The 136,455-nt window shown below is 41.3% G+C and overlaps 1 protein-coding gene across 36 annotated transcripts; it reads right to left on the minus strand.

Annotated features, from left to right (window-relative positions):
- Positions 1–50,577: 50,577 nt before the first annotated feature.
- Positions 50,578–115,868, minus strand: Crem (cAMP responsive element modulator). Of its 36 annotated transcripts, none has more exons than XM_032884307.1 (10): positions 115,567–115,868; positions 105,768–105,868; positions 103,929–104,046; positions 85,942–86,088; positions 81,191–81,285; positions 80,906–81,048; positions 71,265–71,453; positions 59,724–59,759; positions 56,626–56,782; positions 50,578–51,306 (listed from the first exon to the last, which is right to left on the minus strand). In XM_032884307.1, exons 2-10 carry the CDS (start codon positions 105,809–105,811, stop codon positions 51,162–51,164), a joined length of 1,074 nt encoding a protein of 357 aa, XP_032740198.1. In that variant the 5' UTR covers positions 105,812–105,868; positions 115,567–115,868; the 3' UTR covers positions 50,578–51,161. The 36 variants fall into 36 exon arrangements, with proteins under 36 accessions (XP_032740198.1, XP_032740232.1, XP_032740233.1 ...); XM_032884306.1 differs by having other exon boundaries at positions 50,581–51,702; positions 115,567–115,762; XM_032884309.1 differs by lacking the exon at positions 59,724–59,759 and having other exon boundaries at positions 50,580–51,306; positions 115,567–115,761.
- Positions 115,869–136,455: the final 20,587 nt, after the last annotated feature.

The raw sequence follows: 136,455 nt of genomic DNA on the forward strand, positions 1-136,455 counted from the left end.
AGAGATAGTGAGTGAGGCTTTTTAAATTTATTTTAAAGATGGAGCTTCATCTTGCCCATGCTGTCCCCAGCTATGTGGCTGCAGACAACAGTGGACTCTAGTTCTTCTTGCCTATGCCTCCCAAGAGGTGAGATTATAGGCATATATTACCATGCCCAGGGCCTAAAATATAATTATTTAATCATTTTACAACAGACGATAGATTTATTACATTAAAAAACACATGTATAAATTTTTCAAACATTCATATCAAGGGGGCACGTGCTTCTTTGGTTTATTTTTGTATTTAAGAAACAGAGGGCTGGAGAGATGGCTCAGTGGTTAAGATCACTAACTGCTCTTCCAGAGGTCCTGAGTTAAATTCCCAGCAACTACATGGTGGCTCACAACCATCTGTAATAGATCTGATGCCTTCTTCCAGTGTGTCTGAAGACAGCTACAGTATGCACATATAAATAAAGTAAATATCAAAAAAACTAAACTGAAAAAACATTAAGATTGATGGTCAGGTAGAATGACCATGGATGGAAAAGTAGAATCTGTGAGGAAACTGATTGAGGGAAAAGAATATGAACAAAATATTCTGTATGAAATTCTTATATTAGTTGGTTGTTTTTATCTGTTTTTTATCTTTATCTTATTGATAGAGAGAAAGGGAATAATCCAGCTGTTGTCTACATAAAACACATCATAGTTGAAAGATAGATACTACTGTAGAGTAAGATGTTGAAGACAGTATTCCATTTAAATAGTATCAAGACACAAGCAGGAGTCACTAACCTAATATCTGATAAAGTAGACATCAAACAAACTTAACAAGAAGAGCTAAAAAGAGAAAGAACACTTTCTGTGCTAAAGCACTGGCTGGCTCAATAACACAAGCACAGTTAGTTTAGTGATTAAATTAGGGAAAGAAGTGAAACTATTGCTTTGGGGAAATGACACGATACTGTACATAAGACATTACAACAATTCCGTGGATAACTTCTACAAATAATAAACAAATTCAGAAATGTGGCAGGATACAAAACAAGCTTGCACAAATCAATAGCGTCTCTATACACTAACAACAAACGTAGAAAGAGATTCTGGATACATTCCTGTTCACAGTAGTGTCAAAGAAACTGAAATGTCTCAGAATAATCCTAACCAGGAAGAAGAACATTTACAATGAAATCCTTAAAACGCCAAAGAAATAGAAAGGGCACTTGGGAATGGAAAGACAGCTCATGGTCATGAGTTGGTAGAATTAATATTGTGAAAATTGCCATTCTACCAAAAGCTGTTTAAGTATTCAAAGCAGTCCCCATCACAATATTCATCTCCTTCACAAAAAGAGAAAATGAAAGTCATATGCCGCCAGAAAGAACCTAGATAGCCAAAACTATTGGGCAAAAAGCACAACGATGGAGGGATTACCTTCCAGAGCAAGAACAATTACTAACCCAGAGTAATACAGCTAATATGGTTCTCCCCCCCCACCCCAAATAGACAGGTGGGACAAATCTGAGAATTGAACATATGTACACATAACTGCAGCCACTTAATGTTTGACAAAGATACCAAAACTATAAATTGGAGAAAAGAAAGCATCTTCAACAAATAATGCTGGGAAGACAAGGTGTTCACATGTAGAAGACTAAAATTAGCCCCGTATCTATTGCAAAGCACAAGAATGAACTCGGAATGGATCAAAGACTTAAATGTTAAAGCTGGAACACATGCAGTTTCCTCTAAGGCTTACAAGAAGGCTTTATGCATAGGATTTCATTATTGAAAGAATCTTAAGAGCCAAGAGAATAGGGAGGCCTGTTTGAAGATAACGATTTTTTGGGGGGGGGAGATATTTTTTATTGACATTTCAAATGTTATCCCCTTCCCCCAACACAACACATACCCCTTCCCACCTCAGCGCCCTGACATGCCCCTACACTGGGACAGGGAAGTCCTGCCATGGCAAGACCAAGGGCTTCTCCTCCCTTTGATGCAAAACAAGGTCATCCTCTGCTACATATGCAGCTGGAGCGATATGTCTGTCCACGTGTACTCTTTCGATGGTGGTTTAGGCCCAGGGAGCTCTGATTGGTTGGTATTGTATTCTTCTTATGGGGTTGCAAACCTCTACAGCTCCTTCGATCCCTTCTCTAACTCCTTCAATGGGGATCCTGTTCTCAGTTCAATGGTTGCCTGCGAGCATTCCCCTCGGTATTTGTCATGCTCTGGCAGAGCCTCTCAGGAGAAAGCTATATCAGGATCTTGTCAGTATGCACTTCTTGGCATCAGGACTATTGTCCGGGTTTGGTGGCTGTATGTGTATGGGCTGGATCCCCGGGTGGGGCAGGCTGAAATTGGCCATTCCTTCCGTCTCTGCTCCACACTTTGTCTCCATATCTCTTCCTATAAATATTTTTGTTCTTCTTTCTAAGAAGGACGGAAACATCCACACTTTTGTCGTCATGCGGCCTATGGATTATATCTTGGGTAATCTGAGCTTTAGAACTAATATGCACTAATCAGTAAGTGCATACCATGTATGTGGGGTTTTGTTTGTTTGTTTGTTGGGGGGGTTCTGTTTCTTTTTTGTGATTAGGTTACTTCGATGGTATTTTCTAGTTCCATATATTTGCCTAAGAATTTCAGGAAGTCATTGTTTTTAAGAGCTGAGTAGTACTCCATTGTGTGGATGTACTACATTTTCTGTATCCATTCCTCTGTTGAAGAGTGTCTGTGTTATTTCCAGTTTCTGGCTATTATAAACAAGGCAGCTAGTAACATGGTGGAGCATGTGTCCTTGTTATCTGTTGGAGCATATTTTGGGTATATGCCCAAGAGTGGAATAGCTGGGTCCTCAGGTAATACTATGCCCAACTTTCTGAAGAACCTCCAGACTGATTTCCAGAGTGGTTGTACCAGCTTGCAATCCCACCAACAATGGAGGATTGTTCCTCTTTCTCAACATTCTTGCCAGCATCTGTTGTCACCTGAGTTAGTTACCTTAGCCATTCTGACTGGTGTGAGGTAAAATCTCAGGGTTGTTTTGATTTGCATTTCCCTGATGACTAAGGATGTTGAACATTTCTTTAGGTACTTCTCAGAACTTCGATATTCCTCAGCTGAGAATTGTTTAGCTCTATACCCCATTTTAAGAGGGTTATTTGATTCCCTGGCATCTAAATTCCTGAGTTCTTTGTATATATTCGATATTAGCCCTATATCAGATGTAGGTTTGGTAAAGATCTTTTCCCAATCTGTTGGTGGCCATTTGTCCTAATGACACTGTCCTTCGCCTTACAGAAGCTTTGCAGTTTCATGAGGTCCCATTTGTCAGATTCTTAATCTCAGAGCATAAGCCATTGGTGTTCTGTTAAGGAAATTTTACCCAGTACCCATGTGTTAAAGGCTCCTCCCCACTTTTTCTTCTATTAGTTTGAGTGTATCTGGTTTGATGTGGAGGTCCTTGATCCACTTGGACTTAAGCTTCGTACAGGGTGATAAGCATGGATTGATCTACATGCTGACCTCCAGTTGAACCAGCACCATTTGCTGAAAATGCTATCTTTTTTCCATTGGATGGTTTTAGCTCCTTTGTCAAAGATCAAGTGACCATAGGTATGTGGGTTCATTTCTGGGTCTTCATTCCTATTCCATCGATCTACCTGTCTGTCTCTGTACCAATACCATGCAGTTTTTATCAATATTGCTCTGTAATACTGCTTGAGGTCAGGGATGGTGATTCCACTGGAAGTTCTTTTATTGTTGAGGATAGTCTTTGCCATCCTGGGCTTTTTGTTATTCCAAATGAATTTGCAAATTGCTCTTTCTAACTCTATGAAGAATTAAGTTGGAATTTTGATGGGGATTGCATTGAATCTGTAGATTGTTTTTGGCAACGTGGCTATGTTTACTATATTAATCCTGCCAATCCATGAGCATGGGAGGTCTTTCTATCTTCTGAGATCTTTGAATTCTTTCTTCAGAGACTTGAAGTTCTTGTCATACAGATCTTTGACTCGCTTAGTTAGAGTCATACCAAGGTATTTTATATTATTTTTTACTGTTGTGAAGGGTGTCGAATCCATAATTTCTTTCTCAGACTGTTTATCCTTTGAGTAGAGGAAGGCTACTGATTTGTTTGAGTTAATTTTATACCCAGCCACTTTGTTGACGTTGTTTATCAGCTTTAGTAGTTCTCTGGTGGAACTTTTAGGGTCACTTAAGTATACAATCATATCAACTGCAAATAGTGATATTTTGACTTCTTCCTTTCCAATTTGTATCCCTTTGACCTGCTTTTGTTGTCTGATTGCTCTGACTAGGACTTCAAGTACTATATTGAATAGGTAGAGAGAGTAGGCAGCCTTGTATAGTCCCTGAATTTAGTGGGATTGCTTCATGTTTCTCTCCATTTATTTTGATGTTGGCTTCTGTTTTGCTGTATATTGCTTTTACTATGTTTAGGTATAGGCCTTGAATTACTGATCTTTCCAAGACTTTTAACATGGAGGGGTGTTGAATTTTGTCAAATGCTTTCTCAGCATCTAATGAGATCATCATGTGGTTTTTTCTTTGAGATTGTTTACATAGTAGATTACATTGATGGATTTCTGTATATTGAGCCATCCCTGCATCCCTGGAATGAAGCCTACTTGATCATGATGGATGATCATTTTGATGTGTTCTTGGATTTGGTTTGCAAGAATTCTATTCAGTATCTTTGCGTCAGTGTTCATAAGTGAAACTGGTTTGAGGTTCCCTGTCTTTGATGGGTCTTTGTGTGGTTTAAGTATACGTGTGACTGTGGATTCAAGGAAGGTATTGAGTAGTGTTCCTTCTTGGAATTTGGAATAGTTTGGACAGTGTTGATATGAAGTCTTCTAGAAAGTCTGATAGAATTCTGTACTAAACCCATCTGGTCCTGGGCGTTTTTTGGATGGGAGATTTTTAATGACTGCTTCTATTCCCTTAGGACTTATGGGACAGTTTAGATGGTTTATCTGATCCTGATTTAATTTGGTATCTGGTATCTGTCTAGAAAATTGTCCATTTCCTCCAGATTTTCCAGTTTTGTTGAGTATAGGGTTTTGTAGTAGGAGCTGATGATTTGTATATTTCCTCAGATTCTGTTGTTATGTCTCCCTTTTCATATCTGATTTTGTAATTTAGATACTCTGTGCCCTCTGGTTAGTCTGGCTAAGGGTTTATCTATCTTGTTGATTTTCTCAAATAACCAGCTCATGGTTTTCTTGATTCTTTGTATAGTTCTTTTTATTTATACTTGGTTGATTTCAGTCCTGAGCTTGATTATTTCCTAATGTCAATTCCTCTTGATTCTATTTGCTTCTTTTTGTTCTAGAGCTTTTAGGTGTGCTGTCAAGCTGCTAATGTATCCTCTCTCCAGTTTCTTTTAGGAGGCACTCAGAGCTATGAGTTTTCCTCTTAGCACAGCTTTCATTGTGTCCCATAAGTTTGGGTATGTTGTGACTTCAATAAAACTAAAATGTCTTTAATTCCTTTCTCTATTTTTTCCTTGACCAAGTCATCATTGAGTAGGGTGCGGTTCAACATCCATGTTAAAGAATTACAGGAAAACACACTCAGAACAGATGAAGGAATTGAATAACCCCCAGGATATAATAATGGAAATAGAATAAATAAAGAAATTGGAGAATTGGAGAGAGAAAACCTAGGAAAGAGATCAGGAGTCATAGACACAAGCATCCCGAACAGAATACAAGAGATAGAAGAGAGAATCTTAGGGGCAGATGATACCATAGAAAACATTGACACACCATCAAAGAAAATGTAAAATGCAAAAAGATCCTAACCTAAAACATCCAGGAAATCCAGGACACAATGACAAGACCAAACCTAAGGATGATAGGTGTAGAAGAGAGGGAAGATTCCCAACTTAAAGGGTCAGTAAATATCTTCAACAAAATTATAGAAGAAAAATTCCTAACCTAAATAAAGAGATGCCCATAAATTTGCAAGAAGCCTACAGAACTCCAAATAGATTGGACCAAAAAGAAACTCTTCCCATCAAATAATAGTCAAAACACCAAATGCACAAAACAAAGACAGAATATTAAAAGCAAGGGGAAAAGGTCAAGTAACATATAAAGGCAAACCTATCAGAATTACTCCAGACTTCTCAACAGAGACTATAAAAACCAGAAGATCCTGCTCAGATCTCACACAGACCCTAAGAGAACACAAAGCCAGCCCAGGCTACTATATCCAGTAAAACTCTCAATTACCATAGATGGAGAAACCAAGATATTTTATGACAAAACCAAATTTACACAATATCTTTCCACAAGTACAAAAATTCTGGAAATCAATCTGACAGTTCCTCAGAAAATTGGACATAGTACTACGTGAGAACCCAGCTATACCACTCCTGGGCATACACCCAAATGATGCTCCAACATATAACAAGGACACATGCTCCACTATGTTCAAAGCAGCCTTATTTATAATAGTACTATTCAGCTATTAAAAACAATGACTACATGAAATTCTTACGCAAATGGATGGCACTAGAAAAAATATTATCTTGAGTGAAGAAGCCCAATCACACAAGAATATACGTGGTATGTACTCATTGATAGGTGGATTCATCCCCAAAGCTCAGAATACCCAAGATACAATTCAGAAACTCACAGGAGGAAATGTGGAAACAAAGTGTGGCACTTTGTCTGAAAAAAAGGCCATCCAGAAACTGCCCCACCTGGGAATCCATCCCATATACAGTCACCAAACCCAGACACTATTGTAGATGCCAAGAAGTACATGCTGACAGGAGCCTGATATAGCTGTCTCCTGAGAGACAGTACATGTCTGCCAGAGCCTGAAAAATACAGAAGTGGATGCTTGCAGTCAACCATTGAACTGAGAATGAGGTCACTAATGGAGAAGTTGGAGAAAGGACTGATGGAGCTGAAGGGGATTGCAACCCCATAAGGAGAATAACAATATCAACCAACCAGACACCTCAGAGCTCCCAGACACTAAACCATGACCCGAAGAGTACACAGGGATGGACCTATGGCTCTAGCTACATATGTAGGAGAGAATGGCCTTGTCAGGTATCAATGGGAGGAGAAGGCCTTGGTTGTGTCAAGATTCGATGACCCAGTGTAAGGGAATGTTAGGGAGGGGAGGAGAAAGGGAGTGGGTAACCCTCATACAAGCATGTGGATTTCTGGAGGACAAACCAGGAAAGGGATAACATTTGAAAAGCAAATTTAAAAATCCAATAAATGGAAAAATGTAATAAATAAATAAACAGGCACAAGACTGGTCCAATCAGTGAATGATCATATATAAGGAAGGAGCTTATGAAGTCTGACCCTTCCGTTGTAAACTACAGACCATGAATGGATGCTAGGAGAGGAGTCATTGTTTTCAGCTGTACATCCATGATTGAGCCCACCAGGCTACCAACCTATGGCCATAATTAAACTCAGTGGGTCACAAAACGAAACAAGAAAATGAGAATGTAAAAAAAAAGAAAAGAAAAGAAAATAAGAATGTACAGAATATGTTTGTAAGAAGAAGTGGAGATTAATAAGAGGTATGAGGGAAATAACAGAATAGAAGGGTTAAGAGAAATAAGAATCAATTATACACATTTATGAAATTGTTCAAAACAATTACAGTCTGTAAGGCAGAGCACACAGGATGATCAGATCTGAAATGAGATCTAGGCTGTGCCAACCTTACTCAGAGGCAGCAGCTGGTGAACATATACATAGTGATTCAACCTCCTGGGGATGAGAGATGATGCCCAGCTCCAAATGGGACAGTTACAGAAACAATATGCAAAAGCACAGCCACGGCTCAGACTTCATCACAGAGAGGAGTCAGAAGGGAGGTCAGAGCAGAGGGTGGGGAAGAGTACTGTGAAATGTTCTCTTCTGGACATGGCTATCACACTCATGAATTCCCAGTAGCCACATAAAACCTACACACAAAAACACCAGCCAAAATTTCAGCACCAAATTGGTAGATGGTCTCCAGGCCCCAATTCTTACTGAATTGTTATTGGAAGCTGATAAACGCTGGAGTAAGAAAAACTTTTCACGCCTGGAGCTGACCCTGAGCCAGAGCCCTCTGTGCCCAGATCCTGCTGGAGAGAGCTGCTCTCCCAGGAGTGCTGACACACCTGAGAGGGCAGGTAGGACTACCACTTCTACTCCTAGAGACCCTTTAGAGTCCTTGGGACACAGGAGTTGAGGAGCAGTCTGAGACAGGATCCTTCCAGTTTCTGTGTGCACCCTGAGCTGACATTGTGCCAGAACTCTCTGTGCCTGGTTCCCCAAGGGAGAGGACTGGTCTTCCACACGGATTTATGGGAGGGCCAAGCCAATATCAAAGACAACAAGACTGGCTAACACCAGAGATAACCAGATGGTGAGAGGCAAGTGCAAGAACATAACTAACAGAACCCAAGGCCACTTGACATCATCAGAACCCAATTCTCCCACCACAGCAAGTCCAGGATACCCCAACACATGAACAAAGCAAGATTCTGATTTAAAATAACATCTCAAGATGATGTTATATGACTTTAAGAATGACAGAAATAACTCCCATAAAGGAGAACACAGGTAAACAGGTAGAAGTCCTTACAGAAAAACACAACCAGACAAGTGAAGGAATTGTACAAAACCATCCAGGATCTAAAAATGGAAATAGAAACAATAAATAAATCACAAAGGAAGAGAACCCTGGAGATAGAAAACCTCGGAAAGACAAATACACCCAAGAGGAGTACAGCAGAAAATAATCAAACTCAGAGCTGAAATCAACCAAGTAGGAAAAAAAGAACTAACAAAGATCAACAAAATCAGGAGCTAGCTCTTTGAGAAAATCAACAAGATAGATAAACCCTTAGCCAGACTAATCAGAGGGCACAGAGAGAGTATCCAAATTAACAAAATCAGAAAGGAAAAGGGAGACATAACAACAAAAACTGTGGGGATTAAAAAAATTATCAGATCCTTCTACAAAAGGTTATACTCAACAGAACTGACAAATCTAGAGGAAATGGACAAATCTAGAGGACAATTTCCTAGACAGATACCAGATACCAAAGTTAAATCAGGATCAGATAAACCATCTTAAAAGTCCCATAATCCCTAGAGAAAAAGAAACAGTCACTAATCTCCAAACCAAAAAAAGCCGAGGACCAGATGGATTAGTGCAGAATTCTATTAGGCCTTCAAAGAAGACCTAATACCAATACTCTTCAAACTATTCCACAAAATAGAAACAAAAGGAATACACCCAACCTGATCTTTGAATCCACAATTACACTTATACCTAAACCACACAAAGAGCCAACAATGAAAAAGAATTTCAGACCAATTTCTCTTGTGAATATCAATGCAAAAATACTAAATAAAATTCTCGCAAACCAAATCCAAGAACACATCATTCATCATTCACCATTATCAAGTAGGTTTCATAACAGGAATACAGAAATAGTGAAATATGATCCACTATATAAACAAACTCAAAGAAAAAAATCACATGATCATTTCCTTAGATATTGAAAAGTCTTCTAACAAAATCTGCTGGAAAAAAGCTGGTCTCCAGGAGTGGTGGCACACAGGCTTAGAAGTGGGTCATGCTGCTGTCAGAGACAGCAACACCAGAGATAAGCAGATGGTGAGAGGCAAATGCAGGAACTTTAGCAACAGAAACCAAGACTACTTGGCATCATCAGAACCCAGTTCTCCCACCAAAGCAAATACTAGATATCATAACACACTGAAAAAGCAAGATTTGGATTTAAAATCACATTTCATGATGATGATAGAGGACTGTAAGAAGGACATAAATAACCCCCTTAAAGAAACACAGGGAAACAAGTCCTTAAAGAGGAAACATAAAAATCCCTTAAAGAATTATAGGAAAATGCAAACAAACTGATGAAGGAATTAAACAAAACAATGGAGAATCTATAAATGGAAATAGAAGCAATAAAGAAATAAAAAAGGGTGACAACCTTGGAGAGAGAAAACTTAGGAAAGAGATCAAGAGTCATAGATGCAAGCATCACCAACAGAATACAAGAGATAGAAGACAGAATCTCAGGAGAAGAAGATACCATAGAAAACATTGACAAAACTGTCAAAGAAAAATGTAAAATGCAAAAAGATACTAACCCAAAACATCCTGGAAATCCAGGACACAATGAGAATATCAAACCTAAGGATAATAGGTATAGAAGAGAGCAAAGACTCCCAACTTAAAGGACCAGTAAATACCTTCAACAAAATTATAGAAGAAAACTTCCCTAGCCTGAAGAAAGAGATGCCCATAAACATACAAGAAGCCTAGAGACTCCAAAAGGATTGGACCAGAAAAGAAATTCCTCCTGTAACATAATAGTCAAAGTATCAAATGCACAAAACAAAGAAAAAATATTAAAAGCAGTAGGGAAAAAGGTCAAGTAACATATAAAGACAGAACTATCAGAATTACACCAGACTTCTCACCAGAAACTATGAAAGCCAGAAGATCCTGAGCAGATATCAGTCAGACCCTAAGAGAACATACATTCAAATCCAGGCTACTATATCCAGCAAAACTCTCAATTAACATAGATGAAAAACCAAGATATTCCATGACAAAACCAAATTAACATATTACCTTTTCCACAAATAGATCTCTACAAAAGATAACAGATGAAAAACTCCAACACAAGGAGGGAAATGACAGCCTAGAAAAAGCAAGAAAGTAATATTCTTGCAAAAAACAAAAACAAAACAAAAGAAGAGAGCCACAGAAACATACACCTCTAAGAATAACACTATTCCTTAATATCTCTTAACATCAATAGACTTAATTCCCCGGTAAAAAGAAATAAACTAAGAGACTGGATCCATAAAGAGGACCCAGCATTTTGCTGCACACAGGAAACAAACCTCCTTGACCATATGATCAGCCACAAAACAGGCCTCCCAGATACAAGAAGATTGAAATGACCCCATGCATCCTATCTGGTCAATTCAGACTAAGGCTGGTCTTCAATAACAACAAAAACGACATAAAACTCACATACACATGGAAGCTGAACAATGCTCTAATCAATGACAAATTAAGCAGGGAAGAAATAAAGAAAGAATTCAAAAACATTTTAGAATTTAATGAAAATGAAGGCACACCATTCCCAAACTTAAAGGACACAATGAAAGCAGTACTAAGAGGTAATCTCATAGCTCTGAGTGCCTCCAAAAAGAAAGTGGAGAGAGCATACATGAGCAGAATGAAGGCACACCTAAAAGCTCTAGAACAAAAGAAGCAAATACACCCAAGAGGAGTAAATGGCAGGAAATAATCAAACTCAGGGATGAAATCAACCAAGTAGAAACAAAAGGAACTAAACAAAGAATCAACAAAACCAGGAGCTGGTTATTTGAGAAAATCAACAAGATGGATAAACAGTTAGCCAAAATAACTAGAGGAGAGAGAGAGAGAGTATCCAAATTAACAAGATCAGAAATTTAAAGGGACACATAACAACAGAATAAAAAAAACAAACCAGAATCAAAGGAAATTAAAAAATCATCAGATTCTATTACAAAAGCCTATACTCAACAAAACTGAAAAATCTGGTGGAAATGGACAGGTCTCTAGAAAGATACCAGGTGCCAAAGTTAAATCAGGATGAGATAAACCATCTAAACAGTCCCATAACCCCTAAAGGAATAGAAGCAGTTATTAAAAGTCCCCCAACCAAAAAAAGTCCAGGACCAGATTTAGTGCAGAATTCTATCAGACCTTCATAGAAGACCTAGTACAAATACTGTCCAAACTATACCACAAAATAGAAACAGAAGGAACACTACCCAATTCCTTCTATGAATCCACAATTACACTTTAGGAATAACCACACAAAGACCCGACAAAGAAAGAGAACTTCAGACCAACTTCCCTTATTAATATCCATGCAAAAATACTCAATAAAATTCTGGCAAACTGAATCCAAGAACATACCAAAATGATCATCCATCATGATCAAGTAGGCATCATCCCAGGGATGCAAGAATGTTTCGATATAAGGAAGTCTACCAACCTAATCCATTATATAAATAAACTCAAAGGAAGAAAAACACAGGATAATCCCATTAGATGCTAAGAAAGCATTTGACAAAATTCACCACCCATTCACGATAAAAGGCTTAGAAAGATAGGAATTCAAGGCTCATACCTAAACATAGTAAAAGCAATATACAGCAAAACAGTAGCCAACATGGAGAGAAACATGAAGCAATCCCACTAAAATCAGGGACTAGACTAGATTGCCCACTCTTTCCCTACCCATTCAATATAGTACTGAAAGTCCTAATCAGAGCAATTAGACAAAAAAGAAAAAGTTAGAGGGTTACAAATTGGAAAAGAAAAAGCCAAATATCACTATTTGCAGATTATATGATAGTATATTTAAGTGACCCCAAAGGTTCTACCAGAGAACTACTAAGCCAGATAAACACCTTCAGCAAAGTGGCTGGGTATAAAATTAAATCAAACAAATCAGTAGCCTTCCTCAACTCTAAGGATAAACAGGCTGAGAAAGAAACGAGGGAAATGACATCCTTCACAATAGTCACAAATAATATAAAATACTTCAGTGTGACTCTAACTAAGCAAGTGAAAGATCTGTATGACAAGATCTTCTAGTCTCTGAGGAAAGAAATTGAAGATCTCAGAAGATGGAAAGACCTCCCATGATTATGGATTGGCAGGATTGATATTGTAAAAATGGCCATCTCACCAAAAGCAATCTACAGATTCAATGCAATCCCCATAAAAATTCCAATTCAATTTTTCATAGAGCAATTTGCAAACATTTGGAATAACAAAAAACCCAGGATAGCAAAAACTATCCTCAACCATAAAAGAACTTCTGTGGGAATCACCATCCCTGAACTAAAGCAGTATTTCAGAGCAATAGTGATACAAACTGTATGGTATTGGCAGGGAGACAGGCAGATAGATCAGTGGAATATAAGTGAAGACACAGAGATGATCCCATACAACTATGGTCACTTGATCTTTGACAAAGGAGCTAAAACCATCCAGTGGAAAAAAAGATAGTATTTTCAACAAGTCATGCTGGTTCAACTGGAGGTCAGCATGTAGAAGAATGCAAATCAATTCATTCTAATCACCCTGTACAAAGTTCAAGTCCAAGTGGATCAAGGAGCTCCACATAAAACCAGATACACTCAAACTAATAGAAGAAAAAGTGGGGAAGATCCCCCAAACACATGGGCACTGGGGAAAATTTCTTGAAAAGAACACCTATATTTTTATACTCAAGAATCGACAAATGGGAATTCATAAAATTGCAAAGCTTCCGTAAGGCTAAGGATACTGTCATTAGGACAAAATGGCAATCAACAGATTGGGAAAAGATCTTTACCAATCCTATATTCGGTTGAGGGCTAATATTCAATGTATACAAAGTACTCATGAAATTAGACTCCAGAGAATCAAATAACCCTATTAAAAAATGAGGTACAGAGCTAAACAAAGAATTCTCAGCTGAGGAATGCTGAATGGCTGAGAAGTACCTAAAGAAATGTTCAACATCCTTAGTCATCAGGGAAATGCACATCAAAACAACCCTGAGATTCCACCTCACACCAGTCAGAATGGCTAAGATAAAAAAGACTCAGGTGACAACAGCTGCTGGCAAGAATGTGGAGAAAGAGGAACACTCCTCCTCTGTTGGTGGGATTGCAAGTTGGTACATCCACTCTGGAAATCAGTCTGGATGTTCCTCAGAAAATTGGACATAGTACTATCTGAGGATCCAAGTATATCACTCCAGGTCATATACCCAAAAGATGCTCCAACATATAAGAAGGACACATGCTCCACTATGTTCCTAGCAGCCTTATTTATAATAGCCGGAAGTTGGAAAGAACCCAGATGTCTTTCAACAGAGGACCGGATACAGAAAATGTGGTCCATTTACACAATGGAGTACTACTCAGCTATTAAAAACAATGAGTTCATGAAATTCTTAGGCAAATATATGGAACTAGATAATATCATCCTGTGTTAACTCAATCACAAAAAAACACACATGGTATACACTCACTGATAAGTGGATATTATCCCAAACACTTGGATTACCCAAGATACGATCCACAGACCACATGAAGCTCAAGAAGAACAACCGAAGTGTGTATGCTTCAGTCCTTCTTAAAGGGGAGAACAAAAATATTCATAGGAGGAAATATGGAGACAAAGTTTGGAGCAAATACTGAAGGAAAGGCCATCCAGAGACTGCCCCACCTGGGGATCCAGCCCATGTACAGCCACCAAACCCAGACAATATTGCTGAGGCCAAGAAGTGCATACTGACAGGAGTCTGATATAGCTGTCTCCTGAGAGGCTCTGCCAGAGCATGACAAATACAGAAGTGAATGCTTGCAGCCAACCATTGAACTGAGAATGGGGTCCCCATTGGAGGAATTAGAGAAAGGACTGAAGGAGCTGAAGGGGCTTGCAACTCCATTAGAACAACAATATCAACCAACAGAATCCCAGGGACTAAATCACCATCCCAAGAGTACTCATGGCTCCAGATGCATATGTAGCAGAGGATGGCCTTGTTGAGCACCTATGAGAGGAGAAGTCCTTGGTCCTGCCAAGGATGGACCCCTCCAGTGTAAGGGAATGTCAGGGCGTGGAGGGTGGAAGTTGTGGTAGATATGTGGGGGAACACCCTCATAGAAGAAAGGGAGTAGGGGACTTATGAATAGGAAACCAGGAAAGGGGATAACATTTGAAATGTAAATTTTAAAAATCCAATAAAAAATTTTTAAAAATTAAAAAAAGAGAGAAGAAAGGCTACAGCACTGCTTCGATCCTTGTTTACAATAAATTCCTCTAATCTCATTTTCTATGAAAAAACTGAATGGCAGGCAAACTCCATAAAGTTAGGTGAATAGTTACTTCATTTCTGTTACCCAGGCTCATGAGGCATTTAAGACATTATTCAATAGCAAATCTTCCTAAGAAATCATCCTTTCTGCGGATTGAGAAGACTTCTCTATAAAGTCAGTGGAACACGCACTGCCATTCTCAAGTAGAAGCAGCACAAATTTTTAATTTGTCACCAGCAAAATAAGTCATATTACCTAAAATACTGTCATTACCACTGTCAGACAAAGACAAGCCCCTTTGCAGTAACACAGAAATGAAGGATATTAACAAATGTGCAAGTGTATACTTACTGAATCTTTCAGAAGTTCTTCATCTTTCCCTGTATTCTGTCTTACTCTATTTCTTAAATTTGAATTTTCCTGTTCAAGCCTAAAAGACACATTTAAAATTTAAAATTATCTTTATGAAAAAATTTAAGTATCACATGGTTTCAGAACAAATATTTAAAGGATTAATTATATAAATTCTGTTCATTTTGAGAAACATATGATACAGAAACTCTTTTCTCTAAGGGCATTTTGTGGAAATCATGCAAAATTAGTAGGTCATATGAAAAATGGTGCATTTTACCTCTTTTGTCTTCATGATATTGTTTACCAAGCCCAGGGATATATGATGCATATATATATATATGATGTATATATACACACACACACACACACACACACACATATCAATTCAGTTCCATTCACAGTACTTTTAAATTACCGAAAGAATTTTCACTAGTTTCACAATATGTATTTATAAATCCATAAACTTCAGTAATGTTTCTTTTATAAATATGCTGTTCCACTTGATTATAGTAAATTTAAAATGATGATGCCTGAAACTATAGAGGCTCTAGGAGTTTCCTGTAGAAAAGGGATACATAGAGAAGTGTTGGTCAAATTGGCCTATGTTGCAATAAGACCACATTTTCCATGAACTGCCAAGAAAACATGGACTCATCTATGAGACACTTGGTTTTCGAGCATGTAAAATGTTAGAGACACAGAGGCCTTGGAACAAGAAGCCAGTGGAAAGACCATGAGGTTGGGCTGTGCTTATCTGATTAGAGTCCTCGCAAGAGTCCTCTGAAGAGGTTATATATGAAGTTCTGAAAGTGAGCCCAAATTTGCAAGAGAGGTCCCAGGGTGTTGATAATCAATGACCGTGAGATATCTGCTGAGGAAACCAGCAGGCACTGAGCAGACTAGACTGAGAAGAAACACATGCCACAAATGGCATAACACTGAGACAGGACTGCAAGTCAGTCAGTGACCAGTTTCTGCGACTATGTGTGTCATATACTGGATCTGACATTACAAGATTTAATGTTCATTCTGCAGTGTCTCAGACTTGCTTGGATGAAATCTTTCCTTGTTGTCTTCCAGGCTTGCCATCAGGAATTGGAAGATTTATACTGTCTCTTGTCTACTAGAAGAACTCATCTTTTTTATTTGACTGAGGCTTACAGGTAAGAATTTGATGTTACAGAAAAGACTTTTGACTTTAGAATAACATTAATACTGTGTAGTTTTTTTTAACTTGTTTGATGAACAGCAGAACAAATAATAGATGAATTTTATATTTTCAGATTTTTTTAAAAACACCTTTTTAAATTCTTTTTTATAACATTTTTTCTTTTACTGGATATTTTATTATTTACATTTCAAAAGTTATCCCCTTTCCTGGCTTCTCCTCCAGAAAACTGATAATGTCATTCAGACCCTAAGAGAACACAAATGCCAGCACAGGCTACTATATCCAACAAAACTCTCAATTAGCATACATGGAGAAACCAAAATATTCCATGAAAAAAAGCAAATTTGCACAATATCTTTCCACAAATCCAGCACTACAAAGGATAACAGATGGAAATATCGAACACAAGGAAGGAAACTACACCCTAAAAAAAATCAAGAAAGTAATCTCCTTGCAGCAAACCCAAAAGAAGAGAGCCACACAAACATAATTCTACCTCTAACAACAGAAACTATAGGAAAAAGCAATCATTAGTCTCTAATATCTCTCAACATCAATGGACTCAATTCCCCAATAAAAAGACATAAACTAAAAGACTGGATCCGTAAATAGGACCCAGCATTTTACTGCTTACAGGAAACGCACCTCAGTGACAAAGACAGACACTACCTCATAGTAAAAGGCTGGAAAACAATTTTCCAAGGAAATGGTTCCGAGAAAAAAGCTGGGATAGCCATTCTAATATCAAATAAAATTGATTTTCAACCAAAAGTTATCAAAAATGATAAGGAAGGATACTTCATACTCATAAAAGAAAAAAAAATCAAGATGAACTCTCAATTCTGAATATGTATGCTCCAAATGCAAGGGCACCTACATTCATAGAAGAAACTTGACTAAAGCTCAAAGCATGCATTGCACCACACACAATAATAGTGGGAGACTTCAACATCCCACTCTCATCAATGGAAAGATCATGGAAACAGAAACTGAGCAGAGACACAGTGAAACAAACAGAAGTTATGAGCCAAATGAATTTGATAGAAATCTACAAGACATTTTATCCTAAAACAAAAGAATATACCTGCTTCTCAGAAATTAATGGTACCTTCTCCAAAATTGACCATATAATAGGTCACAAAACAGGCCTCAACAGATACAAGAAGATTGAAATAAATCCATCCATCCTATCAGATCACCCTGGACTAAGACTGATCTTCAATAACAACAAAAACAACAGAGATCCCACATATACATGGAAGCTGAACAATGCTCTACTCAATGATGACTTGGTCAAGGAAGAAATAAAGAAACAAATGTTTTAGAATTTAATGAAATTGAAGGCACAACATAACCAAACTGTGGGACACAATGAAAGCAGTGCTAAGAGGAAAACTCATACCTCTGAGTGCATCCAAGAGGAAAGTGGAGAGAGCATACACTAACAGCTTGACAGTACATCTAAAAGCTCTAGAATAAAAAGAAGCAAATGCACCAAACAGGAGGAGAAGGCAGGAAATAATCAAACTCAGGGTCCAAATCAACCAAGTAGGAACAAAAAGAACTATACAAAAAAAAAAAAAAATCAACAAAACCAGGAGCTGGTTCTTTAAGAAAATCAACAAAATAGATAAACCCTTAGCCAGACTAACCAGAGGGCACAGAAAGTGTATCCAAATTAACAAAATCAGAAAGGGAAAGGGAGACAAAGCGACAGAATCTGAGGAAATTCAAAAAATCAGCAGATCCTACTACAAAAGCCTATAATCAAAAAAACTGGAAAATCTGGAGGAAATGGACAATTTTCTAGACAGATACCAGGTACCAAAGTTAAATCAGGAACAGATAAACCATCTAAACAGTCCCATAACCCTTAAAGAAATAGAAGCAGTAATTAAAAGTCTCTCGACCAAAAAAAGCACAGGACTAGATGAATTTAGTGCAGATTTGTATCAGACCTTCAAAGAAGATCTAATACCAATACTCTTCTAACTATTCCACAAAGTAGGAACAGGAAGAACATTACCACATTATACTTATACCTAAACCTCACAAAGACCCTACACAGAGAGAGAACTTCAGACTATTCTCCTTGAGCATCAATGCAAAACAACTCAATAAAATTCTCACAAAACGAATCCAAGAACACATCAAAACGATCATCCATCATGATCAAGTAGGCTTCATCTCAGGGATGCAGGGATGGTTCAATATATGGAAATCCAGCAACATAATCCACTATGTAAACAAAATCAAAGAAAAAACACATGATCATCTCATTAGATGCTGAGAAAGCATTTGACAAAATTCAACACTCGTTCATGTTAAAAGTCTTGAAAAGATCAGGAATTCAAGCCCCATACCTAAACATAGTAAAAGCAATATACAGCAAACCAGTAGCCAACGTCAAACTTTATGAAGAGAAACTTGAAGCAATCCCACTAAAATCATGGACTAGACAAGACTCTCTGCCCACTAGACTAGACTAGACTGCTCACTCTCTCCCTACCTATTCAATATAGTGCTTGAAGTCCTTGCCAGAGTAATTAGACAACAAAAAGAGGCCAAAGGTATACAAATTAGAAAGGCAGAATTCAAAATATGCAGATGATATGGTAGTATACTTAAGTGGCTCCAAAAGTTCCACCAGCGAACTACTAAAGCTAATAAACAACTTTAGCAAAGTGGCTGGATATAAATTTAACTCAAATAAATTAGTAGCCTTCCTCTACATAAAAGAGAAACAAGCCAAGAAAGAAATTAGGGATACTACATCCTTCACAATAGCCACAAACAATATAAAATACCTTGGTGAAAGGGAAAGATCTGTATGGCAAGATCTTCAACTCTCTGAAGAAGGAAATTGAAGGAGATCTCAGAAAATGGAAAGATCTCCCATGTTCATTGGTTGGCAGGATTAAAATAGTAAAAATGGCCATTTTACCAAAAGCAATCTACAAATTCAATGCAATCCCCATCAAAATTCCAACTCAATTCTTATAAAGTTGGAAAGAGCAATTTGCTAATTCATTTGAAATAACTAAGAACCCAGGATAGCAAAAACTAGACTCAACAATAAAACAACTTCTGTGGAACTCACCATCCTTGACCTCAAGCTGTATTACAGAGCAATAGTGATAATAAACTGTATGGTATTGGTACAGAGACAGGCGGGTAGATCAATGGAATAGAATTGAAGACCCAAAAATGAACCTACACACCTATGGTCACTTGATCTTTGACAAAGGAACTAAAACCATCCAATAGAAAAAAGATAGTATTTTTAACAAATGGCACTGGTTCAACTGATCATCGGCATGTAGAAGAATGCAAATTGATCCATTTTTATTGCCTTGTACAAAGCTCAAGTCCAAGTGGATCAAGGACCTCCACATAAAACCAGATACACTGAAACTAATAGAAGAGAATGTGGGGAAGAGCCTCAAACACATGGGCATAGGGGAAAATTTCCTGAACAGAACACCAATGGCTTATGCTCTAAGATCGTGATTCAACAAATGAGACCTCATAAAATTGCAAAGCTTCTGTAAGGCAAAGGACACTGTCAACTGGACAAAACAGTAACCAACAGATTGGGAAAAGGCCTTTACCAATTTTACATCCAAATAGAGGGCTACTATCTAAAATATACAAAGAATGCAAGAAGTTAGGCTCCAGAGAATCAAATAGCCCTATTAAAAAATGGGGGACAGAGATAAACAAAGAATTCTCAACTGAAGAATATTGAATGGTTGAGAAGCACCTTAGTCATCAGGGAAATGCAAATCAAAACAACCCTGAGATTCCACCTCACACCAGTCAGATTGGCTAAGATCAAATTCAACAGATGCTGATAAGGATGTGGACAAACAGGAACGTTCCTCCATTGTTGGTGGGATTGCAGACTGGTACAACCATTCTGGAAATCAGTCTGGAGGTTCCTCAGAAAATTGGACATAGTACAACCTGAGGACCCAGCTATAGCACTCCTGGGCATATACCCAAAACACGCTCAAACATATAACAAAGACACATGCTCCACTATGTTTCTAGCAACCTTATTTATAATAGCCAGAAGCTGGAAAGAACTCAGATGTCCCTCAACAGAGGAATGGATACAGAAAATGTGGTATGTTTATATGATGGAGTATTACTCAGCTATTAAAAACAGTGATGACATGAAATTCATAGTCAAATGGATGGAACTAGAAAATGTCATCCTGAGTGAGGTAACCCAATAACAAAAACACACATGAGATGCACTCACTGATAAGTTGATATTAGCCCAAAAGTTTGAATTACCAAAGATACAATCCACAGACCACATGAAGCTCAAGAAGTTGGAAAACCAATGAATAGATGCTTCAGTCCTTCTTAGAAGGGAGGACAAAATATTCACAGGAGGAAATACAGAGACAAAGTTTGGGGCAGAGACTAAGAGAAAGGTCATCCAGAGACGGCCCCACCTGGAGATCCATCCCACACACTATCACCAAACCCAGACAATATTGTGGATGCCAAGAAGTCATACTGATAGTAGCCTGATATAGTTGTCTCCTGAGAGGCTCTGCCAGAGCCTGACAAATACAGAGGCAGGTGCTCACAGCCAACCATTGAACTGAGAACAGGGTCCCTAATGGAGGAGCTAGAGAAAGGACTGAAGGAGCTAAAGGGGTTTTCAATCCCATAGGAAGAATAACAATATCAACCAACAAGATACCCCCATGGCTCCCAAAGACTAAACCACCAACTAAAGAGTACAAATGGAGGGACCCATGGCACTAGTCGCATATGTAGCAGAAGATGGCCTTATCGGGCATTGTTAAGACATAGAGATGCAGCTCCCAGGCAGGGTCAAGTAAGAACTGGTGACAGGTGCAAGTAGGGGCTGGAATGCCGCCCTTGAGAAGAAAATGTTTTTCTCACTTGGCCTTAAACTATGTTCTGCTGTGCCCTGTTTCTGTGGAAGTGGTTCTCATGCTCTCTTGGTAATGGCGAGTATACTTTGATAATAATAAGAAGGGTGATTTGTTATGTGAATATTTTGAGAACAAACATTTGTTTAGTCATATTTCTCTGTTTCGTCTTGCCTCAGTTGTTCCTGGTTTCGTGGGAATAATGATCTTATGGTATCTTGCCAAAATGGAAATTGTAGTAATGCATATTCATATCTATATAAGGATTAATAAAGCTTCGACTGCAGTCGCTTCTGCCTTTGTTCTGCATCCCCTGTGTCCTGGTGGTGTGCGACCATACCCAGAGCCCCCAGCACACTAGACACTGACAGGGCATCAATGAGAGGAGAGGCTCTTGGCCCTGTGAAGGCTTAATATCCCTGTGTAGGGTAAAGCCAGGGTGGGGATATGGGTGGGAGTGGGTAGGTAGGTGGGGGAACATTCTCTTAGAGGTAGGAGGAGGGGGAAAAGGATAGGGGGACTCCAGAGTGGAAATTAGGAAAGGAGATAACGTTTGATATGTAAGTAAAGAAAATATCCAATTTTAAAAAAAGACTTCTTTTCTCTGTCTCATAAAAGAGCAGAATTTCACCCTTACCTCTCTGTACATCCTACACAAACTAATACAATACATACAGATATTTTGATGATACTTAGATTTTGTGTTGAGCTTTACATATTGCAGAATGTACAACTTTGGTGAGTTCCATCATCATACATGCTCGACTGACTTGCTTGAACTCCTGATCTCATGAATTTTTAGCCAGATGCAGTCAGGACACAGACATCAGAGACTATAACAATCATTGGCATGGCCTTCTTAAGATCAACTCTGTCATTTTCCCTACCTTCCTTCTTCCACTTCAAGATATCTCAACACCCATATTCAGCAGGAAGAAGTTATGAAGAGTCATGGTCCCAGCTCCCTGGGCTTTGGGGTCTAGAGGTGGTTATTCTAAGGTTGTCTTTCTGGGGAATTTAGAAATGGTCATAATTTAACAGGGAGGATGCAGCTAGAATTGATTATGTAGCCATAATCTCATTTGGTAGAAATCTTTATTATTGTTACTAAGTTACAGCTATAATTTCTTACATTGGTACAGAAGTTATTTTGATACCGAATTAAGGTTTTCATTGGTATAAATTTCTTCTATTGTTACAATAACTTTAAGAATACTAACCTTAGACCTAATCCTATTTTAACTGCCTTTACAAACTGATTTTAGATGATTGAGTATACAAGTTAAGGGTCAGTTAGCAAATGAATGGCTCTGAATTGCTAAGGTGTTTTCAAGTCATTTTAATTAGAAATAGCTGAGAGTAGTTAACAGTACTCCTGACATCCCACTCTTGGATTCAAGCAAGAAACTGAGCATCCTTACCTCCAGTTGAGGTTGTGGCAAGGTAGCCACTGGGCAGAAATTGCCTATTCATTTACAGACTAATTACAGTCCAGAAAAAGGACACACTAATGTGGAAAGTTGACTGATTATCTTTTCCAAGAGAAGTTTATCCTTCATAATTCTAAGTTACAAAGCTCTGCCCGATGTTCCTGGGCCAAACGGCCACACTCGATGCTTCAACGTGTTGAGATGCAGAGGGCTATAAAGGTAGGTAACTGTGTCTACAATTGTCTCAGTTCTGGAAGCTGTGTTAGACTTCCTGTATTTTCAGATAGTATTAGTCATTCTCAGATTTTTGATGGGGTTGAAAACTAGCAATAGTCTCTTAGCCAACCCAGGCTATTTAGCATTAAGATAATATATTTGAGAGGATAGTTTTGAGACAGTGTACAAGCCAAACCAGGACATAACAAATATTGAATTATAAACCTTTTTAGGATCGATAACAGAGTGCTTTATTTGACAAAAAAATGATGGACTGGATGTTAGGTGTATCTCATACTTTATAAATTACAAAATGGTAATAGTTATGCTCACTTTACATTTGAGAGAAAAGCTTTTATTGGACAGAAAAGATGAGATGTAGCAGAATTTTTCCATAATTGATTAAAATATATACAAGAAGCCAATCATTGTGCAAGGAGGAGGAGGCACTTCCAGGTCCGAGAGAGGAAGAGGGAAGGAAGGAGGAGGGAACTCCCTTTTGAACTGCAGAATCAAGGAGACACAGTGCAGGCTGGAAGCTGTTAGTTCAGGTGGCAGATCTTTCTAACAGAGAACAGTTCGTAAATTTAGGAGGTAGGTTCTGTGCCCAGTGATTGCGTTAGCTGTTGATTCTAAATTTAAAAAAAAAAAAAAAAGAGTTGCCTTGGTCACGGTGCCTTTTCACAGAAGTAAAACCCTAACGAAGGCTTTTGTTTTGAGACCAAATCTCCCTGATATCCAGGCTGGCCTTAGCCTGTGATCTTCCAGCCTCAGCCTCCAGAGCAATAGTACTGTACTAGGCATACACCATCACACCTACATTCTTTCCTTGACATTTAGAACACTTGTCAGAAAGTCAGTAATGAGCATGGTGTTATTCTTTCATAATTAATTTTCATAAATGCATACTACAGTTCAGATTCTCCCTGAGGCATCTCCTGTGGCTCAGGACATCCCACCAGGCTCTGAATTAAAAGCATCGGTGTATGCTAGGGATGTGAAATGTGACTCTCTCCTTAAGGCCAGATGAGTAGTTGCCACAACACACCCACAAAAGACAAAGTCTTTTAGCTGTTGAATTCAGAGCCCGCAACAGCTCCTCTGAGATCTGGGGACCTCTCCCTATCACAGATTACAAGGAAGAGGTTCAGAAGGTACAGGCTCTCTCATAGCAGTTGGCCTTGGAGCCTCTACCTACTGCTCTGGATGACTCAACCCCTCACCAAGTACAATGCCACCCCCTTCAGGCCAGGCTTAGGACACCCACCACCTTTTAGCTACCAAAGCCTTGTTCTCTTAGGTGACAGAAGTACTCCATCCTGCTAGTGACCATGCCCATTTGAGCTGCCGTCTAGGTGACTTCACTTCCAACACATAACGCTTCAAGAACCTGGAAGCACTCGCTTCTAGACCACACCTGTTAGGCTGACAGAGCCTAGGATTGTGGAAACCGTTGATTCACACTTGACACAACTTGAGAATGATGGAGACGATGTTTTCCAGTCACCAGGCCTGGGTATTCTTCATGTTGTGTGCAAAGCTCTGGGTGGGTTTTCACACATGATATACAGGTGTGTTCTGAATAGTGGCTCACCATCCAATTACAGTACCATTCACGATGGAATTTCAACTCTAACTTCAACAGTGGATCCCAACACCCTTTACCACAGTTAGAGAATATAGTACCTGACTATGCTGTTAGGTGATTGGATATTTGGTTGGGTAAATTGCTGGATTAACACAAAAAGCAGGTGTTATATAGTACCGCATAACAAGGTCAGTCCAGACCTAGTTGGGTCAAATGGCATTGATAACTCCATAGTTTCTGTGGATCAGGAATCCAGCTCTACCTTAATGGGGTGCTGTAACTCGGGGCCTGTCACAAAGCAGTCTCTGGACTCCTAACTGCAGGGATATCTGCTTCCAGCCAAAGCAGTAGATGCTTTCCCAGTACTCTGGCAGCTGCCTGTGAATCCCGTCTGGTATCCAGGTTGACAGTCAGAAATGTAAATTCTTCCTGACTCTGAGGGACCTGGGAAACATCCCTCCTGTCCATTCCCTAAGTTGTTTTCTCCCCTGAGGCTCAGGAAAGAGAGTTGAGAGGAGCCCCTACCAGCTCCAGCCTCTGCATAGCTCTCTCCTCTCAGAGCTCTGTGCTGTAGGTTGTTTACGGTCATCAGACTCAACTCTGTTTCCCCAAATACGGAGAGTAATGACTCTGTCGGCTTCCGTGCACATAGGCAGTAATCATTCCAGACACCGTGTGTGACAATCACAGAGCCCATCCCACCAGCTTCCCTCACGCAGATCTCCCACTTGTGCTACCATCATGGACACAGGTAGAATCGCCTCCATCTTCGTTAGCATCTTGTTGCCAGACTTCCAGCTACCTGTCTAGCGTACCAGTTGTAGAGTACTTCATGATCCTGACTGGATGAGACAAAACAGCTTTTCATGTGATTATTGGCTATATTGGTACTTAATACATGTCTGTATGTCATATGTTTTTATTAACTCTCCTGGTGTGTGAATTTGTTTCTCGTATGAATTTTTTTGTCCACAGGTAAGCAAGCACCACATGTGCACCCAGTGCCCAACAACGCCAGAAGATGGCATCAGATGCCCTGGAGCTGCAGTTACAGGCAGTTGTGGGCCACCGTGGTGATGCCAAAAATAGCAGTGGGCGCTCTAAACCGCTGAGTTGTATCTCCAACATGTGATGGGTAGGGTTTTATAAACTTTGAATTCACTAACTTTTTCAGGGATGGAACTCTTAATCATATATGTTACAAAAGCTCGTGCCCATTTGTATAAATTTTACAACCAGAAAATATTTTATTATTTATTATTATTTATTATTATTATTAGATATATTTCTTCATTTACATTTCAAATGTTATTCCCTTTCCCGGTTTCCTGTCCATAAGCCCACATCCCTTCCCCCTCCGCCTCCCCCATACAGGTATTTCCCCTTCCATCCCCCTTACTGCCCCTCCATATTCCCCTGTACTGGGGGTCCATCCTTGGCAGGACCAAGGGCTTCCCCAACAAGGCTATTCTCTGCTACATATGCAGTTGGAGCCCTGGGTCAGTCCATGTATGTATACAGTCTTTCGGTAGTGACAACCAGAAAATCTTAATTTTAATATATTCAAACTTTTTGTTTTATAATGCTGGGGATGGAACCTAGGGCCAGATGCATGATGGAAAGCACTTTACCGCTGAGTCCCAGAACCTCTCATTTCTTCCATGGTTAAACTACTCCATGATAGGAAAATGCAACCTATTCTAAGACCAGGAAGTCATGCTCTTTTGTGTTCTTGATGGCTTTACATTTTACTTTCAAGTCTTAGCACATCAGTCATTGATCTAGAGATGTTCTGATTTTTTTTGAGGCCAGATCTCATGGTGTAGGCCAGGCTGGCACTGAGCTCACCATCCCCTTGCTCAGCCATGTGACTGTTGAGAACATGAGCTTTTTCATCTTGCCCTGTATGAACCACCAACATCCCCTGTGGCGTTTCTGAAGCGCATCTTCTTTTCTGGCTGAGCTCGTTCCAGCTGCTGCGGCCTGTTCACCGGTAGAGTGCTTCATCTGTAGTTTGGTTCTGCGGCCTCCTAGGTCTAAGTCAGGAAAAACTTTCTCCAGGATAATTTGGTACGAGCTGTAGCCCAGCCAGTACCCTTCTCAGAGCTGATACAGGATTACCCACCCCTAAGGAGCCTGCCTCTCAGTGTTCCACTCCAACCAGATCACCTTTTCTGTCAGATAAGTAGACAGAGCCACCAGAGAGAACAACTGGTAGGGTTGAGTGAGCCCAAACCCTGTGAAACTCGGATTTAAGGTAGATGTGGGGCCAGCTCCCTGCCAAACTTCCTGCTCTGGAACTCACTTAACCATGACACCCTTCTGAGAGGACCATGTCAATCAGTCACTTAGCATAAAAACCTGTAGTTCTCCATGTAATGAAGTATCTAGATAGGTCTTGGGTATTCAGCCAATGAGATTCCCTTCCTGGGCTTTCCTTCCCGCAAAAAGTATTTAATCCCTGGTTCACCCTGAGTAAGGTGTATGTATTCACATTTGCCATCAAATAAAACAGTTTGGACAAGCAAGGACCATCCCTTTCATCAAGGATTGCCACAGGGGAAGGTCTTCATAACAAGGAGCAGTGCCTAAATCTCCTGGAAAGGCCTTCTTTCTTCTACTCCATACTCTCATACTCTTGGCGCTCACTATACCCCCAGGCCCAGGCTCTGTCATTCCCCTCCTGCATGGTGGGCGGACGACCTGAGGGGAAGCACAGACCTGGGATCCCTCATTCCCAACTCCCAGCAGTATGCCAGCAGCACCTGGGTACACAGGAAACTGGGAACCACAGCAATCGTCCCAGACTCTGCTATTTTCCACTCAGGAAAACACAGAATGAGGACCCTCATTACAGACTGTATTCTGCCTCCCTGGAGCTGCTGGCCGGCAGTGCTCCATAGATGCTCCCCGCATCCCAGCAGCAAGGCAGATGCACGGCCTGGCTCATATCTTTTTAGTGTCTTTTCAGTGTGCCCTTGTATGGGTGCATGTGCAGAGATGTGTGAAGGCCCAGGGTTCACAGATGTCAGGAGATTTCTCCAAAGTCCATCACTTTCCATTTGAGTTTATTGAGGCAAAGTATGTCACTGAACCTGGGACTCCCTGATTGCAGAGTTTCGTTAGCCGGCTTGTCCTAAGTGTCTCATCTCTGCCTCCCAAGTGTCAGGATTAAAGCCCAGCTATTACGGACTCTAGGGATTCAAACTCTGAACTTCATAATTGTGTGCCAGGTGCTGTATCTCCCTAGTCCCCAAATTATCTTGCTTTCTAGGAAGTTGCCCATGGAGAGAGGAGGTAGACCAAATCGGACTATGTCTAGATGATACTGCGTGGTCTCAGAGTACCAAGCAGCAATAAAGTCCTGACCATTTTCCACAAATTTAGGTATAAATTTGCACATAAAATAATGTGTCTATTTTTGTGTAACCCTACTGGGATGGTGCTTTTGTACTATTCCACAATTTTCATTTTTCTGCAAATGTATCTGTGGAAGCAGTCCCGTCCTGTATATTGTTCTTACATGCTTTCAATACTGTGACAGTGTTTAACACCTTGGCTGTGCTATGGGTTATTTATCCATGTAGACATCCCATTGAGAGACCTAAAGCTCACAGCACTTTACATATCTCTAGAGGATATGGACAGGATGCCATTTTAAATTCAGACACAGAAAATAGGACAAGGAATTGAGGTAACTTTCCAGTGCTTTGAAAATCAGACTGTTGTGTATGAAATGGGGGTTCTCCCAGTGGTTCATGTGCTTGAACACTTGGTCCTGGGTTGTTGGCATTGTTATAGAAGGTTGTGGAGCCTTTGCTGGGCAGAGCCCTAGTGGAGGAAGTGGGTCCCTGGGTATAGGCCTTGAGATTCTGCCACACAGCTCCCCTTCTTATCTGTCCCTGCTTCTTGCTCTTATGCCTTCCCAGCTACTAGGGGCCTTGTCCTCCTCTTAAACTATGAGTTAAAGCACACACATCTCTTCCCTCCTTGTTTCTTACCAGATCACAGCAATGAGGAAAGTAATAACACCAGATAGATAGATAGATAGATAGATAGATAGATAGATAGATAGACAGACAGACAGACAGACAGACAGACAGACAGACTGCATTTGATGTGATCTTGGGCATATTAAGAAATGACTAAAATGTTAGTAATCTGCAAGTTGCTGACAACCTTGAAGGGACCCTCTCTTTTTCTACACCATCCTAGACACCTACAGAGATTTCCAGATAGAGGAATGCCTGTGCTACACACAGCAGAAAACATGGAACTGTCCACCAAAAATTCTGTTCCAAGCATACTTTTATATTTTTAATTTTGATATGTGTGGTTGTGTATGCCTGTGTATATGTGTATATCTGTGTGTATATCTATATGTATATGTGTATCTGTATATTTGTGTGACTGTATGTATGCCTGTGTATCTGTGTATTTGTGTGTGCCTGTGTTTATCTGTATATCTATGTATGTGTGTGTGTATCCATGTCGTGTTTGTGTCTATACATGTTGTGTGTTTCTGTGTCTGTGTGTATACCTCTGTTTACATATATGTATGTTTGTATCTTTGAGTGTGTCTGTGTCTGTATGTATATCTGTATGTGGGTTTTGTGAATATACATGGCCCAGGGAGTGGCACTATTAGGAGGTGTGGCCTTGTTGGGGTAGGTGTGGCCTTGTTGGAGGTACTGTGTCATTGTGGCTGTGGTCTTTAAGACCCTCATCCTAGCTCCCTGGAAGTCAGACTTCTGTTTGCCTTCTGAACAAGATGTAGAACTCTGAGCACTTCCTACACCATGCCTGCCTGGAAGCTGCTATGCTCCCACCTTGATGATAGTGGACTGAGCTTCTGAACCTGTCAGCCAGCCTCAATTAAATGTTGTCATAAGAATTGCCTTGATCATGTTGTCTCTTCACAGCAGTAAAACTCTATCTTAAACAGTGCATCAGTGTGTGTGCACGCGCGCGCATGTGTGTGTCTGTGTGTGTGTGTGTGTGTCATTCGACATGTAGTGCCCACAGATGTCATGATGTACAAATGGAGATCAGAGTACCACTTTTGTAGATGTTTCTCTCCTACCACTGTGTGGGTCCTGCTCAGATTCAGGTCCTATGCTTAGCTGCAAGCACCTTTTCCAACAGAACATCTCATCCACCAACCCAGCCACATCTTGTATCTCACACATAACCTGCTAACAAAGCAGCTAAAATGAGCTTTGTAAATTATAGACAACAGATTTAAAAAGTCACTATAGACTTACTTATTCCAATATCTGAAAATGTCTTGCTCTTTATTCCTAACATCTGGTTCTGGTATTTAATGAGTCCAAGCACTTGGGACTTAGAATAAAGGAATTTCTACAATAAAAAGGCAGCTATAGGGGCTGGGCAGATGGCTACGTGGTACAGAGCACTGGCTACTCTTCCAGAGCACTCAGGTTCAATCCCAGCACCCACAGGGCAGCTCACAGCTGTCTTTAATTCCAGTTCTAGGTGGTCTGACACCCTTACACAAACATGCATGCAGACAAAACACCAACGTGTGTGTGTATGCATATATATATATATATATATATATATATTTAAAAGCACCTGCAGTTAATGTCTGTCAACAGATGTATAGAGAAGCTCCCTCTGGAGCTGTCTTTGCTGACATTCTGAGGACATATAAAACATCATAACTCATTTGGCGTGTATATTTAAATTTATGTTGAAAACCAAAACATTTATCAATTCACTAAGACATACACCCATTTGAAGTTTAGCCAATTTACTGAGCTGTTCGATTACAAAAAAAATCCAGTTTTGGAACATTTCCATCACTTCAATAATAGTCATACCCATTTCCAGTTAACTAAGACCTTGATCTAATTAATCATTTTAATAAGAGGTTTGAAACAATGTCTCATTGTATGCTCTGGAACTCACTATGTAGACCAGGCTGCCCTAGAAATTACTATGTAGATATTGTGTAGCCCAGACCTCAAACTCACAGAAATCTACTGTCTCTGCTTCCTGAGTGCAAAGATTAAATGCCATGTGTTACCATGCCTGGCTTTTATTTATGTGTAAGGGTTAGTAATCATATGACATGTATGTAGGTGTCTGTAGAGGGCAGTAGAGGCAAGTGGATCTCCTGGAGCTGATGTTATAGGGTTTGTGAGCCTCCTGATGTGGCTGTATGTACACAAATAAATGTAAAAAATGTATGTATATTTTAAATGTACAACTTAAAAAATCAATTGTATTTCCTTTCTGGTAGGAAAACAGAAATCAATATAGGAAGTTTTTAACATTTAATTGAGGATAGGTGCATAGGCCAGAATACAAATGTAGAATTCCTAAAACAACTTCCTGGAGTCTGTTCTCTCCTTCCACCGTTTGAATCCCAAGGAACTCAGGCTATCAGGCTTGACAACAAGTGCCTTTACCCACTGGCCCATCCTGCCTGCTCTAGTAAAACTTTTCGAATAACTAGGGAACATAGAAATATCATCTAAAAGGTGCTCCCTTCCTTCCTACTCTAGCTTTTCTGAGAACATTTAAACTGAGTCAGGCTGTGGGAGGCTAACGTCCGTGAGAACTATGAGCCAGCACCTTGTCTAGCCAGGACCGTTCCACTCGAGCTCAGCCCTGCTCAAGTGGAATGGGGCAGGGGAACTTTGGCAGTCACAGTTTGAGTATGAGTATCTGTGAGTGATGTTTCCAAACCTCAGCCCAAGACAGTGGGGACCCCTGCCCTTGTTCACAAAGCCACTGCAGCCTAACACCTTTTTGTCATAAACTTTGGTTAAGTTTGAAGACACTCCTCAGATTGAGAAAATAATGATGAATGATGATGTGATACTATTTTTCTGAAGGATTTTGAGTTAGTCCTCTGATTAATGACTCACCTAGACTAGAAAAACAGTCTGAAGAGATCTTTATAGTAACACTTCTTTGAAATTTAACTGTCTATTTTCTTTACAGTGTCAGCAAACACCAAAGTAGAGGAAACAGAGATTCAGATGGGTTAGATGTCCATGCCAGAGCAGCAGAGGAAGTCAACAGAAAAACTAAGAGCACATCCCAGGGCCCCTGGCCCCAGACAAGCTTCACAAGCTTCCAGTGAAATGGGCTTCCGTTTCTGCTCCTCTTCTTACAGGACCTGTGGCCATGGCTTTGGTGGATTTGTTGCTGTAGTCATCTTCATACAAGATGTATTTTTAAAAAAGCAATAACAGGGCTAGAGAGATGGCTCGAAGGATAAGAGCACTGACTGCTCTTCCAGAGGTCTTGAGTTCAATTCCCAGCAACCACATGGTGGCTCCCAACCATCTGTGATGAGATCAGATGCTCTCTTCAGTTGTACTTGAAGACAGCTACAGTGTACTTGTATACATAAATAAATAAATCCTTTTTAAAAAAGGAAAAAGTAACCAGACACAGTGACTTATGCTGATGCAACAAGCTGCCAAGGGCAGGGAATGGGGAGGTGAAGGCAGGAAGAATCTTTGAGTGTATTTATAGCAAATTAATATTACCATCAATTAATAGTTTCATTTTGTGTCTCATATCAAAACTCACCACATTTGAGGTGGTCAAAGGCTTGATACTTAGTAGTCATTACTGTCACTGAGTCACCAAAGAACACTAGTGCTTTCATCTGCACATATATATTCTCGATTTATTATAAAATGCAGGACTCAGCCTATTCTGGGAAACAATAGTTTCAAAATGTATAGTCAAAATATATATACCATTGCACTCACAATGAATACTTTCCACCTATCATCATTAACATCTAGTGTGAGGATATACTCATCAGAATCCCCACCACCACCACCATCACACCAGCTTCTGGTAACAAATAGAAACTAAATAGCCAAGCAGACAAGGTAGTGGAGAAGGGGATACAATGGCAGGGAATAGACACTAAAACAGCCCCTGCTCCACTCGCTAGCAGACCCATATGAAGACCAAGCTGCACATTTGCTACAACGTGTAGGGTGTCTAGGTCCAGCTCCTGCATGCTCCCTGGTTGGTGGTCCAGTCTTCATGAGGCCCACGATCCCAGGCTAGTTGACTCTGTGGGTATTCTTGTGGTGTCCTTTACACTTAAACTTTCTCACTTCTATCCCCTACTCTTCCACAAAACTTCCCAGGCTCCGCCTGAAGTTTGGCTGTGGGTTTCTGCATCTGCCTCCATCCTCTGCTGGATGATGCAAAGTGAATAAAAAAATAAAAGAAAAAGTCAGGACTCTGCAAGGAGGGTATACAATATCCAGTACAACCAGGCCTGACAACCTGAACTTCATCCCAGGATTCACACAAGTTGTCCTGTGACAGCCCACACGTGCCCCATGGAATGCATGCCTACACAAATGCGTGCACATGCTACATGAATAAAATGCTGAAAGGACTGGTTATGAGTGATGAGTGCATAAGTGCTTTGACCTTTATACCTAATTTTCCAGTTTGTTCTAGTCACCTAAAGCAATCAGAAAAAAAGTTAAGCAACATTTCTAATTTTACTAAGTAAGTACTGGCTTTAAAGCCATTTGTTTGCTAAAAATATATATGGCTTGAAAGCAATTTATATGCTAGTGACATCTAATAGCTCATTCCACTTCCAAGTTGATCTGCACCTCTGTACCCTTGGAGGAAAAGCTACAGTTGGAAGATCCTTTTAGAATCTTGCCCAATATCTCCTCCCTCATGCTATTTCACCCAGACTCAGTCAGTACTGTAAGACTAGCTCACTAAACTTGAGAAAACTCCTTCTGCCTTCATGGGACCATGGCAAACTTGGAGAGTCTGTATTAGAAATGGTGCTCATTGATTGTTTTCTGGTATCCAGTGGAGAATTTATTTCTTGAGGGTTCAAATACAACCAGTCATTTAGGAACCAAGTAACACAGTCCTTAGGGGCTAGGCCTGTGAATTCTCACTGATGTGGACAGCAATGGAAAATAAGGAAGGATAGAGGTGGCTGAGCCCTGGCTCCATACACAGCTCCCTAAGTGAGGATGTCTCCCTCTAGTTGGTTAGAGTGGATAGAGTAGACCCTGACAAGAACATTAGAACACCCAATCAGCTCCAAGGATCTCTTGAGGCTGGTCTTAGCCTCCCTCCTCACTACCCTCACTCTCTCACTTACCTGTATCTCAGAGGTGCCATTGTCACCTAGTCAGCAGCATCTCCTCTTTTTAGGCTGAATATCATAACAGCTACTATAATTGTCAGGAATGGCTATGACACCAAGGAGTTTAGGTACAAGTTGTAGACAGGTTCTTGCTCATGGATAACCTTGCTCAATGTCTCTGTCTTTCTTTCCTCTGTCTCTGTCTCTGTCTCTGTGTCTCTCTCTCTAGAATGTGAGTGTGTTCCCAAGTGTGTGTGTGTGTGTGTGTGTGTGTGTGTGTGTGTGTGTGTGTGTGTGTAAAGGTAATGTATTAGCTACAGATTCTTCAGGAAACCATCTTAATTAGAAAACTGTTGTCACTCTTCTAACTATGACTGCTGAGTCATGCAGTTTTTCATCAAAGTAGCTTAAGGCTCTGGGGGCCTTTCATGTCTCTGTCTGCCTCAGAGCTCATTCTCTTGACTAAGTTTACTGACTTCATTGGCTACAGCCATGGGCACCCTCTAGGCTGGACACTGCCACTCAATATCAGCAGCCCCTCATCCTCCAGAGACAGCAGCTGAGGCCTTACAGGCAACTCCCAAGGCCAAGTGCTAGGGATTGGTTCTAATGCCTTGAATTAATCTGGCTCCCAAAATCAGGAATCTGCATGTCCAAATGCTGAAGGTCCTTGTCCCCAGTTGAGTGATAAATCAATAGAGTCAATGGCCAAAAGCAGGGCAAGTAGACTAAGGCAGGACCTTCTGATTTGGGCTGGCTAGGAACTGGAAGAAAGGAAGGAAGGAAGGAAGGAGGAGGGGGGGGAGGAGGGAGGAGGGAGGGAGGAAGGAAGGAAGGAAGGAGGGAGGGAGGGAGGAGGGAGGGAGGAGGAAGGAAGGAAGGAAGGAAGGAAGGAAGGAAGGAAGGAAGGAAGGAAGGAAGGAGAATCACCAAGTTTTGAAGAGTGATGGATCAGATTTAGAGCTGCAGAGGGAAAATTATACAAAATGTAGGTGAGAAGGAACGTGACCCCAAAATGGGCTGCCCAGAAGCATCTTGGGCAGCAAAGACTAGAGAGCCTCTTGGAATATATCAGTATTGTGTTTCAAAATGTGTGAATTTAAAATTCCATTCCTTGGGGTGAGCGTGTAGTTCAGGAATGGTGCACTTGCGTGGCTAGCAGGCACAAGGCATTTATTCAATTCCTTAGCACCACAAAAGTTAAAGAAATGAACTAAGAAACAAAAGCCCTACCTTATCTCCACCTTCTCTCAGCACTCAGCACTGGTGGGCTTTGCACACCGCTTGGTAAGACTCAACCACTGAGTATTTAGCCCCTAAAGTTTAAAGAATTTACTTTTGTCCGTGTAAATATATATGTGAGCATGCATGCTGCATTGTAATGTATGTATGGAACATAGAAGATACCCTAGAGAATGCACTTGCTCCTACATGAGAGTGCTAGAGGCCAAACTCAGGTCACCAGGCTTGGAGCCAAGGGCCCTACCCACAGAGCTACCTCACTGAAAAAAAAAAAAGAATCTGAAAAAAATCCTGTTTGTTTTCTTAAAAATTCAGACCACCTTAGAAACAGCAGGAGCTCATTTTCTTTGAGCAATCAAATATAACAAAGCTCAGTTCATTTTCTCCTTTGTTCATCATTTTATGTCCCTGATAGATTTATGTTTGAAGAAACTGACTGTGAATATTCTTAAATCTCATAACTACTGACAAACAGTAGTCCCAGGCAAAAGATCTCTCAAGAATAAGTACTGTACTGAAAGCAGTCTGTAGAGCAGAAAGCATACATAGTCCAGTAGTCACATGCTCACTCAGCTTGTGTGGGATTCTGATTGACACACACACACTTTACATTAAAAATATTTAAGGCCCTAGAATACAATATGTATAGTGACATCCATACAATCCCCGCACTCAGGAAACTGAAGCAGAAGAACCATATGAGTTTGAGGCCTATTTGAACCATCTAGCAAGTGCCAGGCCAGACAGGGGCTAATAGCAAAGACCCTGTCTCATAAAACAAACAAAAAAAAGTTCATAATAGGAAGTGCAGAGCATAAGAAAATAATCTATACAAAAAGTCACAAAGTATAAAAAATACTGTGGCTCTCAGGTCCACAATTTGTTAAGATTAATGACTACTTTAACATACACAGCATATTCTAGCACTGTGAAAGCTAGCCACGGGGCTGGAGAGATGGCTCAGAGGTTAAGAGCACCGACTACTCTTCCAGAAGTCATGAGTTCAAATCCCAGCAACCACATGGTGGCTCACAACCATCTGTATGGGAACCAATGCCCTCTTCTGGTGTGTCTGAAGACAGGGACAGTGTACTCACATATAATAAAATAAATATTCTTTAAAAACAAAGCTAGCCAGTAGGAATGAAGCTTGTGGGTCAGTACCAACTTGGCTTGTCCATATTCCATGACTAAAAGTTTATGGAATCTACAGCAATGGGGTCTTATCATCAAGTTCTGGAGGGTAGCCAAGAGAACTAGCCAATAGTGTTTAGAGATATAGAGACCTCAGAGGCCACCAACTCCAAAAAAGCAACCCATTCCTCGCACTGGACTTTTTATTTCTTGTTCGGCAAAGACATGCCACTGGTTCAACAATCACAGGACTGTCAGGGAAGTAGTCAACATTTTATGGCCAGATTTAAGGCCCGCTCCATAAGACAGAACCTACACCTGGAACTGTTACTATGGCCAGGAGCCTGGACCAAGAAAGCTTTAGGCTACAGAGGAGAACTAGATAATATTACTCTGCTAAGTGGTCATTGTATTAAATCAAATCCTAGTGACTTACCATTATACTCACAAATTAGTGCATCTCTCAATCCTCGTTAGATAAGCTTCTTTTTACAGTAGATGGAGATTAACACAGACAATCACAACTGGTCAAGGTACAGAGAATGAGACACTTCAGAATACTCAGCCCTAACACACACACACACACACACACACTCATGTTACCTCACATCAGATCACATCCTCTCCCCCAAGACTCAGGGGAAAAGGGTGTAGAAAGATTTTAAAAGTCAGAGGTGGTGGTGGTAGATAATTTATAGAGATGTGTATATTTAGGTGGGCAATTATATCTTATCACTGGGTAAAAGGTTATTGTGTTGTGTGTTCTTTTATGTGACGGTTTAAGTGTAGGAAAGTGTGCGGTGGCTGGAGACACTGGGCCGCCGCCACAGAATTGGGGTGTGTTTCCACCAAGATATCTAGCAGATATCTTGGGGGCACTGCGGTGCTGGACCTAGCGAGGTAAAAGACAACCATACTTTTTTTTATTTTTTTATATATTTACAATAACAGATGGCGAACCAACCTGTGGGCTAGAATCCACTAGTAATCCTAAGAATTGAAAGAAAGTTTTATTTTCTAAGAGGAGGCTGGCGCCTTGTTAAGTCATGTGATCTCTCAAGTGCTTGGGGGTGGGGAGGATTCAAACAAAGAAACAGGGAAGTAGCCTGGGCTGGCAGGCTGTATGTCCCTTGCTGTGTGATATAAGTAATGGCAGATCAGAGAGTTAGAGATTAAAAGCTGCTTTTTAAAGAAAATTGTTTAGAAAGTCTCTCGATACTCATATTCCTTCTAATGTGGGCTCCAGAGGGAATTTTGGGTTGAAATCCTAGTTAGACAAGCTATTTCTTAATGACAGGTATTATTAAAAGGTGGTTAAGTTTGTTCTTAGAAGAGAGTAAAGAGGGTTGGGGATTTAGCTCAGTGGTAGAGTGCTTGCCTAGCAAGCGCAAGGCCCTGGGTTCGGTCCCCAGCTCCAAAAAAGGAGAAAAAAAAAGAGAGTAAAGAGATTACCTGAATCACATGATTTTTACCCACAGTTCAGAACTTAGAGAGGGAAAAATTAGTCACTAACTCCAAGTAGAGAGTTGTGATAAATGTCTGTAACACCAGGCAGAGTGGAGGCAGACATACATTATAGAAGTTATTAAGGTTAAATAAAAATTTGTGGCTACTGGTAGAGATGGATATATTTTGGGCTAAAGTCCCGATTTTTAAGTTGCTTATTTGATATTGGAATTGACAGAAGGTATTTATAAGTTATTAAGGTTAAAGAAAATTTGTGGCTCCAGGTAGAGAGCTTAACAGATCGATATATTTTGGGCTAAAGTCCTGGTTTGATAAGTTGTTTATTGGTATTAGAATTGATAGAAGGTGTTTAAGTTTGTTTTAAGGAGAGTACAGAGATTACCCGAATCATGTGAGGATTTTCATCCATGGTTCAGAACTTAGGGAAAAATTAGTCACTGACTTCAAGTAGAGTATTATGATATTTATAAGTTATTAAGGTTAAGTAAAAATCCATGGCTCTGGGTAGCGAGCTTAACAGATGGATATATTTTGGGCTAAAGTCCTGATTTGATATGTTGCTTATTAGTATTAAAATTGATAGGTGGCTAGTTTGTTTTATGAATTACCCCACTAAAGGCCATATGGCTCGTTGATGCTGGCTGGTGAGGGTTTGTGGTTATTTTTGATATCTACCACAGCAGGAAGCTCAGATTCTCTTAACATGGGCTCCACAGGAATTTTGGGTAATTTCCTGATATCACAGAGTACAAAAGCCTATCAGGCTCATTGTTTAGCTTACTTCCTTTTTAAAAATTGTTTAATCTTCATAATGGGTGTGACTTTGAGTTTTATGGTTATATTATTACTCTGGGAGAGAGTGCAAGATACAAGCTTTTCTGGTTACAGACTAAGGAACACAGTATTTTGGGAGAAAGATTTTGTCTTTGTGTTTTTAAAAAGTGTGATTAGGCTCTGGAAACCTCACAGAGTCATACTGATCAGATTTGATAGAGGTAGACCACCTGAAAAAATTGATTCAGGAGAATCAAACAAAAAGAGATTTCAATTCTAAACTTTTGTCTTGAGAGTTGTATTTTACAGAGTGTGCCTACTTGGATTCCTGGTCTCAAGGACTTTCAGCTGGGTCCAGTCAGGACACATCGGCTACAGCATTTGCGTCATTCTTCCTACTCCCTACCCCCAAGGATATCTCAACGCCCATGTACAGCTTGAAGAAGTTATGGAGGAGTTGTTGCCCAAATTCCCTGGATTTTTGGGGGGCTGAAAGTGGTTATTCTACAGTTGTTTTTGTGAGGAATTTAAAATTGGTTGTAATTTAACAGGGAGGAATTAGCTAGATTGAATTGTACAGTCATAATCTCATTTGGTAACTAAGCTAAAATCATATCTTTGCTTTGATATAGAATTTATTTGTTAAAAAAGTTTAAAAGTACAAGGTTTAGAGCCAGTCCTTCTATTGATGTCATTACAAACTTCTGAGTTGATTACACATGTGAGTTAAGGGCCAAATAGCAAATATATTGCTGACTTTGTGAGAGTACTTTCAAGATATTATTAAGATATAAAGACAACAGTACAGATTGTCTTATATAGTTTTTAAAAACGTCAGAAATCCACAAAATTTGAGATTTAAAGTTATTTATCTTTTGTTGAGACATATCTGCTCCTAACAGTTCCCCTTTGGTGGATTAAACGAAGAATTTGAACATCTCTACCTCCAGGTGAGGTGATACTTTGTGGCTAGGCAGCCACTGGACAAAACTGCCTGTTTCATCTGCAGACTAATAGTGTCCAAAACAGGGCAAATTATGCAGAATAGTTGACTGATAAACTCTGCCAAGACAGGGTGATCAGCTGTTCAAAATCTGCATTTCAACAGTCTGTTGACTGTTGGACCAGAAGGCTGAAGACTTGCGCTCACATGTTGCTTTTTTTTTTTTTTTTTTTTTTTCCCGGAGCTGGGGACCCGAACCCAGGCCTTGTGCTTGCTAGGCAAGCGCTCTACCACTGAGCTAAATCCCCAACCCGCGCTCACACGTTGCTAACAGGGGACTGTGCTAGTGGAGATTTGTCTCTACAACCTTTCAGTTCTAGAAGCCATGTTAGGCTTCCTATGTGTATAGATATTTGGTCATTCTCAGATTTCTGATGGGGTTGAAGACTGATTATAGTTTCATAGCCTATCAGGCTGTTTAACTCTGGAAATACATATTTTATTGGATAGTTATCAGATAGTATACAAGCTAGCCAAGATATAATATAGATTTTAAGCTTTTCTTAAGCTGGAATGGATAACTAAATGTTCTGTTTAACTGATATAGTGATGGACTGGGTGTCGAGTACATTATATATTTTATAAATTGTAGAATAATAATAATTGTACTCAATTTATATATAAGTGAAAAGGCCTTTTAACTGGACAAAAAGGGGGAAATGTTGTGGTTTGCCCTGAAGTTATCTGTATTTTGATGCTAATTCCACTGCCCCAAGGACAGCTGCCTAGTCACATATTTAGGACTTATGTGTCTTCACCAGAACCTTCTACCCATTGAATTTGTAAAATACAGGTGAGGGGCAGGTACAGGATAGGAGGAGGCCTGTCATTGGAGGAGAAGGAAGGATGGGCAGGAGAGAAGTTTGAAGGAAGAGGAGGAGACTGGAACAGAAAGGAGAAGAGAAAGGAGAGAGAGGGTGAGAAGCCATGGCAGGTGACGTTAAGATTCTGCTCTATGTATTTAAAGGTTGTTATCAATGTTCCTAAGGGATGTTTACTGGGCTTTGTATGTTTAGGTGAGCAATTATATCTTACCAATTGGGTCAAAGGTTATTGTGTTGTGTGTTCTTTTATGTGACAGTTTGAGTGTAGGAAAGTGTGTGGTGGCAGGAGACACTGGGCCGCCGCTGCAGAGTTGGGATGTGTTTCCACCAAGATATCTAGCAGATATCTTGCGGCACTGCAGTGCTGGACCTAGCGAGGTAAAAGACAACCAAACTTTTTTATTTTTTATATATTTACAACAACAGAGGTGTGTTTTCTAGACACAGAACTCATTGTGGTTGTGACTGCATACACATGTCCAATACAGGCAAAATTCCAAAAATGAAGAGGGGAAGTGATCAGGTCAGCACAGAGTCTCACCCCTAGTTATTGTTAATCAGTAGCTGCTGGGATATGGAGAGTCAGTTGTCTTTAATGGTGTGGCTCCTAGTAAGTTGACCATGTTCTGATACAAAGTCACACACTCAAGAGTATATGAGAAAGTTGAAGATATTGCCCAGTGGTTAAGAGCACTGGCTAATCTTTCAGAGGACCTAAGTTAGATTCCCAGTACCCACATGGCAGCTTGCAGCCATCTCTAACTCCAGTTCTAGATCATCCAATGCCCTCTTCTGGCCTTCAAATTTACTGCATGCACACACGTGGGGCACAGATATACATGCTCATGTGCAGGCAGAACACTCACATACATTAAAGGTTAAAAAAGTAGACAGGCTTTCTCTCTGTAGACTTGGCTGTCCAGGAACTCACTCTATAGACCAGGCTGGCCTTGAACTTAAGAGACCACCTGCTTCTGCCTCCCAAGTACTAAGATTAAAAGTGTGCACCCCACTTAATTTAAAAAAAAAAAAAAAAAGGATATGGTTAACACAAACTGTAGTTGATAGGGGTTTTTTTTTTCCTTTTTTTTCCTTAAGGAAACAAAGTTGGGTTGGTAGAAAAGTGGGAAGTGAATCTGAGAAGGAATTTAATGAGGATGTAAATATACTGTATGAAATTCTTAAAAAAAAAAACTATCAAAAAATATCCCTTGTATAACACACACACACAACAACAACAACATTTATAATCTCATCTGTGTCCTCTGGAATTATCAATTTTACCAATGTAGAATCAGCTGGGAAGAGAATACCACTGAGGGACTGCTTAGGGTCAGCTGGCTTACTGACGTGTCTGTCGGGGATTGTCTGGAATGCCTACACTGATAGAGGAGATCTAGCCTGAAAGCAGGCAGCATGATCCCTGTTTTGGCCCTGTAGCAAAATACAGAAAAACTGAGCCTCAGACGTACATGAACTCATTTCTCTCTGCTCTTGACCCAGTGTGATGTATCTGTCTGAGGGTCCAGCCACCTTGACTTCCCTGCTATGATGGACTGTAACCTGGAATTATGAGCTAAGACAAACTCCTCCAATGTTTTGTCAGTTTATTTTATCACAACAAAAATGAAACTGGGACAGAAACAAATAGAAAGGATGTGAGCTTGCTGCTGTGACACACCTGACCATGTGACCATTAAGCTTTGGAACTGTCGGAGAAAGGCGGAGCCATTTGGTATGTTGGATAGAAAGCCCTAAGAGCTGGAAAGAGACGCATGAACTATTCTGTGTGAGCTTGGAAGACAGTGATGCTGAGAGCACAGAGACAGAAGAGGCCTGGCTCAGGATTCAGAGGGGAAAGGGGATTGAGTTTGGGACCATTCCTGTATTATTTTAGACAAGAATCTGCCTTTATTGTCTGTGTTCTGAAAACCTAGTGTGAAGTTCAATTTAAAAGTAGTGGACTAGCTTGTTTGGCAAAGGAAAAATTGGGTGGGAGAGCATTCAGGCCAGTGCTATAGAAGCAGCTGTCATGGATAGAGAGACTGTGCCACTGTAAGAAACCTTGTTCACTGCACCAACAGTGTGCTTTCCTCAGTCTCCAAGAGGGCTCAGCTACATCTCAGGTGGCAGCAGAGCTTGGTAATACTGTGTATGTCATCCATGTTGTACTGGTGTTGATGGTGTGAAAGGGCGTTCTGGAGAGCAGTGTGGCAGGCACACTGGGGCAAGAGTTGCTACAGAAGCCCTGAGAGGCCATGGCACAAAGATATGCCAGTGAAGCCTCAGTTATGATGGAGATACTAGGATATTAAAGACGCCAAGACTGTAGGATGTTCACTGAGAAGAAAGATAGGTGGAGAGCTGGACTAAGCCTGCAGGAGGAGTTATATGTACTACAAGTGGCAGAGCTAGATGGGTGGAGCTACGAAGCCCTTTGGAACCAGAAAGCTGCATCATGAGCTAGACATGCAGCTCAAACACATGGGATTCTGACTGCTGATCTGTGGAGGTGTTGTGGTATGACAATTCGCTTTCTACGGTGTATTCTTTCTATGGTGTAGCTTAGAATAAGGCTGTGGACATGTGAACATGTGGAAAGTATATAACTTATTTTTTCACTTTGTGCATTCTCAGTTAAGATATTTTGGACTTTCAAAGACTTTGGTAAGTTTTCAAGTTGGCCTACATTTCATGATGTAAGTGTGAGACTTGGGTAGAAGACTGTGACTTTCAAGTAGTATTTTCGCATGTCAAGTTCACAAAGGACCAAGCTGTGACCATTCCTTTTAATTGTCAATTTGATACAATGTAGAATCACCGAGAAGACAGTCTCAAGTGAAGGAGTGCAGTATGGAGCCAGGAACTCCCTTCCTCTGCTGTGACTATCGATGTGACATGACAGCTTCAAGCTTCTGCTGCCTTGGCGTCCCTGCCATGATGGAGTGCAACCTGGACTTGAGAGAAAATGAGCCCTTTCGCCTCCTAGTTGCTCTCTGTCAGTATATTCTACCAAAGCAACAGAAACAAAACCAGGGCATGCGTGATCTCAAAAAATAAAAAAATTAAGGCACATTTCATCTGAATGTCTAGAAATGAGGAGCTGCTACAATAAGGCAGAATGAAATCTGGTATCTCACTGTGAAGAGCCAACTGCTAACACCTATGCTTGCCTCACATGTCAAAACTATTTGATTTTGGTGCAAGAAAAAAATGTATTGGTTTTAAGAGTCTTTTAGACACAGAGAAGAAGTGTACACTGAACATAACAAAGAATACATGAAGAAAATGAGATACATGGATGATGAAAGCACCAGGTAATAAAACAGCAGCCATCTATGACAAGCATGATGATGCTGGTGTTCTCAATGTGGGACAAGTATAATAGTCACATGCACATAAATGCAGTTTCTGTGCTCTCCAATTATATAGGACTTACCACCATAACGTACGTGTCCAACTGAATAACACAATCACATGCTATAATCTCATAATCCAGGATGAGTCAATTGTACAGCCCACAACATAGATTCTAAAACCATTAAGATGGGGAGTGGGAATTAAACAGAGACGTAGACAGACTAAGAGAAGTCATGAGCCAAATGGACTTAATGGATATTTATAGAACGTTCTACCCTAAAGCAAAAGGATATACCTTCTTCTCAGCTCCTCATGGTACTTTCTCCAAAATTGACCATATAATTGGTCAAAAAACAGGCCTCAACAGATACAGAAAGATAGAAATAATCCCATGCGTGCTATCGGACCACCACGGCCTAAAGCTGGTCTTCAATAACAATAAGGGAAGAATGCCCACATATACGTGGAAACTGAACAATGCTCTACTCAATGATAACCTGGTCAAGGAAGAAATAAAGAAAAAAGAAATTAAAAACTTTTTTAGAATTTAATGAAAATGAAGGTACAACATACCCAAACTTATGGGACACAATGAAAGCTGTGCTAAGAGGAAAACTCATAGCTGAGTGCCTGCAGAAAGAAACAGGAAAGAGCATATGTCAGCAGCTTGACAGCACACCTAAAAGCTCTAGAACAAAAAAGAAGCAAATACACCCAGGAGGAGTAGAAGGCAGGAAATAATCAAACTCAGAGCTGAAATCAACCAAGTAGAAACAAAAAAGGACCATAGAAAGAATCAACAGAACCAAAAGTTGGTTCTTTGAGAAAAATCAACAAGATAGATAAACCCCTAGCCAGACTAACGAGAGGACACAGAGAGTGTGTCCAAATTAACAAAATCAGAAATGAAAAGGGAGACATAACTACAGATTCAGAGGAAATTCAAAAAATCATTAGATCTTACTATAAAAGCCTATATTCAACAAAACTTGAAAATCTACAGGAAATGGACAATTTCCTAGACAGATACCAGGTACCGAAGTTAAATCAGGAACAGATAAACCAGTTAAACAACCCCATAACTCCTAAGGAAATAGAAGCAGTCATTAAAGGTCTCCCAACCAAAAAGAGCCCAGGTCCAGACGGGTTTAGTGCAGAATTCTATCAGACCTTCATAGAAGACCTCATACCAATATTATCCAAACTATTCCACAAAATTGAAACAGATGGAGCACTACCGAATTCCTTCTATGAAGCCACAATTACTCTTATACCTAAACCACACAAAGACCCAACAAAGAAAGAGAACTTCAGACCAATTTCCCTTATGAACATTGGACTTAAAAATACTCAACAAAATTCTGGCAAACCCGAATCCAAGAGCACATCAAAACAATCATCCACCATGATCAAGTAGGCTTCATCCCAGGCATGCAGGGATGGTTTAATATACGAAAACCATCAACGTGATCCATTATATAAACAAACTGAAAGAACAAAACCACATGATCATTTCATTAGATGCTGAGAAAGCATTTGACAAAATTCAACACCCCTTCATGATAAAAAGTCCTGGAAAGAATAGGAATACAAGGCCCATACCTAAACATAGTAAAAGCCATATACAGCAAACCAGTTGCTAACATTAAACTAAATGGAGAGAAACTTGAAGCAATCCCACTAAAATCAGGGACTAGACAAGGCTGCCCACTCTCTCCCTACTTATTCAATATAGTTCTTGAAGTTCTAGCCAGAGCAATCAGACAACAAAAGGAGATCAAGGGGATACAGATCGGAAAAGAAGAAGTCAAAATATCACTATTTGCAGATGATATGATAGTATATTTAAGTGATCCCAAAAGTTCCACCAGAGAACTACTAAAGCTGATAAACAACTTCAGCAAAGTGGCTGGGTATAAAATTAACTCAAATAAATCAGTAGCCTTCCTCTACACAAAAAGAGAAACAAGCCGAAAAGAAATTAGGGAAACGACACCCTTCATAATAGACCCAAATAATATAAAATACCTCGGTGTGACTTTAACCAAGCAAGTAAAAGATCTGTACAATAAGAACTTTAAGACACTGAAGAAAGAAATTGAAGAAGACCTCAGAAGGTGGAAAGATCTCCCATGCTCATGGATTGGCAGGATTAATATAGTAAAAATGGCCATTTTACCAAAAGCGATCTACAGATTCAATGCAATCCCCATCAAAATACCAATCCAATTCTTCAAAGAGTTAGACAGAACAATTTGCAAATTCATCTGGAATAACAAAAAACCCAGGATAGCTAAAACGATCCTCAACAATAAAAGGACTTCAGGGGGAATCACTATCCCTGAACTCAAGCAGTATTACAGAGCAATAGTGATAAAAACTGCATGGTATTGGTACAGAGACAGACAGATAGACCAATGGAACAGAATTAAAGACCCAGAAATGAATCCACACACCTATGGTCACTTGATTTTTGACAAAGGAGCCAAATCCATCCAATGGAAAAAAAAAGATAGCATTTTCAGCAAATGGTGCTGGTTCAACTGAGGTCAACATGTAGAAGAATGCAGATCGATCCATGCTTATCACCCTGTACAAAGCTTAAGTCCAAGTGGATCAAGGACCTCCACATCAAACCAGACACACTCAAACTAATAGAAGAAAAACTAGGGAAGCATCTGGAACACATGGGCACTGGAAAAATTTCCTGAACAAAACACCAATGGCTTATGCTCTAAGATCAAGAATCGACAAATGGGATCTCATAAAACTGCAAAGCTTCTGTAAGGCAAAGGACACTGTGGTTAGGACAAAAGCGGCAACCAACAGATTGGGAAAAAGATCTTTACCAATCCTACAACAGATAGAGGCCTTATATCCAAAATATACAAAGAACTCAAGAAGTTAGACAGCAAGGAGACAAATAACCCTATTAAAAAATGGGGTTCAGAGCTAAACAGAGAATTCACAGCTGAGGAATGCCGAATGGCTGAGAAACACCTAAAGAAATGTTCAACATCGTTAGTCATAAGGGAAATGCAAATCAAAACAACCCTGAGATTTCACCTCACACCAGTGAGAATGGCTAAGATCAAAAACTCAGGTGACAGCAAATGCTGGCGAGGATGTGGAGAAAGGGGAACACTCCTCCATTGTTGGTGGGGTTGCAGACTGCTACAACCATTCTGGAAATCAGTCTGGAGGTTCCTCAGAAAATTGGACATTGAACTGCCTGAGGATCCAGCTATACCTCTCCTGGGCATATACCCAAAAGATGCCCCAACATATAAAAAAGACACGTGCTCCACTATGTTCATCGTAGCCTTATTTATAATAGCCAGAAGCTGGAAAGAACCCAGATGCCCTTCAACAGAGGAATGGATACAGAAAATGTGGTACATCTACACAATGGAATATTACTCAGCTATCAAAAACAATGACTTTATGAAATTAAGTAGGCAAATGGTTGGAACTGGAAAATATCATCCTGAGTGAGCTAACCCAATCACAGAAAGACATACATGGTATGTACTCATTGATAAGTGGCTATTAGCCCAAATGCTTGAGTTACCCTAGATGCCTAGAACAAATGAAACTCAAGACGGATGATCAAAATGTGAGTGCAGATCGCTCATGAGAGACACAGCCAGAATACAGCAAATACAGAGGCGTGTGCCAGCAGGAAACCACTGAACTGAGAAGGACCCTGTTGAAGGAATCAGAGAAAGAACTGGAAGAGCTTGAAGGAGCTCGAGACCCCATATGTACAGCAATGCCAACCAACCAGAGCTTCCAGGGACTAAGCCACTACCCAAAGACTATACATGGACTGACCCTGGACTCTGACCTCGTGGGTTGCAATGAATATCCTAGTAAGAGCACCAGTGGAAGGGGAAGCCCTGGGTCCTGCTAAGACTGAACCCCTAGTGAACTAGACTGTTGGGGAGAGGGGCAGCAATGGGGGGGGGTTGGGGGAACACCCATAAGGAAGGGGAGGGGGGAGGGGGATGTTTGCCGAAACCGGGAAAGGGAATAACATTCAAATGTATATAAGAAATACTCAAGTTAATAATAAAAAAAAAAAAAAAAAAAAAAAGAATCCTAAAAAAAAAAAAAAAAAAAAAAAAAAAAAAAAAAAAAAAAAGATGGGGAGTGGGGGTAGGAGATAGATACAGTGACAGCTCTGGATTCTACATGACACTGGAGTACAGGATATACAATGTTCATGAAAAGCTTCCAAATTACTGTTCGCTCTATTCACTGGGAGACAATAAGCAACATCTGATGTTTTCATATGAGTGGCAAAGGCTTGGTTTATGGAAAAAATTAGATGAGAAAGTATATGAGTTCTGTGTATCTCTGAGACTATGGCCCAAATCCGAGCTGTCTCACACACTGTCCTTAATTTTATGAAGACTTTTAAGCACTCATCAATCCACAGAAGTCATTCCTAGTTGCCTATTTACTGCTTTTCCAGACACAATCCTGTCTCACAAACAAACAAGAAGAGACAAGAGTGTAGATGCTGAGAGTGTCTGCCCTTTCTAGACTTGCTGCCTGGAAGTGTGCGGCATCAACATTAGGATGAGGAACAAAGCAAAGGAGGGCAGGCCAGATGAGGAGACTCTAGTCAAAATTCCACTAAGTGACTGAATTAAGCAACTTGTGGCAATCTCCTGGATGTGGACTTTTTTGTAAGGTAAAAATGTATCCTTACTGTTTAAGCCACTGGCCTTGGGTGGCTGAGCAGTAACATGGCATTGTATAAATCATATATATGCATTCATACACAAACATTCATCTACCTACTTTAAAGATGAAACCAAGTCTTGTAGGAGTGCTAATGTTACCTCCTTGAACCCTGAAACCCAGCTTGAGGTGAAATGCAGGTTCTGCACTCCATCTGCAAGCCTTCCTCCCAGAACTCCCAGGTCAAAATCAAACTCCTCCATGAAGTCTCCTCTAATGCCACTCTGCTTCTCTGACTCCAGTTCCACATCTTTCTACCAAGTCCTGTGTCTTGCCACATTAACTGCTCAGCACACAATTACACCTGCCAAGGGACACACTTTACTTCACCTGAAACCTGGGCTTTCCTTTCCCATTTTCTTTTTGTATTGTCTCCTCAATGGACCATAAAAGAAATCACAGAAAGGAGATAAAAGAGATTTAGAGCTGAGACACCACAAGAAAAATAATTTAAAATAAAGCATAATTTAAAATAAAGTATTTCTACTATTATGGTTAGGGTGTTTTTTATTTATTTTTATTTTGTGTGTGAAGGTTTTGCCTGCGTGCATGTATGTGCACCACGTGCACGCCTGGTGTCCATAGGGATCAGAAAACCACACCAGACCCTCTGGAGTTAGAAACAGATTTCAGCACCATTTGCGTGCTGGAAAAGAAGCACCAGTCCGCTGAAAGAGCATCAACTGCTCTTAACTGCTGAGCCATCTCTCTAGCCACTATGCTGGTGAGTTTTAATGTCAGCTTGACACAAACTAGATCCAGAGAGAGAGTCCCAGTGAAATACTGTCCATATCTGGCTGGCCTGTGGGCATGTCTGTGGAAGGTTACCTTGTCACACCATTCACTGGGTTTGAGTCTTGGGTTGTGTAAGGGGGAAAATGAGCTGAACACTGGATGTGTATCTCCCCCAACCCCCACCCCTGTGTGTGTGTGTGTGTGTGTGTGTGTGTGTGTGTGTGCGTGTTTTCATGGATGTGACCAGCCACTTCAAATTCCTGTTGCCTTGACTTCCATGCTTTGATGGATTATCCAACCTAGAATTGTGAACTAAAGTAAGCCCTTTCTACCCTAAGTTGTTTCTGTCAGGGTATTTTATCATGGCAACAGAAACAAAACCAGCACACCTACATTTTGGAAGTTATAGATAAGGAAAAGGCACACTGGAAATGGCAACTGGATGTCAGACCACCTCCTACTCACTACCAGATCCACTATCAACCCTGTTGATAGTGAAGGAAGGCGGGCAGATTCTTAACAAATCAGAGGTCAGCCACAGGCAACACAGCAACTCTAGCCCGCAGTCCAGTCAATCAGTACCTGCTGGTGAGAGAAAGGTGACATAGCAGCATAGGGTTAGGGCTTCAAGCTTATACCTTGAATCTTTTCCTTATAAAAACAAACTATGGGTACTACCAGTAACAAAGCTATCCTAATTATAATGAATTTCATTTGAATGTTCTGGCATAAGGATATTTTATCATGGGGCTGGAGAAATGGCTCAGTCATTTAGAACATGTACTGTTCTTGCAAAATACCTGAGTTCAGTTCCCAGCACCCACGTTGGGAGGCTCACAACTATCTATAATGAGCTCTAGGGGAACCAGCTGCTTCTGGCCTCCTTGAAAACCTACATTCATATACACATAGACATACACACAGGCAATTAGAATGTAATATTTTATAAAAAATACTGGATCAAACTGGATATTCTGGCCCACACCTGTAATCCAAGCCCTCAGAAGGCTGAGGCGAGAGAATTGTGAGTTTAAGGCCAGCCTGGATCTACATGATAAATGTACATAGCTACATTCCCAAGAGCAAAACAAAACTGATCCAACTTGTGATATCGAAAATGACATCTTGGGTTGTTTTTTAAATGTTAACATTCCTAAGGTTGCAAAACTTCACAATGGAGGGTCATTGGCAGAAACTCTCCAGACCATCTGCAGGAAGCCTAGTACAGCACCCATCCTGTGTGCAGAGCTCCAGGTCTTCCCTTTCAAACACTGTCTGTCTTGTTACAGTGCTGTCGACTACACATGAAGCCTTGCACACGCCAGGCGAGTGCTCCACACTGAACTCTGCCCCTAGAGCCCGGCAGTTGTCCTCTGATGAAATGGCTCAGTGTTTGCAAGGCTGTTGACCCAGTGTAGCAATAAGTTCATAGTAGTGGAACTCATTCCAGATAATAAAAATATGTTGTCTCTTTAAAGATAATAGCAAAGCAGCACAAACTTCTGTAGGATTAAACATACTACATACATAGTAGGAAGCTGTAGTAAATGTTCAGATATTGAAATAAACACCAAATAGTACAAAGAGCAACCAACATGGTTCTATTGAAAACTGTCTTCAACTGTGGCACCCAAGGACAGCAATACAATATTTTCTTTACAAAGTGACAATTATAAAAATCTATAAATGCACAAACTCATTTGTAGGCTATTCTCATGTAGCCGTGTCATCAGAATATACTTCCTTTCATTCTTGCCTGAGGTATCTCTGTGGTTTGATTTTATTGTCCTACTGGAGAGATGCACTGCCTTTGATCATCCTTTCCTAAAATGATTCTTAAAACCTGCAAAATTTGTATTGCATAGGACACTATTCACAACAGAGACTGGGAACTGCAAATATGTCGCACTGGAACAAGTCTTAACAAATATTTCATTTTAAGAATTTGTTACATACATTTTTTACAGTTTGTCTCTTCTAAAAAATTGACTTTAGAGGTAAGAGCAAATTAAATACAACGAAGCATCTTAGGAATGTTAGTTTTAGAAAGTTAGATGAATGATACAAAGGAAAAAGCCATAATTCTTGCCGGCTATATATTGTATTGCATTCAAAAGCAACTGTACATGCTGTAATCAGTTCATAGTTAAATATTTCTACTAATCTGTTTTGGGAGAGCAAATGTCTTTCAAGGTTTCAAGCTCCTCTATAAGCTTCTTGTTCTGAACTTCCAGCACTGCGACTCGGCTCTCCAGACACTTCACATACTCTTTCTTTCGACGTCGACATTCTTTAGCAGCTTCCCTGAAAAAAGTAGAAGCAGAAGGGCAAACGAAACGTATGTTGCATGCTATTGGCACTAGAGCAAGCTTGGTAATGCGAGGAGAGCTGCATTCCGACCCGTGCAACAGTGTTCCCAATTCACACCCTACAGCAGACTGTATTCTTAAGCAAGGGTTAAGAGACCCATCTACAAGTCCATATGGCCATTACGAGGATGCTGCATCGCCTGCCCCATTAGAGTTCACAGTCAACCAGGTCCAAGTCAAACACAGTTACTCTGCTTTATGGCAATAAAGGTCTTTGAGGGCCTTGAGTTCCTCAATGAGGGTCTTGTTTTGATTTTCAAGCACAGCCACACGATTTTCAAGACATTTGACATATTCTTTCTTCTTCCTGCGACACTCCCGGGCAGCTTCCCTGGAACCAACACAAGGCAAATGACAACAGGAACAACCTCTCAGCACAATCCAGAATGGCTCCAAGGACATCTGTCCCCCCCTTTTACCCAGTCAACAGCCAACCAATCTGAGGAAAGTTATACAAAGCTACCAACAAAAAGAACAAAGCACATGCCTTGGAGAGAACAATAGACCAAATGAAGAGCACTGGTAGCTTTACACAAAAAGTGTTCTCTTGGGCCATCCATGCCACGACAAGAATGACCCTCTGTGTTCAATAAACAACAGGAGAACCACATGCCCAGCAGAATCTCTACTAAGACATTCACAGATCCTTTCAGTTCTCTCAGTTAACTTTTGGTTGTCAAAAAACACACATGCTCATCACAACAAGAAAATTTCACTTGATGAATATGAGTATAAGAATCTATGAAGTCTCAAATGCCAATATGAAACAGTTGAGTACTTTGAGACTAATCTCAACAAAACAATCACGGTTGTCAGGAACAGTATTCTGAACAGAAAACACAGAATGAAATTATAACAATAAATAAAACACATGGATGTTTATGCACCAAGGGAAAATGGGCACTACTCATGAAAATCAAAGAATGGCATAACATGATGCAAAACTTCACAATGCAGACAATTCACACCAGCAAGTATTAGAAAACCACAATTACAAATACAAAAAGGGAAGCTGGCTCGGTGGTACATGTCTGTAAACCTGGCCCTTGGGTGGTAGAGAACCACAATACAAAACCAGGGGCTGGAGGGATCAGTGATTACAAACACTGGGTGCTTTCCCATAGAACCCAGAAGATTCAATCCCGAGCACCCACATACTGGCTCATGACTGTCTATAATTCCAGTTCCAGGGTGGCCACCAGGCATACAAGTGTTGCACAGACATACAGTCAGCCCAAATACACACACGCATTTTTAAAAAAGGTCAGGGCCAGCCTCAGTTACTTTACAAGTACAAGACTACTCAATAGTCTATCATAAATAAATAAACAGACAAATTTATAAGAATGGCAGCTACTAGCGAACTGAAAAGAACTATTATGCAGTTACCTAACCACATGCTTTTAATGCACATTGAACACAGTTCACAGCACGTTAAGCAACCCAAGCGAAAAGACAGACCAACAAGCATCCAAAGAACTGAAGCTAACAAAGATAAGTTACTTTTATTCATGATTCCAGTAAACAATGACTAATATTGCCCCCATTTTCTCTCTCCTTTTTTTTAGAGTGGGACAGGATGGGAACTACTTCACTTAACTGCTCTAGGGAGAGGCCCTCTGATAAAGCTTTATTTGGGAGTATACTCAGTTCTCAGAAATTGTCAGTCACTGTCACTCAACTGAAGTCACAAAGGTAATGTTGCATGGGTAGATACCAGTCACTGCAATGTCAGTCAGCAATGCCATCCCCCAACTGTGACACATGCGACAGACATGGCCAACTGCTGTATTTTTAGAAGAATTGACTCTCATGGAATGGATCTCTCTTTCCTCATGCAAAACAAGTCAGCAGAAAACCTATGTTGAAATCCAATGGGCTGCAGGAAAAAGAATAAACCCTAGTTCCTAGCTAAGAGTGCTGTACTCACCCTGTGAACTCACCAAATGCTGGACAAGTGGGCAGTGAAAAAATAAAACATGTCAAAGTAAATGGAGTTTGGTAAAGCAGGGGTTACAGTAATGCAAATGGTGCACAGGGGAGAGTGTCATCATGTCCAAGCACACATAGCTGCCAGTTGGAGAATTGAAATATATTTATAAGTTAGCTATGTTTTCATCATTAAATATGTTAAACTAAATATGAAAGGAAAATAGTCTCTCTATACAAAATTAGAATGAAAGTTTAAATACAGTGTTGTGAGGTGGTCAGCTTTTAACCTCTTGCTTACTATAAATATCCACACTTCGTATCGGACACAAAGCTTTAGTGATCACACAAGTGGTTGGTATATTCCTGAGTATTCTCAGCTGTGGGGAATACCTGTTTCTTCTATTAATAGGCAGCTCAGTTTGCAGGCCTGAGTTTGACCAAATCCATCCTCAGCACGGAGAGGAGCCATATGGTAACTACAGGAAGGTGAAAGCCAGGTGTGCTGCATACTGTACCAGCAACACTCAGGGGAGAAGGACGGCAAGGGAAGCACACATTCGAGGCCAACCTGGACCACACAGTCTCAAAGCCAATGTCAAGCTAAACAGGAAATGACAGGGATACAACGGAGTCAAAGCTACTGCTGACCCGTGCGGTAGGGATATAATTAAGTATCTGTTCTCACTATCAGCTGACCCCTCCTTGCTAATGTAAAACCTGCATCCTCTTCATGAAGTCCACACTGAAGCTTACATCAAGGTCCTTTTGAGATGACCTTGCTGTAAAGACAGAGGAAGGCTCTGAAAGAAAGACCTGCTAGACAGCATAGCCTACTTCTGGTCCCCTGGCTCTATAATCCTGGCCAACTTGCCACTCAACCATTCCAACTCCAGTTCCTCACCTACAGAGCGAGGCTAGAAACACTCTGCTCACAGAGTTGTGTGAGACTTAAGGAAACTGAAAGAACAAGTGCCTGAAACCTGCCAAGCTAATGCGGAGTCTCCCGACAGTCATATGCTATTGCTTTTCTCTAGCTACCTCTAGTGCCGACACTGGCAGGCTACATAATGCTCCTCATTATAATGTCCCTTATAGTGGGGACCTATTTCTAGCCAATGAAATGCAGGTAAAAGCAGCCAGAAGCATCTTCTAGAAAAGAATCTTCTGGAGAAACAGACTGAGTTAGCTGCACTCTTTGACCACAGCCATCCTTCCCTCTTCCTGTCACCACAGCAGCAGACATCCTGTGGCCACGATAACAGAATGTACATGCTGAGGGTGCAACAGCAAGGAGCCTGGGTCCCGGACACCAGGAACCTCTGTTCTGGCTGGACATACCTCTGTATCTGCCATAAGGGTCAAAAACCTGACTACAGCTCTAGCATCTATTTCCCTTGGTTATTAGTAGCCCAAATATATGCTAATAGTTATTAATTACATAATTTAAATACAGGTGTGTGCCGGTCTGACACATATGCTGGAAACCAAATGTGGGTCTTTTGGAAGAGCAGCCAGTGTTCTTGACCTATGAGCCACCTCCAGCCACTTCTGCATCTTTAAAGCAAGAACACCGCTGAGGAAAAACATGACCTGGGACAAACCACTAATAAATGTTTCTATTCTTATCATCCTACTTCTAGTGTATGTGTACTTACCATCTACAGTCAGTTTGGCAAATGTAGCCAACTTAAATAGTTACACGGTATATGACACTGAATCTTTTTTAAAAAGATTTATTTTTGTTTCTTTTAAAAGCTTTTGTTGTAGTTGTTTGTTTTTGTCACCTTGGGTAGCCTAGAACTGAATATGTAGACCAGGCTGGCCTCAAACTCACTATATCCACATGCCTCTTCTTCCCAAGTGCTGGAATAAAAGGTGTATATCACCACCCTCAGCCCTATTTTTATGTGCATTTGCAGGAACTTATGTATGTGCAACATGTGCATATCTGATGCCTATGGAGGCCAGAACAGGGTACCAATCACCCGAGAAATGGAGTTATGGGAAGTTATGAACCACCATGTAGGAGCTGGAACCTGGGTCCTCTGCAAGAACAGCAAGTGCTCTCAACTGCTAAGCCATCTCTCCAGTCCTTATTTTTATTCTTTGTGTGTGTGTGTGTGTGTGTGTGTGTGTGTGTGTGTGTGTGTGTGTGTACTACACACAACCACATGCCATGCCTGCATAGGTGCCTTCGAATGCTAGAAGAGGGCACTTGGAGTTACAAGGTACTGTGAGCCATCAGATATGGTTGCCGGGAACAGAACTCAGGTCCTCTGCAGGAATACTAGATGCTCTTAGCTGCTGACTCATCTCTCTCAGCTCCCGAACTGTCATTTAAAGAATCACTAACGTAGTGAACGTAAGCACCTAAGACAAGACCCAGTTTCCAGGACAGTGATGAGCTCAGAACTGAGTTTCAAGGAGTCCATTGCCACAATCTGTAGATCAAAGACCACAGTCTGCTTCTGTTCTACAGACAAGGGGAGCAGATGACCCCACCTAATGTGCTTTATTCTCTTGTAATTAGGATATAATTAACACTAAAGAATAGGTGACAAAATATACTGGGAAGACAACTCTGTTCATTTTGAAAATCAAACTGAGTTGTACCATTCTCTATAATAACTAAAGAATTAACATGCAAGTCATATAAATAAAATGCTATTACTTGAGTGTGTTTTTAACATAACGGACAGGCTGGTGCCTGAGCAGGGAGTTGCTCAAGAGACAGACTCAGAGCACAAGTGGGAGAAGATGAGCGCACTCCTACTGCAGCATGAGCCATTAGCGAGATGGCAGGGACATGAGTAGATTTTGTTATTTTTTATTTATACATGACTAGAATTTGTCAAAATAACATGTACTTCACTATACTGGAGTAAAAACAAAACAAAGTAGCTAGAATGATAAAATACAAAGCGATGCTTTAACACTTAAATTTATCTTCCTAATAAAGAAGCTAAAAATTCAGGGTCAGAGATGTATCTCAACGTTTGCCCAGCACGCCCTAGGTCCCAAGTTCTACCTATAAATGTACTTGCCAGAATGCTATCTCATGAAGTATATAAAACAAACTTATGATTAAAATCTAATAATAGGTATTTAAGATTACATATCTTTTGATGTTTCTCACATGAAGGAACGTATCTGCTGCTTATGGAGCACCAGTGACCAGGAACTCGGCAGAAGACACACTATCATCATACGCACATATGAAGCCAGAGAACACGGGACGTGAGAAACAACTTAGCAAGTGACACGAGGAGCCCCACAGTAGCGCAAGCTTCCTACAGTGGCTCTACATCACCTAGGGCCTTACCTGTTTTTCATCAGCCTCAGCTCCCGCTTTCGAGTTGCTTCTTCTGCTAGTTGCTGGGGACTGTGCAGACTCCCTGGTGAGGCAGCCATCACCACACCTTGTGGCAAAGCAGTAGTAGGAGCTCGGATCTGGTAGGTTGGCATGTCACCTGTGGCAGCTGCAATGAAACAAGGTATTACAAGCTTATATCCCAAGACACTCACTCATACTTCACCTAAAACTAACCTTGGAAATGGTACACTTTGTACATGTCAGTAGAGGTTGTTTTGTAGAGGTAAAAATTATTGTTCTTAGTATTATAGGGATCTTAAACATGAAGAATTTTATATGACAAATTAAAGCAAAGTTACAAATATTGTAGCCTCTCCCCAACATTTTAGAAAATGGCTTAGTTCATTTTAGACTTCTTTTTTTTTTTCTCCCCCCACCCCTTTAAACCTCTTTTATCACAAGCTAAAGCAACAGGTTGTTGACTGTAGCTCATTTAGCTGTATCGGCAGTGTGCTGGTGAGTATAAGGAGCTGTTCACTGAGGACAGGAGTGAGGATCCCTGCTCTGCAATCTGATGAATTGCACAGTGAAAACACTTGCACTGTAACAAGTTCCACCAAGTTCAAAGACAGCAATATGACCTCACTCAGGGTCAAGCTGAGAAGAGACATGCTCACAATGAAAATGACCTGAAGATTATTCGAAACTATAAGTATTTGAGGACGACTGATGCTTTCAATGGAATCTATTTAAGTGTGTGAACATATATAAATACACTGATAATTGTTCATAACAGCTATTTTCACCACCAGCTCACAAGAGTCCTGAAACTTAACTGGCTTGAGTCAGCCAGTAAAGGCAGACCAGTATGTCACCACAGATACTCTAAAAAGGCATGGCTGTCCCTCTGGAAGCTTCAACTGCAACTTCCATTTGCCTACACCTAAAACAGATATAGAAAGCCTTCCAATTCCAAAATAAGAAAAAAGAAAAGACTAAGGCAAAGGAATCTAACTGACTGCATATTCCTTAACAGTAACAGGAAGAAAGGGAAGAAAAAACAGTACAGTTCTTAAACCAGTCTCTTCAGTAAAGCCCTCAATTTATTTTCATAACAGTTGCAAACATTATACACAAGGACATCTCTTTAGAAGTGCAAATTTTAAATATTTAGGGAAAAATAACAACATATAAACTAACATTCTGTTGGTCATCGTATAATAAGAGACAAGAGCAGGAACCTAGACCACAGTCCTCCCACTTTTCTTTACCCAATCCAGGGAAGGTTATAAGTCAACAAATGCTGAAACAATGCCCCAGCTGGAGGCTGACCAGACTTTCTAACGTCCACACAATAGCCAGTGATGAAGTTTGCACACCCCTGCCCTCAAGTCTTGCTGGCAGCCTCATACGCACCTGCTTCCACCCTTCTTTGAAAGTGCTCACAAACATGTGTAAAAACAATACTGAAAGAGTGAAGACAGTGAGGGGTTCTTCTGTCACTGCCAGACCCTAAATACAGAAACTGCTTTTTTAAGAAGGAGAGGAAGGCAGGAAAGGGAGGAAGCAGTTGTTTCACCATACTCTCTCCTGTTGTACACAGTTGCTAGTTTCTATAATATGAGTGAGAAAAGAATGTTTGAAAGCTGGTTTAAGGGCATTCTTTTCATTTTTTTTAAGGGAAGAGAAGAAGAGACACATCACAGATGCAACTGTTGTTTCTGGTATCAAAAACAGCATATTAAAAACAAAACAAAGCAAAACAAAAAAGCAACAACAAAAGACCTTTTGTCTGTCTGCAGAAGCTACAGAAGCTCTTGGAGAACCAGACTTGGCAACATGAGGGACAAGGGCAATGCCAAATAGGGCATTCCTCAAACCTGTCCGGCAGAAACTTAGTCGCTTTGTATCTGCAGGGATGATATGTGGGATATATTACCTCTGATATATCATAGATGTGGGGCTTCATTGTGTCTCAGACATGCATTCATTCTATTTGTTATAACACAAGTTCAGGAGGCCAACTCACTAGTTCAAGCAAGAAGCAGGAATTAGTGTAGCTTAAAAGTTTAAAATAAATTTCTCTCACAACCCAAAGACTCTATAATACACTTCTAATAGTGAATGAATAAATTCTATACATGTAAATATCTTAGTAATGTATACAAAAATAATGGGAAAAATCTTTTGAGGGAATCTAAAGGTCAGATTTCTTTGAAAGAAGTTATGAAACATGTTTATATTAGCGTCAGTTTCTAACATTGTAAATTCAGTGGTAATTTCATTCTATACTCTCTAGTAACATGATTTTATTCCTGTATCATTTATAAAGCCCAATTCCTGCCCACTAAGTAATAAAGGTATCAAAACTGTTTTGTAAGGCTTTTTATATATGATCTTGCTATGTAACTCAGATTGGCATTAAGCTTCCAACTTTCTTCCCTCAGCCTTCTGAGTGTTGGGAGTTACAAGAAAGTGCCACCACACCTGACTTTAGAATTTCATATTTATCTTTTGAGAATCCATAAGCGACATATAAGGGCTTAAAATCATGTCTGAAGATAAATAATAAAAAAATATATGTGTACTGCTATAGTTTACCCCAAGTTTATTCTCAGGCAGGCAAGAATGTTCAGACAAGTCAAGAACAGTATCTTTTCACTTTATGCTCTGGAATCTAGCACAGGACTTTGTATTTAGGGTGCTTAATGGACTGATGTGTCCTCGACAAAGTCAATTTTAAACTCCCTAGGGTAATGCTGTCATCTGGAGTGTTCAGTGAACATTCTTCTGTGGACATGTTATTGTAACTCTCTTTAACACAAAGATATATAAAGTCCCATGAGATGCTACATGTTCACTCAATCTGGCATTTCTTGACAAAAGATATTGTTCTTTCTCAATACACTTTAGGTACGTCAACCACAGCAGCTTTAGAGGCAGGGGTTCTGATAGTGTATATCTAACTCCTGGCATGAAAAACAATTTCTGGAGCTGTCAATTCTGATCATAAACTTCATACCTCTCTTTTTTCAAGCTCTAACACGGTACAGCAGAAAAGGCATTGGACTTGGGGGTCTGGGTTCTAGTCCAGCTCTGCCACTTACCAGCCATGTGACTTGGGGCAAGGTCAGTCTCCTCATCTGTAAAATGGGGATACATCATCTCATTTCATACTCACAAGAAACCCTGTAATATATGTCAAAGTGTCTAGCACAGTGCCTGGCACACAGAAGACATTTAACACATTAGTTCCCTTCCAATCCCCTCCCTCCGTGTCTGAAATATAGTATTCCAAATTACACTTACACTATATGGAGCTAAAAGGTTTATAACACCACCAGTAATTTTTCCCATTAGAAGCTCCCCTTCTAACAAGTCTGATAAATTAAAGTGAATGACTCCTAGTCCTTTGGGAAAACAAGTCAGATACAGAAACAAAGAAAAAAGTAATAAATACTTCAACTGCCTATTTTGATAGATTTAAAAAAGAAACCATTTGTCAATACCCCCAAAAGATTGATATTTTATTTATTTATTTATTTATTTATTTATTTATTTATCAGGGTGCATATTGACTGAATACAAGGAACTTTGTTGGTTTGCTTTGGTGCTTTGGGACAGACAGGACCTTGAACTCACAATCTTTCTACTTCAGCTTCCAGAGTACTGGGACCATAGCCATAAGCCACCACAGCTACCAAGTCTCCACCTTTATGCCATTTCACTGATCTTAAGAATGCCCCGGTAAATAGGAGGGGTAACTCAGAAGTCAACCTTGTAACTGACAAGAGCGGCTTTCCCAAAGCTCCAAAAACCCACTGGCATCTTCCTTGTCCCTTCTCCAATTTTCTACCCCTTCCCTTTGCTCCTTCCTCTCCGTGTAAATGAAATCCTACACAGAGGTGACTAAGCAGGCAGTGAGAATTTTCAACTGTGTTTGAAATCCTATATAGAATTAAGTCATTAAATGTTTTCAGTTTAAGGCCAGAAAAACAGCTCAAAGGTATAAAAGTACTTGTCATGTGCAAACCTACCAACCTGAGTTTGATCACTTGGAACCCAGGAGGGAATAGAACCAACTTCTCAAATCCACATGCATGCCATGGCATGAGCTCCATGTGCGTGTGCACACGTGCAGGCATACACACACACACACACACACACACACACACACACACACACACCTGCATACATACAAACTAATAATAAATAAAAATTTTTAAATAAATATTTTCCATGTTTATTTATTGAGACATAGTTAACAAATTAAAATTGAATTTATATATTATAATCAAGATGTACAAATAATACTTCGATGTATTTATATACAACATGAAATAATTAACATATTCAATCTAAGATACACATAAAGGGGCTTCTTAGATTGTTTATTCAATGAAAGTATTAAAAGTTAGGAAACCTATGAAAAAGACAGGAAATTATGAATACTGAAACTTAAGGTTCTAGAGAAAGACAAATGCCCTATTGCTTTATCAGAATAGTGGTCTAGGAAAACCTCCATTTTGATTAAAGTGGTGCTAGCTTCACTGTAGACATTGGAAAAGCTGTGTCTTGCTTGCTGTTATGACCCATGCTACATTAGCATTTATGTATCAGTGTCATGAGAGCGGCATAACATAGTATGAGCAGAACCAGAGGCTTCTGAAGACCTGAGCCGCTCCACTGCTGGCTGGCTTTATAACTCAGAAGAGCCCCTGCCTACTCTGATCTGCATTCAGTCGCCACTGTGCAGTAGTGTGTGCCCTGTGTGGTCAGTGAGCATGAGTGTAAAGCACTCTCCTTTCCCGTTGTTTCATATGGCTTCCTCTAGGTGAGCCTCTAGGGCTTCAGCCTGTACTCTCTTCCCTCTGGATCACCTTTACAATCTGAGTACTTTGCTAGCTCTTTCATTAACTTGGACTTATGCTTACTTGTAATATATTTTACATATATTTACATAAATGCAAAAATGTTGACATAGTTGCTTTATCAGACAATATGTTCAGAAAGAAAAATAAGACAGGAAAAAGTAAAATAACTTTACCAAAGACTGCATTCAGAGATATCTGCCAAGTGGAGCCGGCATAATAGCTGTCCTATGAGCTCTGAGGCCTTACTGAACTAAAAGCAGGCTATTCTTCTATCTACTTCCAATACAAGTATAATTTGCTTTAATAGCAACTTAAAAGTTAAACCCTAATCAAAACCATCCCATTATGTTACATTTTCCTAACAGAAATCACAAAAGTGTGTATTCCTGTTCTCCTGCAACAAATACTAAGATACTATTTCCCAAATCTGAATAGTTGAAAAATTTAAGAATTCTGAAAATAAGCTATTAAAGTCCAGGTCTTAAAATGGTAAACTCGGCTCCTAACATAATCAATTGTAAATAAAACAAAACAAAAGACAATACAAATTTACATTACACCAAGCAGAATCAACAATATCATTCTTTTATTTGATTCCATGATCCTATTATAGATTCCATAAAGATCTTTTCTGGGGCAGTCATCAACATAAGAAGCCTGACTTGGGTCCAGATCTCAGGTATACATTATAGACCATGGGTCATAAAATCAATTTCATGGGTCAAGCTAACATTTAAAGCAAAAAAAGAAAATAAGATAGGAAACGATTGTGTTTTTGTGTTGCTTTTGTGTTTGAAACTTGCGTTATATAAATTCAGAGTGAGACACATGTCACTGTCCCATGATATAAAATGCTGGTCATGGTCAAAGATTTCCAAGCCAATTCCCTCAGCTTGACAACCCAGACTATCCCGGAGCCGAGAATCCAAAGATTGCTGCTAAGAGCCTCGCTGCCACACTGCTGAAAACGCTCTTCAATCAGTTGTACTTTTGCTCATTAATAAAAAGGATATAAATTTCATTTGTTTTCAATATGATACTTTTTCAAATGTCACTGTGAAAAGTAACAGATTCAGAAAAATAGTTATTTCCAAACTACCGTTGGGTCCTGTGGGAAATGTTCTATATCATTCAACATTTATAAGTTTCAGTATTTTTGAAATTTTGAAATTTCAAACTGTGGCTTAGTGCTGGAAAACAAACTATAATGAGAAAGTGCTTCAAAAATGATATGTTCATTCTATCAACACAGTGTATGTGAATATATCATTTACAAGCAATGGCTAAATTTTAATGTAAATGTATACCTATAGATATACTTGGTACTTTAATTACTCTATTTTATTGTATTCCGTGTTCTCTCCTGCTCTAACAATCAAGTGGTGAATAGAAATTTAAAGTTTGCTTAGAAGAAACAAACCGACAATTTTTCTAAAGTAAATGCATGCACCAAAAGAGAAAAGTCGTTGACTTTAGGGTTTGGGGCGCCCCAGTTGCTCCCGAGCTGCTGCACTCTACTGCGCACCTGTAGCCGTCACAAACAGTGCCAGCTGACGAAGCAAGCAAGCGCTTCCTAAAGGCTACCTCGGAAACAATGCAATGTGAGTTGTTCTTGGTCAAGACAACAGTCTTTCAATCCAGGATGAGGGCTGAGACCCAGTGACTCTAAAGAGCTAAACTGCGGGGAAGCCATAATCGTCTCCATTCTCAGTTGAACTGCAAATTCAGAACTGGGTTACAAATAAATCCAACTGAATAAACAATGTCACAAACCACACAAAGGTCACTGGTAACTCAGTATTTCAAAATCACTTATCTATTACTAAGAAAAACAAAACATCATGAACTTATTACAAAGTTTAAGTAGAAAAGGCTGAGGAAACAATGAAAGACAAGCAGGCTCCTGACAGGGCACTAGAGGGCACTCTGCCTACAGATCTAGCGAGCACCAAAACCTCGGCCTAAATATAGCCCACTTGTCACTAGGCAGGTGCTGGGAGAGCCTCTCCGGAGGTACGACTTACCAAGCTTGCCAAACAGCCCCTGAGCTGTGCTCATGCAAGCATTACAGGCCTAATGCGTCCCCATCTTCAAGCAGATACTTAACTTACCACAAGACAAATGCTAAAGTTGCTAATCCGTCTGAAGACGTTCCCACAGCTGAAAGCGGCGGTGAACTAGTTAACAAACTTGCAATCTGTCCACCAAGCTTGACAAAGCAGAAAGGAACTGACTAAATCACAACATGACTCGGAGCTGACGTCAATGTGCAGCTCACTTGGAGTTTAACTTTTCCACTTCCCCGCTGAAACATGATTCCAGGAAATGTAATGACGTCAGCCCTTTGAACTCAATTAGCTGAAGAGCGGACCATTTTTTAAAGGCAGGAGGAAAGAACAAGCAGGCTGAAAACATCCATTCTTAGCACGCTGTTTCCCTTATCCCATGCGAGCTAGCTACTACCCAGTAGCTCAACGGTTTACAACGTGGACATCAGATATTTTAACTGGTAGCTAGATTGAATTTCCAACAGGTTGCAGATAAATTATTAGCCTATTTTAGTGAGGCAGAACGAGTAGGGTAAGATAGGAGTGGAGGTAAGATAGGAGTGAAGGAAAGGGGAAAAAAGCAGGGAGGGCGAGCGAGCGAGCGAGCGGGCAGATCTCTGCCTTAGTCAACAGAGCAGTAAAGCCCCAGAGCAAAAGATACAATAGCACTATAAACAATCGCACTATGATGGCTTAACAAAGCAGGCTAAATGTGCAGAAGTACATGAAAAGAAACTTCTTATGCATAAGCGACTAAAAAAAAAATCACACTTCCTAAAACACTCGGAAGTTCCTAAATACTTCTAAACCCTATATTAAAACGAAACAAAACAAAATTAATGTAAATCCCCCTTTATGTTCTTACCAGTTTCATCTCCAGTTACAGCCATGTTGGGCTTTTGCATACAGAGTGGTCTTGTTGGCCGTACCACAGTCCAAAATAAAGTGTTCCAAACTAGCAAGCATGTGTAAGATAAGTAGGAGCACTGACATCACAGTGACGTCACCAGCCTATCACTGCCATCAATTTGCTTTGTCACATAGCAGCTCACTGAAAGCAAAGCCCTGTAAAAACTCTTCCTGTAATAAACCATCCGAATGTTCTTGTTTCTCACTTTTCACATAAAAATCTTTTCAGATGGGCTCTGGCAAAAAAATAAAATGAAAAGTTACAGGGTTGTAGCTCATGGAGTTGTGGAGACAGGAGGAAAGATGAGCCCCATCTGTTTCTCAGAACCAAAGAAGGAAGAGTTTGGAGACCCACATTTCAGGGACTAAACAAAAAATCCTGAAGTCAATACAAAAAAAAAAAAAAAAAAAAGGAAAGAAAGAAAGAAAGGAAGGAAGGAAGGAAGGAAGGAAGGAAGGAAGGAAGGAAGGAAGGAAGGAAGGAAGGAAGAAGGAAAAAAAAGAAAGAAAGAGAGAGAGAAAGAAAGAAAAGAATAAAAGCATTTCATAGACACTCCTAAACTTACTGAGTTAGAAATATCCGAGTACCTCCACTCAGTTACACTTTCATTTGCTAAACCATTTGCTATCACTCCATAAAATCTAGCTGTTCCCAGGGTGACTTGGAATTTGTTCACTTTGCCGGAAATGAGGAAATGCTGAGTCTGGAAACTCACTCTGCCAAAGCAGCAAGTGGAATACGGTGTCTTCCTAACTACCAGGGTAACGTGAACTTGCTGCTGTTTGGTCCTTTTGACACATATAAATAGAAATGTGAAATTCAATGTAATATCTTGAAGTTTAATGGTCTTAAAATTCATAACTAAAATTGCTATTCATATTTTTAATGTCAGCTTTTATATGAGTAACTTGGTGAGATTTCCACACATGAAAAGCTGGATAATTGCTGAAATTTTAGCAAAGGCATTCCACAGCGTGGAATGTTTTCACCTTTACTGAAGAAAAAAGGAAGGAAGGAAGGAAGGAAGGAAGGAAGGAAGGAAGGAAGGAAGGAAGGAAGCAAGCAAGCAAGCAAGCTAGCTGGCTGACATGTTGCTTCATGAGATCCCCCACCCCCGTAAGTTATAAAAATCCACTTTCCTGTATGATTAAAACTCAACCTGACTTTATATTAATGATCTATTTGTTTGTCATAAATAGTAACTTTTTGAGACAGGGTCTCACTATGTATACCTGGTTGGCCTGGAATTCAGAGATCCACCTGCCTCTGCTCCTGTGTGCTGGGACTAAGGGTATATGCACCACCACATGCGACACAATGATTTCTTTTAAATGCTATATGTTTACATTGTTCAATCAAGCATACTGCAGGAAAGGCAAGGACTTTGTTGAGCTACAGGTGAGGTGACCACAAGGCACAGGGTTTTGCAGAGTCCTTGCAATGAAACTGGAATTGCAAGTGAAGATTAAAGACGAGGACTTGTGCATAGTCTCAAACAAGGCTCCACCAGAAGCCAGGTTTACTTTTATCTCATTATGTCTTTGAACTTGAACATTGACATCTAATAAATACTGTATAAACCGGGAAGGGCCCATGAGAGGGCTCAGTGGATAAAGCATGTGTTACCAACCCTGACAACCTAACCTTTGGAAGGAGAGAATTCTTGCAAGCTGTCCTCTAACATGTGTATGGTATACCTGTGCCCACACAATAAAAAACAAATGTTATTTTTAAGGTGGGGATGATTATTGCTATTAGGAAAGCTTTAATACAGCCCTACACTGAACTGTTGCTGACCTTACAATATTTTCAGATATAGGGGACTTTTTTATTTGACCAGGGCCTCCCTCTGTAGCCTTCAAATTGGTAATTCCAAGTGCTGGGATTATAGACATATACACCACTTCCATATGGAAAATGTTCACATTTATCACATGACAGATCTTGGTAGATACTAAAGGCTGTAATGCAAATAGAAGTTGGCACTGAGGCGGGACAGAGAGTGGCAGCACATGTGATCTACTCCCTAAGATGAAGCATTGGGAACTGTGGGGTTGCCTAGGCCAGATTTAGAAGGCCATGGAAGTCTTCCTGGAGGAGGTGTTATCTAAGATGAAACCTGAATAACATAGAATCTGAGGAAAGGGTACCTGTTAGGACAAGTAGTAGATATGAAGGCTGTGGAGGAAAAACAGGCCTGTCAGAGAACATGAAAGAAATGGGATACATGTCAGGAAGATGAGGGAAGGCCTGTGAAAGAACAAGGCCTACACAGGAGGGAAAGGGAGGCAACACAATGGATGTCTAACTTTGCCTAGCACATACCAAGCGCCTGCCGACATTCTCAGTGTGGTCTAGCAAATGCCTGTGCAACCCCTCATTCCTAGGCTGAAATCCTAACCCCAGTGTAACAGGATTGGAAGTAATTACATTTTGTGAGTACAGCTCTTCTGTGTAATGATTTTAAATATTTTAAAGATTTATTTATTTATTTATTATATGAATACACTGAAGCTGTCTTCAGACACACCAGAAGAGGGCATCAGATGGTTGTGAGTCACCATGTGGTTGCTGGGAATTGAACTCAGGACCTCCTGTAGAGCAGTCAGTGCTCCTAACCACTGAGCTATCTCTTCAGCCCCTGTGTAATGATTGTGTTCTAAGGAAAACATCCCTTCCCTCTCTCTATTGGGAAGATAAGGCCCCGAATGAGGCGGGAAGACTCGAGTGTCCCAGATGCTCCAGAAACTAAGATTTCTGAGCCCTTTCCCAGGGTTATTACTGCACAAGTACTGGCTGCTGAGCAGAAGGGACTCTTCCACCCTAGAGCTGCCTGCTGGGTGGACAGGGAGCACCAGGTCATCGGCTATGCGAGGCTGATCTTTTCTGTGATGCAGCTGCATTTGAATCCCCATGTTCCTAAAAGTGGCCTGTAAGCATATACGCCTGTAAGCAACCAAATCAACGAATGGGTTCACGGCGCAGGACTTGGGGACAATCATTCCCATGTCATCACTGCCACGCCAGCTTGAGCTAACAGACATTTGTTCACGTTTCCAGGAAAAGTTATGTAACAAGATTTCATTAATTGGGTTAATGTCCTTAACACACAGGCCCTAGAGAGCCCCTTGCCTTTTGCACCAGGCACGGAGACAGATAATGGTTCTATGTGAATCAGCAGGTACTCCAGACACCCTTAGGTTTTTAGATTTCCCAGTATGCAGAACCACAGACATATATATGTGAATTATGAAAGCAATTCAATCTATAGGATATCTCACTTTGAACAGATCTGGGGAATGTATGTGGAATATTGGGGCATCCACTCTAACCTGAAGACACAAGAGCATAATGAAGCAGCAGAGACACTGGAGATAACATCTTGCTTATAAAAATATTAGTGGCCCAGAATCATTAGAAGATGATGAAAAGAATTTAAATGAACTCTGCCCCAAAACTGAGCCAGGAACAGAACCTCTGCCCAGCATCATCAGGAGAGCTGAAAAGGTGCTACAGCTCCCAGCTCCAGGAAGGCTGGCTGTTGTGGTTATCCAGACCACAGGGACAGCTGCCTAGGTAGGTGATGACAGGAGGAGGAGAAATGAAAACCTTTTAACTTAATACAGGGACTCTGGACAGAAAGGGATAGAAAGTGCAAAGGTAAACTATAAGTTTCCAGCTTGAAACAACAGAAAACAGAAGAAGCAAAAAGGAGGCTGGACCTAGTCACAAAAGAACACACATGGTATGCACTCTCTAGTAAGTGGATATTAGCCCAAAAGCTTGGAAACCTCAAAATACAACTTACAGACCATATAAAACTCAAGAAGAAGGAAGGCCAAAATGTGGATGCTTCAGTCCTTCTTAGAAGGGGGAACAAAATACTCAAGGAAAGAAATACAGTAACAGTGAGTAGAGCAGAGACTGAAAGAAAGGCCATTCAGAGACTGCCCCATCTAGAGATTCATCCCATATACAGCCACCAAACCCAATCACTATTGCTGATACCAAGAAGTGTTTGCTGATAGGAGCCTGATATGGATGTCTCCTGAGAGGCTCTACCAGAGTCTTACTGATACAGATGAGGATGCTTGCAACTAACCATCAGACTGAGCACAGGGGCCCCTATGGAGTAGTTAGAGAAAGGACTTTAGAAGCTGAAGGGGTTTGCAACCCCATAGGAAGAACAGCAATATCAACCAACCAGACTCCCCCCACCCTAACTCCCAGGGACTAAACCATCAACCAAAGAGTACACATGGAGGGACCCATGGCTCCAGCCACATATGTAGCAGAGGATGGCCTTGTCCAGCATAGATAGGAGAGCCCCTTGGTCCTGTGAATGCTCGACTCCCCAATGTAAGGTAATGCCAGGGTGTTGAGGTGGGAGTGGGTGGGTGGGAGGGGGAGCATCCTCTTAGAAGCAGAGGGAGAAGGGATAGGAGAGGGGGGAACTGGGAAAGGGAATAACAATTCAAATGCAAATACATAAACTATTCAACAAAAAAAAAGGAGGCTGGAAAATTGCTTAGTCAGTAAAGTGCTGGCCACACAAGCTTGAGGATCTAAGCCTGGTCCCTAGCACCCACGTGAAAATCCAGGCCCAGCATTTGCCTGCAATCCCAGCAGTTAAAGAAAGAAACCCACCCAGATACAGACGTTTATCTGATATACATGTACATGTATACTCCACACACAAAAATGAATATAGGTTTGAAACTTGTGAAAGGAAAATTATTTTAAACCCCAAGGCATAAAACTTAGGTATATAGTAATAACATAAAACATGAAAAAAATCTAAAAGCATTTTTAAAGTATCAATTTTGCAGCATCAGTTTCTCCTGTAAAAAAGGTGACATGAGAAGACTTTATTCGTTTAGAAAAACAAGGTTTAAGCATAGGAAAATTTAACAAAAGGTTTTAATTTTAATGTAAGATAAACATTAGTGTGTAGACACTATTTTCTCTCCATAGAACAACACCACTTTTTTGTCTTGTTTTACTATTTTCTCTCCATAAAACACCACCACTTTTTTGTCTTTGTTTTGCTGTTTGTTTGGGGATGAGGGGACAGGGTGTCACTACAGAACCCTTGTTAGCTGGGAACTCAGTCCAGGCTCGCTCAAGTAGTCCTCAGCCTCCCAAGTACTGGAATTACCAGCATGCACCAGCATACCCACCTTCAGTCTTTCTTATGTTAAGTTACATCTACTTGTGTAGCTTGTTGTTGACCCGTGTTTCTGTGCTGTGCTGAATATACATGCATACGTGTGTACATGGCCAGTTGTCCTCTGACTCTGCTGACTTCTTTGAGGTAGGAACTCTTTTTTTTAACCTGGGGTTCCTATTTTCTCAGCTAGGTTGGAAGTCAGACAGCCCCAGAAATCCCCCTGTCTGCCCCTTTGGAGCCGTGGTTACAGGTATCTGCACTGCGGCTGACTTGTGTGCGTGCTGGGATCTAAACTTGAGGGCTCATCACTGTGCAACAAGCACTCTGAACCCCGAGCCACATCCCCAGACACCTGCAGACTCTGTGCTCTCATTGCACCCCACACTCACCCCCTAATTACGGAAGAGGAAAAGGAGTCATCAACCAGGCACACCACTGTACATGCCTGCAATCTCAGCATTGAGGAAGCTGAGACAGGGGAATTTCTTCACGTTCTAGGTCAGCTGGGCCATATTTCCAAGAAATAAAGAAGAAAAGTGAGTGTAATACATTCTAGACAAATTGACCCAAAAGATTAGAATTAAAATGTGGTTTAAGTTGTATTAAATACATGTCTTATACTTATCATAAGCACAGCTGAATGAAGTCAAAATAATGTAGTACCTAGTCTGAACCAAACTCATGGCTACATCTTGTTTTATTTCACCACAGAATCCTTTCATAAGATCTACAAGAGTCCTCTTGTCCTCTCTTGTTCTTCCCCTCTTCCCCTTTGTCCCTTCTCTCCCCATTCCCCTCCCCCTTCTCTCCATGTGCTCATGTGCCTCTACTCTTCTCCCCTCCCCCCCTCTCCCCTCTCTCCCTCCTTCCCTTCCTGTCTCCTCTGCACCTACTAACCTCTTAATTCCCCTCCTCATGCCCTGAATAAACTGTATTCTATAATAATAAAAAAAAAATCTACAAGAGTCTATTAGTCTTCACACTAAAAAGGGTCTAAAAGATAGAAAAATTAACACTTGTTTTAAATAAGTTGTGTGAAAGTTAGACTTGGAAAAACAAGGGAAGAAAAAAGAAATTCAAGATATCACTGACTATACACTTAAATGCCCCCATAAAAAGTAATAGAAATATGCTGGAGCCAGTGAGGTGGCTCAGTCAGTAAAGGATTTTTGCTGTAAAATCCTGAGAAGCTGGGTCTCATCTCCAGAACCCACATAAAATGTGAACCAACATATAAGACTCCAAAGTTGTCCTCTGACCTCCATTCACATGCCATGGCATGAACACTGTGCACACACACACACACACACACACACACACACACACACACACACACACAGCACAATATAAACAAAATTTTTTTAAAAACACACTGGGTACAGCATGTGACATTAATGCAATATATTTAACTTAAAAATGCATTCATGCTCCCATCTCCCCTTGTTTTATCATGCCTCTCTGAAATTACCCTTTCTTCAGAGTCAGTGAAAACCATACTTTCAATTCTCTGAAGTATAAACATTGCTTTGAATGTTTTTTAAGTGATCCCACCTAAAAAAATCTACCCCAATATATTTCACAGTACTACAGACAGACACTAAAATGTGTGACACAGTACTCTAAATGCATTAGATTAATAAATATACCTTGAACAACAACCTGGCTGCCTGGGACAAAGAACTGCTGTGTGCCATCGGCTGATTGTGCTGCATACTGTACAATTGTAGCACCTGGCGGAGGAGCTCCTGAATTTGTCATTGTTAATGCCTGGAGTCCCTGAACACCATCAGATCCTGGGTTAGAAATCTGGATTGTTCCACCTTGGGCTATAGCAACTTAACAGAAAAAGAGAAGAAATATTAGATAATTCTGAGTTATTTTAATCCCCTTTTGGGAGAATATAATATATTCTATTCACTACCATTGCTTCCTCTGTTACTTTCTAAGTGGGACCATAAGAAAACCGTTAGCTTCTTTACCGTGGGGTGAACTTTGTAAAAGATTATCAACATGGATGTATTTTATTTTGGTTTTGCTGTTCCGTGTATTTTGTATTTAGAACTTTCTTTAATTCCTAGAGTCTACAAAGTTTCCTTCTAGGCATCCATGCCACCATTATTTTATTATTATTTTATGTTCATGGATGTTTTGGCTACATGTATGCCTGTGCACCACATGCATCCTTGTGTCTGTGAGCCAAAAGAGGGCACTGATCTCCTCCACTGAGTTCCACGGCTGTGAGATCCCGGGCAGATGCCGGGAATCTGCTCCGGGCCCCGAAGAGCAGCCATGTTGTTAACTGCGAGCCATCTCTCCAGGCTCCTCCACTAAACTACTTAAGAGGAAGAGCGAAGAGGAAGATAGGAAGTCTGGCTTTGAATTATTACCTATTCTTTCAAATATTTTTGGTTGTAAGCAACATTCTTTGAGAATTAGGAAATGGTCAGTAAGATTTCCAGTTAGCACAGCAATTACATTAGGCTTGTATTTCAAGTTACCTAACTACATATCTAATTTATTATGGAAGGCAGCTAAGGGCGTAGAGTGCATGTTCAGATCGTGCACTAGGCTCAGGGTTCAATTACAGGCATTCACTGAAAGGAGGGAAGGAGGGAAGGGAAGAAAAGGGAAGGAAGAAGAAAAGAAGGCAGGCAGGAAGGAGGAAGAAAGGAAGGAGGAAGAGAGGGAAGGAGGGAGCCAGGAAGGCAGAAGGAATTTGCAACTCTAAGTGAGTTAAATGAGGGTTTCAAATTCCAATTACAGAAATTGAATTTTCTCTTTTCTGTTTGAGACAAGGTCTCATGTATACCAAATCTTAACAGTGAACTCACTTGCTAGCCAAGGATGACCTGCTTTTGCCCACTTGTTGCTGAGGTTACAGGCCTGCACCGTTATGCCCAGTTTCATAAAGCGGTGGGGACTGAACCCAGGGCTTCATGCTTGGGGGCATACACTCTAACAAGAGGACGACATCCGAGCCTCAGAACTTCACTTTCAACAACACTACAGTATTAGGCTTCTGTAGTTCTCTTCAGAATACTGAGAGAAATACAGAATTACTTTGTTTTTTCCTATTTTTTTTCTTACTTTCCTCCTTTTTAGTATTTTTAAAGTAATTTTTCTCTAAATTTCCAACTGAAGATTTTTTCATAATATAAACATTACAATATTGAGTCTATCTCATTATTATCTCTATATCATCTCATTTTGTCATTTATTTAAAATATGTATGTTTGAAAATATACTTATTATATTTTTCAAAACATAATTAAAAATTAAAATACACATGCACACGCATACACCCCTCATATCCCCAGCACAGTTGGCGCTAGCACATGCCACCATGCAGGGCATGGGAAAACAATTCTACTGATAAGTCTCTGACATTAGCCTTTAATACTTTATACTGGCATTATGAAATGACAGAGGACATTCCCATTCAAAAGGGTGACGATTGTTGGAGACTAAAACTTAATGTTTCAAGCAGGAAGCTTCTGAAAAGCCAAAATATCCAAAGATGGAATAATTTGCTTTTAATAAACATCAATCAGGAGAAAAGGTAGGAAAATAAGATACATCTGAATGAATTTAAATATATATTTTTATGTTGGCCTTTAAAACAAACAACAAACAAAACTTATCAGCCAGGCATGATGGCATGTGCCTGTAATCCTAGCAGTCTGGAGGCATGGCAGGACAGCTGTGAGTTCTAGTCTAGGCTACAATGGGACCCTGTCCTAAAATAGCAAAACTATTACAGAAGTTTCCAACATATATAACAGTGGAAAGAAATGTGTTTGTTGTTTCAAGTTTTTTATGTGGGGTCTCATGAAGTCTGGGTTGTCTTAGAACTAGAAGATGACCTTGAACTCTTGATTATACTGCTTCTACGTCCTACTTGCGGGGATCACGGGCACACACTGCCACACTCAGCTGGGATCACAGGCACACACTGCCACACTCAGCTGGGATCACAGGCACACACTGCCACACTCAGCTGGGATCACAGGCACACACTGCCACACTCAGCTGGGATCAGAGGCACACACACTGCCACACTCAGCTGGGATCACAGGCACACACTGCCACACTCAGCTGGGATCACAGGCACACACACTCAGCTGGGATCACAGGCACACACTGCCACACTCAGCTGGGATCACAGGCACACACAGTGCCACACTCAGCTGGGATCACAGGCACACACACTGCCACACTCAGCTGGGATCACAGGCACACACTGCCACACTCAGCTGGGATCACAGGCACACACACTGCCACACTCAGCTGGGATCACAGGCACACACACTGCCACACTCAGCTGGGATCACAGGCACACACACTCCCACTCTCAGCTGGGATCACAGGCACACACTGCCACACTCAGCTGGGATCACAGGCACACACACACCTGAGTGCCACACTCAGCTGGGATCACAGGCACACACACTGCCACACTCAGCTGGGATCACAGGCACACACACTGCCACACTCAGCTGGGATCACAGGCACACACACTGCCACACTCAGCTGGGATCACAGGCACACACACTGCCACACTCAGCTGGGATCACAGGCACACTGCCACACTCAGCTGGGATCACAGGCACACACTGCCACACTCAGCTGGGATCACAGGCACACACAGTGCCACACTCAGCTGGGATCACAGGCACACACTGCACACTCAGCTGGGATCACAGGCACACACACTGCCACACTCAGCTGGGATCACAGGCACACACTGCCACACTCAGCTGGGATCACAGGCACACACACTGCCACACTCAGCTGGGATCACAGGCACACACACTGCCACACTCAGCTGGGATCACAGGCACACACACTGCCACACTCAGCTGGGATCACAGGCACACACTGCCACACTCAGCTGGGATCACAGGCACACACACTGCCACACTCAGCTGGGATCACAGGCACACACACTGCCACACTCAGCTGGGATCACAGGCACACACACTGCCACACTCAGCTGGGATCACAGGCACACACACTGCCACACTCAGCTGGGATCACAGGCACACACTGCCACAGCTGGGATCACACACACTGCCACACTCAGGCTGGGATCAGAGGCACACACACACTCAGCTGCCACACTCAGGGATCAGAGCACACACTGCCACTCAGCTGGGATCACAGGCACACACACTGCCACACTCAGCTGGGATCACAGGCACACACAGTACCACTCTCAGCTGGGATCACAGCCACACACTGCACACTCAGCTGGGATCAGAGGCACACACTGGCTGGGATCACACACACTGCCACACTCAGCTGGGATCACAGGCACACTGCCACACTCAGCTGGGATCAGGGGCACACACTGCCACACTCAGCTGGGATCACAGGCACACACTGCCACACTCACCTGGGATCACAGGCACATACACTGCCACACTCAGCTGGGATCACAGGCACACACACTGCCACACTCAGCTGGGATCACAGGCACACACACTGCCACACTCAGCTGGGATCACAGGCACACACACTGCCACACTCAGCTGGGATCACAGGCACACACTGCCACACTCAGCTGGGATCACAGGCACACACACTGCCACACTCAGCTGGGATCACAGGCACACACACTGCCACACTCAGCTGGGATCAAAGGCACACACTGCCACACTCAGCTGGGATCACAGGCACACACACTGCCACACTCAGCTGGGATCACAGGCACACACACTGCCACACTCAGCTGGGATCACAGGCACACACACTGCCACACTCAGCTGGGATCACAGGCACACACTGCCACACTCAGCTGGGATCACAGGCACACACACTGCCACACTCAGCTGGGATCACAGGCACACACACTGCCACACTCAGCTGGGATCAGAGGCACACACTGCCACACTCACCTGAGATCACAGGCACACACAGTGCCACACTCAGCTGGGATCAGAGGCCCACACTGCACACTCAGCTGGGATCACAGGCACACACACTGCCACACTCAGCTGGGATCACAGGCACACACTGCCACACTCAGCTGGGATCAGAGGCACACACTGCCACACTCACCTGAGATCACAGGCACACACTGCCACACTCAGCTGGGATCAGAGGCACACACTGCACACTCAGCTGGGATCACAGGCACACACACTGCCACACTCAGCTGGGATCACAGGCACACACACTGCCACACTCAGCTGTGAAGAAGTATTTCTGTCATTCATTCATTCCCTTACCTATTCATCTCTTAAGCCACTAATTTTTTTTTTTTTTTTTTGGTTCTTTTTTTCGGAGCTGGGGACTGAACCCAGGGGCTTGTGCTTCCTAGGCAAGCGCTCTACCACTGAGCGAAATCCCCAACCCCTTAAGCCACTAATTTTTAGTTATACATCCCCAGACCAATAAGGCAAATTTTAGGTCTTATATAATTGACAAAGACAGAAAACATGGATTTAAAAAGTGGAAACCTAGCCAGGCACAGTGGTGCACCCCTTTAATACCAGCACTGTGAAAGAAAAGACAGTTAGGCAGATGATTATGAATTTAGGCTCAACCTGTCTACATGTTGTATTCCAGCCAGAGTTCCACAGTAAGAACCTGTCTCAAAAAAAAAAAAAGTTCCCAAAAGAGGAGCACAATATATTCAACTTAAAGTAAGACCTGAGCTCCCTTTACTTGATGAATGTTTATTTTCAATCCTAAACTTTTGTATAGAAGTAATTCAAATACACAAGCACATAAATATTTAAGCAGATGTAATTTAAAACTACTTTAATTTCAAACTATAATTAGAAGATTCAAAACTGAAATCTCACAACATTAATTTTGTTGTTGTTGGGGGTTTTTTGTTTGTTGGGTCTTTTGTTTTTGTTTGTTTGGTATAGGGTTTCTCTGTGCAGCACTGACTGTCCTGGAACTCACTCTGTAGACAAGCCAGGCCTCAGACTCAGAGATACACCTATCTCTGCCTCCCAAATGCTGGGAAAAAGGGTGCGCGCCACCAAGCCCAGCGACTACATTAATATTCAACAAGACAGCAGGAGCGGGCTGGTGGCAGAGTAGAATGCATGAAACACAAGGCCTTGGTGTTGCACCACACTAGAGCTGTGTGCGTGTCCGTGTATGTGTGTCTGTGTGTGTCTGTGTGTGTTCTGTGTGTGCTGGAGAGGGGCAGAAGGAAGTGGGGAGAGAGACCCGTGTCTTGAAAGCCAGAGGTATAGAGAAGATACAATCACAGTAGCTATTAGAACAGCAACACAAGCGTCAAAGAGCCACATTTACATGTCAATAACTACATAGATAATTTCGAAAGTTACTCGAGGGATATAAGTAATGTCACTGCTAAGAATATACAAATTCAGGGCTGGAGAGACGGCTCAGTGGTTAAGAGCACTGACTGCTCTTCCAGAAGTCCTGAGTTCAATTCCCAGTAACCACATGGTGGCTCACAACCATCTGTAATGAGATCCAATGCCTTCTTCTGGTATGTGTGAAGACAGCTACAGTGTACTCATATAATAAATAAATAAATCTTTAAAAAAAAAAGAAGAATATACAAATTCAGTTTCTTTAGAATGTGTAAACCAATTGCCTTTATGAGAAAAGTATTTATTCATAAGAGCATCCTAAGGATTCTGAATTCTTATGATAGATATGTACATGTATGAATATCATAATAAATCACATTCCATAACTAGTAAAATATTTTAATTCTTTAAGCAGTTCACAATGTCCATACTTGTTATTTCGTGAAGGTGGATTTTAGTTTGGCCCACTTACCTTTAATATACAAGAATAAAAAGATGAGTCATAGAGACTCATTCCAATAATGTTCTCAGGAAAACACAATAGGAGCACAGAAAACTCACGGGACATCCAAAAAGAATCATGTGAAGCCTTGGCAGCAGCCTTTCATTGTAAAGAAAAGACTGGGTAGAGCAGAGTGTGGGTTTAAAACCTTCTCTAAGAGAACAGTTTATTGAATTAAAATTTTTAGTCACTTGGGGACTAGAGAGATGGATCAGTAACTAAGAGCATATGGCTGCTCTCTCAGAGGACCCAGGTTTATTCACGGCACCCACATAACGGCACACAACTATCTGTAATCCAGGCCCAGAGGATCTGAGGCTCTCTTCTGACCTCCTCAGGTACCAAGGACACACAATGAACAGACAAAAATTCACGCAAAAAATTACCCATACACATAAAAATATTTTTTAATTTCATTTAAAATTGTAAGACATTTGTCTTTTCACTTTTGCTTTTATGAATTCACTATATATTTTAAATGTTTTATGCAGCAAATAACATTCTTTGCTACTATCATCGATAAGGCCATCATGTGGTAGCTTAGCTTATCTCTAGGTATTCCCTGAGATAGAAGAGATCTTCCTTGACCAAACCAATTGACTGTGGTGCTTGAGACTGAAGCCAAGGCCTGTACACACCAGGTAAATGCTTTCCCAGTGAGCCACACTCCTGCGAGTGTCTGTCATCCCAGCAGAGCCTCTGCGGTATAGCTATTATGTATCCTCTAATAGTAAATCCTTGCCTGATCAATGACTACATTCTTCAGTTTTATTTTTAAGTCTGCCTGTTTTTCCTGTACTCAGTAAAAATATTTAACTTCTAAGATAAACAGTAGTTGCAAGGTAAGGATGTGTGTAGCTCAGTGTTAGCCCTGGCCTAACATGCACAAGGTCCCAGATGGATCCCTGGAACTACTAAAAAATAAAAATAGGAAATCAAAATAATAAAATCACTTTTCAACAAATACCTTTCAACTATTAAAAATATGACTTTGGGCTAGAAAGATGGCTCAGGTGTGCAAACATGAGGACCTGAGTTCACTCCTCACCACCCATGTAAAAGCTGGGGTTAGTGTTATATGTTTGTAACCTCAGCACTTAGTGGAGATGAGCGAATACCAGAAAGTCTTTCCAAAATGGTGAGCTCCAGGTGAGGCCTTATCTCAAAACATAAGGTGCAGAAGCCATAGAAGACACCTATGTCAGCCTCTAGCCTTTGTATATGCATGTGTAAGCAAGTGTATCCACATAAACAGAAAGAAAAAATTAATGTAACTAAATGTGGGAGATATTTTATTTCATCAAGTTTGATATTCTTGTCAGAAGATTATGAGGGTGACTCAAAACAATGCATAGAAAAATATACAGAGCTTCTAGTCAAACTATTCTAAAATTCAAGGAATGCTAGCAGCTTTTTCTATTCTTAAATATTTAATATATAACATAAATGCATCAAAACCTGCTAAGTTTTTAATAGTAAGAAGATTAATTACAATGGATCTTGTATGTATAATGGTATATATAGATATTCCCTAATGAAGTATAGAGATTATTCTGCTGAACTTCTAACAGTTGCCTCGTTACCCCCGGAACTTCTGACTCTCCCCACCTTGCAGCCTACATAGAGTGACTAGAAAGCCAAGTGTAGACACTGGGAGCTCTGCAGCCACGGCACAGCAGCTCACTGAAAGGAGAGGCTGAATGAGCATGAACAAGATCGTCTCAACTAATGCAAACTCCTTTGTCTCCTCCCAGTGTTTGCACATCTTTTTCTCCCCACTCTGACCTATGCTTTTCTTTTGTCTTCACATATACCCCACAGTTTGGCCCCTGAAATTACTCCCACTTCAAAGACTAAAGCCTGAGATGCCTCTTGATCTGATCACTGAGTGAGCAGAAGCAAACACCAGAGCCCTTCACCACATTCCCTCCAGCTTCAACATTCTCCTAGCTTTCATTTCACATTTCATGTCACATTTAGTGGTAATAATCTAGGCAAATTAACCCACAGCATCAACTTCCCTTGTTCCCTGTTAATAGATCATTGCCACCATGAAAAGTCCTATGTAGTCTCAGGCCATGCCAGAGAAATGCCAAGATAACATTCTCTTAGCCTCATCTCCAAAACTTTGTATTAACATTCTTTCAGCAGTATTTTCCAAACTTTCCCCTGTCAAAGCACAAACAGAAAACAATAGCATGAACAGCCCACTGCGCACTGGGTAAATGGGCAAAGTTGCTCAAGGCTGAGGATCAGTAGGGAGGCTCTAGCCTCCTAGACCTGCTCAGCCTGTCTAGGGACACAGAGCTGAGGAGCTGTCTGCACTCCAGGAACCTAGACTGTACTACAGAGGCACAAAAGCTAGCAAGCCCTGGTTTACAGACCTAAAACATTCACCACATAGTCCCAATAGGACAAAGAAACCAAGACAGAAACAAAAGGTTGTGGGAATTTTCTTCACACTCATTTTGAACATGTGCATTCAGCATCCAGCAGAGTATTGACAAGTTATACCCATCTTTGACAGGTCATGACAATAGCTGCCCAAAATTACCAACAGGATTTAATTTACTATTACAAATATCTATCACCACAGGAGAAATTCTAAGAAACAAACAACAACAACAACTCCTACATAAGATCTTCCATACAGAAAAGGAGATAACATGTTTAATAGCCAAGTCTTGAGACTTTGCAGGTAAGACTACATTATAGTCTTTGCACTTTATTTAGACACAGTATATAACATTACATACATCCCCAAGGACCCAAGAAGTTGTTTCCTCTGGTTTCCTTTCTTCCTTTCTACTTTGCTTTCTAGGTCGCATTATTCTTGTCTGTCAAATGTGCTTGACTTAGGAAAATCATTAGTGCTTTAGTAAGAATTTCAAAAAGCACAGAAGTAACAATACATTAAAATGCACAAGTCTAAATGCCAATGTATCTGTTTATTAGAGCTTCCAGTGTGTAAAGTTCAAATAAAATGATCTATCCAATTGCTACAGTTTGAAAGTTAAATAATTTTTTGTTCTTTTAGAAAAACTGCAGCACAAATTAACAAAGTAATGAAATGAAATTACATTTAAAGCACAACTTAGAAAACATATTTACCTCTTATTATATGATTAAGTATAATAAGTCGCTGGCAACAAAAGCCATCGACAATGAAATACAGACATTTATAGCAGAAAGACAACAAAAACAAGAACTTTTCAAATTGTTACTTGAGATGAATATAAACATGTAAATAGGAACCCTTTCTTTAATTTTTAACCACTTATCATGCACACTCAGCAATAAAGACTTTTCAGCTATCAGTACAAATATCTTACTGCTTTAACATGCACTTTTTATTCTGTGACACACAGCTGTTAATGATTCACAGTTGTTAATGAAACATTTGGATGCCCACACCCACACCGCTTCACTGTAATAGGGAAGACTTAAAGCTAGCACTGTGTCTATTGAATCGTAGCATACATACTGTATTGCCCCGTGCTAGTCTGATATATGCTAGTTGGTACTGCCATGGTAGCAATGTTAGGTGGTGTCCCTTCTTCCTCTGATTTTTCTTCTTCAATCTTGGGAATACCAGGCACATCAGAGGAAAGTTCATTCAGTATTTTTCTAAAATATAATATAAAAATATAAGCAATTAGGATATAGAAAGAGACAACAAAAAAAGCTATAAAGAATAATTGCTTGGCTCTATAATTATTGTGGGGTTTTTTGTGTGGAAATACTCCAGTTGGAAAGTTAGTTAACTCACCTATATGAGGGTCTTCGTGAAAGAATTTCTCTACGTTTATGCGAATCGATTACTTCTGAGTCTGCAGAATCATCTGTCTCTGCAATTGTTGCTACCTATAATACAAGACTTTCTGAAATGCATCATAACATGTATGGTCTTCATTTCACTCAAAAATGGTGATTAAGAGTCTGTGCATAGAACTCAGCTTAGTGCTTGTATGGAGAGGAAAACAAGGAATAGAATGGATAATAAACTACAAAAATTCAATAGAAGAGTACTTGGAATACCAAGTAAGGCTTCACAGGAAAGGGAAATGCATAAAACACTTAAGACTCAAAACCCCAAACCTGAATGTGTCCTTGTAAGTACAGGTATCAGTAAGGCCATAACAGATGCAGAAAAACTACTCAATTTAGTGCTCTCTCTACATTATCATTGGCCTAAACTGGGTATAAAAGTTACGGCATCATATACAGCCACCGAACCCAGGCACTATTGCTGATGCCAAGAAGTGCAAGCTGACAGGAGCCTGACAGAGCTGTCTGCTGAGAGACTCTGCCAGAGCCTGACAGATACAGAAGCAGATGCTCGCAGCCAACCACTGAACTGAGAACAGGTTCCTGAATGGAGGAGTTAGAGAAAGGATTAAAGGAGCTGAAGAGGTCTGAAGGGGTTTGAAGGGGTTTGCAACCCCATAAGAATAACAATACCAACCAACCAGAGCTCCCAGGGACTAAACCACCATCCAAAGAGTACACATGGACAGACCCATGGCTCCAGCTGCATGCATATGTAACAGAGGATGGCCTTGTTGGGCATCAATGGAAGGAGAAGCCCTTGGTCCCGCCAAGGCTCAATGCCCCAGGGTAGGGGAAGGTGGGGAAGCAGGAAGGGGTGGGTGGCAGAACACCCTCATAGAAGCAGGGAGAGGAGAGATGGGATAGGGGATTTATGGATGGGAAACTGGGAAAGGGGATAACATTTGAAATGTAAACTTTTAAAAAAAGTTAGTGCACTAGATAGGTCCGAAGAAGAATGCTTATGTAAACAAATCAGTAAAACCAGGCTTGTTAAGAGAAGAATTTATATTATAAGGCTTATATTAGAGTTTAAAGATTCTGAAGTCAAAACAAATTTATATTTAAAAAACCAGTAAGATGGCTCAGTGAATAAAAGCACTTGCCACTATGCCTGACAACCTGAGTTCAGTCCCAAGACCCACATAACACACAGAGAACAAATTCCCACTGGTTGTCCTCTAACCTACAAGTAGACATTATGGAATGCACCCAAAGACACATTCACATAGAAGATAGACTGGTGAGTGAGTGAGTGGGTGGGTGAGTGGATGGATGGATGGATGGATGGATGGATGGATGGATGGATGGATGGATAAGAGTGGTAAAAATAAAAGTATCAGAACTTACAGCATGATTTCACTTTTAAAACCAGGAACAATGCAATGATATGACAACTAAAGAAAATGAGAAAACTAAAATGACAAATCTCTAAACATGTCTTCTGTCAATATATTTAGTCATTTAGCTCTAAGGTTTAGGGGAAGTAGGTTTACAAAACTTCATGTTACATGAGACTTTGACATGGGGGAAAAAACTAAGAAGATCAAGCATGAAAACAACATGTAGCTCCTTCATGCTACGTGGTGAGTCCAGGTAGGAACAGCACGGTGCTGGGGAGGTGGCCCAGTTGAGAGAGTGCTTTCATCCTGTACAACGCCGTATATTTGATCCCCAACATCACTTAAAACCCGGTATAGTGGTGAAATCCTCTAACCCCAACATTTGAAGGCAGAAACAGAAGCACATAAAATTCAAGGACATTCTTAAATATACTATGAGCTTGAAGCCAGCTTGAGCTTCAAAAAATCTTCTCTAGAAAAATGCCAAGAAAGAAGAGGAGAAAAAAGGAAGATCGGTATATTTTCCTCTTGAAAATTCTAAAAGTTTGTGTAGAATTAGCATATTTAAAGTGTTTCCAGCATGAAAAAATGATATAAAATACATATTTTAATTAGCTAATTTAGTCATACCACAAGGTATACACACTTTAAAACAAAATGTTGTTCAAAATAAATGGGTAAAAATTGTTTACCAATTAAAATACATACTAAAAGTTCATTTCTGATTTTAATAAAAGGAATTATCTAGTCTTGAATGCATATAGACAGGCATGTGTGTGTACATATATACCACACATATGCATATATATTCATCTACAAATATAACATTTTTGGTCATGGATACTCTACACAAACACTCACACACTGAATAGAACCTACTAGGACCTTACACAGTCATACACCATGTATTTTACACTGGCAATATACTTCACACAGCTGTCCAAAAACCACAGCAATTCCCTCCTGTTCAGGGGAGACCATTATTTCATCCAGTTTAGAAAAGGTAGATGAAATGAGCAGTGGTGGTGGCTCATGTCTTTAATCCCAGCACTTGGAAGACAGAAGCAAGTGGATGACTATGAGTTTGAGGCCAGCCTGGTCTACAAAGCAAATTCTAGTATTGTATGGAATGTCATTATAAATGAAACCACTACTGCATATAATTAATAATGCTAATAAAACATTTAAAAATTGAAGTTCATGCAGAAGATTTGACATTTAGAACATGGGAGTTCTAAGATAAGATCCAAGAGCATTTATCTCTACAAAGATAATCAAATCATTAACTTAACAAAACAACAGCATATTCTTTTTTTTTTTTTTTTTTTTTTTGTTCTTTTTTTCAGAGCTGGGGATCGAACCCAGGGCCTTGTGCTTCCTAGGCAAGTGCTCTACCACTAAGCTAAATCCCCAACCCCACAACAGCATATTCTTATTATAAAACAGTGTTGCATTCCAATACGAGCCAGGTAAAGTTTTTATGACTAATAAAATTCATAATGCAAAGAAGAACAAGGAGAAACTTTCTAACTTTATAATTAAAATTAGAAGTTACAAATTCGGGCTGGAGAGATGGCTCAGTGGTTAAGAGCACCGACTGCTCTTCCCAAGGTCCTGAGTTCAAATCCCAGCAACCACATGGTGGCTCACAACCATCTGAAATGAGATCTGATGCCCTCTTCTGGTGTGTCTGAAGATAGTGACAGTGTAGTCATAATATATAATAAATAAATAAAATATTAAAAAAAAAAGAAGTTACAAATTCGGGCTGGAGAGATGGCTCAGCAGTTAAGAGCACTGACTGCTCTTCCAGAAGTCCTGAGTTCAAATCCCAGCAACCACATGGTGGCTCACAACCATCTGTAATGAGATCTGATGCCCTCTTCTGGTGTGTCTGAAGACAGCTACAGTGTGTGTGTATATATATATATATATACACACATACACACTGTATATATATATATATAAGTAAATCTTTTTTTTTTTTCCTTTTTCTTTTTCTTTTTTTTTCCCAGAGCTGGGGACCGAACCCAGGGCGCTCTACCACTGAGCTAAATCCCCAACCCCCAATAAATAAGTCTTAAAAAACAAAAAAAAAAAAAGAAGTTACAAATTCTTGGAATCAAGGGTCATCACCAAAAAGTAAAAACAATGATAGGAATTATTTCTACCCCCTGGCAACAAAGACAAGATACTTAAGCTGGAAAGAGAAGCAAGCTCAGGGAATATAGAAATTTTTTATGGAAATTCATCATGTCAGTGCTGTGCTGCAGCCCTCACAGCGTTCTATGAGAAACTACACTCAACCATGCAGGCGAAGGCAAGATTATGTATATGCACATCCATTTTCCTCACAGATTTAAGCCTTGCTTGTCACCACTTAGGTTCAAACAAGTTCTACACTAAAGAATAATAACAAATTGACCTACAAAAGAAATCAGTTTAGTAGATATGAAAAGTATGCTATAAAGTACACGCATAATAAATAATATCTATTAATGAAAAAACTATCTTCAAGAGTCTAGGATGTGACCATTTTGATAATAACAATAAGTCATAAAATACATATCTGTACCACAACCACATCTACAAAAGCCCAGGTTCAACCTCAGGAGTGTATGACGTGGAAACAAAGTGCCCAAGTGACAAGGATCTGTACTTTCAGACTGGGGTGCAGGAGGTATTAGAGAATGTGCTTAGCATGCACAAAGATCTGTAGTTAAAGCCCAGCATCAAATGTCCTGAATTCCTAAGGGCTGCACTCACTAATCTGAACTAAATGTCTGACCCTGAGCAATAATGTACTCAGGACACCAAGGCAGGAAGCTTGATGCCAACTCGTGTTACGGGGAATCCAAAGCCAGCCAGGACTGTGCTCTTCATAGTGCTATGTTTATCACAACGTCTGCCGAGTCCTCAAAGCACCACTAAAGAGCTTTGCTAGATAAATGTAAGTCTGAGAAAAAGAAGCTAAAGCACACAAATGTGTATTTAACAATTACTCATTGTATAAAATTAAGAGCGATAACAAAACTCCAACCCGTAAGTCAGTCTATATACACAGCACAACACAATGTACCATACATAAAAAGAAATTCTCCAAGTATCCAAAAAGACATCTTTAATATAAAGTTACACAAAACAGGTAAATGGAGCGGCACACGCCTGTAGTCCCATGATTTGAGAGGCTGAGGAGGAGGATAAGGTGTTCAAAGCCAGCCTTGGCTACATAGTGAAACCTTATCTCTAAAAGAGTAAAAGAAAAAAAATGATGATAAATGAATTAAACAACAGAAAAAATTTAAAGCTCAAGAAAGTCAAAGACAAATGGTCAAGGAAGGAAGCTAACCTGAACAGTTTGTATTTGTGGTGACTGAATAACCGATGGATGTGGTGTCTGAATTACTCCCTGGACCTGTACAGTTTGGCCTGAAGGTAACTGTACTAGAGTCACAGCTGGGGAGCCTCTTCCAGTGCCTGATCCAGCTACAGAAACCTGAAAAAATGACCATCATTGAGGATTAAAGCTGGACTTGTTTTGCTTTTGTTTATTTTTAAGAGTACCACTTGCTATCACAACCAGCCTACTTCTCTTTTCTTTTTTCTGAATCTCAGAAATGAAGAACAAGTGGGGTACTTACCATTAGGAGGTAGTCACTGTCCTGGAACTGTCATTCTCTGATGTGACAGATACTAAAGAACCCATGTGCCTCACTTTTGCTGCCCATGCTTTGGCAGCTAAGAATGTTCCGAGCACGAAGTTCTAAAGCAGTTAAACTACCTTGCAACCTCTGGGCTACTAACAGGGTCACCCTTTTCAGGCCAAAGCACAAACTCCTCCTCTTTAACTGAGTAAGAGGAACTGAAGAAAATTCAAATGTGGTAGATTACTTTTTTGATAAATGAAATGTTTTGCATACGGCAATTCTTTCACTATTTTAGATGTAAGCCAATACACTGTCTCGATATGTTTAACGAAAAGTCATTTTTATATTCTACAACATGCATACCTGTTTCTGTCTCTCTCTCTCTCTCTCTCTCTCTCTCTCTCTCTCTCTCTCTCTCTCTCACACACACACACACACACACACACACACACACACACACACACACAGAGTACACCATAGAACAAAGAAATTGCAGGACCTTTCAAGCCTTTCCTGTCTGTTCCAAAACACCCTCTTGCCTCAGGGCTGGTGTGGCAGCCTCTTTCCAACATGGAGTATCAGTGGAGAGGTGCAGAGCCCCATCAGTCTTTAACTAAGAAATGAGTGACATTGGCATCTCCCTATATCACACTACTAAGTATATCCACAAACGCCCTTTGGATTGGACTCAAAGCCTACTACAGTCTCTAGTAATCAGTCTATACATCTGGCCACTATAATTTTAGAAACTTTTCTTAATTTAACTAAGTGCACTATGCATTTTGATTTAGACCTTGAAAATGAAATACAGTAGGAGTTTCTATCTTGAACAATAAAAGAACCTCATGGAAGCTGCTGTCTTTTAAGAAACACCAATGAGTCCCAGGCTACTTTACTAGTGTTTATTACTTCAAAAATATTTGAATATGGTTTTGCAAGGTGAGCATAGTGGCATATGTTTGAAATCTGGGCACTCAGGAGGCTGAGGCAGAAGGATCATGAATTTGTGGGCAGGATAAAAAACACAGAAATACCCTTCTCTGGGAGGGGGAAAATAGATTCACAACAAATAGTTAAGATTTACTTACAATGGCATTTTCTAGAAAGCAAATACTTTAACACATAAAAAAAGAAAGCTATGGGTAGCACTGCACTTCATGGACTGAGACATGAAGTAGCATGGGTAGAACTGAGGCCTAAAAACAATACATCAACAAGTAAGGAGCTGGCCACTCTACTCTGTCTGACTATCACAGGCGCACAGAATAAAGATCAGTCCAGCCAGTCCTGAACGAAAACTGAAGGCTTTCTGTGGTAAGGAGCTGGCCGCTCTACTCTGTCTGACTATCACAGGCGCACAGAATAAAGATCTGTCCAGCCAGTCCTGAACGAAAACTGAAGGCTTTCTGTGGGAACCAGAGCTGAAGCCACACCTTGATCTAAGCCTAGATTAGGAAGTGACAAATGAGGCCAGAGGCAACTGATACACACACCTACCGGGCCATTTCAGCCTTCCTCTCACAGTACCCGCATCTACCTTATCTACCTTGGATTGTAGAAGTAAAGTGCATCGTGTGTGTGTGTGTGTGTGTGTGTGTGTGTGTGTGTGTGTGTGTGTGTGTGTGTGTATAATAGTACATTGTGTGCCTGTGTGTGCATGTGCATGTGTGTGTTGAACAGTTAAAGGTACAAAGAAAAAGGATTTTTTTCCACAATCTCAGCCCAGAAACCAACACTGTACAAATGATGGAAGGATATCCAGCACTGTATTAACTGGCAGAAGGTTCCCTCCTCCTCTCAAGTAACCTCAAACTCTCTCAAATTGAGAGAAATCTCAGGATATCTTTATACTTAAACTTGCTAACTACCTCAGAGGTTTTGTTGTTTTCAATTTTTTATTACATATAGAGTATGTTTGGGTATGTGTCTATGCCACTTTGTATGTTCACGCCACTGTGTTGTAAGATTGACAGAACAACTTATTGGAATTGGTCTCTCCTTCTACCAGGTAGCTCCACAGGATCAAACTCCAGTCATCCAATTCAGCAGTAAGTGTTTTCAGCATCTGAGCCATCTCACCAGCCCTAAAGAGGTTTCAGTATCTGAGTCAACTGGATTTCGACCTAGTATAGTGATGGTAACTATTTAATAACCACATACTAGGAAGTGGAATCCTGACTCTGTCCATGACATAAACAACACATTATGGACCATGACTTGTTTCAGGATACAAATAGGGATTGTGGACACAAAATCTGACAAAGATGTCCATTCCATATCTGGTGCTTGCAAGCCCATATAAGACAGTTGCACAAGATTTTTATCTACTGACTAATACCACACTAGAAATTAAAATGGAAAAATGATCACCTAATAGCTCAGCAATGGTAAATCTATTATTACAATGCTATAATTTTATGAAAAAGTTACATTTTTGAAAAATTATTTAGTAAACATTCTGACAGTGTTTTACCTTGGGGTTTTTGTGTGTGTATGTTTTCAGTTGGTTGCCGGGTTTTGTTGTTGTTTTGAGACAATGTCTCATTATGTATCCCTGGCTAGCCTGAAACTTATTACATAAACCAGACTGACCTCAGGCAGTCACCTGCTTCTGCTGAAATTCAGGCATGCACCTCCATCGCCACAGCAACTATTTCTTTTAATGATTATGATTTTTGTTGTTGTTTGGTTTTGGTTCTCTCTCTCTACCTTCCTTCCTTCCTTCCTTCCTTCCTTCCTTCCTTCCTTCCTTTCTTCTTTTGTTTTGTTTTGTTTTTCAAGACAGGGCTTCTTTGTGTATCCTTGGCTAGCCTGGAACTTACATATACCAGGTTGGCCTTGAACTCACAGAGATCGGCCTCCCTCAAAGGTTCTCATGTATCACAGGCTAGCTCGCAACTCACTATATATCCCAAGGCAGTCTCAAATTTATGATGACCTCTGTCTCAGTCTTCCAAGTGCTGAGATTATAAATCTGCTCTAATACACTTGGCTTTAATACTTATTTCAATTAAACAGATCTAGATTCTAATATATACTTCTACAATGAATTTACAGTGTGTTTCATGAGGTGATATGTGAAGAAAATCTGGATCTCACAGACAGTGGATTTTAAAGAGCAAGGGGATTTTACTATAGCTTTTACAGAGAAGCAACAATACTCTGAAACTCACAAGTAAGTGGTTGTTCCCAAATCTGTACCAAAGACATTAAAATCCACTGGTGTGGATATGTCTTAACCCACTCAATCTTATACAACATCTTGAAATACTTCTAGGGAAGCACTGGCTCAGTGAGTGAAACAAATGGGGACCACCTTTCCTTGAAAGCAAATCCCATTTCATGACAGAGTGTTAAGCTAAGGTAGTATGTACGCAAGGGTCATGTTGTTATGGTGCTCTTACTGGTTCATCCAAAATATTCTCCCATGAACTTGGCAGCTGAGTTTCACATTAAAGGAACAGGAGTGAAGAATATAAAGGTTAACCATGCTCCTTGATGCCACTGATAGGGCTAAAGTTAAGACCAAAAGTTTATCTCCCAATTATTGTTTTGATTGTACCAATACAAATGTTACTAGAATAAAAGGTAGCCTAAATTGTATTATATATAAATAAATTTTATTATTATGTATGTTTATCCTAGCAAATCTTTTGAAAGGATCTTCAGATCTTGCCCAAGGTTTTGCAGTGCACAGAACACTTTGTGGTGGTTGCTCCATATTAACACTGCTCCAGTCTGCTGTTCAGCTCAAAGAGAGGGCTGAGACAGGCTGAGATTTCAGCTCCAATACAGCTTCATAGGCACAACACAAACCCGTAACACTGACTGACCATTTGTAGGTCAGAGACTAGCAAAATATAAATTATGCTTTTTAACTTGTTTAGAAAGGCAAAACACCCAAACCTTCCTTAACCCAAAGAGAAGGACTGACAGCATGTTCCCATAAGAGGATGCTGTACCCTTTGCTGGGGTCCTCACCCCACACTTGCTTTTCCTTCCCTTTCCTTCCCTTTCCTTTCCTTCCCTTTTCCATTCCTCCTTCCCCTTCCCTTTCCCCTTCTTCCCTTCCCCTTTATTTTCTTTTTTTCTTTCTTTTGAGATAGGGGTCTCAAACTCTACGCTTTACCAATTGGTCTCTTTTAGTAACTGGGACTACAGGCACAACACTCCACCAAGCTGGTAGTGGGAAAAACTTAAAACTATGACAGTTGTTCACATGGAAGGACTTTTCTCGGTAGAATCACAGTTCTCTGACAAGTCCTGCCAGAGACCCAGTGCATCTCAATGATTTGCTTTTTTAACAAAAAGTAAAACATTTAAAGATAATGAACTTAAAACTCAAGAATACTAGAAATACTTTCAAAAGTTGTGCTGTTATGAAGGATCTGCACTCTGTGTATCCACTTCCTGTGAATAAACACTGCAGTGTCAAAGGATGAGATCATTAAAGAACTAAAGCAAGAATAAATCATAGTGTGTGTGCGTGTGTGTGCGTGTGTGTGAGTGTGTGTGTGTATATGTGTGTGTATGTGAGTGTGTATGTGTGTATGTGTGTATGTGTGTGTGTATGTGAGTGTGTGTGTATGTGTGTGTGAGTGAGAGAGAGAGAGAAAGAGAGAGTGTGTGTGTGTGAGAGTATGTGTGTGAGTGTGTGAGTGTGTGTGAGTGTGTGTGTGTATGTGTGTGAGTATGTGTGTGTGAGTATGTGTGAATGTGTATGTGAGTATGTGTGTGAATGTGTGTATGTGAGTGTGTGTATGTGTGTGTGCGTGTGTGAGTGTGTGTGTGAGAGTGTGTGTGTGTGTGTGTGTGTGTGTGTGTGTGTGTATCCTAGTTAGTGTTACTATTGCTGTGATGGAACATGTTCAAAGCAACTTGCAGAGGAAAGAGTTTGTTTCAGCTTACACTACCAGGTAAGAATCCATCATTGGGGGACTGAGAATAGGAGATTAGAAGCAACAGCTAATACAAAACAATGGGCGGGGGGGCGCTGTTTACTAGTTTACTCCTCAGGGCTTGCTCAGCCTGCTTTCTTTTAGAACCCAGGACCACAGGGGTGGCAGCATTCATAATGGGCTAGGCCCTAGGACATCAATCATCAGTTAAGAAAATGTTGCACAGATTTACTTACAGGCTGATCTTATGGAGGCATTAATCTTAATTGAGGTTGCCTACACTCAGATGATTTCAGTCTGTGTCAAGTTGACATAAAACTAGCTATACCCGTGGGGGGGGGGTGCTGCTAGGTATTGCTAGGTATATATATATATATGTGTGTGTGTGTGTGTGTGCCATGTGTATATATGCTATATATGTATGTATATACATATACAAATAACTATATATTTCCAGTTGCTTTATCTTTCAGGTATAACTCTCAGAACTCCATATTAAACAACAGTTCTATCAAAAGTTTTAGTGTCAAGAATACCTGGTGCAGACCAACAAGATAACTCAGTGAGTAAAGCCCCTTGCTGTCAAGATTGATGACCTGTGTCTAGTCCTGAAACATCATGGGAGGACATAACCAATTCTCACAGTTGTTCTTTGACTTCCACATACACCATAGTCCACATGTGCTTAGACCTACATACACACAAAATAATAACATAAAAACATATCTTTTAAAGAATACCTGGGCCAGGTATGGTGGTGCATGCCTTTCACGTCAGCCCTCAGGAGGCAGGCAGACCTCTGTAAATTTGAGGCCAGCTTCGTCTACATAGTTAATTCCAGGCCAGCCAGAAGTACATAGTGAGACCCTGTCTCAGGAAAAACAAACAAACAAACAAACAAACAAACAAACAAACACTAATGCAGAAACAAGTTGTAAGTTTCTACCAACACAGGCTATGACCCCAAAATCCTAGAGGTGAGCTAAATAAATTCTGGAATGATACTTCTGCCACGTCCAATCTCTGGGCAATGCAAAAGTCTCCTAAAGACTATGGTTAAACTGCTAAAGCACAAATAATGTACCCTTGATGCTAGACTTTAGATGAATCCTGTAATCAAGAACGCACTTAGATCTGCAAAACTGCCATCCTATAGGCTCACTAGCTTTGGGGAAGCTGGTAAGTGATAAGCATTAAGCCTATAGAGTTAAAGATCTTAAACTCCATCTCACATGGCAGCACTGCCCAAGAAAAACGTTCACTAGGAGCCTGGCCCCCATGGTCGCCTGCATCCCACTTCCCAAGATTAGGTCCATCTACAGTGCCCAGAAACCACACTCCAGGCGCTGGTCGCTGTCTGCACACCTCTTGCAGCAAGTAGGCAAGCCAGCTCCCCGCTTAGCCACCTATGCTGCTCATAGTCTTCCTGCTCCTGCCGGACAGAAGAAAGCAGGCCTCTCAGACCTACTACTAAGTCCTTTCCTGAACACTGTAAATACCTCAACTAAGGACCACAATGAAAGAAAAACACAGAGACAGACAGAGACAGGAAGGAAGGAAGGAAGGAAGGAAGGAAGGAAGGAAGGAAGGAAGGAAGGAAGGAAGTCGCAACCAACATACTACTCTAGATGCACAAGTCCTATGCACAAACAAAAACAGAAACCAAGAAGACATGGATCTCCCACAACTAAATTCCCTAATAATCAAGTCTAATGAAAGTGACTTGGAAGAATTTCCAAGGAATTCAGAAGAATTATTATACTAATGTTTAAACAACTCATAGAAGACATGAATATACGCCAAGAGCAAACAACAATGACATGAATGAAGTAAAGAAGGCAATCCAAGATGTGAAAACAGAATTTAACAGAGACAGAATTGCTGAAGAATAGTCCAACTAAATTAATGCTGGAAATGCAATATTCAATAAGCCAAATCTTTGCCTTAGTGGAAAGCCATACCAATGGAAAGGACCATGGAAAATAGAGACTCTGGGCTTGGAGGACAAGGCAGAGGAACTGGAAGGTCAATTGAGAAATTCTGAAATAAATATGAAGAGAAAATAGGTAACCAAGAAAAGATCCAGCTTGTAGATTGTGGGAATAAAAGGACACTATTGCACTGAAGGCATAGAATATATTTTCAATAAAATCATGGAGGGGCTGGGCATCAAAGTAAACAGGCTTGAATCCCAGCATCCAGGAGGTGGATGTCTGTGAGCATGAAGCAAGCCTGCTCTACACTGTGAGTTCCAGGGCAGTTAGTATGACATAGTAAGACTTGGTCTCCAAAACAAAACAAAAACCAGAGAAGAAAGTTTCTCAAATCTAGAAAAAGAAATAGCCATCCAAGTACAAGAAGCCTACAGAACTCCAAATAGGCAGGGCCAAAATAGAAGTTCCCCACAAAATATTATAGTTAAGACATTAAAAACACAAAATAAAGGGATCAACATCTGTAAGACAGAAAGGTCATGACACTTATAAAGGTAGGCCCACCAACAGAATACCTTATTATTCAACAAAAACGTCTGGCTTTGCAATGTATTCCAAGTTCTGAAAGACCAAAATTGTCAATCTGAACAGTATACCCAACCAAACTATCTATTAAAATTGGAGAAATAAAATCTTTCCATGATAAAAACAGATTAAATGAATTTATGACCACTAAGCCAGCTCTACAGAAATTATTAGAAAAATTCTGAACGAAAGGATAAACACACCCAGGAGGTCATACGTAATAAATAACTTCAACAGTTACCCAAAAGAAGTCTAAGAAAGCAACAATATGTAAGTGATTAATACACATCTCTCTATGATAACTCTTTTTTTTTTTTAATTAACTTGAGTATTTCTTATATACATTTCGAGTGTTATTCCCTTTCCCGGTTTCTGGGCAAACATCCCCCTCCCACCTCCCCTTCTTTATGGGTGTTCCCCTCCCCATCCTCATCCCCATCCCTTGCCGCCTCCCCCAACAATCTAGTTCACTGGGGTTCAGTCTTAGCAGGACCCAGGGCTTCCCTTCCACTGGTGCTCTTACTAGGATATTCATTGCTACCTATGAGGTCAGAGTCCAGGGTCAGTCCATGTATAGTCTTTAGGTAGTGGCTTAGTCCCTGGAAGCTCTGGTTGTTTGGCATTGTTGTACATATGGGGTCTCGAGCTCCTTCAAGCTCTTCCAGTTCTTTCTCTGATTCCTTCAACGGGGGTCCTGTTCTCAGTTCAGTGGTTTCCTGCTGGCATACGCCTCTGTATTTGCTGTAGTCTGGCTGTGTCTCTCGGGAGAGATCTACATCCGGCTCCTGTCGGCCTGCACTTCTTTGCTTCATCCATCTTATCTAATTGGGTGGCTGTATATGTATGGGCCACATGTGGGGCAGGCTCTGAATGGGTGTTCCTTCTGCCTCTGTTCTAAACATTGCCTCCCTATCCCCTGCCAAGGGTATTCTTGTTCCCCTTTTAAAGAAGGAGTGAAGCATTCGATTTTGGTCATCCTTCTTGAGTTTCATGTGTTCTGTGCATCTAGGGTAATTCAAGCACTTGGGCTAATAGCCACTTATCTATGATAACTCTTAATATTAATGGTCTCAACTCCCCCAGTAAATATACAGACTATTAGAGAACAGGACCTGAGCTGGAGAGATTGCTCAGTGGTTAGGAGCACTGACTGCTCATCCAGAGGTCCTGAGTTCAATTGCCAGCGACCACATGGTGGCTCACAACCGTCTGTAATGGAATCTGGTACCCTCTTCTGGTGTGTCTGAAGACAGATACAGTGTGCTCATATGTATATAGAATAAATAAATCTTTTAAAAAAAAGAAAACGGGACCCATCTTTTTGCTGCTTCCTTATCATCAATGATAGGTGCCACTTTAAAATAAAAGAATGAAAAACTGTATTCCAAGGAAATGTAACTAATAAATAAATAAATAAGCATAGCAATTTTAATGTCTAACTAAAGAAACTTCAAACTAAAACTAGCCAGAAGGAATGAGGTCATTTCATAGTCACTAAGAGAACACTCCCAGTTCTAAACATAAGCATACCAAACACAGACGCACTCAATTTCAGAAAAGAAATATTGCTAGGTCTAAAACCACAGATTAATTCATTACAGTGATAGGACACAGTAAGTGACTTCAATACCTCACTCTTACCAGTTAACAGGTCATCCTGACAAAAAACTAAGCAAAAAAAAAAAAAAAAAAAAAGGAGTTAAATGATTTCTTAAGTCAAACAGACACAACAAATATCTACAGAACGTCCCATCCCAACTCTAAAGTATTTTCATTCTTCTCAGAAACCCATGGAACCTTCTAAAAAACTGATCACATATTTGTTGACCAGAGCAAGTGTCAACAAATGCACCATGTGTATGCCGTTACTTATGGAGGTCAGAGGAGGATAGACAGTTGTGAGCCACTATGTGGGTACTGGAAGCCAAAATTTATATTAGGTAAAGTTTGATAACATCATGTATTCTACCTGACTACAATGGGACAAAGCTGGTTATCAACAGCAAGAGAAACTACAGAAAGTATGCAACCTGTGACGACTAAACAACACACTCTTGAAGCATAATTGGTTACATATTTGAACATTATTGTGAGAGAAATCCTAAAACATATGTAATTATAGCATGCAAAGGTTCTAAAGACGTTTTGGGAACACTGGGGAATTAGTAAACTAGGCCTGGCAGCACACTCCATAATCTCGGCATTAAGGAGGCAGATTCAAGATACTTCAGGCTTAACACTAGCCTAGGCGGCATAAGATGACCATGTCTCAAAAATAAATCAAATTTTTAAAACGTTAAATCAAAAGACAAAAAAAATTACTTATAGGAAGACAATAACATGCACTTGAACTAAAACTGACAGAAACAGAGAAATAGTTCTTATATACATCAAAATTTATTCTAAAACAACTTATTTTTTTGTTTGTTCCTTTTGTGTTTGTGAGACCCGACCTTATGTAGTTGAGGAAGGCCTCAGATTTGCAATTCTTCTATCTCAGCCTGCTGAATACTAAGATTATAGACATGTACTATTGTGTATGCCCTAAAACAAATACTTTAGACTGGGCTATTTTATACATGAATGTTTTGCCTACACTTGGTATGTGTATCACATGCGTGCTGGTCCCCTACAGGTCAGGAGGAACTGGAGTTACAGGTGTTTTTCTGCCATCATGTGGATGCTGGAAACAACCTCTGTAAGAACAAGTGCTATGTAGATAAAATTTAATTTTGTAATGTCTACGTAGAAATTAGTAGATTTGCAAGTATGCTGTAACCTGAGAAATCTTCCTAACTACAATGAGAAAAAGTAGTGAAGAGAAACAAGTACTTTTAACTGTTGAACCATCCTCTCAGGCTGGTTTTTAAACACACATGTACGTATGAACAAGTCCACACATGGAGATCAGACAACAACTTGCAGAAGCTGTTTCTCTCCTCCTACCATGTGGGTGAGGACATTGAACTCAGTTGTCAGTGCTTTTATCCCTGACCCATCTTCTCTCCCAGGCCCCTACATCAAAAAACTCACAAGAATACGCCACATTTTTAACTAATTGACTCTCCTGTTAACTAACAGTACGTCCTGGGCACTTGCTCAGGGTTTCATGGGCCAGTGCTCAGCCAGTGAGGACTAAGCAAAAGACATGCAAGTCTGATTCCCAAGTCAGAAAGAAAATAGTATTTGGGGTAGTGCTCAATTCTTCAAACGAAAATCAAGGCAAGGAATTAGAAAGTGATACAGCAGAGAAACATGGAAAGAGATGATCTGGTGTCAAAGGGGAGGCATTGGCATAGAAAGCCTAGAGGAGAAGGCAAACGTCACGGGGAGAGCTAAGAGTGTACAAATCCCATTCCAAAAATCAAACATCCTTCTCAACAACAAGTTAAAAATATAAAGGTGGTGTATATTTCACTTTATAACTTGAGATTCTTTTTCTGAGGCCACAAATATATACAGATCTCCCAGCAGATAAAAATTTACCTTTTTATCCAGATCCCCTGAAGAATAATCTTCTTCTACAGGATGCCTGAAGCATAGGTTATGCTGATGCCACCACATCCACTGAAAACCCACTAAAGACAGTTGTTAATCTGAAGAAGCAGGGTAAGGTGATGCGATTGATAGCCTCACTTGGATTTGGAACTTTTAAAGAAGTTCTAATAGTGACACTTCTACTTGGGAAACCTCAGTGTTGTAGCACAGCATGCGGTCAGCACCTAACAGACCAGCTCCAGCGCGTAGCTAGGTTCCGTCATGGTGGAGTCTGTGATGTCACAATATAGCTAAGAACATCACAGACACGGGCCTGCAATCAGGACAGCTAATAAAGGACTAGAGAAATGTGAATTCACAATATAGCAGACCACTGACTCTCCACTCTGCTGTCTGACAGATCAAATCTGTGTTATCTAGACTAACATCAAGCACTAGAATCAAAATTCCTTTCCATGAATCAAGAAAGTTGTTGAAAACTACCTCCATTTTTATGTTTCTTGTAGAAAAATAGTGTTAAATAATATCTCGAATATTTAAAAACTGAAAACAGAAAAACAGAACATTATAAATTGAACACTTGAGGCCAGTCAGTGGTAACATATTCCTTTAATCTCAGCAGCATTTGGGAGGCGGAGACAGAGGCAGGTGGATTTCTTTGAGTTTGAGGCCAACCTAAGTCTACAGAGCAAATTCCAAGACAGCCAGGACTACAAAGAGAAACCCTGTCTCAAAAAAAAGAAAAGAAAAGAAAGAAAAAACAAATTGAACACGAAAATGCAAAATATCTTATTTCAAATTTTTAAGAACTCATTTGATTATACTCATTACCATAATTAATATAGAATCATTTGGTCTTTTTCTTTTTTAAGTTTCTGGTGGTACCAAGGATTGAACATTTTAGGCAACACCTCTCCCAGGTGCTAGGTAAGAGCTCTACCAGTGAGCTGTGCATCTCTAGGTCAGCGCTCTACCAGTGAGCTGTGCATCTCTAGATCAGTGCTCTACCAGTGAGCTGAGCATCTCTAGGTAAGAGCTCTACCAGTGAGCTGTGCATCTCTAGGTAAGAGCTCTACCAGTGAGCTGAGCATCTGTAGGTCAGCGCTCTACCAGTGAGCTGAGCATCTCTAGGTCAGCGCTCTACCAGTGAGCTGTGCATCTCTAGGTCAGCGCTCTACCAGTGAGCTGTGCATCTCTAGGTCAGCGCTCTACCAGTGAGCTGAGCATCTCTAGGTCAGAGCTCTACCAGTGAGCTGTGCATCTCTAGGTCAGGCTCTCAGCTAGGTAAGAGCTCTACCAGTGAGCTGTGCATCTCTAGGTAAGAGCTCTACCAGTGAGCTGTGCATCTCTAGGTAAGAGCTCTACCAGTGAGCTGTGCATCTCTAGGTCCATTTTAACGTAATTGTAAACAGGGTATCAGGGATTAAAAGCATGTATCACCACAACTAGTAGAGTTTTGTTTTGTTTTCTTTTGTGGGGAGTAAATCACAGAATCACTCTAGCCAAGCCTGGATTAGAACTAGCAATGTGGATGGGTTTTGAACCCATGGCAATCTTTCTACCCTATTTCCCAAATAGATTATAGGCCTGTGTCACTTCACCCAAGATACAGCAACTGTTTGCAAGAACATCTAGGAAGAAGTCAAATTGCAATTTTTAGTATTTTAATTCATTTTATGATTTGACATTATTCTAAATGGCTCAGAAGTCAATAGCATCCACTCCTCTTCCAGAAGACCCAGGTTTTTTTCCCAGAATATATACTATGACAAACAGCCATCTGTAACTCCAGTTCACTAAATCTAACACCCTCTTCTGGTCCCCATAGGCACTGTATTAATGTGGTGTACAGACATACAAGCAGGCAAAACACTCATACATATCCACAGGGGTAAAGATTATCTTAAATGTCCTTCCTTTCTGTGTGTCTGTTGGTTACTGTTAAAAATATTGTTTATGAAACCTTGAAGGTGGTGTATGCCTTTAATCCAGTGTGAGATTTCTGAGAACTTGTGAGAAACCTCCAAGTAAACAAAACAAGAATCTTATAATCTCTATTTCTCCATAACATGGGTTGTTCTTGGAATGTGCTCTTGTGCCCCATCCACGTGGAACAGATAGGAATGAGTTCACTTCAGATTATTCATTGCAACTGGCTATTAGCTGTTTATATGCCTCTATGGAAAAACATGTGTTTGTCATGTGGAGCTGGTCCTGTGATTGTGTACTTTACTCAAGTGATTCTTCTTAGAATTAAACTATCTGATGCACTAATAAAGTTGGCTATTGCAGGAGACTTCAGTTCACCTCATTTTTAGGCCCCGCTCTCCCAAGTTCATGTCAGCTAGAGCAGTCCCAAGAATGAAGAACCTGAAGTCAGCTACGAGAGTGTGGGGATAAGAGAGTGGGGACCCTCACAGAAGGTGTAAGTGAGCATAATGAAACAGAAACCAGGGAAGGCTTGCCTTATGTCAAGCTTTTGCATCATTCATTAAAGAAAGGAGGAGCACAAGGATCAAAATCACAACTATAAGATTGCTTGTACATTGTTTATGATACAATTCCTGGTTTCCAAAGAAGGAACTTTAGAAGAAAAAGTATGGGACAGAGTTTGAAACAATATTTAAGAGGCAACAATTATAAGGGGAAAAGATCCCTGTTCAATTTCAGGTAATCCAGACTGTTATCAAAACACTTAAAGATAAGAGGATCTGAATGAATACAAAAAATCTTAAAATTGGCAAAAGAGATTTCCCCTGGCTATCACTTGTTTATATGTGTCTATGAATATGTGCTTGTCGTGTGCAGCTAGTCTGTATGATTGCATGCTGTACTCAGGTGAAGTTACCTGAGTTCCTTCAGTAACTTTACTTTCCCTGTTCAGGCTCCAAAGTAAAACTAGATCCACCAGCAACTACCTACTTCCCTCAGCTCCCTCACTGGAGCCTCCTTTAGATATGTATCCTCCATTGCTTGAAAATGACCTGAAGGGGTGGGGAATTTGATAATCAATCTAATCTTGAATTCTCTCTACTTTCTGATAAGGATTTAGCCTATAAAAAAGCTAACTTTCCAATCTAGGCAAGTTAGGTTACAGCAAGAAAATGGAATTTGTTTATCAATTCTTCTCCAGGCTCAGGAGCTGCACTTGGCATTTGCAGTGCAATTTCAGCAAAATCAAAATGTTCACCTAACTTTGCACTAATCAATATATATAAAACTCCAGAAAGGGGTTGGGGATTTAGCTCAGTGGTAGAGCGCTTGCCTAGCAAGCGCAAGGCCCTGGGTTCGGTCCCCAGCTCCGAAAAAAAAAAAAAAAAAGAAAGAAAAAAAACTCCAGAAAAAGAGGTATCATTGGTCAGTCCTTGCATATTATCTTGAGAGGCAAGAAAAGAACTTCAGCTATTTGAATCCAAACTAAAAAAGCATTTGTGTATCATGTGGATCCTTCGCTGCCTTTAAACTTACTTATTTTTTGCACGAAGCTGTCTCCTACAGGTATTATACCACAGGAGGATAAACCTTTGGAACGGATCTATTTATACCATAAGGACCATAAAATGCTAACTGCTTGCCTTACATTCTGCTCAGTAGATAAATCAGGAGAGAACCAAATGTCAACAATTAAATGGGTTTGGACCTTGCTGCATTATATTACCCTTAACTAACAATCATTTTTTTTTTAAGAATACTAACAACCCTATGTATTTTCAAATTTCATTTGCAAATTATTATGGAAAGATAGGAAATCATTATCCAGCTTGCAAACCCTGGATTCATAATTGTAAAACTTGTCCAACCTTCTCCCATTCCACAAGCAGATACTAATTTTATTGACAGCTCAACTACTGGTATAAGAGGGATTCATGGCTCAGATATTCATTAATCTATTAATACTTCCTTTTCCTCAGCCCAACAGGTGGAACTGGCTGTTTTGATTCATTTTTTATGGTTAGTTAAATATCATTTCAGATTCTATTTATTTCTGCAGAGTTGTTTCTAGCAATAGACTCATACTCCTGCACACCCTAACCCCTCTGGTTTTACTGCAGAAGGGAATAAGCAAGCTGATGCATTAACTTGCAGTATTTCTTCTCTAGAAGAAAACTGGGAAGGGGCACGCATCTGTCATTGTAGATGGACCCACTGAAACACTATGACTTCCTCTTCCCATCCTCCAGCCCCAGGCCATCAAAGAAAACAGCAGAGGGCACAGAAACAGCAGCAACCGTCATAAAGATAGCAAACCTCCAGCTGAAGGGCAAAAGAAGGTATTTAATCATATTCAAAAGGCAAGCCTGCCCTCCTGGGGCCAAATTACGGCCCTATGTGGCCAAAGGAGAAGTTCCTTTACTAATGACTCTGGGACCAGGGGCCGTAATAGACTCAGTTATGAGTCTATTGAGTCTATGAAGTTATGAGTCTATGAGAGGGGGCTGTGTTTATTTTTTCCTTGAGATTTAAATCACTTATTTGCATAGGATAACATAACATTTGTATTCCTATTACAAGGCATATGCAGGCTTATGTTTTACCAGATACCAGAACTATTAATCACATGGGTCTCTTTTCAAGCAATTATCTAGATTTTTCTGATCAATATAACAATGTAACTAATAGTACTGTGTCTCAGTTTTTGGTGGCATAGTATTACACACAATGCTTTCACTTTCTAATATTATAGATTATTTGCTTATAGGATATTCATACATCAAATAGCAAACATATTTATCCATGATACCTCAAATCAAAACCATTCTGGATCTCCTGCTATTAAAAGGGGGAGATATCAGAACACAGTCCATGAAATGAAGCTGTGTGAGATTTCTAAGACCTTGTGAGAAAACTTCAAGTAAGTAAGACTCATGTAATCTCTATTTCTCCATAACATGGGTTGTTCTTGGAATGTGCTTTCCTCCCAGGTAGAGCAGACAGGAGTGAGTTCACTTCAGACTATTATTTGTTTATATGCCTCTATGAAAAAACATGTTTTTGCCACGTGAAGATTAAACTTGTAACAGTATGCTTTACTCAGGTGATTCATCCTGACCCTCAGAACATAAATCATCTGAAGGTCTGAATAAAGTTGGCTATCGACGGGAACTTTAGTCAACCTCAGTTTTAGGCCATGTCCATGCCCAGTTCATGTTGCAAACTAGAGCAGCAAACAGGAAGGATTGGGAGGTATGGTCTTGTTGGAGATGTGTCACTGGTGGTAAACTCCAAGGTTTCAAAAGTCCACACCATGCCAATCTCAATCTCTGTCTGATGCCTAAAGATCAGGATATAAAGCACTCAGGTACAGCTTCAGCACCATGCTTGCCAGCCTGCCCCATGCTTTCTGCCACAAAGACCATGGACTAACCCTCTACAACTGTAAGCAAACTCCCAATTAAATGCTTTCTAAGTTTCCTTAGTCAGGGTGTCTCTTTACAGCAATAGAACTAAGATAAACCCAGTAGTAGGAATAAATTAGCTCTCTTGGAGTTGTTGACAAGTGAGACCCAATAGAACCTACAGGTAACTACTGCCAATGTTCTTGGTTACCCTCCAAAACTTGACAGAAGACTATTGCTAAAAATGCCACACAGTGAATCATAGAACATGGAGATACCGATCCAGTAGTGACCTGAAAGTTCTATGCCTACTGACCAGCTTCATGGACTGCACAGTGCTAGTCATGCTACGAGAGGAGAAAAATAATCATCACGCTTACCCAGCTGTGAACTGTGCGAGTTACAATAGTGATTGACCTGACAAGACATGTTCGCTGGTACAATATGGCATGAAGATCATAGAAGCAACCAACTGCATTCTGGTTAAATTTAAGGCCTGCTGGATAAGATGACAAAAGCTAGCACTTTTGTCATGCCAAAAGCTTGTGGCTAGACAAGTCATGAACCTAGGGAAGAACTTATTACCATTCTGCTGTTAGATAGACATATTATTAAACTGTCTCCTAATGACTTATCATTATACCCATAAATCAATGCAACTTTTATTTGTAATAGGTAGAAATTAACAGATACCCACAATGGGCCAAGGTACAGAGGCTAAGAGACTAAAAATGGCTGGGTGTGATGATGCTCACTTTAATCTCAGAACTCAGGAGGCAGAGGCAAGTAGATCTCTGGATTCAAGGCCAGGCTGGTCTGCACAGTGAGATCCAGTTTCAAAAAAGAAAAAAGAAATCATAAAAAGATGACCCAACATTGATTGGGAAGATAGGGGAAAAGGGGGTTAGAACTGGAGGGGTTGGAAGACCGGTAAAAATGATCAAAATATGGTGCACAAAATTCTCAAATAGCTAATAAAAATTCAAAACCTAACTGATAGGAAAGTAAAGACCAAAATAAAAATGTAATAGGCAAACAGAAATTTTCCACTAACTTTAGTAACTATGATATTAGAACTGTATATATTTGGAATTAGCAAACCAGTCAAGCAATAACTTGGAATTTACATGTACAAAGGAGTTTGGGTCAGGGGTCAACAGTATTATCAAGCATATGTTACAATGTGAAAATATTGGGGTTGGGGATTTAGCTCAGTGGTAGAGCACTTGCCTAGCAAGCTCAAGGCCGTGGGTTCGGTCCCCAGCTCCGAAAAAAAGAAAAAAGAAAAAAAAAAAAAGATTCCTAAACAATGTGAAAATATCGTCTCATCAAAGTCAAATCAATAAATACAAGCTGTATTTAAGATAACTGAGAAAAAACTTCACACAATTCTCACTTCCATCTATTTTAACTTTAATTGTAGCTGCTAATGGCCTACCTGAGCTAGAGTAGGGACAGAAATTTGGCCAGTCTGCATATGAGCAGAGCTATGCTCTGCCACAGAATGTGTTACACTTCGATCCTGCTGTGATTCAACTGTTTCCATGGTCATTTGCCTAAAAGACAAAAAGAAAAACCCATTAAGGCAATAACTGAATGATCTAGGAATACTGACTACTGCTTCTACCTCCTTTTTGATATTCACTTGTGGCAGCCACCTATACTTTTGTTTTGTTTTGTTTTGTTTTTTGTTTTTTGGTAAGAAATAGGTTCTGTAGAAGAGCCTTAATACTCTGACATTAATTCTCTGCTCAATAAATGAAAAGGGTGCTAAGGAAGTACTGTGATGTATTTTATAAGAATTAGCTCCTCAGTGCCTACTGCAAAGCCTGGTGATTTGAGTTCAATCCTCGGGAAGGTACAGACTAAGCAACCCAACAGAATCAAGTGATCCTCTGACGTATACACATGCACGCACACATGCGCGCGCGCGCGCACGCACACACACACACACACACACACACACACACACACACACGCACACACACACACACACACACACACACACACACACACCACATCATATATCATCTCTTATCACCTTCCCTCACAGTATCTAATGTATGTGTGGATGGGAGTAAAGTAAATGGAAGATGCTTTTTGTGAGATGGGATCTCACTGTGTAGGGCAGACTGACTTTGAACTTGTGAGTCCCAGCCCCCCAAGTGCTGAGATCACAGTCCTACCACAAAGCCAAGGTCAAGCAACTTGTTAAACTATGTGGAGCATGCTACATATGAAATGCCTTGAGAACACAGGCAGAAAAGATGATAGCTGCTGAGGACAGAGCCACATAAGCAGCATACTGAAGACGATATAGGCAAAATAAAAAAAGGAAAAACATGTTTTAAAAAAGCCATCAGAGGTACCAAGGAACAATTTTTAAAAGTTAGGATCAAAGCACAGTTCACATAATACTAACTAAAAAATAAGACAGCTTTAAAACTGTAATTAAAGTGTTCAATTAATTAGTGAACTCGTAGTTTGAGGTCTTTACAATTTATAAAATCAAATTAGGCTGGTAAATGAGTAAATTACCCTTGAAGGAAAAAAAACTCATTAATGTCCCCCTCCCCATTTAATATTACATCTCAGGTAGCCCAGTCTGGTCTCAAACTTGGTATGTAGCTCGGGATGACCGTGAACTCTTAATATCTGGAGGCCTGTACCATCACGCCCAGTTTATGTGCTGCTAAGGCTAGAACCTGGAGCTTCATGCATGCTAGACAAGTACCCTTACCAATTGAGCTACATATGGCCTGGGCCAAAACGTGTTCTTATTTTCAAGTAGTTTTACCAAAAAGGCATCGAAAATTTGTGTTCTCTTTAGAGATAAATCTGACTGATGATAAACAAGAGTGTTTTCTGACCAAAACCAAGAGAAAATGTAAAGATTTCTGCTTTATAAAACACTGTGGAGATTTTCTTCTCTTTTTCAAAGTATAATAGCAAGGGAGATGCCCCAGACCCTAATTCTGTAGCTCCCCCAAGCCCTCCACATACAGATAGGCATGTCTACTCTTGGCTGAGAATGCCACCAATACTCAGCAAAGCCAAGTGTGAACACCCATTTCTGCTTCACCCCTACTCTACTCTGCAGAGCACATGGTAGATCCTGAAGCCTTAGTGATGGCTAAGTGATGTGAGTACATGTTATCACAACATATATGCATACACACATGCGGACCTATGTGCCCACAGGCACCACCAATCTGCTTATTACTGGAACTTTCACCTCTAGGCAAGGCCTTCCAAAGTACAGAACATATCCACCTACCTTACATTTGTCCTCATATACTTTTTCCTGCCACATTTGCTCATTATTATTACATGTGTAATCAATGCTTTGTTCCTTCCCTGTTTTCTTCTTTATTTATCCTGCAGTAAAATCACAATTTTTAATTAGGAGGTCATAACATTTTAGCCTTAAAAAAATTAAATCTCTCACAGTTAAGCCAGGAAAATGATTCATTCATTCTTTATCTTCTTTTTTTTTTTTTTTTTTTTTTTTTTTTTGAGACAGAGACATAGAAACAAAACTAACTCTGGCTGGCCTAGAACTTTCTATGTAGTCCTTGCTGACTTAGAACAAACTCAGAGATCCACATGCTTCTGTTTCCCACTGGTAAATAATCTAGTTTTTTTAGAACTAAAAAACAGAATTGAAGATTGAAATGACTCTATATTATTCTTCAAATACCAATTTATGCCAGATATGGTTTACATACCTTTATTCCTAACACTTGCGAAGCAGAGGTAGGCAGAACTCTGTAAGTTCCAGCCCACCCTAGTCTGGTTTATATATTCCAGACCACCCAGGGTTACAGAGTGAGACCATCTAAGAAAACAAAGCAAGCATGCACACACACACGCGCGCGCACACACACACACACACACACACACACAAGGGGCTAGAGAAATGGCACAATATTTAAGAGCTCTATACTCTTCCAAAGTTTGGTCCCTGCTCACTGAGTGGCTCACAATTGCCTGCTACTCCAGATCTAGGGGATCTCATGCTCTCCCCAGTCCCTACCATCCACTGCACACATATGTTGTACTCACAGAGACACAGAAATAAAACTAGTTTCTTTTTTTGGAGACAAGGTTTCACTATACAACTCTGGCTGACTTGGGTGAATCAGGAGTCATCCTGATCAGGTCACCCTTGGCTAGCCACAGAGTTCAAGGCCAGTTTGAGCTACAAGATAACCTGCATTAACAGAAGGGAGGAGGCTGGGTACCTTTAATTTCAGCGCTTAGAAGGCAGAGGCAGGCAGATCTCTGAGCTGGAGACCTGGTCTACAAAGTGAGTTCCAAGAAAGAAACCCTATCTCAAAAAAAAAAAAAAAAAAAAAAAGAGGTGGCTCATGAGTTAAGCTCTCCATCTACACATCTACACAGTGCCTAACAACTGTAACTTCAGTTCCAAAGAAGCCAATGCCCTCTTCTGGACTTTTGCCAGGCACTGCATACATAAGGTACACAGATACACAGACATGCATCCACTGTGAAATGAGGTAAAATTAGTGAAGAAAAAGACCAAAATGTACAAGATTTCATTTCAGAGCTGGAAAGGTCAGGAAATTGGGTTATATGCCAGGAATATAGGCAAAACAACTATACACATAAAATAAAAATAAATAAATCTTGAAAAATAAGTGAAGAACTGACAGGACGGCTCTACTGATAAGGTATTGGCTATATAAAAGTCTGGTGGTCTTATTTCAACCCCCAGAACCCATGTAAGGGAGAAGGAGAGAGAACCAACTCTACAAAGTTGACCTCTTATCAATAAACACATCTTTTAACCCCCAGAACACACACAGAAACTAATGATGATGATGATGATATAATTTTAAAAGACAGAGTTCCATTCTCCTTGAGATTAACCCTGTTATATGATGCTAGCATTTCATGAGGAAACATCGAATCTGCTTTCAAAGTCCTACAACCAAGAGAAGAGGTAGGGACCATCAGCTCATTAAATACTGATCAGAATCTTCTATACATCATGCTCTTATGAAAAATTCTGGAGACATTCTACTCTTCAAGAGCCTGCAGTCTAAAGAGAGAATAGATGTATAAACAAAGAATAATGATCATATCTGAGCAATAACAATAGCAGGACAATAAAATAGAAAACAACTGATTAATTTCCATATTTCACTATAAAATATTTTATTTCACTGAATAATATATTAAATTTCATCATTATTATTTTGTATATAGGCATGAGGAGGTAAAGAAGTAAATGTACAACTTTGTGGACTCAACTTCTCCTTTCACTGTAAGAGACTTAGGAATTAATCTTAGGTCATTAGGCCTGCTGCAGATCAAGCACTCTCATTCACTACACCATCTTGCTTCTCCTAAATAACTAACACATTCTGCTGTTGTTTGTAGGTGAAAAAGTCCCACTGTGTAGACCCTGCTGACCTAGAGTTTGCTGTATAGGCCACCTGGACTTGAATTTACAGACATCCACTTGCCTCCAATATGCTAAGATTAAAGATATATGCCACCAGGCCCAGCCTGAAAAACATATATTCATGTTTTTAAAGTAAAGAAAAAAAGTAAATAAAAAATCTCACACTTATCAGAAGCTGACAGATCTCTGTGAATGCAAGGCTACTCTAGTCTAACTGTAAGGTTACTCTGGTCTAACTGTAAGTTCCAGGCCAGTCAAGACTACACTGGAAGACTGGTTCTCAAAATAACAACAGAGAAAACATGACAAAGTAAAAGGGGAAAAAAAACAAACTGATGTCAGTGAAATTCAGAAACAGCCACCAACTTCCTCTTCCATCACTGAAGGAACCAGTTTCCTGGCATCACAAGCATGTCAAAGAGTAGCTAGACTCTGGCTTGGAATTATCAGAGAACTATTTCACTCCTCTCAGATTCTTCCCCTACCTCTGCCCCTTCCTCTCCCTCTCCCTCCCTCTCCTCTCCCTCCCTCCCTCTCCCCCTCCCCCCACCTGTCTCTCCTAGATGCCATCCCTGGTTGAATGCCAACTTGCCAAGTCTTTAGGACACTTTTTAGGCTACAATTTCCTTAATGTCTCCTCAGCATTCCTACTTCAAATCCCAACCTCTTGAAGTATTTGTAACACTACCTTAGAATCAGCCCTTTGTTCTCTCTTGATTTTTGTTTTTGAAACAGGATCTTGGGGCTTGGTGGCTAAGAGCACTGGCTGTTCTTCCAGGACTTTAATCCAAATACCCACATGGTGGTTCACAACCATCCATAAGTCCAGCCTCTCAGAAGCCTCCGAAGGTACCAGGCATGCACATAATATGCAAACATACACACAAAACATCTATACACAAACTATAATAAGTACTTGAAGCAGGATCTCACTCTGTAGCCCAGACTACTTTCAAGTTCATGGTGATCCTCCTGCCTCAGCCTTCTAATTGCTGCTGGGATTTCAGGAATGAGCCTATTTAAACCACATCTGCTGATCTACTCATATAAAGTTGGCGTTCCAGCTGGGTGTGGTGGTACATGCCATCAATTCTAGAACTGGGAAGACAGAGGCAGGCTGATCTCTGTGAGTTCAATGCTAGCCTGGTCTAAATAGCAAGTTTCAGGCAAGCCTGGGCTACATAGTGAGACTCTGTCTCAAAAAACAAAATAAAAAAAGTTAGCGCTCCCCAGGCTTCCAGGAACAACAATGTTCCATACTTTCCTTAGGCCATGTCATCTTTAGTTGATTCTCAGTTTTCACTTCAGGCTATACTTCTTCTGAACACCACCTTCCCAAGAATCTGTCAGTTGTTTCTTGGCTCACAGATCGTAAACACAATGCTCAAAGCTACACCAAACCTCCCTCTCATCCAGCAATGGTCCCTTGCTGTACTCGTATTTCAATGACTGACAGACTTACTGACTCAGTCACCCTACCCATCCTCTCCTTCCATACCTATTGTTTGTCCCCAACTCCTGAGGTAGAAATATGGCTGACGGGTTGGGATTTAGCTCAGTGGTAGAGCGCTTGCCTAGCAAGCGCAAAGGCCCTGAGTTCGGTCCCCAGCTCCGGAAAAAAAAAAAAGAACCAAAAAAAAAAAAAAAAAGAAATATGGCTGACTACAATAGGGTGATAGAGGTGGGTAAAGAGCATTGCCAGTTGATGGAGTAGGAACTAAAGTTCCACCACTTTAAAGCTGTGTGATCTTAGCCACTTATCTAATATCTCTCACCAGCCACATCACTGAATCTAAAATGTCTAACTCTTCTTCGAATGTGAAATTAGAATCACATCTCAGTCCCAATAATTCTACCTCCTAGTCTTAATTCCCTTCTCTTTTGTTCATCCTGTCAGTGCTTTCAGTTACCATCCTAACCATTTTCTGGCAGGAGGAAATAAGTCTTTTCCTACTTCACTGAAACCTCTCAATTTCTTACAATCTACTTCACTTGGTCACAGAACTGTTTGGAATGCTATTTCCTTACTTGAAACCATCCATAGTTCCCCCCATCTGAAGAATGAGTATCCAAAGTCCTAAGCATAGTGACTGCAGAAATGTGTGTGGAAGCTTAAAGCTTGCTACCAGGGCCCTGAGACATTAAGGAACATCATTTCCAGTCTCCGGGTTTGGAAGGACTTTGTGGGACTCTGTTAAACCAGAACTCTCAGTTTATTTCACTATGAACTCTATATAATTTTAGTTTTTCATTTTTTTATGCATGACTGTGTGTGTAGTACTTGTGATTAATGCATTTTAGACAAGCACTTTATCACTAAACTACACCTGTTTGGGGAAGGGGTGCATTTTGGGTTTTAGTATCTTAAGCAGATTCTCCGTAGCTCAGCCTGGTCTCAAACTGTCAGCAATGCTCCTGCCTAAGTCTCCTGAATGCTAGTACTCATGATTTTTATAATGCTCTTTCCAGTACTTTATATTTAGCTTGACCAATCCCAGAGTACTACATAAAGCATGTAGAAAACAGTCAAAGTTTTTCAAAGTTTTAGGTCTTTATTCCTTTTAAATACCAAAAATAGAATCTTTAAATCATACACTGCTCCGATTATGCTTTGCAAGAAAGCACTGAAAGCAAAAAGAAAAAGAATTAAAAACTACAATTAGCATAACCAAAAACTGTGGATATGAGACAGGGCAAAGTGGTAAGAACTCCTGGCATCTTCTATCACTCCCTACCATGTATACACAGACACACAGACACACAGACACACAGACACACACACACACACACACACACACACACACACACACACACACACACAAAGGGCACAGGCATATGCAGGCAAAATGCCCATACACAAAAATAAAATTTATAAAAATAAAAGCTGGGCGGTAGGTAGTAGCACACACCTTTAATCAGAGACAGGTGGCTGAGTTCAAGACCAGCCTGATCTACTGAATTAGTTCCAGGACAGCCAAGGCTACTAAGAGAATCCCTGTCTTGAAAAACCATAGACAGACAGGCAGACAAGACAGACAGACAGACAGAGATAGATAGATAGATAGATAGATAGATAGATAGATAGATAGATAGATAGATAGATAGATAAAATACAAATATATAAAACAACATGAATATAGGAAAATAGGTACTTGATTTAGCCAGAATTGGGAGAGAAGAATTTAAACACTATACTTACCGAGTTTGGTTCTAGCTTTTATAGCTAAACAAAATACCTAAGGGGCTGGAGAGATGGCTCAGTAGTTAAGAGTACATGTTGGTCTTGCAGAGGACCTAAGTCTTATTCACAACACCCACATGTGACTCAGAACCATCTGTAACTCTAGTTTCAGGGGACTGAGCAACTTCTAGGGATAACAAGTATGCATGTGATACATAGATACACATGCAAGCGAAACACGCACACACATAAATGTTTTCTTTAAATAATACCTAAGTGAAGAAATATGACCAAATGTAATCCTTTGGCAATTTTATTCATTGAGTTCTTTTTTTTTTTTTTTCCAGAGCTGAGGACTGAACCCAGGGCCTTGTATTTGCAAGGCAAGCACTCTACCACTGAGCTAAATCCCCAACCCTGGCAATTTTAATAATATAATATTTACCCATCATCTGAGAGGTAGAAGCAGGACTGATAGTTCAAGGTCATCCTCAGCTGCACAGAAGTTTGAGTCTAGCCTGGGCAATGAGACTTTGCCTCAAAGTAAACAAATAAATAAAAGCATCATAGGCTAGGAAGATAGCTCAGTGGGTAAGAATGCCTGCTCTGTAAGAATGAAAACCTAAGGACCTGAGTTCAAATTCTGAGCACCCATTAATCCCAAGGTTTCCAAGTAAACATAGGTGTTCCAAGAGTTCTTTGGGCACCCAGTCTGGCTCAAATGGCAAGCTTCCAGCTCAATGAGAAATCCTGGCTCAAGGCAATTCAGCAAAAAGCAATAGATGGCACTCAGTGTCTTGTTCTGGCTTCTGCATGTAGACACACAAAAAAGCACACTGCATACACACACATGTGAACACCACATATATACACAACTAATCATAAAGTATCCAGAGCATCCGTAAGCATTAGTGTGTGTGTCGTTATATATGATAAAGTTGTCCTAATTTCAAAACTGAGGGCTTTCATCCTATCAAACTAAGCTGAGACATAGCTTAGGGGTAGAGTGTTTGCCGAGTATATACAAGGCCCAGGTTTTGATCTTGTTACTAAAGAAAAGGGATTCTCTAAAACATTTTTGGTGATTTGAATGAGAATGGCCTCCATAGGCTGTAATATTTGAATGTTTGGTCTATAGTTGGTTTAAACTATTTGACAAGGATGGTGAATCTTGACCTTCCTAATGTTATGATACTTTAGTACAGCTCCTCATGTTATGGTGATCCCCCACCATAAGATTATTTTGGTGCTACTTTATAACTATAATTTTGCTGTTATGAATCATAATGTAAATATCTCATATGCAGGATATCTGATATTCAACCCCTGTGAAAGGGTTGTTTGACACCACACATACACACACACACACACACACACACACACACACACACACACACACACACACACACGGGGGGGGGGTTGAGAAACACTGGATTAGGAGGCAGGAGGCATGTCTTTGCTGTGGACCAGGTATATCACTGGAGATGGGCTTTGAGGTTTCAAAACCCCACATCATTCTGTTAGCTCTCTCTGCCTAATGCTTGTGGGTCGGATTTAGGTTCTGAGCTACCACTATGTCTGCCAGCCTGCTGCCTGCTACCTGCTGCCTGCCTGCCTGCTTGCCTGCCTGCTTGCCTGCCTGCTGCCTGCTGCCTGCCACCTGCTGCTGTGCTCTCCACCATAATGGTCATGGACTCTAACCCTCTAGAGTCGTGAGCCCAATTAAATGCTTTCTTCTATACACTGCCTTGATCGGGGCTGGAGAGAGAGTTAAGAGCACCAACTGCTCTTTCAGAGGTCCTGAATTCAATTCCCAGCAACTCCATGGTGGTTCACAAGCATCTACAGCAGTATCTGATGCCCCTTTCTAACGTATAGAAGTGCAGATGTGCTCATACAAACAAAAACAAACTCTTTGGTCACAGTGTTTTGTTATGGCAATAGAAAAATAAGACATTTCCAAGCAAAATAAAATAAAACTGGACTATCAGAGAAATAGAGACAATTTTCTGTTTTGAAGACAAGCCTTACTCTACATAGTAAGACCCAGTCTCAACAGAAACAAAAACAAATGCCCACTAACATGACCTGAGATTTCTTTCTCTTCTGTCACCAGAAAACAAAAACAGTCCTTACTATATAGATGTCATGATAGAAAAATAATTTTAAAAACTTCATGTATTTCTTTTCATTTTGTGGGCAGGGGAGTAAGATATAGGTGACTGAACCTACCAGGGGTCTCTCCAATGCTAGATAGTGTTCCACCACTGAACTAAAGGAAATTATTAATGTGCCCACTTCAAATGTTCGTTTATGCCCATTGTGTTACAAATGAGACATTTTTCCCTAACATCTCCATGTTTAAGTTCCTGCACTGATATATTGAAACCACATCCAATGTATTTATCTCTTCCCCAAGTTGACTTTTGATCAGGTCTGGAGGCTCAGGGAGGATGATCACAAGTTCAAGGGTATCCTGGGACACAGCATGAGATCCTGTCTCAAAACAACAAAAATTGGTTTTATTTATGAAATGTGTAAGTTTAATAAAGTAAAAATACTTTAAATTTTCACATATTTCAGATGTTTCTCCTCAGCCAATGTCCTAACACTACGCTGAAGTCTCTCAATGCTACTTAAAGGAAATTGGAGAGTTGGCTCCGCTATTAAGATCACTCCTTGCTCTTTCAGAGGACCTGAGTTGAGTTCCCAGCTCCCACACTGGCAGCACACAACCACTATAACTCCAGCTCCAAGGGATCACACATACTTTTCTAACCTCCAAGAACACCCAAATATACATTAGCATTCATTCTCATCCCCGGCCCACACACACGCACACTTCAAAATTAAATCTTTAAGTATTTTTTCAAAAGTCTATCTAAACCGGACAGGACATTTGCAAGCATCCCAGTGGACTACCTACCTACCTTCAGCAACAATGTGGCTCAATTTTATGACCCAATATTTACTTGGTAATATTATGAGAAGTTAAATTCTCATTGGATAAGATTCAGCCAGAATTCCTATGTGTGGGGTTTTTTTTTTGTTTTGTTTGTTTGTTTTGGTAACATGCCATAATTCTAAGCAAGACTGTATAATCCTGCAGTTATTCATAGTCTATCCTCTACTGTGCTGGAGTGTGTTAAATTTTTTTCAGTAGAGAGAAATTTCATTAACCTTTGGGCACAATGTAAAAACAAAAAGACTAAAAGTCCCTGTGTTTTTATACATTTAAAAGTTTATTTATACCTTACAGATACATAACACACCACTGTAAGTACAATTTCACACTTCTCAAAATGATTCTACATGAAGCACTGTCATTTGGGACACTAGTTACACTGTTGACAGTTTCCCCCAAAGAGTCATGTCGTTAGCAGCATGTAATATGGAAATTACAGTTCACTCATGAAGGATGTAAACCTCTTTTTAAGATTTTGTTTGGTTAAACTAACACACAATGGTGCATGCCTAAAATCACAGCACACGGCAGGAGGATCAGAAGTTCTAAGTCAGCCATTGCATAACCAAGGCTACGTGAGACCCTCTCAAAAAGTTTCGGTTAAGTAATCACATTTATTGAACAAGATATATAGTTCCTTTGAGGAAGGTGATTTTCCGAGATTTAAACAGGTATCTTACAAACGGCAAAAAGCCTGTTATCCCAAACTGACCAAACGCGGTGACCAGGGTGAAAACACGAGCATAAATTATTGTTACTAATGCGATGCTGGATGAAAGCGGTCCGGTAGGACCCCCGCTTCACACTGTGCAGAAAAGCAGCAAGCATGGAAGTCACCCAAGACACACCGGCACCGGGGCTCCAGCGTGACGGGATGGTGTTGACGAGCGGACAGCAGCTTTCCCGGGTAGGGTGCTGGGACCTGCCACTTAAAGCTGGCGGTTAGTTACGCCCGTAACAGGCGACAAAAGACTGTGTTGGACATGTCTCCCCTACTCCCGGTCTGGGAATCCAGTAATGGACTCTCTGAAACAAGTCATTAGAGACCCTGGGGACCCCCAACTGCGACTCGCCGGGCCGCTCGCCACCGCACCCCCGGATCTATAGTGTGTGGGGACAAAATGGCTGGATCGTGGAGTCCCTGCGCCACCCTTTCTGAAGAAACAGGGCACGTTATTCTCTATTTACACCGCGTACACAACGCTGGAGCCAACGCGCTACGGCGGCCCCCGGGCTGTGGTGAGCAGGACGGACGCCCTTTTCCTGTCAGACTAAGAAGCCGGGGCGGCCGCACCGCTCTCTGAAGGCAGGCTTTTTCGCCGACACCAAGACGAAGAACGGAAGAGGGAGAGCGGAGGCGACCTGCTGCGCGCCGGGGAAGCTCTCGGTGGCGAGCCGCGAGCGGGCGGGCAGCGGTGCGGGCAGGCCGGGCGGAAGGCCGCGTCCCGAGCAGCCGCCGCCCGCCACGGGCTGTGATGCGAGGCAGGCGCGCCACTTACCCGCCGGGAAGGATTTACGTAGCGGACCTCGTCACTGATTACGGACGGGAGGAGGTGGGGGACGCAGAGCCCGACGGCCGCCGCCCAGGCAACCCGGCGGCTGCGGCCCCACGTCGCACCCACGTCAGCTCTGATGCGGTTGTCGCGGCCTCTCCGCCGACCCGAACAGAAAGCAGCGCAAGCAGCGGACCGAACTGCGGCCTCGAGCCCCGCCCTCCCCTCCCCCCACGCCGACCGCCTCCCTAAGGGGACGCGGCCGGAGAAGGAAAAAAGTTGCAGGCCCGAACTCTGCCCCCTGCTGGCCGTCAGCGGGATTGCAGAGGTGACAATCCAACAATTAAATAGAACGGGGGAGGGGAGCGTCGGGGCGGAGCCTTGGGGGCGGGGCTAGCTTTGGGGGCGGGGCGTGTTAGGGGAAGCCTTGTTGAGGCGGATGACTAGGAGGTGCTAAGAGGTGGAACAGGAAACCGGAAGGTACATCCTCTGCGCGTGCGCTCGGAGTGCCCTTACTCTAGAACGGTGGCGTGCAGTTCCTCGTCATTTTTTTTTTCCTAAATACTTCCTAGGATACCTCCTGAACCTGACCTCAATCACAAAGTATGGGGGTTCGGTCCCCGCCGGAGGTGTGAGCTAGGGATTAAGACCTGCTGAGTTTCCAGGCTTCAAAAGTTGTTCTGGAAACCGCCGCTAGGCCTGGAGTGTATTTTGGCGCGGTTCCTGTTCCTAGCCTGCCATCTCGGGAGAACTTATTTGCCCCAACGTCCCAAACAAATAGCTACAGGCCCTAGGCAGAGGTGTGGCGGAGAAGAGTAAAACGGTTTGGCAAATGCCAGAAATTTTTTTAGGGCCTGTTAATAATGGAGAATTTCGGTTTCGATCATGGGGTTTTGCGTAAGATCTATCTATAGTGATTAGCACCTTTTTGATACCTAAGACGGGATTTGGTTCCCAAAACTAAGTCACTGCATTCCGAAACAAAAAAATGAACCAACACTCTCAAGACTGGTCATTTGGAAATCTCTAGTGAACAGTTGCTGTGAAGGAAATACCTAGAACAAGGCAGTACAATTTCAGAAGGGATGCGTTGTGAGTGACAGTACCTGTAGGACAAGGGATGTGGTTCAGGGTTACAGCGGTTGCCTGAGATGTCAAGCTTGAGAATCGGTGCCTATGGGCTGGGGTGTAACAAAATCCCACTATTTACCAAATTTTGGGCAACCCCAACTACTACAGTTATAATTACAAAAAAGGCAGAGTAACACCTGGGAGAGGTGGTACATACCTTTAATCCCAGCACTCAGGAGGCAGAAGCAGATGGATCTCTGAATTCTAGGCCAGCCTGGTCTACAACATGAGTTCTAGGACAGCCAGGACTACACAGAGAAATCCTGTCTCAAAAAAAAAAAAAAAAAAAAAAAAGTAAGAATAAAATCGATCCCTTACAGGACGTTTTAGTTCCTCCCTTTAATCCCAGCAGTCTGTAGTCAAGACAGACCTTGAATCCCTAATCCTCCTGCTCCAACATTCAAAGTACTGGGACTATTCCTATAGGCCCAGCACAATCACACTTCTTTTAAGATCTGCAGATCAGTTTTTAAAGCTGTGAGATAATCCCTCTGTAGTACTGTAGCTAACTACATGCTGACTCATAGAAATACCCTACATTTTCCAGTTCATGTAGATAGTTTTTATTCTTTCCATTTCCACAATAATTGCTTGTGTCTCTTTATTAAAATTTGATCATCCTTTATGACAGCTAAATATCACTTCTTACTTTTGTTGTTCTTTGTGAAGTGGAAGGTTCCCGGGGATTAAATCTTCAACTGTAGCCTCAGGCATGCTTCCAAAACTCACTAATACTAAACTATGACCCCAGCACCATCACCCTTTTTCCTTTCCCTTTTAATCTGGAAAAAGGATCTCACTAATAATTGTTCATACTTACCTTAAAATAACTTCATAGCTTGGGCTGACCTTGAGTTTTCAAATCCTTTTGCTTTAGGCTCCTTCCTGAGTAGCTGGGACAACAGTCCTAGGCCACCAGGCTCAAGCCCCACTCCACATCTATTGGAAAGAGGCTGCTACTGTATTGTAGGCCAAGTCTACAGCCTGAGAAGAACCAAGACCACCCATCACCATCACCACCCCAATCTGGCTATCACCATACATTCTCTCCTCCAAAGCTGTTATCCTCTGCTTCTAAGTGCTCTGACATGGCCCAGCTGACCTGGTGTCACTTGGACCCTTCAGAATTTGAAATGATTGAATGTGAGATTTGTGTGCAGTTGGCGTTCTAGAGCCTACAGGAAGTGGGAGACCACACCCGAGGAAGACCAGATTTAGAGGTCTGTGCTTTGACCAGTTTATTGTTGAGGGAGTTTTTTTTCCCCCCCCTAAAGTTTAGACAGCATGTATGCATACTTTTTTTTTTTTTTTTTTTTTTTTGCTGTTTGGAAAAAGTAGGAGTGAAAATTGGATGCTTATATAAAGAACTGAAGAAGTTCAGGTAATAAATAGTCTTAAGAAAAATATTCCAAAAGTAAGTTTCCTAAAAGCTTGAGCAAACTACATACAAAACTACCAAGATACCTGCATAAAAAAATCAAAATAAAACTGACGCTCACAGAAGGCTGAAGACTAGCTGGTAATTGCACTCAGCATTAAGCTGACAATACTAGGCACTAAAAAGCATGGTAAATTATTGGCTCAAACAACAGCACCATGCAGAAGTAGACCCATAGAAATAAGAGCTAGAAGGAGCTTTCGAATTCTGATTTTTTTAACTTTGTTCAACATCTTAGCAATGCTTTCTTGTTTGTTTGCTTGCTTTTATGACAAGGTCTTACTATGCAGCCTAGGCTGGCCTCAAACTTTTGATCCTCCTGTATCAATTGTCTGAGTGCTATGATTTTAAGTGTATACACCATTCCTAGCAAATTTAAAACTATTTTCTCCTTTTTGTTGTTCTTGTTGTTGTTTTTGGTTGATTGGTTGGTTAATTGGTTTTTGTTTGTTTTTTTTTTTTTTTTTTTTTTTGAGGCAGGGTTTCTCTGTGTAGCCCTGGCTGTCCTGGAGCTCACTCTGTAGACCAAGCTGGCCTGGAACCCAGAGATCCACTGCTAAAACCTATTTTAAGATAAAATAAGTGAAAAAAAATTTTAAAAAAGATAAAATAAGTGAACTGATAAAAAGAGGCCCACTAAAGATGAAACTGAGCTCTTCTTTTTCCAAGAAGGAGGACATAGATAAAAATATCCTTTCTATTTCCCTGTTAGAAGATCATGTAACTGGGTGCAGTGGCATACTCTTTAACACTAGAAACTTGTGAGGCAGAGGCAGACAGATCTCTTAGTTCCAAGCCAGCCTGTGTGAGTTCCAGGACAGCCAGAGCTACATAGAGACTTTGTCTCAAAAGCCACAAAGACCATCAGGTAATGAACATTAGATGGTAGTTTGTATAGACACTGTAAAGGTGGGAGTCAGAGAACCTTCACTATTGTTAGAGAAAAGAAATTGGGCCAGCAAGATGGCTTACCAGGTAACGGTGCCTGCCACCTAGCTCTGCCTACAAGGAGAAAACCAGCTCCTGAAAAGAAATGTGTGGACACTATTAGGAAACAAACCACTAAGGAGTGGGAGGAATAAAGGAAGAGGAAGTTGGGGAGGACAAGAGCTAGTAAAGGAATCTTCTTTAAGCTAATCTTTAGGGCTGGGGGTAAAGGCACATGCTGCCAAACCTGGTAACATGAGTTTGATCCCTGGGATCCCGGTAGAAGGAACGATGCAACTCCCATAAATTGTCCTCTGACCTCCCACACATGCACCTTGGCTTATGAGCGCGCGCGCGCGCGCGCGCACACACACACACACACACACACACACACACACACACACACACACACACACACTCATCTAGATCTCACATCTTGCCCCAGCCTGCAGGGGTTCAGAGGAGAAGACCTGGGAGGGGGAGAAAGAGTGGGGGACAGGAGGCATGAAGAAGGAGAACAAGTCTATGGTCTGATCAAGCTCTCAAATTTTATTTTGATACAGTGGCTTATAAAGACAAGAAGGCGGGAAGGCCATGCAGGGCCCAAAATCAATTTCACTACTGTCATCACCCTCTCTATAGCCCGAAACCATAGATTGCAGGTGTGTTGATAAGAACATTCCCGAAACATGACAGGGTGTGTAAGCAGACTTGGCTTCTGACAACATCTCACACAGGAGAGAATATTTATTTATTTATTGTTCTCTCATATATTACATCCTGACAGAAGTTTTACTCTCTTCCCAGGCCTTTCCACAAATTCCCCTCTCCCTCAGATCCACTTCAGAAAAGGGTAGGCCTTCCAGGAGTACCAACCAAACATGGCATAACAATCTGCAGTATGACTTGGCACATATCCTCATATCAGTGCTGAACTAGGCAACCAGGTAGGAGGAAAAAGGTCCTGGAAGCAGGCAAAAGAGTTGGAGATACCCCGCCACCACTGTTAGAAGCCCCACAAGAGCACCAAGCTACCTGAGCATAACATATATGCAGAGGACCCATATAGGCTCCCTGATTGTCATTCAGTCTCTGAGGACCCATGTTCTTGCGATGTCCTTGAACCCTCTGACAACTCCAATCCTTTCTCCCCCTCTTCCAAGGGATTCCCTTAGCTCCACCTAATGTGTGGCGTGTGTCTCGGCATCTGCCGGAGGCAGCCTCTGTGGTGATGATTACCCTAGGTCCCTGCCTAGAGTATAGGAAATTATCGTTAGGTATCATTTCATTGATTCAGTTTATTTGTTTGTTTATTGCCAATCTTGTTTGGTTCTTTCCTAGGTCTCTGGGCTATCTAGCCTCTGGTTGCTGGTAGTGTCAGATGAAATGGGTCGCAAGTTGGCCAATCATTGGTTGGCCACTCCCACAAGTTCTGTGCCACCTTTACTCCAGCAAATCTTGCAGGCAAGACTAATTGTAGGTAGAAGGTTATGGCTGGGTTGGTGTCTCTGTCCCTCCACTGGGAGTCTTGCCTGGTTACAGAAATTGGGAGTCTTTACTATGGCCACCCCTGTAGATTCCAGGGAGTTTCCATTTCATTATGTTTCTACTTCACCCCAGAAATAACCACCAATTCCAGCCTTTCCTAGTACTCTCCTTGAAATCTATTGTTTCCTTTTCCCAGAGAGATCCAAGCATCCCACCTTGATCACTCCTTGTTATGTAGCCTCTCTGGGTTTGTGGATTTGTATTATGATTATCCTTTATAGCTAATGTCCACTTATAAGTGAATATATACCATGTTTTTCTTTCTTGGCCTGGGTCACCTCACTCAGGATGATTTTTTCCTAGTTCCATCCATTTGCCTGAAAACTTTTATGATGTCATTTTTAACAGCTGAGTAATACTCTATTGTGTACCACATTTTCCACATTTTCTTTATCCGTTCTTCAGTTGAGGGGTAGCTAGGTTGTTCCCAGTTTCTGGCTTGTAGAATGATGCAAACAGATCTATATCTATCACCCTGCACCAAACGAAAGTCCAATTGAATCTAAGACTTGAACATAAAATCAAATTCATTAAACCTTATAGACTAGAAAGTGGGGATTAGCCTTGAGCACACTGGCATAGGAGACAACTTCCTGAACAGAACACCATGGCTCAGGCACTAAGATCAACAATAATAAATGGGATCTCAGGAAACTGAAACAATTACGTAAGGCAAAGTACACTGTCAATAAGACAAAATGGCAGCCTACAAAATGGGAAAGATTTTCTTCTCACCAACTTCACTTCTGGCAGAGGGCTACTCAAGAAATGAGACAAACAATAATCCAATTAAAAAATGGGATATAGCCAGGAGTGGTGCTGCCCGCCTTTAAGCCCAGCACTTAGGAGGCACAAGAAGCTGGAACTTCTGTGACCAACCTGATCTACAGACTGAGGTCTAGCACAGTCAAGGCTACACCTGATAGAAACCCTATCTCAAAAAACAAGCAACCAAAAAATAAAAAAATGGAGCACAGATCTAAACAGAATTAATAACAGAGGAATGGCTTAGAAGCACTTAAAGAAATGTTCAACATTCTTAGCCATCAGGGAAATGCAAATCAGAACAACTTTGAGATTCAGTCTTACAACTGTCCGAATGGCTAAGATAAAAAAACCCACAGGGGGGTTGGGGATTTGGCTCAGTGGTAAGAGTGCTTACCTAGGAAGCGCAAGGTCCTGGGTTCAGTCCCCAGCCCCGCGGGGGGGGGGGGGGGGACAAAAAACCACAAGGGACAGCTCATGCTGGGGAAGATGTGGAGCTAGGGGAACACTCCCCCATTGCTGATGGGAACACACGGCCCCCTTGGAAATCCATATGGTGGTTTCTCAGAAAATGGGACTCAATCTACCTCAAGACCCAGCTATACCACTCTTGGGCATATACCCAAAAGGTATTCCATCCTCTCACAAAGACTATGTTACCTATGTTAATAGCAGTTTTTGTTTGTTTATTTCCTTTTGTTTTTGCTATTGCTTTTGTTTTTTGTTGTTGTTGTTTTGGGTTTTTGTTTTGTTTTGTTTTGTTTTTGCTTTTTTGTTTTTCAAGACTGGTTTCTCTATATAAAGGCTTGGCTGTCCTGGGCCTTTCTCTGTAGAACAGGCTGGCCTCAAACTCAGAGATCTGCCTGCCTCTGCCTCCTTAGTGCCGGTATTAAAGGTGTGTACCACCGCTGCCTGGTTGAGGTATTTTCCTTAATTAAATCATTTGAAGTGAGAAGACCCACTTGTCATCTGGATCTTTGATGTGAAAAGATAAACCTTTAATTCAGATCATTTGTTTGTTTTCCGGAGCTGGGGACCGAACCCAGGGCCTTGCGCTTCCTAGGCAAGCGCTCTACCACTGAGCTAAATCCCCAACCCCAATTCAGATCATTTGAAGTGGGATAATCCACCTTTTAATCTGGGCCACACCATCTGGGAAAAGGACATGGAAAAAGAAACTCTTTGCCTACTTGTTCTCACCCTGGTTAGCAAGTCCATTCTTTCTCTGGCATTAGAGTCTACTTTTTCTTTTTTTTTTTTTTTTCCGGAGCTGAGGACCGAACCCAGGGCCTTGCAGGGCCTTGAGCTTGCTAGGCAAGCGCTCTACCACTGAGCTAAATCCCCAACCCCGAGTCTACTTTTTCTGAAGTCCAGCGTATAATGAAGACCAGCTGGCACATCCAGCCCCGTGGACTAAGCAACTACTGGTTGGAATAGAGGCATATGAGATTGAGACACTCATACATCTTACAAGAATCAGAAAGCTCACAAAATTATGAGAGTCATGAAACTCCTTCTCAAAGTTATATAAACAGTAAGCAATTTGGGGTTGGGCCTGTGTGTTCATCAAGGAGATCCAAGGATACATCTTTTTATGTTATCCCAGATACTGGGGTGGGCTTTTCAGTGGGCTTTTGTGTAATGGGTTGGCCCAATACTGCTGGTGTCCTAATGCTAAATACTGATTTCTCGCACTGGTTGCCTGGAAGGAGCAGACCATCATATACCTTCTCCTTTTTTCTATAAAAGTCTAGAGCCTGTGATTGGACAGTTGTGGGAGAAAGATAGGACTGGAGGCTTGAACGAGGGGTGAGGTGGGGGTGGGAGTTGTTGCAGGAAGAGGGAGAAAGAAAGAAACACAGAGAAGAAGGAGTAGGAAGAAGAGGAATTGGCATGCATCAGAATGGCATGAGCAGGACAAACAGAGGAACAAGGGGCTTCATAGCTGAAGAATAATGGGTTAGTATATCCCTAGATCTATCTGCCCAATCTAGGCATATGGCTTACACGTAAGATATCTGGGCTGTGTTTCTTTTTTTTTTAATCTTTATTAATTTGAGTATTTCTTATTTACATTTCCATTGTTATTCCCCTTCCCGGTTTCCAGGCCAACATCCCCCTAACCTCTCTTCCTCCCCTTCTGTATGGGTGTTCCCCTCCCCACACTCCCCCCATTACCATCCTCCCCCCCCAACAATCTCGTTCACTGGGGGGGTTCAGTCTTGGCAGGACTTGGCAGGAAGGGCTTCCCCTTCCACTGGTGCTCTTACTAGCTATTCATCGCTACCTATGAGGTTGGCGCCCAGGGTCAGGCCATGGATAGTGTTTGGGTAGTGGTTTAGTCCCTGGAAGCTCTGGTTGGTTGGCATTGTTGTTCATATGGGGTCTCGAGCCCCTTCAAGCTCTTCCAGTCCTTTCTCTGATTCCTTCAATGGGGCTCCCGTTCTCAGTTCAGTGGTTTGCTGCTGGGATTCGCCTATGTATTTGCTGTACTCTGGCTGTGTCTCTCAGGAGAGATCTACATCCGGTTCCTGTCGGTCTGCACTTATTTGCTTCATCCATCTTATCTAGTTTGGTGGCTGTATATGTATGGGCCACATGTGGGGCAGGCTCTGAATGGGTGTTCCTTCTGCCTCTGTTCTAAACTTTGCCTCCCTACTCTCTGCCAAGGGTATTCTTGTTCCCCTTTTATTTTGTTTTTTTTTTGTTTGTTTGTTTGTTTTGTTTTTTTTCGGAGCTGGGGACCGAACCCAGGGCCTTGCGCTCGCTAGGCAAGCGCTCTACCGCTGAGCTAAATCCCCAACCCCATTTGTTCCCCTTTTAAAGAAGGAGTGAAACATTCGCATTTTGGTCATCCTTCTTGAGTTTTATGTGTTCTGTGCATCTAGGGTAATTCAAGCATTTGGGCTGTGTTTCTTATTAGGATTGTAAATTCCAACACACCTTTGAGTCACCCATGCTCCTGTAACTAACCCCTCACATGTACTCTTGTAAATAACATCAATAAACTGATTGCCAATCAAGAACTGGGTAAAATGGTTTATTTGATCTGCTGTCAAGGCCCTGTCCGTAGTGAAGAGATGTTTGCTCATCTCCCCAGAAATGTCATGCAACATAATTAGTGCTGGAACCAAGACTGACAGAAGCAAAGATGAGCTGGGGAGAAGCATTCACAGGCCCTGCAGTACATAAGACATCCAACTAATGCTGACCTTTGACGGTGGAGCAGCCATGAGGCAATCGCAACGTAACCTTTCCCCGTGTCCCAGGAGATTTTACCTCTCCCCGTGATGACAGTTGTATGCTCCCCATGATAGTTGATAGAGCATGGACCTAGGCTAGCCTATCTGAGTATTGAGCATCCTGTGGAAGAATCCCAGTGTGGCTGCTTTTCTCTGTGTGGTGTGGAGTGGCATGCCTCCTCAATGGACACGTACTCCCCCGCGTCATCTGAGAGAGCAGGGGGTATTCTGCAATCCCTGACAGGACATAAGCAACGTGGCAATAAGGAGGCCGTGTTGTGTGGTCTAGTCATACTGCTTTCGCTGGGTCGTGAGACATGCAGCTGAGGTTCAGCTGTCTTTTCAGAGACAGCGGTGCCCTGTAAGGAGAAAAACAAAAAATACAATGAAAAAACAACACATGGATGGATGCTATCCTCTACACTAACCTCAGATTTGGCAGGAAAAATATTGATAAAAAAACAGAATGAGATGGAGACTTGGCTTGCTGGGGCGTTGTTTGTGTATAGCTGGTAGGATGCAAGAAAAGAGTAGAAGTTTGATCTGTGAGCCCTTCCTGGGATCCAAAAACCTGGACCTCTGTAGAAAAGTGGATACTGAGGAAGGATAAAGGAGGTAAAAGCGCACTCCTGGAGCACCACCTCAGCAGTTTAGGAAACTGATAATTAGAGTTCCTCTGCAGCAGAACTGCATGAATTTGAGGTTACTTTTCAGTAAGCATCGCTTACGACCTGCCTTGTGAGGCTATGGGACATGGTTGTGGCTGGGATCAGTCTGACTTCTGTGGAAGCAGAGAATCTGAAAAATATAGCTACTTAAGATGATCCGAGAGAAATCGCCCCGGATGGATGTGGGGCAGCTGGCTGTGAAAAGTATCCTGGTTCTAGGTCGAGATAAGGTCAAAACCCTGGAGACCCTAAGGGACATAGGCGTTTCCCTAAATTCCTAGGAGGCCAGGCCCTTCTCACATAGCTACAGGGCCCCCTCCCTGCCCCAGTAGAGAGGCCTGTGGCCATCAGTCACGTAGAAGCAGGACCACGCCCTCCCACAGTAAAGAAGGCCTTCTAAGCTCTCAGACCAAGCCAATAGAAAGTACCTATTGTCAGACCCTGACCAACCCTCCACACACACACATGTAGGTGAGGTATTCCCAAGCTCTCAGGCCAAGCCTATAGGAAGTACCGACTGTTAGACACTGACCCACCCCAAAACTGTATATAAGAATTCTATCCTGAAGGATTAAAGGTATGCGAGACTACTCCTTCCTCTGAGAGCTTCTGTTATAAGAGCTGTAACACTGCCTCTTGGGGAAGAGACCTGCTCTCCACCAGAAGCTCCCCTACACCCCTTGCTGGCTAGCCAGCCTTCCTCCAGCTCAGCCCAGCTGATGTCTTGAAACAACTGAAGCAGCAGCAGAGACAGCGGGAGACCAAGGAGGCAGCAGAGGTGATTTCCTCTCCCTGCTCTCTCCCTTCACCTGAACCTGGCCAGGCCACAGATCTCCGTGGAAAGCCTCCAGTATGAAGGCCAACAGATGGGCTCACTCATGTGAGTCGTGAGGCACACTTGGTTATTGAAGGCTGGCTGAGGCATCATGAGTTTGAGGGACCAGAGGGCAGTAGAGAAGGAATTACTCAAGAGTGGACACTCGAGGCACTGCATGAGGCCAACTCACAGTGGACTCCGTTCACAGGTGACTTAAGCTGAGGTCAACAAGATGGCACAGTATGTTAAGGCATTTGCTGCTTACTGAGCCTCATGGGACTTACATAGTAGGAGAGAACCAACTCCATTAAGGTGTCCTCTGACTTTTACAGGCATGCTATGCTGTCTTAGGGTTTGTATTGCTTGTGATAACCACAGCAACTCTGTTGGTTTTTTTTTTTTTAAGATTTATTTATTTATTATATATGAGTACACTGTAGCTGTGTTCAGACATACCAGAGGAGGGCATCAGATCTCATGACAGATGGTTGTGAGCCACCATGTGGTTGCTGGGATTTGAACTCAGGACCTCTGGAAGAGCAGTCGGTGTTCTTAACTACTGAGCCATCTCTCCAGCCCACACAGCAACTCTTATAAAGAGAAACATTTAATTGGGGCTGGCTTACGGTTTCAGAGATGTAGGTCATTATAGTTACCTCAGGAAACATGGCGTGGTGCAGGCAGACACGGCGGTGGAAAAAGACCCGAGGACTCTACTTTGGATCGGCTGGCAGCAGGAAGTGAACTAACACACTTCCTACAACAAAACCACACCAATCCCAACAAAGCCACATCTCCTAATAGTGCCGTGCCCTGTGGGGTCATTTTCATCCAAATTATCACACAGGGCACGCCATGAGCATACCTACACATGAAAAATACATAGAAATGTAATTTTAAAAGGAAAAGGAGAGAGGAACAGGAACCTCGGGGCTTGCACGGGACTGTAGTGTAGTAGCTTGTTGAACTCCATGTTAGGACATGATCTACAGGGGACAGAAGAGGCTCTGGGAGATCTGAATGGCCTTACTAGCATGCAACTTCTGCTCATAAAATGCTTAAGCACCCAAGAGGGGCAATAGCAGGACAAAGCAGAAACAGGATTCTGTCTGGGTCACCGGAAGGCAAATATGACAAGCTGAGGCGAAACTTCTAGGGAGAAACATAACAGACAGCCAAATGTGCTTCCCTGAGTTTGTTTTTAAAGTCTGAGCATGGGTCACAGAAAACACAAATGATAAAACAGCTCGCACAAAACGATTAAGCTTGCCATTTTTATGGGTACTTGTCCACCCTGCCCTGCCCCACCCCATCCCAGAGTATGCTTATGTATGTCTTTCTTGCAAGAGAACATTCAAGAGCAGTTCAGCAAGATGGCTCATCGGACAAGCTTGTCTTGCTGACAAACCTGGTGACCCGAACTCGATTCCCAGGACCCGTATGATGGACAGAATCAACATCTGCAGGGTGCCCTCTGACTCCACAAGTGCACCTCAGCATGGACACACTCATATGCAAATATAAAAATTAAAATGTAATTTAAAACTGAAGTGTGTATGTTGAGGTTAGATATTGACTACCTTGCCCACAATCTTTTAAACTACCAAGTAAAACCAGTAGAAAAGCAAAGACCATGTACAAGCCCAGAGCTCATTAGAATAGCTGGCTCTATCAGAAGGAAGAGCAGACTAGAGTGTGGCCTTGCTCCACCAGAGGGCCTGAATGGGAAAAGCACATGCTACACTAGCAACTTCAGTCCCCAGCACTGTGTAAATTGGGCGTGGTGTAATTTCAGTGTTCAGTCAGTATGGTAGTTTGAAGAAGACTACCATATATTTGAATGCCTAGTCACCAGGAAATGGAAAGAATTCTTTGAAAGAATTAGAAGGATTCAGAGGTGTGACCTTGTTGGAGAAAGTGTGTCACTCAGAATGGGCTTCGAGGTTTCAAAAGCCCCAAGCCAGCGCCAATCTCTCTCTCTCTCTCCCTGATGCCTATGGATCAAAACTTAGAACTCTTGAGCTCCTTCTCCAGTACCATGTCTGCCTGCATGTTGCTATGCTTCCTACCATGATGATAAGGAACTAAACCTTTAAAGCTATAAGCCAGCCCTTAGTAAATGCTTTCTTTTATATGCATTGCCCTGGTCACTGTCCCATCACAGTAATGGAACAATGACTAAGACAGTGGGTAAAGGCAGGAAGACCAGAAGGCCATCTCTGATATGCACTAGTAATTCTAGCACCTGGGAGGTGGAAAGGGGTGAATTAGGAATTCAAGTCCAGTCAGATTTGTATAATGATTTTGGGGCCAGCCTGGGATTTATGAAATGCTATCTCAAACAAACAAACAAACATCACCTACTTGTATTACTCCTTCCAGGGCTCAGGAACACTGTGGAAGAGTAGTCAGGAAGAATATAAGGTGGCCAGAAGTGTCCTGTAGCTCTGTCCTCCTAATGGAAACATTCTTTCCTAGAGTCTAGAGAAAGGCTCTTAAGTTGAGAAGCTTGCAAAATTATGTGACTCAAAAGCTCAGAAAGTTACAAGGCTCTCAAGTCCCTTTCCCAAGGTCATATAAGCAGGAAACAAAAGTTAGAAGAGAGGATCCTCTACGGAACCAGCCTGCAAGTTGGACAAAGAATCCTAGGGATACAAATTTTAATGAATTATCACCCATACTGGTGTGAGCTTTTCAGTGAGACAGCTTCCTCTAAGTAAGCCCAATAAACTCCATTTGATCTGTTGCTCATGCCCTGTTTAAGATGAATAAACTTTTGTTCAGGAAAAGTCAAACAACAGGAATAAAAACATGCGTTTGTTAGTTTGAGTCTGGCTAGTTTATTTAACAAGTTGATCTCCAGTTCCATTCATGTCCCTGCATGTCTTAGGGTTACTATCGCTGTATTGAAACACCATGGCAAAAAGCAATTTGGGGAAGAAAGTGTTTATGTGGCTTTAGGGGCTGCTGAGGCTGCTTTCCTGTAGCACCCACGACCACCAGTCCTGGAGTGGCACCCCCCACAATGGCCTGGGCCCTCCCTCATCAATCACTCATTTTAAAAATGTCCTACGGGTTCAATCGGATGAAGGTATTTTCTCAATTGAGGTTCCCTCTCAGATGACTTAGGCTTATGTCAAGTTGACAAAACAAACAAACAAACCAAAAAAAAAAAAAAAAAAAACTAGCAGTGCGCCATATATGGCATCATTTTGTTCTTCTTCACAGATATATAAAACCCCACAGTGTATATATGCAACATATTTCTTATCCATTCAGTCGCTAATGAACATCTGGGCTGGATCCATATCTGGGCTTTTCTGGATTGTGCTGCAGTAAATATGGATGCAGTAAAGATTCTCAGAGATATCAGACCACCCTGAGTTCAAATTCCTTCTTTGTGATCCATCGGTAACGGGGGCCAAAGTATAGTGTTAGAGAAACCTTAGAGGGCAAATGATGACTGAAGGGGGAAAATCAGGGGATGCTTGAGCCAGATCACCATCCTAGAAGCTCCTAAAATAAAAATGGGCCTTATCTGAAGACTCTAAGGTGTGCTGGGGAAGCACCATCCAGTGCACAGAGCTGTAGATATTATGGTCGAGGCAGAGCATGGTTCCAAGGAGTAAGCCTGCGCATGGGAGAAAGTTTACAAAGCATTTCGGAAGTTAGATAATGGGTAAAACAAGATATAGAACTATTCTTTTAATGATTTATTTTTATATTATGTGCATTGGTGTTTTGTCTGCATGTATGTCTGTGTGTTAGATTCCCTAAAACGGGAGTTATAGACCATCGTGAGCTGCCATGTAGGTGCTGGGAATTGAGCCTGGGTCCTCTGGAAGAGCAGCCAGTGCTCTTAACTGCCAAACCATCCCTCCAGTCCCGAAAGAACCACTCTTATCAAAGGAAATGAAGCTCATAAACTAGACTTGGTAGGCATATGAAATAAGCTTAATTAACAAGCTTTAGAGAAAGAAAGTAGAATGTTGGAAAATTCAAACAGAAACAGCAACTGTGAAGTGATGTGGAATATGGAAGGTATTGCCACATCTAAGGAACTAACTCCAGGAGAGCAATAGGACAGCTAGCCCAGGCTATTGATGGAGCAGTCTAAGCGGTTTACCCATGCATCAGACCTGGAGTAGAGTGACAGTCACACATGTCACAGAACAGTGCGGCAGGACGGTGTGTGCGTGACATGAAGCAGATTAAGTGCAGGTAAGACAACTCCAGAGGGAGACTGAGTCAGACCTCTTGGGCCAGGGATGAAATGAGAAGGCGTTCACAGGCGCTCAGGGCATCCTTGACAGTCAGAGGTCCTCAGGAATCAGAATACACAGTTGTTAAGAAGCCTAAGTGATAGTCCAAGCTGAGGCAGGAACCAGACATTTCATATGCAAAGTCCCCTGAGGATCAGAATTCCATGGAGCCAGGCATGACGGCTCCTATCTGGAATCCCAGGACTCAAGAGACGGAGGCGGGATGATTTCCACAAGTTTGAAATCATCCTATGTATATAATGAGACCTAGGCCATCCTGTAATCCAGAGCAAGGCCTTGTATTCATTCAAAAGGAATCCTGAGCCAGATACATGCCTTTAACACCAATACGTGGAAGGCAGACATTCAGATCTCTGAATTCCAGGCCCAGGGCCGCAAAGTGAGAGCCAGGCTCACAAATTAAATCAGGTGGGGTTGGGATGTAGGGGGCAGAGCTGGCACTAAAATCTGATTCTCTAATTGGTTTTTGATTGTGTCAATAAAACAGGCGGAAGCCAATTGCTGGGTGAAGGAGGAAAGGTGGGATTTCCGGGTACCAGGAGGAGGAGACAGGACAGAGGGGAAGAAGAGGGTTTTCAGCCAGGTTTTGGAACTGGAAGTACGGAAAACCGTGTAAGATCTTGGGCGGCTGGGAACATCGGCCTCCGCTACGGGCAGTTGGCTGAAATAGGTTATCTTCTAATAAGAGCCCAGCAATTGTGCTATCTGGCTAGTTTTAAAACATTAAAACTGTCTAGTGTTTTCAATCCGCGGAACTAAGGTGGGCAGGAGGAGAAAGAGAGCAGCAGGGGCTGTTGTAGGCAGCTTGGCAAAGCTAGCCAGGAGGAACGGGCAAATTGGAAGTGAGGCTGGCAGTAGCCGATCTTGGAGCTAAACAGAGAGAGGTCGGAGCACAGATCAGGGAAGGAGGTAGCTTGGGCTGGTGGGAATGTGATCTCGGAGTTAAGCCAAGATCACGGTCCCAGGCAAAGGAGCAAGCGTGTTTTTAAAATTACATGCAACACTGGGGGTGGGGGAAGAATACATAAATCCTGGGCCAGTGCGATGGCTCCTGCTACCAAGCCTGAGTTTTACAAATTAATTAATAAAAGAATGTAATAGCGTCCATGGGATGTCTCTGTGGGTAAGGGCACTTCCTATACAGTTTGATCCTGGAACCCACATAAGAGAGGAATGAGGAAACACGCTCTACTACAAAAGTTGTCTTCGGACCCTCTTGTCTTCCGAGTTAATGACAGCCCCTCTCCTCTCTGTCACACACACATACTCATCGGGGCTGTAAAGATTGCTCAGAAGTTAAAAAAGAACACTTGCGGCTTTTGAGAAGGACCTGATTTGGTTCCTAGAATCCCCTTCATGCAGCTCATGACCACCTCTGTTTTAACTTGGGACACCTGGCCCCCTCTTCTGACCTTCCCAGGTTATCTCCACGTTTGTGCCCACGCCAACATAAAATAAATCTTTTTAAAAAAAAAAATACAGGGTTGGGGATTTAGCTCAGCGGTAGAGCGCTTGCCTAGCAAGTGCAAGGCCCTGGGTTCGGTCCTCAGCTCCGAAAAAAAAAAAAAAACATAATAATACAAATGTTTGTTTTTGAGACAGTCTCCTCTCCCTATTAGCTCTGGCTGTCTTGGAACTCACTCTGTAGACCAGACTGACTTTGAACTTAGAGATCTGCCTGCCTCTACCTAGAGAGTGCTGGGAATAAAGCCATGTGCCACTATGCCCGAACCATTTAAAACACACTTTTGTTTGTTTTTGTTGTCAGGGTTTCTCTGTGTAACCCTGACTTGACTGTCCTGGAATTCACTTTGTGGACCCCAAACTCAGAGGTCATCCTACCTCGGCTTCTGGGATTAAAGGCCACCACCACTCAGCTTCATTTAAAAACTTTTTAATGCGATGAAAAGAGACTCTCCCAGGAAATACACAGCAGGAAATTACATTGGAGAATACTAGTGACATTTAAGCCTCATGCATTATGGACTCATCAATCTGCCCAGGGCTTCGTTTCTATCTAGTAAGTTTTACGATATGGTAGTGAAATCTCTTGAGAAAATGGATTTGGATCAACTGGACCTGAACCTTAAAATTATAAATGTCGTTTTTCTTAAAAAGCCAGAATAATGTTGGTAAAGGAAAGTGTGCATTTCTCAGGATTGGTCACTAGCCCGTTTAGTCCCAGTGGTGCAGTTCTTGCTGAAATCAGCCTCAATATTCCTTCATGCAGATGTATCCTCGGAGGCAGCAGAGAAATCGGACCCACCGAGCACCATAGTAGTTCATCAAAGCAGAGGCTTCATATGGGTATGCCCGGGAGGCGATTCCAAAGACCCGAGTTCAGCAACTAGATCTTCACTGGGGAAGTGGTCAGTGTGGACGTTTTGTTGGAGTAAGAAGGCCCATCTTGAGGTCAGAGGCCATGACTCACAAAAGAGTTGTCCACTTGATGGCAGCCCCATTCTATTATGAGACAGACTGTCAGTTTGCTACCCTTCTGGGGTGGCTGCAGTCTGCACCAGCTAAGCAACACCTTCTTTTTTTTTTTTTTTTTTTTTTTTTTTTTCTTTTCTGTTTTATGGAGCTGGGGACCGAACCCAGGGTCTTGCGCTTGCTAAGCAAGCGCTCTACCACTGAGCTAAATCCCCAACCCCCAAAGCAACACCTTCTTGAGCTTAGGGCTATACCTCAAGTAGCCTTGGAGGAGTGGGTCCCTGAGCCCAGGCTCAATCATGACCTTTGAGCAAGTGCCAGTCTCTAAACCTTGACATCACTTGAGACAGCCAGTTCCTGATGAGGCTAGTGGTCAGTGGGCCTCACAAGGAGGATACTGTCTTAGAACCCTGCAGAAGCTCGTTGGTCACCACCTCCCATCCTCAATCTATCCTGTGCACTCAACACAGAAGGGATCTGAGGAATGCTGGGACTGAGGGCAACTGACAAGTAGCGCCAGCGAAACAATGTGATGGATCCTTAGAAACCCTGATTCTGATCAAGTCCTCCCAGACATCCAATATTTTGGCCTGCCAATATTCTGCTGGGACATGGTGACCAGGGCTACTTGGTTGAAGCTGGGGTTTGCAATCTCTTCTTCCTGGGTTCTTCTATTTTGTTAGCTCTTGCCCACTACCCACACTCTGTCAGGATCCGGCAGCCACTGAAAGTATTTCACTAGGGACTCTGGGTTCACAGAAGGAAGCTCTCAGCTTGCCTTCCTTATGGAGCTCCTCCTCCTCCAGGATGATCTTTGCTGCCTTTCACTGTGCCTCAAAGCCCCTCATTCTAGTTATCCATGACTGTGGTAGGTTGGCAATTAAAATTAGCCATCACAACCATTCACTGGAGTTTAAAAGTTGTCCGTAGACCACAGGAAGTCATAGTCTACGGCAAAATAAAACAAAAAACAAAAAACAAAACAAAACAAAAAAAAAACTCCAAAGGTTTTCATCTTCTGTTAGTTAGGGTTTCATTGATGAGAAGAGAAACCATGACCATGGCAACTCTTATAAGACAGCATTTAATTGGGGCTGGCTTACAGGTTGAGAGGTTCAGTCCATTATCATCATGTCAGGAAGCATGGCAGCATCCAGGCAGGCATGGTGTAGGATCTTGATCCTACATCTTGATCTGAAGGCACTCAAGAGAAAACTGTTTTCAAGCCCCTGGAGGAGTGCCTCAAAGCCCACCCCCACAGTGACACACTTCCTCCAACAAGGCCACACCTCCTAAGAGTTCCACTCCCTGAGCTAAGCATATTCAAACCATCACATCTTCCTTCCCAGTTTTGTTCTGCAATGCCCTTTTCCCTTCGTCCAGTATTCTGTGGTAATACTAATTTCTTTCTACTCCACAGCCCTCACCAAATTTATCTTCTCCAGGTGTTTGCTGAATATGCTGTTCTGAAGATCATCCTATGCCTGGGTTCTTGCCACTTGATCTCCATGTCATGTCCCCAGAGAAGCATTTCCAGTGACCCTCTCTGCTGTAGCAGAGTCATTTTTATCTGTTACTATGGTTACTTTTCATTACGATATTTATCATCGGATTAGATGGTATTTTTCAGTTACCTGATTTTCATCTGTCTCTTCTTACTGGAATATAAATTCATTGAACACAGAGTGCTGCTGTGCCTAGTATCCACATAGCATGGCACATTAGAGCTAGAACTATGTAGAGTAATACTACAACATATTGTAGATATGTGGTAATGATGTAATAAATTAGTGAAGAAAAGAATACAGGCCAGACATGGTGCCCACAACTGTAATTGGTGCTACTCCAGGGGCTAAACAGGAATATCAAAAGTTCAAGTCCTACCTGGGCACATTAGCAATCTGAGAATGTAACTTAATAGTAGAGCATTTGCCTAGCATGCTCAGAGCTCTAGATCCAACCCCTATGTACTGAAAAAAGAAAAACAAAACAAAAACAAAAACAAAAAAAGCAAGTTCAATGAATAAATAAACGTAAGATTCTACCTGATCAAAATATTTACTCTAGGGCTGGAGAGATGGCTCAGCGGTTAAGAGCATTGACTGATCTTCCAGAGGTCCTGAGTTCAAATCCCAGCAACCACATGGTGGTTCACAACCATCTGTAATGGGATCTGATGCCCTCTTCTGGTGTGTCTGAAGACAGCTACACTGTACTCGCATAAAATAAAATAAATATATATTAAAAATATTTATTCTATAAACAATGTATAACTATATAACATCTAACAGATTATGCCATACCCAGTAGGGAAGTCCAGGTAGACCACATGGAGCTGAGGTTTTCTGCCACCATTTGCTGAAGAAGGGAGGCCCCTTGCCAGCAGCCAGGTGAATGAATTTGGAAGCAGATCCTTCTCAAACAAGATGTTGAGGCTCTGAGTCCTTGATTGAAAGCACACACATTCAGTTAGGCCACTCCCACTGTCTTGACCCTTGGAGATAATATCTACTGATTCTTTTTATAATCTCTGGTTCTTTCTTTTAATTTTTCACATGTATCTGTCTGTGTATTTGTGTGAGGAGAGAGGAAGGCGCATGCCACAGTGTATGGAGGTCAGCAAACAACTCTCTTCTCTTACTATATGGATCTTAAAGACCAAGCTCAGGTCGTTAGGCTTGGCAACAGGTTCCTCTGCCAATGGAGTCATCTTGCCAGCCCCCAAGTGATTCTTTTAGGCCACTGTGCTTAGGGATTGTGTGTTGAAAGCTCTAGAGAGCTAAAACACTTACAAGTCTGGAAATGAAGATTTATCCCTGATTATTTCCATTTCTCTCTATTCTAATATCAAAGCACCTAAGTATCTCCCAAGTCCTCCGTTTTTTCTTGTCTCTTTCACTACAACTTGGTCCAAACTACTGCCAATGGTCACTCACTTAGGTGTGATGACCTCTTAACTGGTCACCCTTGACCTTAATCTGTGGCTCAAGTGTTCTCTTCTAAGCCTACAGATTTCACAAAGTCCTCACTCCCCTGGAACTTATGCTGCACCTGGGTTAAAAACATGGCTCGGTTGATAGATTGCTTGCCCAGCATGCAGAAAGCCCTGGTTTTAGTCTCCAACACTAAAGAAACCAGACTATTTATCAAGTTTAAGGCTTGGGCTACATCTGATCCTGGCTCAAAGAGGGAAAAAAATTATAATGAACTTGGATAAGTATTAATTTAGATATCATCTTAGAGGCTACAAGGCCAAGGGGCGGGGCGGGGGGATGCAATAAGGCGTTTTCAAGGTGATTCAGCAGGTAAAGCACTTGCTATGAAAGTCTCACACTGTGAGTTGGGTGCCTGGAACCCACCTAAGTGTGTATTGTGCAATACTATTCCTTGGAAGATGTGAAAAGATGTTTACTCACCTCAGATAAGGAGCCAAAAACAAAGTCAGGATACCACCAAAGTCCAACGCGGTGAGCCACTTTGTTTAAATTGAGGGTATTTACAAGACTGTGGGTGAGGGATTACTTACGGGAGCAGAAATGACTCAAATACCACTATATTAACAAAAGCCCACCCCAACGTTGGTGACAGCTCATGAAAGCGCAGAGCTCACTACACAACTTGCAGGCAGCTCAACAGGCTGGAA

This window comes from Rattus rattus, chromosome 14, assembly GCF_011064425.1.
Source record: "Rattus rattus isolate New Zealand chromosome 14, Rrattus_CSIRO_v1, whole genome shotgun sequence".
Lineage (NCBI taxonomy): Eukaryota > Metazoa > Chordata > Mammalia > Rodentia > Muridae > Rattus > Rattus rattus.

Bases quoted from the DNA above. Each gene is read 5' to 3' on its own strand.
- Crem (XM_032884307.1), bottom strand. From the start codon at position 105,811: ATGAGCAAATGTGGCAGGAAAAAGTATATGAGGACAAATGTAAG. The intron at 59,760-71,264 runs GTATATTTATTA...CCCATTTTACAG, and splicing joins CAGCCAGGTTGTTGTTCAAG to ATGAGGAGACTGACCTTGCC. The intron at 51,307-56,625 runs GTAAGGCCCTAG...TACTTTTTTCAG, and splicing joins CTGAGGCTGATGAAAAACAG to GGAAGCTGCTAAAGAATGTC.